This window comes from Amia ocellicauda, chromosome 13, assembly GCF_036373705.1.
Source record: "Amia ocellicauda isolate fAmiCal2 chromosome 13, fAmiCal2.hap1, whole genome shotgun sequence".
NCBI classification, from domain to species: Eukaryota; Metazoa; Chordata; class Actinopteri; order Amiiformes; family Amiidae; genus Amia; species Amia ocellicauda.
Window position 1 is genome coordinate 15,788,152 of NC_089862.1, and position 139,232 is coordinate 15,927,383.

Sequence of the window (139,232 nt, forward strand, 5' to 3'; positions counted from 1 at the left end):
ATGTTGGATCCCACAGCACATAGTATAATGGCTCTGGGCCACTAGCCCACCATAGAATAGTTCTTTATAATTTTTTATCTGTCAGACCTAACCAAGTTTAATTCTGTGTTACTACAGCAAACTTAACCACTATATGTTTGTCTAATATAAAATCCCCCTTATTTTGATGGGAATATTCTAAATAGCAACTACATTTTAAAATACCTGGCTTATACATTTGTTTTCAAGAGGCACATGTAAACATTGATATAATTATGGTTTGTTATTAGAGAACAGAGATTATTAATTTTCATGTTTCCAATCTATAGTTAAGATGGGCAGATGTTCAGTGTACGTTTCTCATTTAGAGCTGTGAATGAGCAATTACACGTCCTTTGCAGAGTATGGTGAGCAAACTGTTGCCATTTTCAGTAATAGAATTTGTGTTATGTGACACTTTTTCTAATTTGAGAAACGTACATCATGATTTTCAAAAGGGGCTAAATTAGAAATTGGTGTAATTTGTAGAATCAAATCACTTTGTTTACAATTATGAAGCTGCATGAAGTGGATACATTATATATTGCCTATAAACCCTTTGAGTTTATTGACCCGAATGAGGTTTCAAATATTATTTTGTAACCTGCTTCTTATTTTGCTCATTTTGAGACTTGATTTTTATTTCCTTATTCCCTTAGTTTAATGTTTGTCTGAATCAAAGTTAACATTTATTAACTGTACTTTCTGTGTGCACTAAAATTTCAAGGGCAGTGTTCTACAGTACAGAGATCATTAGGGGAAGGTTAATTTACCAGGAGAGGGATCCAATGCAGTCCGGGCAGCTGCCATGCCACAGTCCCTGCCGCCGTCACAGCAGCCAAGTTCTTCAGTACCATAGCTCCCTTCAGTAGCTGTGGCATCTCTCAGGGGGATTAGGCACCACCCTCACCACCTTTTCCCTGTCATGCACCTTGCCTCAAGTCCCAAGTGCCACAAAATGTTAGATTCTACTTACTCTGCAATTATTCAAGTAATGAAAATGAATAAATGAGAACTGGAGACTGAATTACAAAAAAAAATGCAAATGATATCCGTGCAATTTAGAACAAATGACAGTATACATATTGTTTTATTTATGTTAAATGCAAATTTCTGGACTGCCTCCTCCAATCAAAGACTTGGTCGAGGCACTTTTTACAGCCTTATAACTTCCAGCTGATATCCACTCAGCCACACTTCTGCAGTGCTGTAGCTGTGCTGACCTGTGTGAGGACCCTGGTGATTAGTTTAGGACCCACGCTTGGCTGCTCAGGACTTTTGTCTGACCTGGAATCAACAGGACTGGGCAATGTCAGCGTAAACTGAATCTAGCCTTCAATTCCAACCAAAGTTTTACTTTTTCTGTTTCAGTCTTTAAAATTGTAACTCTGGAGAGGTGGCAGTCTTGGCCTATGATTGAACCTTGATCACCAGCACTGCAGACAGGCTCATTGCCGTATTAAGTCTCAGATCGCCTGGGAAGGATGTAATCATCTCCTATCTGCTGCTATAGCAATGTCCCTCCAATATATGTATCGGCTCCCTGACTTCCTCTGACAGCAGTGTATTTCTGGGGGAGAAGGAAGAGAAGGCCAAGCCTCGAACCTCTCGTGACTATATAGAAAGTGACTATTGTTATTAATTCCTTTGGATTGTATAATATAAACTATTAAATGAAAGACCCTTCTAAATCAATTAACCAAATGGTACAATTAATACCTATTTTGTTAACATTTAAATAATATAGATGTATTATTTATGGCCAATTATACTTGTTAAATACATCAACACACACACTACCGGTCAAAAGTTTTAGAATGTTTCCCGTTTTTATTGAAATGTACGCAGTTTAATGTCTCACTGTACTCTGAAATTAAAGCATAGAACAAATAATTGGAGATAAAAAATAAATCATGGGTCTGAGTAGGAATACAAAATCTCAGAAAATATTGACAATTATGACATATTCTGGAACCAGACAGTCTACTGATCAAAACAAGTTTACAGTGTACTAATACACAACATAAGAAAGTTTACAAATTAGAGGAGGCCATTAATAACTAAGTGATCCAAGGATACTATCCAGTCTATTTTTGAATGTTTCCAAATTTTCAGCTTCAACCACATCGCTGGGGAGTTTGTTCCAGATTGTAATAACTCTCTGTGTGAAGAAGTGTCTCCTGTTTTCCATCTTGAATGCCTTGAAGCACAATTTCTATTTGTGTCCCCGGGTCTGTGTGTCCCTGCTGATCTGGAAAAGCTCCTCGGGTTTGATGTGGTCGATGCCCTTCATGATTTTGAAGACTTGGATCAAGTCCCCATGTAGTCTCCTCTGTTCCAGGGTGAAAAGGTTCAGTTCCCTCAGTCTCTCAGTGGGACATTCCCTTCAGACCTGGAATAAGTCTGGTTGCTCTCCTCTGAACTGCCTCTAGAGCAGCGATATCTTTCTTGAAGTGTGGAGCCCAGAACTGTACACAGTATCCAGATGAGCTCTAACTAGTGCATTGTACAGTCTGAACATCACTGCCCTTGTTCTCAATTCTACACTTTTGACAATATACCCTAACTTTCTGTTCGCCTTTTCTATTGCTTCCCCACATTGTCTGGATGGAGAAAGTGAGGAGTCCATGTAGACTCCTAGGTCTTTCTCATGCATCTAGTTCTATTCCTCCCATAGTGTAATTATAGTGGACATTTTTGTTACCTGCATGAAATAGCTTCCACTTGTCCACATTGAATTTCATCTGCCAGGTGTCGGCCCACAACTGAATATTATGTAAGTCCCTTTGAATAGCCTGTGCTACCAAGATTGTATCTGCTGAGCCACCTATTTTAGTATCATCTGCAAATTTGACAAGTTTGCTAACAATCCCAGAGTCCAGATCATTAATATAGATTATAAAAAGCAAAGGCCCTAGTACTGATCCCTGTGGAACTCCACTATCAACCTGACTCCAGTTAGAAGTGACTCCTCTAATCGACACCCTCTGTTTCCTATACATCAACCAGTTCATAATCCATCTACTTACATTACCCTGAATGCCTACAGCTTCCAATTTGAGGATCAGTCTTTGGTGTGGAACCTTATCAACAGCTTTCTGAAAATCTAAGTATATCATATCATATGCTTTCACATGATCCACAGCTGCAGTTGCATGTTCAAAAATTTCTAATAAGTTAGTAAGACATGATCTGCCTCGTCTACCCATGTTCACTATCTCCAAGAATATGGTTTTCATTAAGATGCTCCTCTATTTTCTATCTAATCATTTTCTGTCAACATTTTACAGGTGATGCAGGTGTGACTGATAGGTCTGTAATTTCCTGGCTCAGTTTGTCCCCTTTCTTGTGGATTGGTATGACATTTGCTGTCTTCCAGTCAGTTGGCACATCCCCTGTTCTAAGTGTCATTTGGAATATTTGAGTTAGCAGCCTATACATAATGTCCCTCATTTCTTTAAGTACTGTTGGAAATATACCATCTGGCCCAGGTGATTTGTTTGTTTCTAATTCTGCTAGTCCCTTTAGTACCTCCTCCTCATTTATCCTGATCTCTCTTAGGGTCTGACTGAACTGGTTGTTAACCTGTGGCATGTTTTCTGTTTTTTTCTTTTTTTAAAACCTCTGTGAAATACTCATTTAGAACATTTGCCACATCTTGTTCATTTTCCAAGATACTTAAATTTTTGCCCTTTATCTGTTTCACCTCCTCCTTTATTGACTGCTTGCTGTTGTAATATTGAAAAAAGCTCTTTGCATTGGTTTTAGCTCCAAGAGCTATGTTTCTTTCTATTTCTCTTTGCTTTCCTGATCCCTTTCTTAAGATCTCTTTGCAGTTCAACATATTCTTTGTATTTTGTTTCATCTACATTCCATTTGTATGCACTATACAACATTTTCTTTCCCTTGATATCTTTTTGCATATTTCTATTAAACCATTTTAGCCAATGTTTTTTGGTCCTCAGTTTGCTAAGGTTTGGTACAAATTTCTCCTGAGCTTGAAGTAGTATATTTTTAAAATATAACCATCCATTTTCAACTGAATCTGTATCCAGTGTGCTCCAGTTAAGTGCCGCCTCATACATTCAACGATTTTACATAATTGGATCTGAACTTCACTGTGTTTAATAGAACATCAAATAATATTTACTGGATTAATTGTTAGGTTCTAAACAAAACAAGCCTATTTGCAAAGAAATACGATTGAAACTGAGTGATCTGTGACCATCTGAATGAGACCCCCCCAAGAACAAACTGTGCGTTTACCTCCCGGGCACTGAATGATGGTGGGTGGCATGGAAACTGTAAGTCGGATGTGTTTGAGAATGAAACGCGCTGGTAGCAAGAGAATAAGCTTTCAAACGATGTGTGAATTGTAGGAATACAGTGTAACTTCTACGCACAGGAGCTGTGCATAACACTGCCAAATAATGCTTAAGAGGGCATAGTAACAGTATATAACTCTGAAATGTACATTATTTTTCAGTATTTGGTAACCTAAACTTTTTTTTTAACCTCTGGCAGTTTATCGCTTTGTACCATTTCAGGTTATTCACTGGACGTACTGGACTGCTTAAATTTCAATAAAAACTGAAAAAAGGGGGTATTCTAAAACTGTTTACCGGTAGTTTATATATTATATATGCATATAACATAATATTATTCTTTAAGGTTTCTTCATTTTTTTTCATATTTTTTGGGGGGTTAAAAGCATTTTTAAGATGTCCAGATTACTTTTTATAACAATCAAGGCTATCATTAATTTAAATCCCAGAATACTTTGTTACTAACATTATGTTGCGTTTTTTCATGTTTGTGAAAAACAGGTTGTTGCTCAGGACCAATTAACAATTTATGCTAATGCAGTAGTTGCTAACCTTTATCTCAATTTGCTAAAAACATTCCTTCATTAACACATTTTAGGGGGTAAAAGACAATTCCTTCATGAATAGCAATTGCTGTTAAATAAGCAGCTACGACCAAAATCTGATTGTGTATTCACCTATCAACAGCCGTTAACCTGTTAATAGAGCCCAGTGCTTTTATACTTTTTATCAGAAGCATTGTTTTGAATGATTTATAAATGTGCAAATGCATCTGTCTCAACAGCTACACTTCAAGGTAACAAAGGATAAAAGAGACAGAGTGGGCACTTAGCATCACTGCCTCTGTCATACCAACAAAAACATGCTCAAGAAACAACAGGATATTTAAATAATGTAATCTAATTGTTAAAGAATATGGTACTAATTCCAATATAATTACTTCATGTTAGACATAATTTGACTGCTCTACCAAAAACGATTGAAAAACAAATAAAGGAATCACAATCATGCTAAATATATGGTTATATAATGAATTAAAAATAAGTATTGTATTTATTTAAAATACACAATTTTTAGTTTACTTGTTTACTTAGTTTAATTGTGATTTAACCCCGTGTAGTAAACACTATTGTTTGTATATTTAAACTGAATATAGCCAGAATGTAGAATTGATAATGATAATTTAATTAGCTATATACCTATATGTTTTGTCTTTTCCTCATAATTCATTATACATCTTATTGTGAACTATTGCAACTATTTAGTGTCTTACACTGAATTGGATATCTTAAATGCCAACAATGGTGAAATATCATGCATCCCTCAATAGAATTATACTTTTGTGTATATCACTGTTGTCAGAAAGTATATTGCCTTTTATTATCATATGATCTATTCTGATATTCCTAAAGCCATAAAAGTCCATTGTAATAAGCACACTTTTTTTTCCTGTATTCATTATTTAAGGGAATACATACTAAACTGTTATGTGCAGTAAATCTTTCAGTTATTAAACATGATGAGTTTACATGTAATCACTCACAATACAAGGCACTACTGGTGTAGAATACGTTAAATTGCGAATGCAGCCCAGGTTATCCGAGACGGAGGATACTACCCAAAGGGGGAGGGTCTAATGCTATTACCATGGGATCTGTGTACAGAAGTTGTCCAACAAAGCTGCCTATAGGCCACCGTACTCCAAAGCAGCCCTCCACTGCTTGCTTTATACAGTGACTAATACAGATTTATTCATTTTTTTGCTGGAACCCAAAGGACTCACATGCTACCTCCCTGCCTTTTTGTATTATCCTCTTTCTCAGATAACCAGGGTTGCAATCAGAACGCATTATTATCTTTCAAGTCGAGGATATTACCCAAAGGTGGAGGGGTTACCCAAGCCTTTGTGAGCCGACTGATAAGAAAGCCTGCCCTGAGGACATAGCCTGCTAACAGTAAAAACTCAACCAATAATGATAAGATAATAATGAAGATGGGATGCAGGGAACCAACAGGGACCCACACACTAACCATAATAGACCAGGAGCAGGGATCAACAGACCAACCTCTGCTGGAAAAGAAAAACAGCCCCTGCACACCACCCATCAGACCCCCAGGACCCGGGAACAGCATCCGCTTACTGGCATCAACTCAAACCAGGAGCAGACTGGAGGCATGCTCTACTAGGAGATGCAGAGAAACACAGAGAACTGCCCCTTACCCCACAACAACACCAAAGCCAAGTTCTTCTGTAATGGATAGTATTCAAAATAAAATACAATTTAAATAATGAGAAAAAAGGGGGCAGGAACCAACAAGGACCAGCACACCACCCATAATAATGTTGGGGCAAGAGGCGCTTTACACTGCCATTTCTGATCTGGATCAAATGCATCAGTACATTTCATGAGGATCAGTGGTGTCACAGCAACACTGCCATTTGATCAGGATAAATATTCAGCCGCCACAGGGGTATTCGCATTCATTTGTCTGCCACCTGCCTTTAAAACAAACGCCGCCGCAGTGCATGCCGGAACTTGAGCCGGTCGAGTGTTTACACTGCCAGCATCAAATGCTACCCATGTATTTGATCCAGATCTGTTTGCAGAGCGTTTACACTGCCATTTCTGAGCAGGCCTACCAGGATGCGCAGACAGAGGCTGGCAGAGAGGTAGAAGAAAGGTGGGAGCTGAAGTGGGAGCTAAAGTGGGAACCCACAAGAAAAGGGGCCAGGAGAAAGTGCCAGCAGGCAACTGATGCTTGACTGAAGCTAAGACTGGATTCCCAATAAAGGAAGCTGGCCCCATCACATTCAGTTTTTAGGACCAAATAATAATATTACTGTAATAATATGCTTCAGGCTTAGTTTGTTACCAATCGACAAAGTTCACACTGAAATAATAATATTAAGACAGAATAAGACTCACAAGTCTGGAGAGGATGATCTGCAGTGGAACAGCAGAAAGAGACTGTCACTGTATATAGTAAGCAGGGGAGGGTTTCTTGATTGACAGGGTACAATGGCCTTTAGGCAACTGATAATGACATAGGCCCCTCCTCCTTTGGGTGGTATCCATGACTCGAAAGATAACTACTTGCACAATTGTATTCACTTAAATGAAAATATCAAAATAAAGACAATTTCATTTTGCCTCAATTACCGGGGATGATCAGCCAGCGATTTTCCTATTTCCTGTCCAACAGAAAGCCAGTAAACGGTGTCCATCCCGCTATATTATGATTATACATACTTAAACCACTGTTGTGATATTTTTGTAACCTTTAATGTGACATTTCTTGTCTGATTCCTGTCATTCTGCGACCTTATGCCAAGCTGCATAGCCATGCCTATGCCTTATTAAATTAAGATATCCTCTGACTGTGTTCATCCAGTCAAAGTTTTCGTGACTTTGAGAGATATCAACCCTGTTGCTTCTATGACTAAATTTACCAGAACTCTGCTCTTTTAATAATTCACAAGGCTCACTGTTTGTTGTATTTCCGTTTCAGTTGAAACCAACACAAAGGGTAATATTTTATGTAGGAAGGTGTAGTTCTCTAGTCTCACTCCAGACCCAATTTTCAGATCTAGTGCCTGACATTGTGAATCTGCATTCTTGGCTACTAGAGACATTCAATCAGAGATGTGACCAGTACTTGCAGATGAATGCTGAGCTTTTCCAAGAAGAGTTCCTCCATTGAATGTTCTGGTGAAACAGTGGTGCATCAAAGCATTTTATTTATAATGTGGATAAATTGAACTGGTATATAGTTCTCTCTGTTCTGGCAGTGTTTGAGTTGCTGAAATTATATTTAAAAGCAAAGGAATTGGAAGATAAATGTGTGAACTTTGGTGGTCCAAGCACTTTCTTGCAAGACACTGTTTTTTCTCTGATTTCATATTGAGATACCTTTGTCAATCTTGGTGTATTAGACAACCTTTGTGTATTAGAAAATATAATTTATTTTCATTGTGTGTATTGTGCATGGTGAATATACACAACAGTTATATATTTATTAGACATGGCCATCCAAGCTCATACCATTACAATTCTCTAATTATACAGTAATAGTTTCATTTACTAAATAGCAGTATGCATTTCACTCATACGTCATTATAATTATTTGTAAATGTGTTATGAATTGTAAAGAATTATGATTTGAATGTATATGAATGAATGTATAATATTGTAACTGAAACAAAATGTATTTAAAAAATAGTTAACAAGGTGTCTTGAACAATTTAGCGCTTGGGGAGACACACCTGTGTCTAATAACATCTGTTAATTAGTCAAGTTTAAAATGACAGGCTATGACATGATTGGGAGGATGCTTGCTGGAGGAGAGAGAGAGAAAGAGAGAAAATTATTTGCCATTTTGTCTATTGTTTGAATACTCACTTCAGTACTTTAACTTTCCATGACAATTCATACAGTGTACAACCAGGAGTATAATTTTCACAAAATAACATTTAGTGCAGGTTTAAATCAAAAATGGACCCACCTACTAATACCAAACTACAAATCTGTATATCATCTCGGTGGCATTTATGATTAGAAGAAAGTAGCATCTTATTCAAAATGAAGCAGCAACTAGGTACAGTTTTGTATTTTGTTATTAGTTGGTTAATGTTATTTAATCCCTGTCTTAATCTGCAAAATAAGCATACATTACATTTAATTATATGTCTTGAAAGTTTCAGCTAAAAGCTACAAATATACCTCTTCTTCTTTTGTGCAATTAAGTGCAGACATTCATTGTTAAAATCACTCACATTTTCTGTCATATATTTTAGCACATATGGTAGATGCTTTCATTTTCAGCCCGATATTTTGACCTTACAGAATACAATACAAAATATACATATTTAAAAAATTATTTATTGATATAAAAGTCTTTCTGTGTAATATCTATTTGCGTGATTACAGGCTACAGATTGCCTTTTACTGACAAGGTGGTATTTAATGACCTGTAAGAATATTCTGTTTCTTCAGTTTTACTGTGTGATTTTCTAAATGCATCAATAAAGGTTAGTTTCCCTGGAGATACATATTATAGTGATGTATTGTAGAGCTAAGAGTTGCATCACATGGGCCCATTATTAAGAGGGTCCCAACACTGTTGTCACAGCTCCATTGAGATCAATAAAATCTGTTTTGTCTTAATTTCGACTGACCTTACTGATTCTCTGAAAATGAATGTTAATTTGCAACATTAACATAGCATCGAGCATTTGTTACAATTTGATTAATAAAGACTAAATAGATAAAAACAAGAAGCAGATTTTATTCAGATATTACACTATTTTTCCCTTAGAGATTTAGAGAAAATACATTTCTTAAACACTCATTTTATAAAGTCCCAGAAGACCCATTATGGGACAAGTACCATCACATTTATTTGAGCAGTATACCTGTACTGTCACTTTAGGTAGTTTTAAAACTAGGTTTAAAAGCTAAATGTTTCAAATAAGATCTTAAAATAACTCCAACTTTATACTGCATGTGTTGTTTAGTGTTTCATCATCATGATGTGATATAAAACATATTCTATTTAAATGTTCTAAAGAAATGGACTACATGTTTGTCTGTGGTTTCTTACAAACCAGTATTAACATATATATCTCTCCCATGCATTGAGACTTACATTGCATTCATTACAAAAAAGTGTGTGGGGCAGAGGTGAAGCAAGCAGATAACTTATGACAAGCTGGACCTTTTCAAAATCCATTGAAAGCAATTCCACTGCTGAGGATGTTTAATGTTAAAGATGAACAAAAGATCATTCTTTGCAAATGGCATTGTTGCAAGGCATGTTAGAACATCCTTGTGGTTTTTCAGATTCATACGCTTTGTTATTTTATTTTATTTTTTTAAACTAGACAATAAATCCTGAATATTTAAAAGACATCTTCATTGTGACATCGAATTATTTGTCACACCTCATAAAACATGGATGATGTTTAAATTTATAGTTACAAAAAGATAAGAGTATGTGTGAAGGAAACACATGCTCAATGGAACATTACTGAGTTTATTGAGATGGAGAAAAAATACACAAAATCTCTTAGGATGAGTTTCCAAGCTTGGTATTATTAATTGATATGATGAGACTGAGGCCATCTGCTTGTTAAAACTTACAACATTGACAACAATATATATATGCATATACAGTGTCAAATATAATGTCAAATGTTGTGATCATTAAGTGATATTTCTGATTTTATAATCTGTATAGGTCTGTTAATTTGGCACTTTTTCTCCCAATAACACTGATTTCACCCACTGATAATAAGTGTAAGCCTGTTACCTGGAGGAATGTCAAAAAAATTAGTTTTTAAATTTGATAATTGGTAAAAAAAAAAAAAGAAAGCATGATGGATACGGTACATATAGGTTCTACAACAGCACAACATATGTAGCAGTTAAATAAATAGGAGAAGAGAGTTGGCAGGTGCCTACTTTACTGACCTGCCCTGTTTCCTGTGATGTTGTTGTTGTCCTGTTATTGGAAAAGTATTCATGTGCATCCTTGGAAGAGCCATCCTGCTTGACAAAGCTGTCATTTGTCTAGGCCACCAGCTGTGCCTTTATTAATTCAATATTTATTTCATGTAATAATCAGAGATCTTCCAGATAAAATGCTGCAAGATATGTGTGCATTACAGCCCTATTTGAGACTTGTTATGGAAAAGAACAAATGGTAAGGTTGAAAAAGTTGTCAAAGAAAGTGATGTATGTACTTCTATTACTCTCACATATTGTATTATATTGTAAATCTTTACATTTTCTACTGTTGCTGTATGCGAGTGTGTATTATTATTATATTTCTTAGCAGATGTCCTTATCCAGGGCGACTTACAAATGTTACAGTGGTACAATCCATTATTTGCAGAAGGTTTGTTTCCTTACCTTTTGTCTTTCTTTCTGTCTCCCTTTATATGTGTGTGTGTTTGTGTGTGTAAAATACCAGATCTAAATGCTAATTGCTTGTACTGTAGTTGTACTGGCAGGCATTTACTAAAAAGGTGAGTGAACATTCACTATATTGTTACTGACATTCACAGGTAATATCACTTGTGGAACAAAAGTAGTGTAACACTATTGGGAGTATGTAATAGCCACTGTAGCTCTGAAACTGGCATCTCTCTGCAGTAAATAAAATACTGTGGGTGAGCTGTAATACAAAGCTCATCTATATTGATGAATTATATATATTTTTTTCACTCACAGTTAAAATATGAAATATAAAGTAATACGATTATGGTAAATAGAACCCAATCCTGTATGACCTTTTCTGTTGATACTATTCTGTGAATAATCTGCAAAAATGCTAGCCTTGTCATATTTAGTGGTGCATAGCACAATCACTACTGTAGACCTTCGAGGTTTACATAATGATAAATGGTTTTATTGCAGCAGTAGTAGTTAGCATGCAGAGTGACAAAATCCCCTGGGTCATAATACTCCCCGAACCATATATCACTGATTACAATGTACTAAAGCAAACAGAGGCCCAGGAAATGGCACACGACGCGTCATTTTTTAAATGTATTTTGCGGTTGTGTTTTACTTTAAATTAGAGAGAGGTGAAAACTCAAATATCTGTCAATAAACAAAGTGATAACATAAGAGCAGTCTTTAGTTTTCTTAAATGTGTTGAAGAATGCATGTGTAAATAAGAGAGGTTGATGCAAATGAACGAGGGTTTGTTTTGTTTTCATCAAGTCAATTTATACAGCCCATTGAACTAAACTCATCTCTTGTGAAACCTAGTGTAATTTAGGATTACCATAAAGTTAATTAAAGCAGTTTTGGAGTGATTCCAAATAGCTTGAACTAAATCATTTTTTTCAGATCCAAGCAGAAAATGATCAAGCAGTATTTATAGCGAAAAGAAAATCAGGGCCTGAAATCCATGAATCTTGGGATATGTCAAGACTTTCCCAAAGCACAGGGGGATTAGAGAATATTAAGTCCATTTTGCACTTTGAGGAGGCTGTTATTTAAATATTTCTGTCTGTATTTATTTACAGATGTGTATAAATATGGATGTCATTTTATGAAACTATTCAAAGTTCAAAGATACCAATGTTTTATATTAGAGCACTCTTTACTGTTGCAATATTTCATTTAACACTCACAGTTTGGTTAGAGCCATGAATCCTTTATTATAAATACATGACTTTCATTTTATTATTTTTTTTGTTAATCCAGTAGCTCATAGCTATTTTCACAGATTGTCACAGTACGACCTTTTAACTTCAAACAGAGAAATAATTCTGCCAATTTTATTTTATGTTACAATGCAAAAATTCTCTCCATCATATCCCAACCGGCTTTATTGACAGTAAAATCACGTTTCTCATTTTCCATTCCACATAAATGTGTCTTTGAGCAATTATTGCATTCCACTATTTTTATTACCTTGTCTTGTTTACAAAATATGAACAGAAACAGTGAAATTTGACCAATTCTACTGTACGTATTTTGTTAAAGATAGGACACTTAAAATAAAGTTATTGCTAAGGATCAGATGTGATAACTTATTATCTGTATTAAATTCCAGAGGGTATCTTTTATTACAAGTCCAGATTGTTTGCAGGAAAACCTCGGCAGCACAGTCTTCTATAGTTAGGTTAACGGGTCAACATGTACCACTTAAATTATGTTCTTATCTAAATTACATGCTATTTTTTTAGTGCTTTTAAAGGTGCTTTATGGCTGTGCCTGAGAGCTAAGAATAAAATGCTTCCCAGGAAACATAAAATGTGTGTAGTAGCAAATAACAATCAACATCTCTCCAGTCCCCACTTGTTTGGCATAGTCACTTATTCAGCTTGACAGTGAAAGGGAATTAAAACGAGGTGACCACAAAAGAAGTGTAAATGCACAGTAGGTAGTGAGAATGCCGGGCCTGTCATTTTGATTCGCCTCGGCAGGCTCAATCATCTAATGACTGTACATGAAGAGCTAGGAATTGTTGGCTTGCAAGGGCATGCACTGTGCAGGTAGCCTAGAGAAGAGCTTTATCTAATGTCACTCTAATGTACCTAACTTCAAACTTAGCATGACAGTACTAGAAAAATGAGTGTTGTCACACAAGCAGATATAGCTTAGTGGGTGATAGACAACAGCTTTTGCTTTGTTGTCTCTGCAATGCTGTGTAAAAGCAGAAGTCTTCGAATGACAGTCCTGCATAACTTAATGTGGGAGCGTATCTGTGTCAGTGGTTTTCTATATTTTGGCTTCATTTGATTGTATTGATGTGATGGATGTTTTCCCCTTTGTTCTACCTTTTATGCCACCCTGTTATGTTGAAAACCACAAATCCAGCTTCTGTACCAATGCCTGAAATGACAGTGACGGTCTGATCACGTATAATCCGTTATTCTGCTCTATTTGTGGTTAATTCAGTTTTGATCATAGATAAATAATTGTAATTTGTCAAATTTCATCCTCCTATCATCTTAATTTTCAAACACAAGCATTAAATTGGCACTGTTTGAATGCCAATCTTTCATTCTTTCTGAGATATTAATTTTAATTCATTTTAGTTTTGTGTGAATCTTATTTTCTTCAATTTCTCCCTACTTCAGAAGTTTTTTTTTTTTTTTAAACATCTTTTGATTTTTATTATGAAACATGGGGACATGTTCAAACAATACCTAAAACAATGGCTTCTACTCTCTTGATAATTTGAGCTTATCATCTTTGCTGGAAGACAATGCTCCTTCCCACACAGCAAGCTGCAGTGATAAGTACTGCAGTAATTCAGTAATTCACAACTCAAAGATATGAATTGTACCTGATTTAAAATTTCACTGCCTACAAGGATGTTTTCTAAGCAAAAACGTTTTGCAATCACTTCTGGTTCTTCAGTTTAAGTTTAACTAAGATAACATGGGACAGAGTATTCATTTTTAATTATATGACAGTTACAGTGGCTAAATCATTTAAAAGCAAAATGGTCTTTCGCTGAACACCCAGGGATAACTTAGTAAACATCTGGACATCAGTTCATTTGTAGCCTTTTCTTTCCTTGCTTTTACGAATTGTTAGGCACATTTCTTTCTGGCTGCTATCAGTGTTTGTAATGACAAGTACAATTAAAGTATAATTTGTAAGCACTTTATTCTAAAATCTCCATTTATCAAATGATTTCTCTTATAGTGTGAATGAACATCGCTGTGTTTTTTGTATGTTTCTACTGCTTAAAAATTAAAGAGGCATTCAGTGATGTTTGCCACCAAATGTCTTCATAACCTTGAAATCAAAAGCAAAGGGAATGCAGGTGAACAATCAATTACATTTAAATTTGAAAATCTTTATGGTTATCAGTATTGTACACATCAGTAGCATTTTGATAAATAATATTAACATATATGTGTAAATATGTTATTCAGACTCCAGCAATCACTTTTTTATGTATAATCTTTTGGCTTTAAGAAAAATGGTTTTCCTGTAGCTTTTTAACAGCTTCAGGAACTTCCTCCCAGCCACCATGCACAATCTCTCCAGCTTCTTCGGGTTTGCAAAGCTTGCACTTCTTAACTGTTTTCTTCAAGTCATATTATTGGATTGAGGGCTGGAGGTTGGTTTGGCCAATCACGAACATTGATTTTATGCTGTGTTAACCATTTGGCCATAGTCTTGGATGTTTGCTTTGGATCGTTATCCTGCTGGAAAGTCCATTTCCAATTGAGATTGAGCTTCTTGACAGGGGCCATTAGTTTTTTGGTCTAAAATATTTTTGCATACTTTGCATCTATCCTGTAATACTAACAAGGACACTAAGACCAGAGGATGCAAACCAGACCCAAAACAATAAAGATCCGCCTCTGTGCTTCACAGCGGGGATGACATTCTTCTCAACATACGATTCATCTTTTCTGTGTCAAACAAATTGCATAATGCACCTCTGACAAGATAAAGCATAGCCCTCCTATTTAGCTGGGGTCAAGATAAGTAACTTACATGAAATTCATCCTGACCTAAAAATATATCATTATAATCCTCTATAATATAGGTTTAAGACATACATCCCTGTAACTAGATGCAGTCTACTTTGATGTAAAGGCAATATAGGAAACTTAATATGCAAATTGTGTCAGTGTATTTATTTGTTTAATTATTTATTTCACATAATACCACTTCTGATCTCATCCTATTCTTTAGCTGCCTACCTGCATTTCTGTATATTTACTTTGTTAGTTCTGTGAAAACAACACTCGTAGAAACCTTGATATGTCAGGAAGAGTCAAGCTTTTTGTGGCAAGAAACCTTGAGAGAATGGAAATTCCCAAGTAAGCCTCAACCAATGATATACAATTATTTTACAAACAGAAGTTTATGTTTTCTTTTCTTACACATTTTGCGACAGTATTTTCCCTGAAATTTGAGAATTATTCAGAGTAGTAGTAATAGTCCGGTCAGTGTTTTTCAACAATTGCCGTATTTTTTCCCCAAAATGACCTTTCATTGCTGAAATTGCTTTACACATCCAATTATTTCAGATTTCCACCTTGTGCTTTGTCTGTTTGAGCCTTTCACTTCCCATGAAGTCCCTTGGCAGGAAAAAAAATGGTGAAGTCTGAAGATCAAGGGAAATAATGCAGTAAAGATGTGCTCCAGGTTGAAGCTAAGTTATACTGTTGAGTATGAAGCAAGGTTTTGGTCTACAGCAGAAGCTCGTTACTTCGGACCACATTCACATAAACTGTTTAATTAACTGAACTGCAAAGCACATCCCCCAACAAACTGACTTTGAAAGAGGAAAACATTGACATGTTTGCAGTAGTTGGAAAAGGGTGAGCGTACTCAATTCTATTGTGTGGGAATGTTTTCCATTTTATACAAGAAATAGAGTCTTATGTTATTGCCCATGGAATATTTTTCTGAACCAATACAGACAAGCATTGAAGAAGGGTGTGATACTAAATAATCTGTGATTCCAGGATTTTGTCTATGGTGTCAATTCTGTAGCATCGAAAATCTGAATGATTATGGATGGATTTGATCGCTGGATAACACAGGCCCTAATTATTAAAATCAATATTCCTGTAATTTATATCTCATAGATATACTATATTTTCTAAATGCATAAGATGTTTTAGTATATAATGTTTTTGCAAATGCTGCTTTGTGAAGGATCAGTTTCCTTTATGTGAGTGATAAGATACAGGGATCAGAGAAGTAGTATATCCTGGTGGATTTCAGATTAAGAGGTTATCTAAAGGGTTAGACCACCAGGATCTTTGTTTCAATCTCAGGGGTAGACTACTATAGATTTGAAGCAGACAGTAATAGACATTGCAAGCTGAATGTGTTCTCAATGAGGACGTTAAAAGGTTCACTTTGCAGAAATGGTGGGTGGATTTTTTTATTTTTTATTTTTTTGTATCGTGCAACTTGGAAGAATCCATGTCTTGGATGTGAATGACTGAGAACCCTGTCTTATCTCTCACAAGAGAAGGCATTGAGGTTTGCCTTGCCTTCTGAAGTTCAGTAACACAACAGCATCCATGCTGGGAAGAGCACTGGAACAGAGGAGGTCTCACGGTCATGCAGGAACACATAGGTATTTGAAGGTGGGGATGAAAACTGGAAGATGAACAGAACACTCAATAGGGCTCTTGAAATGAAAAAACTTAAAAAAACAAATGTATTGCAATTCAAAGCCACAGAAAATTCAATTTGATGTTCTTTTTTTCAAGAGTAATACTGATTTCACATAGACTAATGGAATAATATTTTTGCCTACATCAGTTAGCTATAATTTTGCTCCTGTTCTAGGATAATTCCAGGTCAAGGTGTCACCTAACACCATTAAAGGCATTCTGTAAAGTACCAGATGCTTTAGTAGCAGCAGTATTAATTATAAATTCTGCAGCTAACCCAGTAATATCTCACACTGCAGCACCGGGCTTCCTGTTCAAGTCTGCAGCGCAAGCCTGCCATCTACTGAAGTGAGGGAAGAGCTGTATTGTGCAGAAATAAGAGTAGTTATGCAGGTGAGCTGTATGATATTGTATAGATGAATAACAAGGGATGATTTTGTTCAAGAATGCTGATTGCCTTCCGTTTTCATTAATTACTCTTTTAAACAGATGGATTAAAAGAGTTGCCTTTGAGATTCCTTGATCTTGTGTTTTCAAACGACAAAAAGAACACTCACGCCATTTGAATTCCATTTGGATCTTCATGTAGGAGTGTATTCTTCTTCTGATGCCTCGAAAGTCTGATAAAGGTGACCTCACAGTGTGTTAACATCCACGGTAGCAAGATCAACCTGCAGAGCTGTCATCTGCATTGGAAGCAGGCTTATTTATGTATTTACTCACATTACATTTTGAAACATTGTAACTCAGCATTATTCACAGTATAATTCCCAATAATGCTGAAAATAATGCTTTGCTTTATATCTGTGCCGTACAGAATATGCAGGCTGACACATAAATGAGCTGCATGGGTAGTGAGCCTGCAGAAGAATTACAGGTTATTTTCAATCCTATTATACTGCAATCACTCTAAGGTAATCTAAGCATGGCAGAAGTACGATTTCATGAGTCAAGTTACCCTTAAGGAAAACAAATGATTCATCCATAATCCCTATAAGCATTATAGGACACATGAACTTTCCAACTATATACATCATATGCAAATCATATGCATTAACATTGTTACATTTGTGTTCCACTTGAAAACATGTTTTCATACCATCCCGACACAAGTTGGCAATGAGCTGTACAGGATCCAGACGTTGCTGTTTCTGGCTCAGAAATGTAGCCTGCAAGTTCTGAATACACATCATCCATCAGAATCATACAAGAGTCATGCTTAGGGTAATATGTTACGTTCAGTACCGGAAACAATATGAATTACAGAATTTTTCTACATCAAAATGTTTGCTGTATTGATGATGGTCATTTAAAATGGGATAAGACAGGATGGATGGGTTGTAAGTGTGGTGTTTTATGTTGTTTTCAAAATCTCAAAATCTGATGGAACATTTTCATTGGTAGACAATTCTCATCTTTGTCCACCAGCTAATTTTTAGATTTTAATTTTAATTTTATTTTTTATTTCCTAAACCGAGTTATTCTGTACACAATAGGTTAGATTTTTAAAGGGAAAGGATTCAGAGACTGAAAATTACAAAAGGATCATTCTCACATCGGTTTCAACAGAGAATTTGACACAAAGCAGGTTGCAGAACATGCAATTATTTCTCTGGTCTGCAGTAGAACTCATTCTGACCATAATTTTAACCTATCATTTCCTGCCAGTCAGTTACAATTACATAAATGATATGGCCCATTTTCCTGTGTGGCCTCTTTCATGTCTATGCTTGTGTTGGGCCCAAACTAGTCCACACAATCATGAAATAAAGCAACATCTTTGTTCAGATAGGAACATCAGTTTTAAATATTTATGACCAGCTTACCATGTTAAAGACAAAAAGCAACACAAACACTCTACTCTGTCTATCAGAATGAGCAATATAGGTCTTGAACAGGCATGGTCTGCTAACCAAACAGGAAGAGGATATCCAGTGTCCATCAAGGGGGAAAAAAGGCTGTCTAGCATTTCCAAAAAATGCCTTTGAACTCACCTTCTCAGTCATACGATTCATCTTGCTTTTTGGATGTTTCTGACGGAAAAGTGGCAGCAATACGACCTCCCTGTCCATGGTTTTCCAGCCAGGCGGTCAATGCCAGAAACTGACAGGTTGATGGGCGAGCAAGCAGGCCTCAAAAATGCCGAACATGAAATATTAATGCAATGTACCTTTATTTTTCTTGGCTTTTAAATAAAAGACTGCATTAATGTTTATGTTCCTGCCCGACACTCAATCCAGAATGACTAAGACATGGCCAAGCCCAGACAAAATGCTGTGAGCAGTCAATACACTAAGGTAATGTTTTATTCTACACAGGACACAGGGTACCCCGGAAGCTGTGTACGGCAGAATAAACATGCCTTGGATGAATCCCTTCAAAAATGAAAAAGCTGACCTTCAGACTGTTTTCAATTGTGTTTGTAAAAATAATAAATTAGATGTCACTTCAAACATATTACACGGTGTAGAATGTCTTGTTTTGTGTTTTGAAGACAATGAAAATAATGGTTTAAACACGCTGTAAGTTCCCATTATATGGTCTAAAGTTTGTTTTTATGCTGTGATATATTAGCTCTAAATATGGCTAATCAGTCACACAGAAACTTAATTGTCTTCACCTAATTTAGATACAATTAGATACAAAGTCGGTGAAATTATTAATTCAGTAATTTCTTCATTCCACATCATTTGATAAACCTCATCTGTTGCTTATCTTTTGCTCTGCACACAATGTTGCACATTACTTTATATCTGTATAATACCTTAGGTCTTTAAGCTTTATCAATGGTTTTGCTGAAAACTGTTTTCAAACGAAGGGCATCAGCTGCATAATGTAAAACTGTTTTCTCTTCTGTACTTTGGGATAAATATTAACATAAGCACTGCTGTGGATTTATCCATGTTTTACAACATACAAATTAAGTAAATTAACTACTGGTATAGGTTCAATTACAACATAGTAATGACTACACATTTAATTCCAAGTTTAAGTCAGGAGCCAGTATAAATAGAACAATAAATGGAGAGAGACTCAAATTTAGTCCTTTTAAGTAGAAGTACTGGTATATGAAGTGAAGGGAATGGATTGAAGCAGAGATACAAGTAGGGAATTAAGCATAGGAATAAACAGTAATTTAGTCCTTAACCATATATACAGTACTGTGCAAAAGTTTTAGGCAGGTGTGAAAAAATGCTGTAAAGTAAGAATGCTTTCAAAAATAGACATGTTAATAGATTATATTTATCAATTAACTAAATGCAAAGTGAGTGAATGGAAGAAAAATCTACATCAAATCCATATTTGGTGTGACCACCCTTTGCCTTCAAAACAGCATCAATTCTTCTAGGTAAACTTGCACACAGTCAGGGATTTTGTAGGCATATAGTCAGGTGTATGATTAAACAATTATACCAAATAGGTACTAATGATCATCAATCCAATATGTAGGTTGAAACACAATCATTAACTGAAACAGAAACAGCTGTATAGGAGGAATAAAACTGGGTGAGGAACAGCCAAACCCAGCTAACAAGGTGAGGCTGCTGAAGACAGTTTACTGTCAAAAGTCAGACACCATGGCAAGACTGAGCACAGCAACAAGACACAAGGTAGTTATACTGCATCAGCAAGGTCTCTCTCAGGCAGACAGGGGTTTCCAGATGTGCTGTCCAAGCTCTTTTGAAGAAGCACAAAGAAACGGGCAACGTTGAGGACCGTAGACACCGTGGTTGGCCAAGGAAACTTAATGCAGCAGATGAAAGACACATCATGCTTACTTCCCTTCACAATCAGAAGATGTCCAGCAGTGCCATCAGCTCAGAATTGGCAGAAAACAGTGGGACCCTGTTACACACATCTACTGTCCGGAGAAGTCTGGTCAGAAGTGGCCTTCATGGAAGACTTGCGGCCAAAAAGCCATACCTCTGACGTGGCAACAAGGCCAAGTGACTCAACTATGCATGAAAACACAGGAACTGGGGTGCAGAAAAATGGCAGCAGGTGCTCTGGACTGATGAGTCAAAATTTGAAATATTTGGCTGTAGCAGAAGGCAGTTTGTTCACCGAAGGGCTGGAGAGCGGTACACGAATGAGTGTCTGCAGACAACAGTGAAGCATGGTGGAGGTTCCTTGCACGTTTGGGGCTGCATTTCTGCAAATGGAAAATTAATGGTCTCCTCAATACAGGCAGATACTTATCCATCATGCAATACCATCAGGGAGGCATCTGATTGGCCCTAAATTTATTCTGCAGCATGACTTTACGTCATTAAGTCAATATATTGGTTATCTTTAGTTAACTTGCTTTGTATAATTGTCTTTCAAAGCAGGATTTCTGTTGTAATCAAAGGAAGCATAAACATTTATGCTTAATGTGTGTTTTCTTGGATCATCAACTCATCCTTTCACCTTGGTGTCTTATACTGTCTACTTTTCAAACACTAACCCTCCTGTATAACAATGGCTCTTTCCACAGTAGTTGAGATGTCTGTATTTCTGCCTTAAGCCCAAAGAATGCAGTCAAATCTGTTGTACCCCCCCAAAATAAATCTAAAAAATAAAAGTGAAGAGTTTATATCTAGAAAAGTGATTACACAGCTTGGAAAAAAGCCAATCTGATAGAGAATAATGCAGGCTGCCCCTCCCTTGAGCAGGTAACATGTTTTTTGGGACCCCCTTGTTTAAAAAAATGAACACATTCCACACCAAATCTTATTTATATGGACAAACATGAATTTCTATTTTGTATTGCCCTGAATCAAGTAACGCTTCTGCTCCCCTATCTATGAATAATCCAAGCATAATATCTCAGACATCAGATTAAACCATAAGCATCCTCTCGGTGCCTTTGCCTCTTTGACCCCAGGCTACTTATTGTCCCTGGTTCCTAATGAGGTACCCATGGTGACAAAGCTTTCAGCCATTACACAATGTTCTTCCTGTGTCCATCAGGGGATTAGGCTCAGTGGTTCTAATGAAATCCAGACTGAAAACATGCTGCTATGAATTAAAAGGTGTGTTGTGCCTGGGGTCACGCTGCATTAGTCACACTAATAAACCTATTATATACAGATATTTAGCGTAGCAGCTTTTGGTCCTCATCTTCCACAGTCTGTATCACTGCAGCAGATCTAAAAAGTATGGGTGCCTTTTTCAGCGAATTGAATACACAAGCAGGCTTACATTGCTAAATTCTTGTAGTTATCTTGATCTGCCAACTTCCTTTTGATTATCCACCGGGTTCTTTGCCACCTAGTGAATCACCATTTTTCTCACGCAATGTCTTGATACAGATAAGTCTTCTCATTTGCATTTAGTTATTTGTCACAAATAGTGATTCTTTCCAGGTGCCTCTCCCCCAGTCCAATCCCTTCCCAGGTACACACTGGGTTAAGTGCATTTCATTTTCAGAAGCTGATTTCACAGGGCTTGTATTACTGGACTGCAAAGATTACAGGCAAAATGTTGTGCTTGTTACATGCTTTCTTTTCTTTGTTTCTTTGTGGTGCATCGAAGCACTACCTTAAAAAAAGCAGTGTCAGAGTGTTCTCTCTAAAAACCTCTCTGTGCTTTTGCAGAAACAGCATATCTGCATACATTTATATACTTTCTGTTGATTTATCCGTTACTGTCCTCTAGTGGCAAAACCAGGAAATCTAGTCCTCCTGCATATTGAAGCAACGACAAATGGTGTGGGAATTAGGCCTGGGACCTTTTTAATCATTCACAATTGTTGGAGGAGATTCATAACAGGATGATTGCCCTAAATGTTTGATGTTATTAACCATTACATGTACTTTAAACCTGTTTACTCATCCATATCCAAAATATTCATGCATTGTTGATTTTTAGATCAGTAAATTAAAACGTTCAATAGGTAAAAAAAAAACAAAAAAAACCTCAAACTACTAATCTTTTACTTACTATTATGTTATTATGTTACAAAAAACAAAACAGGCAATACTCTGTAAATGAGACATGGAAATAAATCTATATTAATCCGTTTTCACTTTTCCTCCTCAAGTAGGCAGAATATTTATAGTTTTTCTATATTTTTTGTTCTATCAAAATGTAGTTCATTTAGTTTATCTCCAGACACAATGCCATGATTTCAAAGAACATTTTCTATTTATTTTTTGAGTTCATTCAGTCAAAATGTAGGTATAAATACAGATACATAAATACCATTGCTCCATAGTGAAACGGGTAAAAGAAACAGGACACAAATCAGTCAAACAGGGCACCTTTATTGTACTGTAAGGACAGCGGTGCACCTTACTCTTTTACAGTCCGTAGAGTGATACAAGCTCTTGCTTCCTCTATAAATGTGAGCTTTAACAGTTCCTCTATCAACCTGCAAAGGCTTTAAACATTTAACCCCCCCAAAGAACAAACAAAAAAAAGATTCCGCTTGAAAAATACAATGATTTAACCAGTCCATTCCGGGGTATTTTATTATTAGTTCATTTAATCTGTGAAAGGGTCTGATGGCAAGACTGAGTGACTGACTTCACGAACCTGGCTTATCCTTGGATACATACTGCAGGATCTTTGCCCAGGGTATTGAACACCAGGTCATGTGACTGTCCCTGTTTATTTAGTGCTTCGATTGTTTGTCTTCTGTGCCCACTGATATCTTGGATTGTTTACTTTTCAGGCACTGCTTTGGCAGCGAGGCCAGCAGGCTTGGGGATTATATCCTGTTTTGGCAGAGATATGCTAACACCTCTGCATAGTTTCTGTGGGAGGCAATGCTTCTGCAGGTGCTTCTATTTAAACAGGATGTAAATGAGAGAATTGTGCTTCAGGGAACCGTTTTTTTTATTTGTACTTTTTTCCCCCTCTAACTTCAGATCACCCATAATTTAGAAAAAATAACGTTTTAATGCATGAAAGACTTTTGGCTCCTTGTGATAACTAGGATAAATAAAATACATGCCGTCATGGGCATAAAGATTTTTATGGATTTTATGAATAAATAGATCTCTTCCAAGCATGTCAAAATGTATAGCTTTTTCTCTGTTATTTCATTGATTAATGTTTCCAGAAGGAAGGTTATGTTCTTGTTTGCACATGCAAAATCTTGATGACATGATCATCCCAAATTTGAAAATAAAATCACTCAGCAGGGCATTAAAGACATCTAATAGACATACAGTGCCTCAAATATCACAATTTTAGGGAATTAAAAAGAAGAAATACCAATATAAAAATGTCAGTAATTCAAAAACAAAACAAAGGAACCTTATGCAATAGTTTTCTTTTAACTACAAGATTTAGTGTAGTTCTCTAGAATAGAGTTCCTAGATCAAATATCCAGCCCAGTATAAAGGGTTTCATTGACTTATACATATAGGTGATGCTCTTCAATTCACTTTAATTGAATGTGTAACTCTCAGAGTTCAGGAATTAAGTTAATATTTTTGTTCACACAAACTATTCATATGTAAATTCTCAAAATAGACTTGAATGTCAACAACAATCAGAAAAATGCAATGATTTGCTTTCACATTTCTGTAAATAATACAGAATGTGGTTTGGGACATTTACAGTGTGTATATACAGTGAGTGTGTGTATATACACCTCTACCCCCAAATTAACACAGTCCTTGGGAGCCATAACATGACCACTTTAAAGGTGAAATTCACATAAAACATCAGATAATGCTTTTAATTACACATTCTTGTATAAAAAAAAAAAAAAAAGGATTTTGAAAACATTTTGGAGTTGGGAGTATTTACTTATAGAGAAGGTTCAAATGAAACTGAAAAAGGTAATCAACAACTTGAAACTAAAAATTATAACTAAGACTTGCAGACAAGTATTTTTTTATGCAATGAAGATAGTAGGAGTGAAAGTTTTAAAATGCTGTTTTTCACTTTAAAAAACATTTTTGCTTTACTGCGTTATATCGGATCGTGTTATATCGGGGTAGAGGTGTTTATATATACTGTGTGTGTGCATACAGATGGAGTTCAAGACTATATTTTTCATATTAATAAATCATATTAGCCAAACCATTTAATTTAGTTTGATAACCATTTCTTATTAAATTATACTTATCAAATGTGTCTTTCTGAGGTTTACTGAACACTGATTAATCATAGGCAGAACTAGACAAGAATCCAGCTAACGTATTTGAAATAAGATAGGGAGCCAATATTAATACAGCAACCGCATAGATATTCAATATGAATGCATTCATCTAAATGAATTAGTGAATCACACTGTTTAAAATGAATGTGTACACACACGTCTACAGTTATAATAACAGCATTTGATAAAACTGAAAACCTCTCAGCATTTCTGTGAAAGTTTATTTTACAAATTGTATTGTCAAAGTATTCAACCACAACAGGTTACCAAAAGCATACAGATATATGCCAGAATAAAGTCATGAGAGTTTGGTAAAATCCTCCACATACAACAATCCTACTAGAAGAACACAGTATTTTACAAATCAATGACAGCGTAGCATAAAAATAAATAAAAATAACTTTTCTCCTTATTAGAAGTGTTGATTTTATTGTTCAATTATTGTCCTACCCTCATTAAGACATGTTTGATGAAATGGAAAATAAACACCACAGAAAGCATAATGCCTCCATTTTATTAATTTATTCTACAGTACAAAGATTCACACACCAAATATTTGAAAAACCTTAAACTTCGTAAACAGTTTTTCTTCTTATTTTGCTTAGCAAGTCAGTGATGAGTTAAAAAATAAAAAAAATAAAAATAAAAACAAAAATAAAATAAAAACTTGCCAGGCTGTATTTCACCACTTATAGAAGCAAAACAGGGAAACTGTAGCCTTTTGTCAGCTATTCACTTGGGATGGGACAATTGTAAAAGAAGTTAAATCACAGTGAGAGCCCAGCCCTGGAAAAAAAATAGGTTATTTCAATCCAGAGCTTTTATTGTCTAAAGCACATGAAAGGGAAAAACTGTATATTCTATTTTAATAAAAAAAACAGTCTCTCTTCATGAAACCCAACCAATAGAAATCCTATTTCTATTTAAAAACCTCTATTAGAACATTATATGTAAAAACATAGTATCATTTTCTCCATATTTCTAGAAATGTTATTGATAATCCCGCAAGCAGCGGCACCTCCCTCGACTGGAAAGTGGTAGTGCAACAAACTTTAGCAGGGTATTTCTTGCAGGTACATTAGTCCAGTACATAAGCTTTGTAGCTTCGGTAAACAAGAACTCTGTTAAAGCTTAAAGACCAGAATTCCAAAAAAGTGGCTTTTATTTCTAACTAAAAAATAAAAATAAAAAAAGACCAAAACAATAAATAAGCAAAAATGACAGTAAACAGTCCACACTCTTGATTGTTGTCTAGGTGATGGCTGGCATGGCCTTTGACCTTTGAGTTAACTACGAGGCTATGAGTGAATTTAGAGGCATTCCAAGAGGCTTCCATCCTGACGATTCCAGAAAGAGCAACATTCGCCTTAAAAAAGAAAAAAAGAAATGGGGAAAAAAAGGAAAATCGCATGTTTTGGCTTGGTTGACGGTCCTCTTTAAGGCTTCTTTACTTTTTCTTCTTAAATAAACTTTTTAACTTGGATGACTTCTTCACCTTGTCACCGTTCTCACAGGAGTCTTGGGCCATGCTGTGCATCTTCTGTTCCTTTGCCACTCTGCCCTCAATATCTAATGAAGTAAGAGAAGGATAACGGTTTTCTGAGACAGGCAGCTGGCTGGGCAGCTGGCCCATACTGTAAGACTTCTCTAAGATGCCATTGTAAACCATCTTGCTGACAGGGTTAAAGACCATGCTTTGGGATTCTGTAACACCCATCGAGTCAGGAGAACCTTTGTGCTGATCAAAGGAGGTTGGTGAATCTGCTGCACACAGTTCCTTATCGAATAACTCGTCCCTGGAGATTTTCCTAGAGGGAGTTTCCTGAACTTCCGTGCTGCCAAACTGCTTTCTTCCCATGGAGGAATTTAAAGAATCGCAGTCAGAGCATGTGTCCTGAGATTCCCTGGAAAGTAAACAAAAAACAAACAAAAAAATGGATTGACTGTTAAATACAAAATATAGTGAGAAATTTACTTTAGCAGAAGATGAAAACATACTAAGAAAATTAAAGCATTCAGAAAAACTTAACATAAGTGACATATAAATACTTCAACATTTCCAGCATGAGAATATTTTAATTCCATTTCGACACTGAGTTGTGATGTTTAACCCTCTAAATCCTAGAGGGCCCGTGTATGACTGTAGGCACAACCAATCAACATTGCATTGGTATAGTCCAATGACACTTCTCCATACAATGGAGAGATTCTTTTGACCTGGAAGTGAAAATGATGTAGGTTTATATTTGAACTTTTCAAGCTGTCGGTCAAAGGATCTACCAAACATGGTGGCATCCCAAATGGAAACTTTCCCTGGCAGAGGACGTAACCGAGATTAGTTCTGAAAGCGACCTAGAATCAATCTTGTTGGCCTTAGAGATTGATCTGGATGATGTGGAGGACTTTCAGATAGAACAAAATATACTGTTAACTGTAATCCATAAAGAAAATAGTGCTGCATTAAAAATACATACTACTGTTAGAACTACACTAAACTTTACCTTTTACATTTTAACGTAAGATTTTATTTGAAATGAACTGAGCCTCTCTCAATTTGACCAAATCCAATAAACAACTTACAGTTTTCTTTCTGTGCTGAAGTAGATGGGGTCCTCCTCCTCTTCAGCGTGATACGTGAGAGGACTGCTGGCCATCGACAGCAGGTCTGGGTCTGGGGAGAGCATTATGGGCTGGGGAGCTGAGCTCATCATGCTACGCCGAGAGCGACACAGGCTACTGCTTCTGGCTAAAGAACCAGCCTTCATTAGTGGCGCTGAAAACCCAACAAGAAAAACACATTAACTGTTGAGTACACACACACTCTTCTCACACAGGACTCACACAATGCTGCTCTCACAATGTGCTGTCTTCTAGCACTGACATTAACATTATTTAAGAACCGCTGCTGAGCTAATAATGTCACTCCTGACCGCTTTAACTGACAGTTCAAAACCACTAGAGCCATAATGGGGTGCTCAAAGTTTTTAATAACTCTTCAAACTCCTTTACTTTGAAATATACTGAATAAGCATGCCAAAGTTTGGCACAATGTAGGAAAAGCAGATGCAGGCGATATATTATCCAGCAGCAATTAAAACAAATAAAAATCAATGTTCAGAAAATCCTCTGACATTTTCTTATGGAATGTATAAAGCATGATCACAAACAACTGAATAAATAAATCAAACAATATTATGTGTCATGAAGGTATATCAGATAAACAGCAAGGAAAGATCAAATTGAAACTCAAAAAAATGAAGAACTTTTAATTAATGAAACCTGACAACTCTTGCGGCGGGGTAAGGACTCCATACTACCAGGACTCTGCAGGATGATTCTTGTGCCTGAACATGCCAATTAGTACTGAAGACTGTCAAGTAGCCTACTAAGAGGTGGCTCTGTGTATGGATTTCCAGAGTGGCGGTTCCAAGAAATGACACATGGGATACAGCGAAAGACCAAAGGACTCCAGTTCACTGATGGGGTTTTATTTAGAACTACAGTGGAAAGAGCTGAGCACCTTTATTTTAAATATGGATGGATTCTATCATATAATTGAGTACTATCTTCAAGGGGATTTTAAGTTTCCTGGGCCATCAGACTTCTTACACTACTTCATACACACAAAAAGTCTGATTAACATTGCTCAAAGCCTCGAAAGATCTTTTGGCCATTTAGGAACATAATAATCACAAATACATATACATCAGGTTCCATGTTAATTTGAATGTCCCTTTTCAATTAAACAAAATTACCTCTGGAACACAACACTATACTAAAATGATGCACTGTATTACTAATCTGCTGACAACAGAGATATGGGTCTCTAGTTCTGACTCACAAACTATATTTCTGTTAAAAAACCCTAACCTCTCCTATTGTCTTCATAATTTATTTCTAGGTGACCAAAAAACCTTTGGAAGTTGGCCGTTCGACAGATGAGAGAAGGTCTGAAAAGCAGAAAAACAAACATTGTGGGAGAAATGGCCCCTTTGAAGAAAACGTACTGGGAAACTGTGGAATGATTGGAGGGGTGTCTTCGTCTAGGTCATCCACTCCACCAGCAATGGGGTAGGGAGGCACCGAGACCCTGGGCATGACCACCCAGCTGTGATCGGAGTAGAGGGTAGCTGTCAGGTTGGGCAGCCCTGAATTGTGCACCACCGGAAAGCCGCAGAGCTTCTCAATCTGCTGCCATCGGTGGAGACGCTCCCGCAGACAGGCTGTTACCTCAGACAGAGCTTTTCTACAACCAAAACAAAGTAAGGAATCAGTGCATCAGCAGTAGTATTTAAACCCGCTTATCAACATGGTGCAAATTCACCTGAACTCAACAGAAATACCTATTCCTAAGAAGAACAGTGATAAATTCAATTTGAGCAATGTTAAATCTTCCTTAGTTTCCCTTGGAATATCAAACATCCCAAGCTGACAGCAAAATCCAAATCGTTAACAGGTCCTTGGGGAATCATATTAATAACGAATAAACGAAGGAAAAAATAAAGTCTTCTGCTAATGCTGGGATTATTTGATACTTTAATGGGTACAGCTGTTATTAGCCTCTGAAGCTCTGCCTGGAACTATGTTTAGAGCTGTATAAATTATGCAAATAGATTTTTTATTTAGGAATTAGGAAACAGCCGCTGGGTAGTCAATCTGGCTTTTACTCTGTTTACGGGGTGAAGTGCTTGTGCAAAATGAGTTGTGCTCCATGTGTGCTGGCACTTTGAGTCAAAATGTCATAATTTCATGTAAGATGTGATAGACAGGAGGCCTGCCACCAAAATGTACAGTCTGTAAACTAATCTTGGCTTTAGGTGATGTACGAATGACAGTCTGCCAGTCAGTTGTGCTGTCCTTTTTTCAGCGAGGCTCTCTGATGACTTACTGGTGTTTATGAACAAAACCCTGATATTTTCACATCTTGCAATTTACACATAAAATTTGCCTCCTTGGTAAATACTTACTGTATAAAAGCACTATTGTAGCACTGTATAGGACATTTACTCTCAAAAACTGGTACATTTAACGCTTGCAATTTTAAGATTATTATTTTTTATGTGGTAAGATTGATGGAGAGCCAGTTCCAGTTGGGTAGTACAAACTAGATTTTTTTTTTTTTTTTTTCAAACTATGATTTAATTAATCTTGATTGCATACTTCTGACTGTTTTCTCTTTCCATGCACATTATCAGATTTTATATTTGACCTTGTAGGTAGATTATTTGTTTATTTATTTTTGTAACATTTATTGCAGTCTTGCACAATGGGATTCGGATGGTTTACTCTGTAGAGCAATGACAAGCCAGTGTGTAATGGATATTGATATTGTTAAGGCAGGGAGAGTTGCAATGGATAACCTTGTATTCTATATCAGAAATCAATTCTCAGTACTGTTGAGTTATAAAATCCAAAACTGGGAGAGGCAAACGGCTGTCAATCATTTCATTATGTGCTACAGCATCACATCAAATCCCATGGCTGGACTGGGGATCTTAACATTTCGTGGCATGAGAAATAAAGCTTTTCAACAAAAAACAAACAAATACATTCAAAAATAAAGCTAGTGCTAGTGAACAAAATATCATGCACAGCATGCACCAAATGTATGTACATTTTTAATTAGTAACAATTATCACATTTCAGTCATGTTAAATAATCCTGCTGTTATTACAATCTTGGAAACATTATTCCTTATACTTCAAACGTTAGGTTTTTAATGACTACAGCTTTAATGTACAACGTTATTTAATTTGTGTGTGCAACGTACCTCTTACAGGTTTCTTCCTTTTGTCAGAAAAATATTTTAATTCATAGCTAAGTATATTAATAAGAACATTATTTATTGGTTGTGATTTTATTTTTTCTCTGCACAAAACACCATTTTTGAAAGAATTATGTTTTAAACAACAACAAAAAAATGCATCTTACTTTGCCTCTAGTATCTTGTGGTCCACCTCATCCAGGGAGGAACTGTGGGCTACATGCAGTGTCCCAAAGACTGAACTTCTCTTCTTTTTTATTTTTTCTGCCTGAAACGGTTATTAAGAGGAAATGTATGAGTAAGTAAGCACCCCCTGCCCTGCTTAATTACTTAATTGAATGGTATATTGCTTTGTTAGGTCAATTAAGGATTCAATTAAGCAATTAAGACCTCAGTTGGAACAAAAACCAGCAGGGCAGGGGGTAATCCAGGACCGGTTTGAAAACCACTGGTCTATTTAATAGGGTGACCTTAAATCACTCCACAGCAGAGGCTTAGAACAGAAACATACACTGGTCCTCATTCCCAAATGCTTTCAAAGCCATTCTCCTTGAACAAAATTAGTTTTACAAACCCAGCTTTTTTGATGTATGGGCCCCTCACCATAAAATGCAATTTATTCTGGCAGTAAACTGTGGTCTGTACCTACAGTTACAGAGCTCTTAAGTATGTATTTATTCCATTATTTATTTAAGTCTGTGATGTTAATGTTGTCAAACACACTCATTTATAAAACAATTACCCTTAACATTTACACATAATAAATAAATAAGGTCACTTTGTAGTTAATTGCATTCTAAATCCCCATCACCCACATGAATCCATTTGAGATATAGTTTATTTAAAAAAGAGTACACTTTAAAAGCAATTTCCTTCACTTCATGGACATTGTAAATAAAGACATTACTCCACATGTGTGGCACCACTGTGGTATTTAATAGTCTTTTTATATTTCATAAATACACATTTGCATTTCAGTGGAGCATGCTGTTTTGGTTTTTAAACAGAGATCTAAGTTTGTAATCTTTATTCTTGAGGTGAGCCTAAAAATTGTGTTTTGGTTCTTCTGAGAATTATAGAGCAGGATACTGAATAAAAGGTAAATTATATTTTTCATTTGACAAAACCAATATTTTTTTATGTTTCTGTAATTATATCCCTTTTAAGTATAATAGTACCAGAATCCTAATTAATTATATAAATCATAGCCTACCCATAGTTCTAGTGTAACCACACCACTTTAAACTGGAAGGACAGATACAGAAAGAACCATTAATTACAACCGAGAAATCTTACATGTTACAATCAGTCCAAAATAAAAAACAGAAATAATGCAAATACTGTCATTAGCATTGTGGAGAATTGTTTCTAATGTTCTGATGTCGTTTTATATTCCAGCTATTCAAGCTGAGGTTATCTTCTTATTTCATCATAAAGAATAGGCTGAAGAATGATCATTTTGGTGCATGCTATGTATTTTCTAACAAATTATAATTCGATTGATCAGTTTTTCTCAATGTTCATGCAGAGGAAGGTGTGGGATCGGGCGGCACTGCAACACAACAGCTCACTTACCTCCTCCTTGGCAACAGTTAACTGCATCTCGGCACTCTGTTTCTTGATGTTGTAATACTGCACTTCCACCTCGTGTGTTAACTGCAGCCACTTTTGCAGAGTCTCTGCGACTGTCCAGTCTCCTTGGATTTCAAATTCTCTCTCTGCTTTCCTTAGTGCCATGCGTACCTACCAATTGGAGAAAAAAAAAAAAAGTCAAGCCACATTCGCCACCCAAATAAACTAGTGAAGCCTTATTTCTCTTGACAGGTTTGCAAAATGGCAGATTCAATGTCAATTCGAAAGTCTTTATCTGCCTTTTTTTTTGCTGAATCTAAACGTACATGGAAACTGCATAATGTATTCTGAAGAGAAGCTTTTTTAAATGATTAATATGCACGCATTACTCAAAACTGGTCTGAGACGCTTTGTTGTGTGGGTCCCAAGTGTCAGTGTCCCATACCTGAACCAGTTCCTCTTCCGCGTATTTGAGTCGGCTCAGCTCACACTCCGCCCCCTCCCTCAGCTCTCGCAGGCGTTGGGCCTCCTTTTTGGCATCTATAATTTCATCCCTCATTTTCCGCTCTAAATTCTGTTTCTCCACAGCAACTGTTCGGTTTTCCTCCTGGGCTTTCTCAAGCCTAAGTGAGACAAATTGTACAAAATTGAAGAGAAATATTCCAAGTAATTAATTATAAGCTATGGCAAAAATCTATTTCTTCCCACTCCCTTTGGACCCCCATGATTGAAATATCCGAGCGAAGCAAAAGGGACTTGGCATGAAACTCTAGATCTACATCAGTATAAATGGTTTGTAGGTTTTAAAGATGCTTCAAGGACACAGCTTGATCAAATAAAATGGTACAATTAAAAAATAAGTTAGAAGTAAAGCAAACAGAAACAAAATTTTGATAACAATGCTTCTCGCAGGAAACCCAGGAAATCCCACACGATAGCATGAGATTTGTTTACATGTGTAACTCAGGACTTTAAGCAGTGCATTTAATTATTCAAAAAAGACCCGGAGCAAAGAGGTCCCAGAAGACTACAGTTGTATAAACCTTGTTCATTATATTGTTAGAAATAAATGCAATGCAGTTTTTAAATGATTATCAGTCAGATAAAAGGCAATCTGCATATTACAAAGGCATACACTGTAGAATTATCACACGAGGAAGGTTAAAACCCATCTCCACATACCGTTCTTGAAGTTCCTGAAGACTCTGCTCTGCACTTTGAAGGCTTTCTAAATCTTTCATCATCTTTGAAATGTGCTCCTTAGAGGTTTTATTCTGAACGTATGCAAACCAGCAACCACCAACGCCAATGATTATTGAAATCAGCAAAACAAAATCTTTCATCCAGTTGTGTGGCGGACCTTGAAAGGCAAAAATTTTAATTTTCAAATCCATCTTGAAGTTGCACAGAGAGTAGATAATCAATACCCGATTTAACGAAGTAAACATTTACAATGAGTGAAAGGTTAAGAAACATTGCAATTGTAGTAATATATATATAATATTAGACTGCTTATAGATTTGCTTAATGTTGTGCTTTAGGCTTTAGTTTAGTTTTAAAAAGTTATTATAAGTTTGGTTCAAACCAGCAAAGATGATTTCGTTTCATTCTGTTGTATTCAATATAAGTGCAAGGGTGTAGAAGAAAATTATTTCAGATTAAAGACTAGATCAAAACTTTGATTCACAAATTACAATTTTATACCCTATCACGCTTTGATTTATAAATGTTAGAAAGTGCAGTCTAACAATAAATCAAACCACGATAGGGTACAGATCTGTATTTTGTTATCTGCAAGTAGGTCAAAGTTATGTGTATTATGTAAAGTATGAAACCAGTTGGTTTTATATTAAAAGTACCTTTGTCCAACAGTTCCAGCAATGTTTTTTTCGAACTTTATGATGAACAACATTTGTAAATATTTATATTGAAAGAAGGAAATATGTATTTAAACATCAGAAACAAAAACATTAATAAAATTATGCATTTTCATTTTCAAAAACAGATGAAGTGATGGAGTTGATACTAACGTAATGGGGGTCCAAACAGAACCACATCTAGAGACTTTAGGTTAAGCTTCTGCTTGTGCCTCTGATCCAAGATTTTTAATTGCGATGTCATGAACGAAGGTTCATTAGCAGCTATTCTATAATGAGAAGGAAACAACAAATTACTGAGATGTGATCCACAAATGCCTTTAGCAGCCCAATATACAAGTTGTATATACACTTTTTTTTAAATAACAGTTTTGATAATAGGCCTGGGACAATCTAGATCAGTAAACCTGTATATGACACACAAGATGTTCATTCAAGTCTCATTTCAATATGGCAGGCCTCTGCATTGGAACAAGTATATTAATATACTATATATATATATATATATATATATATATATATATATATATATATATATATATATATATATATACACACACACACAGACACACAATATATATACATGTCAATTATTACATCATAATTTACACAGGTAAATTAACAGATATAGATTTTAAAATGACAATTTCAAAACACACTATTCCTATGAATGTCCTTAAAAAACACTAGTACATATGTGAACTTTTTTTTTCCACAATCATTACTCATCTTATTCTGTGGCAGCCTGTGCATTGCTTTTATTGCCAGAAGTCGGCAGTATTGAGTTAAGGGAATTTCTTTGCCTTCATCTACTTCATCTACTTTGTTATGACACTGTGCATTTGCAGTAATACTACAACTTACAAAGCAATGTGCTTACATTTGTGTATCTTTCATTTTCTTGTTGGTTGGTTGTTTGTTTGTTTTCAGTTTAAACCAATGTTGGAAATACAACATTGCATTCAGAGATTTTAAGATGTCTTACTGCAGATCAAACACTATATTCAAAACTTGATTTTTATCTATAAAAACATGCATAATTAGCTTGCTTCTTAGTTATTGTGTATTATGAGATGTTTTTAAGAATGCCATCATCATTTACAATCCACATTTAACAATTTACTGATTGGAGTTAAAATGATAATACACATTTTAAATAATATATATTTACCTGTAATTAATTCTTAAAACTGCAAATTACATATTTCACAAAAAATCGGTCCACATTGTTGTTTTAAAGTGACACTTACCGAGGTAGGGTGTTACCGTTTACGTTATAGTCCCTAAAATTATTCTCATACTGAGGCAGTTCAACAATTTCAATCAACCACTGCACAGTTTCATCCACTGTCCAGTTGTGCACTGAAAGATAAAATCATGAAACAATTAATTAAAGTCTGAGAACAATCTCAAAAGGGAAAAGTTAAGGAAAATTAGGCAAAGGAAGGCCATGAACTATCTTGCTACATGACCTTACACTATATCATTTTTTTTTTTTTTCAAAAGCTGAAACTTTTTCTGTTTAGAATATTGTGAACTTAAGATTTTTTTTTATGTTCTTCATGGGCAACCGACTGCCTGCAGGGCCACAAATATGCACCATGACATTGAGGTAAGCAAAGCTTTTCGGGAATAGAATAAAATATATTGTGATCCTCACTGAAATCCCGAACACCACTAGAAAGCCTCTGTGAATAATATAACCATTGCAGCCTTAAACTTAAATCATCTAATACATCCCTGAATGTGATTTGGCAGTCAACTGCTTAGAAACCACTTGGTATATAACACAGTCTATATTCCTGTTTGAAACTGAAAAACAAATAGTAGGAAATACTTTATCTACACAATATTAGATTTACAAATCTTTGGAAGTTATTTCTAGTACAGTGTCTTGTTTGACGTCTTAAATAATAACACTAATAATATCTTAATGACAATCTGAAAATGTTGGCTATGAAAAAAATGTCCCAAGGCAAAATATTTCAGAAGAGCAGGTCAATCATTACAGATACGAGGACGTCTCATTAAAGTGGTAGGGATGAAACTGTTCTGACAGTGCAGAAATGTGCATTGAATTCTGTTTGCACAATTAATCATACATAAAGCTCTGTTAACCTCCTGCCCGGAAAGGCCAACTCTGACAGAAAATAGACAGCCACTGCTCTCCCCTATTATTTATCAGTTGGATGGAAACACGAATTCTGAAAAATGGATTAAAATCACAGGTCAGTGAAGTATGAAAGTGTTCAGTCCAGACCGACGTCTACTTTGGAAAGAGACATTTTATTCTGACAAATTATAATTTAAGGTTGTTATCATATATTAACCAGTTTGTTTCCAGTTAGCACAGGACTATGACAAACAGGTGGATAAACCTATTGCTTTCTTAATTTTATCGCTGAATATTTTCATTTAAATGGAATAATGAAATGGCTCATATTCATTCATGCATTCTTCTGCAAGACAATAATCCAGATGGAAATGATTCTATATATGATATATATATACACTCACCTAAAGGATTATTAGGAACACCATACTAATACTGTGTTTGACCCCCTTTCACCTTCAGAACTGCCTTAATTCTACGTGGCATTGATTCAACAAGGTGCTGAAAGCATTCTTTAGAAATGTTGGCCCATATTGATAGGATAGCATCTTGCAGTTGATGGAGATTTGTGGGATGCACATCCAGGGCACGAAGCTCCCGTTCCACCACATCCCAAAGATGCTCTATTGGGTTGAGATCTGGTGACTGTGGGGGCCAGTTTAGTACAGTGAACTCATTGTCATGTTCAAGAAACCAATTTGAAATGATTCCACCTTTGTGACATGGTGCATTATCCTGCTGGAAGTAGCCATCAGAGGATGGGTACATGGTGGTCATAAAGGGATGGACATGGTCAGAAACAATGCTCAGATAGGCCGTGGCATTTAAACGATGCCCAATTGGCACTAAGGGGCCTAAAGTGTGCCAAGAAAACATCCCCCACACCATTACACCACCACCACCAGCCTGCACAGTGGTAACAAGGCATGATGGATCCATGTTCTCATTCTGTTTACGCCAAATTCTGACTCTACCATCTGAATGTCTCAACAGAAATCGAGACTCATCAGACCAGGCAACATTTTTCCAGTCTTCAACTGTCCAATTTTGGTGAGCTTGTGCAAATTGTAGCCTCTTTTTCCTATTTGTAGTGGAGATGAGTGGTACCCGGTGGGGTCTTCTGCTGTTGTAGCCCATCCGCCTCAAGGTTGTACGTGTTGTGGCTTCACAAATGCTTTGCTGCATACCTCGGTTGTAACGATTGGTTATTTCAGTCAAAGTTGCTCTTCTATCAGTCGGCCCATTCTCCTCTGACCTCTAGCATCAACAAGGCATTTTCGCCCACAGGACTGCCGCATACTGGATGTTTTTCCCTTTTCACACCATTCTTTGTAAACCCTAGACATAGTTGTGCGTGAAAATCCCAGTAACTGAGCAGATTGTGAAATACTCAGACCGGCCCGTCTGGCACCAACAACCATGCCACGCTCAAAATTGCTTAAATCACCTTTCTTTCCCATTCAGACATTCAGTTTGGAGTTCAGGAGATTGTCTTGACCAGGACCACACCCCTAAATGCATTGAAGCAACTGCCATGTGATTGGTTGGTTAGATAATTGCATTAATGAGAAATTGAACAGGTGTTCCTAATAATCCTTTAGGTGAGTGTATATATATATATATATATATATAGTATATTTGAATAATACAACACTGAAAGAAAAGATCAAAGCTGCATAATGTTTGTGAACAGAGTTGAATCAAAAAATTATAACCTTTAACACTGTCCAAATAAAACCTAATGATGCATCTGGCATCTGAAACACACTCCTTAGGATGTGTTCATAAGAGTGGCTTAGCAATATTGTCTGGCTGTTGTCTATTTAGATAAAGTTATGAATGTATCATGCTGACTCATGTGTCTACACCTGTATCTTAATCTGTATTGTGGCACTAGAGAGCCCGATGATAAATTTGTTACACGTGTCATATTGAAAATGTTGTATCGTAATGAGTGTGGAATCACAGCCAAGCAGGCAATGCACAGCCCGAAGAACAATGTGATCAATAGATGTAATCTATCATAGCCCACAATGCAATAAGGGGATGGTTTCAGGCTTCTGCCAGCATCTAGTAACTTCAAATACCAATACACAGACACAATATTAATGCCATTACATACGGCAAGTGCATACAAATCTATTAGCTTAGAAAATCATTTCCAAGTATACTATATTTGCAGAATCGGTCAACTTGGTACAGTTCCTTACACTGTTTGTATAAACATACAGACACTATATAGGCCACATTGTACAAATTAGCCGTTAACTATCAAAGTATTCTGGCAAGCGAGTCCATGGCATTCCTACAGGGAAGTTAAATGCAAAGTCATGGTAAAAAAATGCCTCAAACTCTTATCACCATATTGCCAATACAAGCTTTGAACAAACTAAACTGTGAGCTCCAAGTGAAGTTGGTGAAGGGAATAATTACTCTCCTTTCCAGCAAACTGCAAGACTGCCTGCTGATAATGAGCAGCCTTGTCAGGACTGAAATTAAATGAAACTCCTGATGCTTTCAAAGGAATGTAAGGGGTCCCATTAAACACAATTACTCCGTTATACAGAGCTGACTGAAAGATATTTGAAACCTCATTAAAAAAAAAAAAACAAAAAAAACACCAAGACTTTTGCATTGTGTTTTTGAACTCACTAGTAACTATAGAACTCAAAAAGAACATGGCCAAACAAAACACCTTTGTTTTTCTACTTTATCGGCAGTATTTTGGCAAAATATTTGGTGTATACTGTGTGTGAATAGTTACAAATGAATGCATAAACATCCATTTATTCTTAATTTCTTGGCATTTACATAATAAGATAATGACCTGGCTTGACACTATAAAATATTTAAAGCAAAGGATACAATATGCATTTCAGATAATTGTGGTTGATTAGAATAGGCTGTGGAAACTCATTAATTCTTAATCCAATTCAGAACATAGCCTATATCTGAAATGTCTGGCTAATATCTAACTCTGCCCTCCTAAAAAAAAAATCATTAACTTTTTCATACCAGTTTTTTTTAATGTGAAATTAATGCTGAATCTTTCATGTTGTTTATTCTCCATATTCACCAGCAAATTTAAATAACTAAATTCAGTATTTGGCATTTATTCTCAGCTGATAAACTCCCTTCCACCCCTCCACAGCAATGCATAAATACACGCTGAACAACCCCTTCAGTTAAACGGTTCTCATTTCATTACCGCTGTTTACCCTATTATATTAAATAGTAATTTTGGTCATTACAGTGCTTCTCAATTGAACTGTGTCCTAACTGAATGGTAATGATACTTGGGTTAGACTCACTGACTGATTCAAAGAGATTTTGTGAATGGTACAGTATGTGTATCTGTACTGCAGATGCACTGGGTAGTTCCCAAGTGATAGCAGTGTAAGCCTCATTTTTAAAATGAGAATTAAATTACACCAAGGGTAGCCAAAGGTCACTTTTACATATTGTAAGAGTGAATTAGGAAGGTAGAGCATTGTTGTAAACCTATCCAATATACTGTATTTGGTGTTTTTTTTACTGATGAAAATTCTTGTGGTTTATTGTAAAGAAAAAAATATTTGACAGTTTAAGCTACAAATGCAGGGGACAAACCATTACAATCTAGATTTAGATAGGTGTGTTTGTTTTGTGTATGTGTTTGCTCACTCCTGTTCATAAAGTAATGAAGTAGTTCATAAAATAATTATTTTGAGGTTGTTGTTTTTCACAATTGCACACGCAAAACCAGTACAGCATGTACTTCCTGTGGTGTACGATGTGTCACAGATATTAAGGCTATAGTAATTTTCATGGAAAAGTGTTACATAGTTTCTTATTTTGCAGTTCAAAATCTAATTTATATCTCAGATAAATGTATCATATTTTTCCTACAACTGGAAAAAGTCTGTGGTTTCCATTTCAGTTAGGTGCCCATTTGAATCAACCTATATACTTTAGTTTAAATATAGAAAACATGCATAGCTCATCTCCTATCAATCTGTCACTTGTTTAATTCTACTATGTTTCAGTCTATAATTTCCAGAACCAATGTATCACTACAATACCATACCTTTGAAAGAGACATCAAACCAGCCTGAAACAGAAACTGAAAAGCTAAAAGTTGATTTTAAAATATATTATCAGGCACCTTGCAGCACTGTAACAGAAATTCCCAGACAGATATAATGAGAAGTTATGGTCTTTTCCAAGAAATATTACATTCCAAGAGGTACTTATTTCTTATTTAACTTTACCAGTTGAACTTGTGGACGACTTAAGTAAAGGGCAATCTGTACCTTCTGAAGTTTTCCAACATTTCCACAATTCCTCAATCGTGATGTGCTGGTCTTCTCTGTGCAGATTACTGTGTTTGTTAGTTTGTTGCTGCTTCATGTCTTCAATTATGAACTGAAAAAGAAACAAACAGTTCAAATTACACTTTGTTCCTGTAAACAGATCAATCAATCCACTTTACCATGAAGAGCACAGAATAAAGTTAAATTATCTACAGTTATAGTCATGTATAAGCTGGTATAATGATAATGTGATGTTGTTCTGGGTTGCCTATGAATGGCTGATTTACTGTTGGGGAAGGTTAATCTGCATAGTTTATCTTTCTCCTATGTATCTCTTAGAATCATTTAAACAGGTTTGTGATATAACTTCTAAGTCTGTGTTTTTATTAAAGATATAGGCATTTGTAAATATGAGTTCCTTTTAAATGTGCATCTTGTGAGACTGATCTAAAAAGGAGATTGTGATCCCTGCTTCTTTCAAGTTCTATATAATATGCACAAAATGTACTTGGTATGAGACCACTGTAATTCAGTATTCTGGGGGAGGAAAAAGACATTAACCAAATCTGACTTAATAGTGCATCAGAAAGCTTTAAGGAATTAACTGTGAGAGAGCCCGTCCTTTGGTGGTTTGTGTGAAGCAATTAATCAATGGCAGTACTGCGGCTAAGTCTGACAGAAGTCCTTAATCACACTTTAAGGTAATTATGAGCGTGGTTCCAGGCAGACATCTGGAAATACATCCCCCTCATACAGATAGTAAGACTACACTAATAACGGCTCTCATTACCCATTACCCATCCCACTTATTTGACTCCTTGGCTGTAAACACTGCACCCTGTAAACGTGCTTAATAGTTTAGCAGACAAGTGGACGGCTAGACTCGTTACCAATTTCGGATTTCTGTGAAATTTATAAGACGAGAATACCATTAGTGGACCAGTGGGTTTGCTTTCAATTATATATATTTTCTTGAGATAATTAATCTAATGTATCTTTACTTCCCACTTTACTTTTGCAACTTGTTTCCTGTCAGACAAATTAATGTGACTTTAATTGGATCAGATCTATTTATTGATGAATGCAAATTATTAGCTAGTCTAAATTGATTGAAGAAAACTTAATTTAGATTTTTGTCTGAGCAACTTGAATGTAGTGGTCCTTTTGGGGAAAACCCACGAATTAAGTGGATCCACTTATTTTCTCTGTAATGACTAGGTCTGGCACAATCACCTTGAATACCTTAACATGCAATATCCTCCAAAAGGTGATATGTGGTATTAAAACTGATGCACAGGTCTGCTCAGTTCACTGATAGTAAAAATCAATGAAATGTTATGGGATGATCTTGACCAAAGAGTGAAAAAGAGTCGTCTAAGCAGCATCATTTTTACTGAGGGTCAGGAATGAACTGACAAAAAGTGAAAGTAATGACACTGAGTCAGAACACCCATAGCGTGTGCTGTTATAAAGTGGTGGGAGATCACAAAATACTACAGTAAAATTAAAGAAAAACAATGCTGTTGCTTTTTTGAGAAAGTTAATTATCAAAATATTCACTGTTATTTGCATTATGATTACTCTTTTTCTTCTTAATCACAGTGAGTCAATTAAAAACAGATTTACAAGAAATGTACAACAAGACTTGCATTTGTCTTTCTGTGTGTGGATCTCTACCTAAAAAGATGTCGTTTCCTAATTTGTCTCAATCATACTTCTGTTTTTACATAAATACAAATACATTTAAGTACAGATATCATACATGTTAGTTATAATAACTCTAAGGAAGTTGCATCTTTAGTATTAGTATTTAGTATTTTTTAAACCAACCACATTTCCGCCCATTTTCTCTTCCTACTGAAAGTGTTGCTTGAAGTAATAAATACAGGGTTTCTGCTTCATGCTGCATAAAGGTTCAGGAGGTTACTTGTTTATTCTGTGCATTTTTGATCTGCACAGAGAAGGTAATCTATTCATAACCTCCTTCAAAAATAGCTTTCAAATAATGATTTTCCTAGGGCACATGAGCACACTGGCACCATATGAAAACACAGCTATAATAAAGCAAATACAAAATATTTTTAAATGTGTGCGTTTATAAATGTACTGAGTCAATTGCAGGGGATGCAATAATGTGAGATAATCACACTTCTATGCTATTAGGCACTTTTTTGCATTGAGATTATTAGGTCTACATGTTAATACATTCTCAGACTTGCATAACAATTTAAATCAGGAAGTTAGCTGTCAAATGATAATTTAGAACACCACGTTTCCCCTCACTGCATGTTAAAGTACCGTATATACATCTAAAACTTTGTTTAAGAAAACTAAGCATACAAATTAAAGTCACAATAATTTAACTCCATTAAAGATTGATTGTAATTGATAGCATCATATCAAGCTAACAAGTCTATGACTTAGTATTGCTGTAGAAAGGAAAAGAAGAGATGGCTGATAAGAGAAAACAGGCTGATCCAGATCGCACAATATTAGATGTGCAAAACATACTATAATAACTATCAATATGCTAATCGAGGAAGGTGTAAAATGTGTATAATGGACATTTTTTCAATGGGGGAGGAGTGTTATTTTGCATTGACTACATTTAAAGATATGGATAAATTGAATTTTTATTTGATTAAAAAATTCTCCAGACCCTTCAAAATGTAACCAGAAATCTTGAGATTTTATGACAAAGGTTTAAACAGGCAGGTTAATTATATTGAAAAGTTTTGTAGCTAAGAAACATAACTATATTAAACTTGTAAGTGGTTTTTGGTGTGATATTAGGGTGAACTACACTGTACATATGCTGGATTGTATAACTTAGGAGACAAAAGTAAATAAGGGAAAAGGTATATTAAAAACTATGGCTTAGGGGTTTGCAATCAGAGCTCTTATTATAATGGTTTATTTTAAAGTATGAAAAAAGCAAATATAGTTAAATGTATTCAGTGTTTCAGTGAAATGCCAAAGAGCTGGTCCTCCCAAAACCTTCTTGATAATGATCACTCGATAAAATCTTTATGTATATCGTTCACTACTCTCAGCGGTCTTGTACATTCCTATAGAATATTATGCCCTGCAAAATAGCTTGAGTTTTCATTTGTAATATACATATATTTTAATAACAGAATATGATGACATTTAAAATTGCATGTACATGTTAACTCTTCCCAAAAAACAGAAAAAGAAGTAAAAAAAAAAATATCAATGAGTCCTAAGAGAAAATGTAACTGCAAAAATTTTTAAATGGTTTATCCACTTGACTATCTTGTTGTTAGAATAATGTTAAAAAACGTGTTTTATAACTTTAGAACTCGATTCCAAACGATTCCATTAGCTACTGATTCATGTTTATTTAAACGTCTTTGATGAATGAAAGATAATGTAATGCTATCCATCCAAAACCCCTTTGGTTACCTTTTCTTTCAAACAAACTTTTTTTTTCTTTTTTCCATCAGACCTCTTAGCCAAAGTTCTGATTGAAAAGAACAGTTGACCACATCCTTTAGGGAGATTTACTGTACTGTTGGTAATGTAAATAACAAGGCTCACTAGTCCAGTCACAGCAATTTCCTTCAGCTGTCTTTGTTGACTTTGCAGGTTTGGAAGAAATGTAACCAGAGCTGGCTGCAGAGACCCAAAATCCATCACTTTGTAGAAAACTATTATTATATAATATTATTTGTCTGCTGCATCCTTTTAACAGAAGATAAAAAAAAGAACTGTGAAAATGTGTTATATCTTAGTATCTCAACTATCTATTTCTGGTAAGGATAACTTACACTTATATTAGTATGTTCCTAAACACGCACCTATTCACACATTTTCATAACATGGATCTTCCTTCTAAACACACACACATTTAACATATGGTTTCTGTTAGGACATTTTATCACCCAACCAAACCTGTTTTATGATGATATGAAACAACAAAATACATTTTTATTATTTGACTTGCGTTGTTTTTAACAAATATTTGGATGTAAAATGATAAAAAGGGGAGGGAAAATGTATCCACTAAAAAAAACTTACAGCCGAAGTCCATTTTGTGGACAGTAGGTTCAAGTAATTTGTAATGTAATTGTTGACTGGCAAACATTTAAATAAATTGTCCTGGGAATTAACTAGGAAGTAACTGAAAATATTATTTAGATAATCAATAAGCAACACATAAACAGTTACAATTTCTCAAGGATTTTTCTGAAGACCACAATGTGAGGCAATTACATAATTATCTATATCTTATGTATACACACAAAACATTATGTAAATGTGTATTTATGTTCAGGATTCCAAATAACGTGTTTTTCTATCTTAACCGGTATAATAAACTGTATTCAGAAGAACTAGTTATTCATTCTGTTCAGAAACAGAATTATGGGATCTTGTACTGTGTACTGCGGAAAAGTACCTTACTAATATCTATAATAATAATCTATTTTTGTTCTGCTAATTGTATTTCTTAATCTTGTCTTATAATTTCCAGTAGATAATTCTTGTCAATTTTGATCATATACTTATTCCACTTTTGGAAACGGCAACGAGATGATTGTATTAAGAAATAATCCAGTTTATAAACGCAGTGGATGTTTTGTTTTTTGTTTGGGTCAACCTGCAAATCACAGAATTATCCTGGGTATGCTTAACCATTTTTTTTTTTTTTTCCACCACTTTGCCTGGTACCTTGCTATTTTTGGGAAGGCCCAATTCAACCTGTTGCTATACAGACACAAACTAAACACACACAATAATTCCAGAACTATATACAAGTTTGTAGTTTGGTGATAGCAGGTGCGTGATTTTTCTTGGTTTACTATGTCCCTAGATCTGATACTCGGTCACTGTCAGCTCTCATTCTAGGAATGGAGCAAAACTGAATTTAATTTGACTATAATTATCTTTCGTAAATGTGACAAAATATAATTCACAAATCATGCGTCTAACAAAGCAACAGTCATCTGAAAATGATTTTAAAGGCAGGTGACTGCAGAAAACTGCAAGCTCTCATACAATCTAATATACAAATAAATCAAATAATTTTTACTACCTCTGAATTACTTCATGCATAAACTGAGGCTTTTTCATTATTATTACACCTATACTGCACTATTAGAATATTCTGCAGTCAGAAATGTCCAGAGAAGCTTAAGTGAGCTTTAAAAGGACAGAAAATTATCTTAGTATCCTTCAATGCTGAGCAGATTTGACGCAAATATACTACATATGGGTGCTTTGGGTTTACTTAGCAACAGGTCTGCTGTGAAAGTATCTCCTGGGTGTTTTACTTCTTGATACTTCATACTAAAATGCTGCTGCAGTTTGAAACAAGACACCAAGCATTTTTTGTCTCCATGTGATGACAACAAAATGCTCACACTGTACTTGGCCTAATACCTTCTCCTTCTGACAGCTCCTTTCAAAGACTCTATCCAAATGAAATAACAAGAACCAAAAAAATTGGGAGGTCCTAATTTCTGAATGCATATAGGTAAAGAATTAAAAAGAAAACTAAAATCCACTGGCTGAGGGGGAAGTACAACCTTCACAGAGAGCTTCTAGCCCTGACGTGCATTTTGTGCTTGGTATTTGAAAGTGATGCAATCTGATCCCTTTAAATGACTTCTTGGCAGCTCACGATCAGAGGGGCAGAGCACTGGAACACACCTGCCATCCCCTGTGACTTTCCTCTAATGTGCTTCAGGACATTCCTTCCAGGAGAAATACAAAGTATTAGCATGCCCTTCCTTCTTCCTGTCCAGACTATCAATCAAAACCATTGCCTTATATATACTGTTTACCTTGCAGCATCTCTGTATAAACCCTGTCCCTAGTTCCCTCCAATGGTTTCTTGTCCTTCTGTATCAAATTTCATGTGAGCATTTCCCTTGTTTACTGACACAGAATGTTTTTTTTTTCCTGCACAGCAATCATATACAAAGTCTGATTATTTATTGATTTATTTACTTCACAATGGAGATTTATCTACTGAGACCGAAACCTAATTTCCAGCAAGTCCCTGCAACTTCATACAAACATCAACAAAAAAAAAAAAAAATATATATATATATATATATATATATATATATATATATATATATATATATATATATATATATATATATATATATATATGTATATTAATAAAAAGTAAGAGGATTAAGAAGGGTACAAATAGATAAAGAACATTTGCGGATCAAAGAGTAGGTTACTTTCATAAGGGCTGGATTTAGAAAAAATAACCAAGGTCTTTTACAATCTGTAAATAAACCTGGATAATTAAAGAATGAAATCAATAATTATGCAAAAATGTAATGGAGTGTGTGAGTTTCCATAATCTAACCATAGGGTTAAATAGGGGAAAAAACATAATTCAAAATGTATATTTTAACAGGTTGTATTAGTATTATGTATTCATGTTATACGTGTTTGCTTTATTGTAAGTTGTGCCAAACTAAAATAATGTTTAATGTAAATGAAGGTTTAATGATCATAAAATAAAATGAAACCTATTCATTTTTTTCTTTTTCTTAAGTCATCTAAAGAAAGAGGAGCATTAGCCAGGTTGCTTCTCACAGGTTTAATAGAGAGATAATATGGTAGGGCATTGTTGTGCGAAACTGAAATAATGAATAACACAAAATGATCATCTATATTATGGTATTTCTTTTTGTGGCTTATTCTCATAGCATCTTAATAGTTTTTACCATCAGCATTTTAATATTTCAAATACTGCATTTCCTATTTACAGTATGTTGTTTGACCTTGAGATCTTTATAGAGGCACAAGGTCAGTAAACACGCCTCATTTTCAAATCACCAAACTTCATGCAGTCAAGAATTTACATTAATGATACTGTATCATGTAGTAAGTAGCAACATCAGAAAAGCACAGAAAACATATACAAGGTTATGAAACAAGCATTGCACCTCTTTTAAAGATGTTTAGAGCTAGCGACTGATTAAATGGATGTTCTGTGATATATAAAACTGATCTGGTGAATTCATTTATTTTGATACGCTTTTTGAATGTCAATACATCTTACCTGACAAACCTCACAATGTGCAAGTTCAGTTCAATTCAGTGCTACTAGAGGGCACTGCTGCTTCTTGTCATAAAAGTGATTTACTTTTTCAAGCATTATTACATTAAATCTATCCTCTCCAGCTGGTTTCCCTGACTGCCTCAGACTTAGAAGAAGAAAAAAATGTCAGAAAAGTGCAAAATCTTGATGGCTTTCAATTTACATTTTGAATATTGGTACTTTAGTAATTCAGATGTTAGCTACTGCTTTGGCAAATCAATGTGCAGCTGATTTTATAGCCATAGGAAGTTATCACCTGCCTGAAGGCAACATTTTCCTGGCGTGATACAAAAGTTAAACCTACTCCAATATCTTTATTAGGAAAGATACATATTGAAAAACATACAACATTTACTTTTTTCGTTATATATGTGATTACTGAAAACACTGATGCTAGGGTAGTGTTTTCTTTTTTAAGCAAGTAACTAATTACTGTTTAAGTCTTAGTTGATTTTTCAGTCAGCTCATTTCCTTATTGTGCTTTGCTTATGCTGATGAGGGTTTGCAGCAAAAACATATGAAGCAGAACATCATCAACTGCTCTTTTTTTTCCTCTTTTCTTCATGAGAACATTTATACAACTCATAAATGCACAAACTCACCACAGCATTTTGTAAATAGGATGCTTAATTTTGGCAAGAGAAATTAAGAGCCAGACCTTCAAAACAGTGTTACTACAATGTTATTTGTCATTTTGCTGCGGATGTGTATTTTATAACTCATCGTTTATCATTAAAGAGAAGCACTGAAGGCATTTCCCACAGTGGGTTACGCTTGTCTCGCCTGTAAAAGAGAAAATCAGCAACAGACAGAGAGCTCCAAAAGACCATCAATATTCTACACGAATGGCAGTACATCCATGAATACAATGTTATAATTTACTTATAGTCTATAATTTGATGTTTTTATCTTAAGCATTATATGTTTTATATATACATAAATCTGTGGATTACATTTGAAATTCTTATTTAATAAAGGTTTAAAATGTCATTAAGCATTACCTCGACACTTTCATTTACTTCAATTCCCCCGTCATTGTCATCATCAAGCTCTTTATGAATTTGGCGCAGGGCATCCAGACTGAATCGGTCCGCTTCATTGAGACATGGTGGCGTCACAGTAAAGCAGGGATCTGGAAATAAAAGGTCAAAAGGTCACAAAATCAGCTTGTCAATCAGTACATAAGATGCTTTAAAATATTTTAGCATTTTATTAACGTAAATATGCTTGTGTGTAAATTAACTTGTCGTTTTAAAAAAGTGGTGTTTTAACTGTCCTTTAAGAGGAATTTAAATAAGAAAATAAAGTTCTCCATCTACATTTTTAAACTTGGTACACCACACCAACTGACTGACTGAGGGAAGAGAATGAAATAACAATTTTGTTATATAAGGTACATCTCATCAAACCATTACTTTTTTGAACGATAGACAATGAATAGCAGTAATGTATATAATAATGTATTTAGTTTCCTAGAAGGGCTTTAATAAAGATTCATTCTGAAACTGAAAGCAACAGAAATACAGTGACGCTTTTACCAAAGGATTGAGAACTGCTTAAGGCGTTGAAAAAGTAGTAACAAGGTCTGAAACCACAAGCTGTGGTGATCTTATCAGTGTAGTGGCACAGGTATCTGTTTTTTAAGCCCTCTGTTTTTTCTAAATTAAATCTATATTTATCTTGATTTATATTCCAGTATGATCAGTACATTTGTTAAATCTGCAGATGCCACAAAATTAGGGGATGGGCTGACACTACAGAAACTGCAAGGGGTTTTAAAACGTAGCCAGTATTGAGGACTGGGCAGACACATGGCACATTAAATTTAAATTAAATTAAAGCAGAGCAAGCAAGCATTATATATTTTACAGATCAATGTAAATATGAAAAAAAAAAAACATACAAATAGTAATCTGACTTCACTTCCATATAAATAAGCAGCATGGTACTTTAGAATGCAATAGCTGATTTGTAAAGACAAATTACCATGTAGAACTATGTTTTATACAAAATAAAATAGAACGTCTGTGTGTGTGTGTGTGTGTATATATATATATATTAGGGCTGGGCGATATGACTTAAAAATAATATCTCGATATTTTTAGAAGTTTGGGCGATACGCGATATACACCTCGGTATTTCTTGTTTTTATCCAATCAAGCCACAAAATAAGACCAAAGACATTCAAACTACAAGTATTTCGTTAATCCTTCAATAAGCAAAACTAACAAATACTACATGCAGGCTGTCATGGTAAATATATGCGGAATGCAACACATTACAGGGCAAGTGTTGTGTGATTACTATTACGTGTGTTATGTTGTTATAGGATATATATATACTTATACACACACACATACATTATATATATATATATATATATATATATATATATACATATGTTTAAAAATAGCTGGCGTTACAATAGTTTTAATAAATCTTAAATGCGGGTGCATTATCCCAGGGATTTTATATAGAACAATTATCCGGTCAAGGAAGGAAGGACAGCAGCTCCCGTCTAAAAACAGTCCACATTCACCGATGTCTCAAAAATTATTTATTAGAGAAAAAGTGAACATCATAATGCTTACGCGTTTCGACTTCTCTTCCTCAGAGCACATCTATACACACACACAGCATGATTTACTGTCACACAACACAATAACACCAGTAATAGTGATCACGCAGCACATGCGCAGTAAAGGTCCAGATTCAGGCAGATTGAGCACAGCCGGGTCTATAGCGGCGCATTAACATCTGCTGGACAGACGTTTCTCCTGTGACTGTCGCGTCTCGATTCTACTTACAAATACAGCACGCTTTTAATACAAATTTGTTATAATAGTAATAATAATAATAATAATAATAATAATACAACTGTTGAAGCACTTCACCATCTTAATAAAAAGAAAATGATACTTTCTGCATGTGTTTGCATTGCTTTCCAATTTATTCAAATGATCAGTCTATATTAGCGGGGGTGGGGGTGCCTGCAGATCGAGTTCAGCCCGGCGACGACAGCGGGGCGCAGCGTGTGCGCTTGCGCATTAAAGCATCTCTTGGTTATGTTGGTTATTGTGCGTCACTTCTCTCTCCTCCATGTCTGTCTGTGTTTCTGATGCTCATTTCTACCTGCATCCAGCACGTGTGGAAGAACCGGGAAGAACGCAAAGCGTCCTAATGACGAAAAATACTGCCGTAAAGATTGCAATTTGCGACACCACGATATAAACGATATAGCATAATATGAAACGATAGACGTTTTTCTATCGTCATACGATATATATCGTCATATCGCACAGCCCTTTATATATATATATATATATATATATATATATACACACACACACATACACACACGAAAATATCATCCTCTATATAATTGCCACATGTGCTTGTATACCAAGAGGCACTTACAAGAAAAGTAAATACAATGAATAATTGATAGAGATCTATAATGATAAAGGGTGGTTTTCTACAGGTGAATGTAATATTTTACATGCCATTTTCCTGCCTCTAGCTGTCATAAATTTGATCTGGAGTTTGTTTGCTATGGAGAAATGATTTCCATGTCCCACCCCAGAGATGGCTGCAATTGGCAAATTGTTGGCTTGGCAAAGTTGCTACTATAGTTGCTTTTTCGTTCTATGAAGCCCTCCCACTGCCCCACAATTTTCATTGGTGCTCATCCATGTTAACCAATGTTACCTTCACTTATTTTTCCTGCCGCAGTTTCACTTTTCATAAATTGTGCCATCGACATTTGCATTTTATTCATGTAAAAATAAGTATATTTGTTTTTTAGAATATTCTCTTCTGCTGTTCTCTCAGACACCGTTGTGATTGATAGAACAGGTTTTAATGCATATTGTTGTGTGGAGAAATAAGGTCTCATTACACAACATGTTTTATAAGTCAATCTTTAAATTTACATCCTGTGTTTACATCCCTGGCCTTTATATGCATAACATTTAAAACTGTTGTATAAGAAGACAAAGGAAATTAATTTTAAATACATGGTTAAGGCAGATACATGCATACACCAGTTAACCTTTGACTACCACAAAACTCAAATTATAAACACCCACATGCTTTCCATGACAGACTCATCTGCAGCAGAAGTGTTGACAACAAAGTGTGAGTGCATCACCAAGACAAGTTATGAGAGAAAAATCTTAGTTTGTGTTCTGTTTTGGTTTTAAACTACAAGCAAAGGCTTGTTGTATGGTATCAAATCTAAACCCTAGACTGCTAAGCAACAACTGCTAAAATTAAATCACTTCAGTTTATTACATCTTTAGACATATGATACTTCATGTGTCACACTTGGTGCTGTAAAGTAATGTTTAACCATTCACTGTAGAATTCTGCAGGTTCACTCTGGTTTTCTTTCATCTTATGTTTTTAGTTTCAAAACATTTATTTAGAATTAGTTATGTATGTTGTAAGTCGCCCTGGATAAGGGCGTCTGCCAAGAAATAAAAATAATAATAATAAAAAAAAGAAAACAAACTCTTCTATACTTACATTATCTAACAATATCTTGAGACAAAGTAAGATTTAGCGAATGCATTGAAATCATAGTAAACAGAGACGTGTGGAAATACAAATACTGGTACACTGTGGGAAAGAGTACTAAAGGCATAGTATGGATTTAAACTGCAATTTTACTGTGTACATTTAATATGGGAAACCTCCATTAAGGTGTGCATGGCATGAATATGTTTAAGGAATTTCCCTTTATGATGTGCATGCACCATTAACTGCAAGACAAATGTTATCATACATCAGTTTTGAGATGCATTACTTTCAAACTGAAAAGCATTACTTTTGATTTATGTTGCCTACAAGATACAAATACCAATAAAAACTCATAATTTAGTATCAATTAATAATAAGGATATAACATTCTACTTCTATTTAACTATTCCTTAAAAAACTAAAAACATACATAGACTGTTCTAGCACAATTTCATGCCTGTGTATGAAATGCTTGTTTCAAATTTTAGTAAAGGTTATTCTTAAGGAAACACTTCCATTTTTAAATACAGATGGTTTAGCCAACAGCTGGCATGTCATTGAAATGTAAGGGCTGCTGAACAAAGATTCATGTTTAAACCATTGTTGTGTCTGCTCTAGAGGTCACAATGTCACATCCATTACCTATTGTTAATTTAATTTCTAGAAGAGCAAGAGCAGCCTCAGATGCGAAAGGTGCATGTTCATATTTATAAATCATTTAAATTGTCCTACAATTTATGGAAAATTGTCAAATCACATTTCATCATTCAGGAATCTTGAAAAGTATGCTATATAACCTTACAGAAGTACTGCACTGTAATAATCTAGCTGTTAGCCAAACAGTCAATGACCCAGAAACTCTACAAAGGATTAAAAGAGTAAGCTATTCCTATAGTAACATTAAACTGTTTAAAATCCAATCCACCTCTCTTGCAAAGAAAGACCCTGTATGTCAGAAGTTCTATCCATGGATATTGCACTGTGTGACAAAATTAATTAAGTTTTAAATTCATTAATAACTTGTGGCGGTTGTAAGGACAAAGATTTCACGGTCCCTCTTATTTAGTAAACTGAATGTGTATCTTACTGTACTAGTTTATTTATTGAAAGGGAACTAGAAAATAAGATCCTGGGCAACACCAACATCATGTTAAAATGGAGGAAATCGGGATTATCCAATTTTTAAAAGACAATCTGGTACCATAGCTCCCTAATCCATCCCTACAGCTGTGAGATCCACTCTGGGGTTTTGGATCATTTCTGTTACCAGGTGGAGAATGGGAAAGCTTGCCATTTGAGTAACAGTCCTTTAGTAAACACATCTAAAACATAAGTGGACAGATGGTTGTTGTTTAGTGTTTTTGTTACCATTTAGCAATTGAGCTCAGAAGTATCATACAACTAAATTATTAGTTAATGGACTGTTTCAGATTGTCAAAGCTTTCAAGTAACCATTGAAGAACGAATACTTTTTAAACCACTTACCACATTTCTTGTTACATGTATTTTTGTTACAATATTCACCACTTGACAATTAATGTATGCAACAGATTGTGTTAAGCTTTCAATGTGCACAAGTGGGCCAATGTTATAAAAAGACTGATTGGTAATATTTGTATTTAATGTTACACATGTTTAGTCAGATGCTATTTTATCTAGGTAGGTGAATGTATCATATGTTTAATATACTTTATTGCTGATTGAAGGAGAAGTCTTTAACTGAATTGAAACCTGGCTCGTACAGCGATGTTTGTCTAACAGAGCAAAATATCATATCTGTACACTCTCAAATTTTAACACAGATGGATGCGTATGATTTGATTTGAATCTCCATATTTTGAAAATAACAGATATAATAACAGCTATAGAGTGGCAAACAAAAATGTACAACACGCTCTATATTAGTCAACTGAAACTTTTCAATTTGTTTAGGCCACATCGGTGTTAAACAAACTCCAAAAATACATAATTGATAAATAAGTATAGTTTAATGATCAGAATTGATTTTAAATCACCTAATAACTCTTTCAAATGAAGGATGTACTAAACACAAACTGTCGGCTTTTAGTTAAATGCGTCAGTTTTCCTTTAAAACTTCAGTTGTAAGAAATTTCTTTTAGAGAGAAAAAACACAAATATAAATGTTATAGACATTAATATTTTACCAACACAACAAATAAATGTATTCAATACCCAAAACATCAGATGAAAAATGTAATGTTAACGAATAATACCCATGCTTTAACAAAGATGTAATCTGCGAATTACCCTGGGAAACCTTGAGGTTCACGGTACCATAATTACAGTTTTTTTTTTTTGCCTTAAGAGTATGTTATTAATGCTTTCTTTTCAGGTCTCTGAAAATGATTTATTTATTTTATTTTATTTATTTATTGAGCACATCACCACAGTAGCCACAGAGCCAGTAAGATGTACCTGAACTGACACATAGCTCTATATTATACATAGCATTGCCATGGCAAAACACCAGCTAAGAACTTACTGGTGACTTTTGACTGGTAAATGCACAAGACAAATAAAGACCACCATCAAGCCCTGCGTTTACAATTTCTGGTGGCAGTGGTGCTGAAATGTTTATGTAATCTGTGCCCTAGTGTCTGAGAACAGTATGGGGGTGGGGGGGGACTTTTATATTTTTTTTAAAAGCTGTAGGTAAAATTAAAACACCTCATTTGAATATAGGGAAAATAGTGATTAACCAAAATAACCCAACAATAGCACAGGCCTCAAACTCGACTATAAAAAAACTAAATAAGAGTATTCAAAATACAAAACATGAGCATACAATCTTGCAATGTTTACACTGTTTTGTAAGGATGTCACTTCCCCTTTAGATGCTTTAAAAAACTGAGCCAGGTGGTATTGGTTTTGCTTTCACTTCAGTACAGAAATTGTTTTAAGTCAAAAACTCAGATTACAGACTTCACAGGTAGACTGATTCATCTCTAATTTTAATAACCTATAAACCTATTCACTACCATGACCCTACTTCACCCCGCTGCATACAAATATTATATCATAAGCCCCCTGGTTTAATTCTTACTTATTAGATAGCTATACTTCTAATATGTCTGAATTGTTTCTTCTTCAAAGAAGGTTACAATTAAATTAAGAAATGTTTACTGTTGCCAATAACAATTTGAATAACCATTTTTTAATATTATATAATGTATAATAAAGTTACACAAAAAATACAATATTATCACTAAAAGAATGGCTGGTCACACCCCAACTTAAGGAAAAAAGGGATTTCTATGTATAGGTCTCATTGACGTAGTTAATTGTTTTCCTCTTCTTCTACTGAAGGTCATGAGGAAACGTCTGGTGATTTATATTGAAGATACCATTATATGGATTAATACGATAAACCTCCATGAGCAAAGATGACTTGTGAGTAAAGGAATTGCCATGGACTAAGCTCTCTTATACTTAAAAAACAAAAAAAAAACAAAAAAAAAAACACTTTGCATTATGTTAAACAGAAGAAAAGTGGCCATGTTGTTAAATATTTTACACGCCAAGGGCAAGATGTTACAAAAAGCCTTAAGTGAAATATAACACAATTACAATCAGAGATGGGCAGTTCCTATCACATATATCAGTTAACCATGTCAGTAAGGTCACAGGAGGTCAGGGTCTGAGTCAGTAATCTGGCTCACACTCCAAGCAAGGTGGACGCTCCAAGAAGAGACTCTGAAAGTAATCTGGCTGCATACGTGCAGTACAACACTTGCTTTTAAAGCACATGCTTGCAGAGCACAGACACATTTACTTAAATACATAGGCCTACATACATACATATGATACATAAAGAGTAAAGAATAAATAATTAATTCTATAATGGTGTGTGTGTGCAAGACAAAGGTAATGACTTTTGCACAAAATAAAGATGATAGATCACAATAAAGAACAAAAAAGTAAAACCTAAGTATTGAAAAAAAAATCTGAGCACATGACTCCAGTCTTCAGGCTGTAATTGGTATTTTTGGAGTTCTGAAAGGGAAATGAACCCTCCCTAAAACCTTTGAGTCGCCCTGTGATTGAATCTTTGGAAATGGTTATGTTTTATGTATATAATTGTAAAGTGTAAATGCACTGTGGCTGAAAATTATTTCAATTTCAATGGGATAACTCCAGGTGTATTTTATGCATCTATAATATTGTTCTTCCTCCTGCTTTCAGGTTTGAAATCAGTAATTATGCGTTTTGTTGAAGACATGCTGCACCTCTCAACCAAAGTGCGATTGCGCTGTTTGGCAGCATACCAATTTCACACAGAGAATCAATGTGCATTACAAACTGCAGTTTGACATTAGCAACAAGTAGCATAATCCTTTCACCACCACTACAATAGCACAAAACATTTTCACAATATGTTATTATGCTGTTTTTATGATGGCATAGAAGAGGAAAGACAAATTTACAACCCCTAAACCAACCATAGTGGAAGAGGTTACGTGATTCATCAAACACGGGGTGAAAGGAAACGCCACTTCAGAAGTGTCTGGGCAAAAAGACAGCTACTGTAAAATGGAATTAGGATAGTTATCCCTAATAGCTAACAAATGAGAATGAAAATAAATAAGCTGTTACTACATCAAAACTAAGGGGCGAGCCAAATCACTAACACAAACTGAGTGTGAACAGTCTCCAAAGTCATGTCCTACCAGTAAATGTCACAAGAGCAATGTCAGCAGACAAAGATTATCATCTTTCTTTCTAAAACTATAAAGATTTGGGACAGGAAGGGATCAGGGAGGATCTGGGTAGCGTCATATGTTTAAATGGTGGTGAATTCAAATGAGAATGGATTAGCATCCAAGGACAAGATGAGGATGAACCAATTTATTTTTATTTGTTATGGTTTACTTTAGCTTCTACAAAACACATTTGTTGCTATTGTGTAGTAAAGATCTACACAATGAATGTACATTTGTTTTTTGTGAATTACCGAATACACCAGATAGGGGAGTACGACATTATTAATGGTTGGGAATGTCCTCTTAAGGATCTTGAGATTGTCTCTAAAATATCTAATACCTGCCAAAAACAGTAATGTAATACATTGTCACAAGCTTGCGTTTATTGGGATAACAAAGGGTGTATTGAACTTAAAATACAATGCACAAATATGTTATTATTAACTATCAAAATGTGTATATTGTTAATGAACGATATAAAATACAAATAACTGGCTTATTTTCGCTTAATATACACTTCCTGTACAGAGTGGATAATTCCTTTGTGTGACTGATACTGTACCCTGTCGTCATAAAGTAGCCTACTGTAAAAGTAGATCCGGTATCTGTAGCAAATATGGGAGAGAATATAGTCCTATACCCTTGCAAGAAGCTGACACTGTCACATGCACTTCTACTAATTCTGGATCTGTTATCACTTTAATAGCACAGACTTATTTACTTATGTTTTTTACCACGTGATGGTACAAGGAGTGCTGGGGAGAAGTGTGCACCCAATGGTATCAAGCGTCGCAAGTGTCTAACATTGTTGAAGGCATGTATTGCAGTTTTATTGAGGTATAGGGTTCTCTTCAAATCATTTCTCAAAATATTTCGATGTCAAAACCCCAAACAAAACAAAACCAGGACACTTAACCTTTGTGAGTTATCTGGTTGAGCTGAAGTATTCTGCAACTGTTGTGCCTATGTAGGTGTATTTCCCCTTTAACTGAAACCCTCTGGGAGGCCATAATTCATTTAGACACCCACCTAATAAAAGAGCGTAAATAAAGATTCTCAAGGGTCTAGTATTTCAGATCATCAGCAGCTATTAAGATGCATATATCACTCCTATTCCAACAGCCTGAGGAGGAAAGAGGCTGCTGAACTCACACTGTTTTCAGTAACAGGCTTATACTACGACTGCTAAATTCTTATGACATTTAAAAACATGTTTTTTTTTTTTTTTTTTTTATTTATTCTCTGTATTGCTCCTCGATTGTTTTAACTCTGCTCTGCTACCGAGGAAGAAGAAAGCTCCTGAAAACCGAGACAGCCGAGCAAGACTGTTTAAGTACTTAAATATGCAGGAATGTGGAAGAGTCGAACTCTGTGTTAAAGCAGAGCATGCCATTCCTGTCTGTCCACTGTGCTGCTTTGCCAAATTTTTTACATGATACAGTTTCTAAGACTACATGGTCAATGCTATATTTTACTTCTTTCCCTCTTATTAACTTTACTGGAGAATCTGACTTTTTAAGTCACCTTTAAGGTCCCCTCGTTATTACATAACATTCCCCTTGTTAACCTTAGCCAAACATTGAACTAACACCCGTGAGCTCCAGCGCTGCCTACAGTAAACATGACACTGTCAGGTTCATGTGACGCCAACCCAATCAGAACATCCAAAACACCGGTTTAAAGGGAGAAAGACAGCTTAAACAAGTCAGGTTTTACTAAACTTGCTTTGCCTCCAATAAACTTTGGTCCAGTTGTCAAAAGCACCATTCAGTTTGATACAGTAATTATAACTTGTCATAAAATGGAAAAGAGGTATTGAGGTTTGTATGTAGACCTGTGGATCTCTTCCTCAAGGCTGTTGGCACTGCGCCTGGCTGTGCCTGTGTCTTTCTTCTTTACGATTACATAAGTCTAGACAGACCACAAAATACAATTATGTTAATTGTCAAATATTAATTCAATCAGGTGAACATGTGCAATAGATCTGTAGGACATTGAAACAGACATATGGCTGTATTCATAATGCATTTATACTGGGGCTGTTTGCCCATATGTCTCTAATATAATAAATACACAATGAGAACCTAGAAGCCTATGCAAAAGTTGCAAAATATCCTTTATATTGACTACCAATACATTTTGGTCTGTTTGTTTACTACCATGGAGGACAACCAAAAATCTCATACGCCCTATATCCATAAGTTAAACTTAACTTTTCTCTGTAAATTCTGTAAATATGCCAAATAAATATTGGCAGTAAGTATTAGTGAAGCTAACATCACATTTAAAACAAATAAGTTACTGAAAGATAATAACTCCACATATACTAGACTAAAATATCTCTAAATATACATAAACCAAGCCCAAAGTTGGAGCTAAATACTCATGAACATTACAAAATTATATAAACAAGTAGAATGAATAACATGATTCCTGCAGATTAAGATTTATAAGTTCTCAAAACCTTAAAACAATGACAAACATTTCCACTATAAACCCAAATACTGCAGCCTTTTCTGACCCTCAATACGTCTGCCGCAGAGATGCAAACAAGGACAAGCAAACATTAAAACTGAGCTTAATATAGTACACTATATAGTATAGTATACTACAAGAAAATAGTATAATTCACAAGCAGGCATTATTAAGTTTTTATACGATTCCAATCTCGTAACTATACAAAACACATACACCAGCACATAGCTTGTACATAAAGCTATATAGGCTGTGTAGAACAAAAACATTCAACTCTGAATACTGAAAAATATCTTAACTGTGTCCTACATAATCACTGAACCAAAATACTCTCATGATCAAAAGAGCATCAAAGAAAACTGCCAAGAGTTTGAGGAAGGAGTGACAAGTTGGTTCCTGACCAAAACATACACATTTAGGATCATATATTAATACAGTCCCCTTGGTTAACAAAGAGCAACCTAATGCCTTTTTTGTTTGTTTTTGGTCATGAGTAATAGAAGGGATTTCTGCATTTAGTATTTTGCTAAACCACACTGGTCAAATAAAAATGGAAATGCATACAAATTAAGAAAAAATAAAGCAAAACTTGCAGGGAATATCACTAATTTGGTTTATTTTCACTAACAGATAGTCTTCGGAGTTATGAAAGACTTCTTGTTAATGAGTTTTACAAGTCCTCCAGTGACCTTGGTAAATTTAAAACCTCACAGAGGTTTGCTGTCAAGTTAGCTGCCTTGTTTCCCTATGCAACTTGCTTCGGACCTCACTGGCAAAAGCTGCTGTTGCTGTGTAGCAAGTACAAAGATGACCAAAATGACGCTGTCCCATCAAATCCCAGGCACATTTGTCCAGTTATGGGTGCAGTTATTAAGTGGCAAAGGCTGGACCTGATCCTTGTAGGACTCATCCTGAATCTAGCTTTCTTAAACATCAAATTAATTTATTGGTGTTACGACCCCACGCATGTGCAGTCTGTGTGGTGTCGTTGTTTTCTCGTTTGCGCTCCGTTTCTCTCTCACGTCCGGGTTCCTCCCTCGTCACTCATCATTGGTCCGGTTGTTTCTCGAGCTGTCCTTTGTCATCCAATCAGAGGAGGCTCCGTAGCTAATCCCGTTTTCTCCCGCAGGAGGCTCGTCATTCTGAATGTGTTGTCTGTGCTGTTCAGAGCTTTGTGCATTTGCTGTTGCTATACCTGCAGGTTTCGTTTGTATTGACTTGTACGTGTTATCTGTTTGAATCCCACTGTCACCCATCCCAGTAATAAGCCTGGGGAGGGCAAGGTAGGTAGGTAAGACGCCCCAGGGCTTACATTTACATCACGTAGGGTTTGGTTTCTGTTTCAACACACTAGGCTAGTCCTTCACAGGGTGCCACAATATGTATTTTCGGGCTAGGCTAGGAGGGTGTTGCCTTAGTGGCTTAAATAGGTGAGGATTTTCTTTATTACTTTGATTTGGCACCCATGCATGTGTTCGTCCTCCCTTTAGTTCTATGTATCTGTTATTTATCGTGTTTTTCTGGTGTATTTGTTATGCCCCAGTCTTGAGTTATTGTTGTCCCAACAATAAATATTTATTATTTTACCACATTGTCCATGGCCCCATTCCGTCTCCCCACCGTTCGCTCATCTTACCACACTTTCCCCAGTCATGTGTGCAGGCACGTTATGTTGCGCGGTCCCCCCCACACTTTCTACCCCTATATCCTAGAGCAAGGTGGGGAGTTCATAACAATTGTTTTTTCTACCGCATTGACAGTTTAGCAAATGGCTCCTTCGGTACAACTGTAAAACTTCATGGTTTAGAGATTTTAATCTAAAGACGTTCCTCCACATTTGAGGTGTAACAGCCACAAACCAGAACTTCCAGAAAAGGAGACATTACTTGCCTTGTTTGTACTAGGAATGTGCCTATCAAAGAAAGTATATAATCTGCTCATGGCTGAAGGCCAACAGAACTGGAAAAAGACTTAATTGGCTTTTACAAATTTAACTTTACTCAACAAAATAGGGGCTAAAAAGAAGAGATTTAACATGACCTGCAGGTCAAGGATAATGTTCTCAGTCACAGATTACTAGACTGAGCATGGTCTTTACACAGGGAAAATCTTAATGTATAGGCTTGCAGAAATGCACTGCATTCTTTAAGGCTGTGCATAAACAATTGCACATCTACACTGACTATACTAAACAGTAGCCAACATGGCTTCTTCAATGTGATAAAATATTCAGACTAATATCAAAATTATTATTTTCTGTCAGATGTACTGCATCTAAATCACCTAGTTATTCATGTCGTTCTAGTCATTTCCTCATCTGCCACTGTATTTTTAGTCACACGAACAGGAAACCAGGAAGAAGCAAACTTTGCTAAATCGGAAATACGTTAAACACACAAACCTGAATTAGATTCATACATACATTCAATCATACATCTGTGTCCTCTTTATGGGCTAGTCTAGTTTCATATCTCCAGCAACACACTATTTCCAATGTTTGTCCACGTCTTTGATAGGTAGAGTATCATTTGTTTATTTTTTGCATACATTTGCCTTTCCATTACCTAAAAACACAGACTGGAAAGGACTATTCTGTGCATGTAATTATACAACTATGAGTGTGTCTAAGTCCTGTTGTTAGTTAAAATCAATGTCATCCATTGGACTTGCACCGTGTGTGTATGTTTTATGTTACCAGTTTTTAATAGAAAGCCAGGGAAGTAGGAGGACATCCATCCCAAATCTTAAGGGGGAACATGTGATAAAGAAAGTGCTCGTCTAAGCCAGGCACCAAAATAAGAACACTGATAGGACCCTGACTGCCCTTGGCTTTGAAGTGAAAAATCATTTTGATTTTATTTTACTAACTGCATTGAAGTAAGGCTGTCCTCCATATTTCAGTTGTTTAGAAAAACTAACAAAACCAATGATCACACCTCATTAATAAATATATTCAAAGGCCGTGTACAATTTTTGTATCTGTACTGGTTAATTTACTATTTAAGGGCTTGTAAACAAATGATAGAGTGGAGTTGTAGGACATGCATAAAATTTGCTTTACAAAAAGGGTAGGCCTATTTGTTTCATTTATGTCTGTTTTAATTTATACTCTTTAGATACTTTAGCACACTGGTTATTTAATATTGTATGTCATAATATAAACTTGTTCCCTTTTAAACATACTTCTTAAGCTAGACCATTATGGTTTATTGAACTTTTAATATCCTCTGTATTCAAAAATGATAGGATTACCCAAGATTTCAATGTGCTTTCAAGGTTATTTTAGGTCAGCTTGTACAGATACTTCTTTTAGAGTGCGACTCGAAAGTTTGTCTATTTAAAACTGATTTACATATAACCTAGATCTGGAGAGTTGGAAAATAGACAGCTTTATGACAACTTGATCAAGAATCTTGCAGATTAAGAATGCAAATGGCTGTGTCTGTTGACTACTTCTAAAACGGACATGACCGCTCATGAGGTAAATGTAGCACAAACTTGGAGAACTAAAATGATTCCCTACAGTAACATAACTTGATACAGTACAAATACTGACTGAGTAATCAAATAACAATAATAATAAACTAGAAAGGTGCCTTTAGCAAGCCAATTTGCAATGAGGTTAACCTGCATTCTGTTTATTTAAAAAGCAATGTCACACAATTGTCTAATCTCTGTAACCTTTACTGCTGACTAAAGATTTTAATTTTAAAGGAAATCATGTCAACATTGTGAAACAAAATTGCACGATTGCCAAAATTTCAGGAGATAGAGCTTATTCAATGTTCTGCCCAGTGTATTTGTTTTTATTTAACCTTCTTTCTCCCAGTTTATGTATATTTATTTAGGACAGTTAAACCCCAAGTAAATAAGGATGTGAAATATGAGGATTATGTTAGTATCACATTAAAAACATTAATAAAATGTCAAACTTGGATCTTTTAATAAAAACTGCACTTTAATACTTGCAGCACATTTATCTCCCATGCATCTTCAAGACCCTTGGGAACTATTGGGGAGTGTTTATTAGGGAAGGAAATTGTAGCATAAAAAGGGAATGAAGTGAAAAAACAACCATTTTGATTAGAAGTCAAAACAAGTCATAGGGAATGGTGGATTTAGTGAAGTCCACAACCTCCACTGATTTAATCTAAGCTATTTACATGTCAGGTTTCTTAGTGAAACTAGGCAGCAAGCAAAATGGCACAGCTACCTGCTGTTACGAGAATTAAGGGCTTATCAACTCCCCATCACATGCTACCTAATTCTTGATTCTTTATGCTTTAGAGTGATTAAGACTAAGTTGGTATGAGGACGAGGGGGAAAAAAACAACCAAATACATACATTAAATAACCATGTTAGTTCATCAATCTTAGTTATTCAAAATAATTTACTTGAAATTTCTAAGGAGTGAGAAAGAATATTGTTGATCTTGGCACAACATTTTAATGTCTTTAAAAATAAAAGAGCAGTTTTTACACGCTTAGCCTGCAAACTTTTAAGAATGGTAATTTGTGTGAACCAACACATGACAATGACATTAAGCCAATCGTTTTCTTTCCTCTTCAACAACATCCTATTGGTGTGTTAAGAGTTACGTTTTTGTCCTGTTCATAATAATCTCTTTTATAATGCAAACAGGCAAGAGACAATGTGCAGGGTTTCATGAAATAATTTCACAACAAAAAGCTGAATATTCTACTAAAATAGACAAAATTAGTCATTCTATCATTTGAATTGGAGTCTTTTGAAAGCCAAACAAATTAATATAAATACCTAAGTAGGCTAATTAAAAAGTAACTTATCTGAATTAAACCAAAGCAATTTTTTTTAGAAAGGGACAAAATAGGTAGGCCTATCAAAAGTTAAAGGAAATGCATCTAATTGGCTGAAATAAATAAACAGATACAATTTTAATGATCCAAATATGACTGGTAAATAAGGTGTGGAACAAACTAAACGCATATCAGAATGTCTATTGAAGAGAAAATTAATAAAGGTCATTTTTGTCCAGCAGCATGGCAAACGTGTAATATGAGTAAGGCATTTTTTGGATAAAGATCAAGGGAGTTACAGTCAGCAGAGCCAACACCTGTTTCATTAAGTGTTCACTGCTGTTAGCAGCTTATACTGAAGACAGCAGGAACCATTAATTTCATACGTGGCACCGCTGCGCTGCCCTGTAGACTCATTGAAAGGATCAATCCGTTGGTGTCTACATACTATTTAGTCTTCTCTAACCTATGAGAAACTTCATATCCTTCCTAAGAAAGCCAAGATTCTAAAGCTATTCAGTGTAGTATATAATTCCACTACTGGCCAAGGAAATTCGATGGAGAAAAAAAACTATAAAATAAATATAGAAGGCAGGCAGTCACTTTCATAAAGGGAAGCAGAGGAGGCACACAACTGAAAAAAATAATAGTTAGGTATAGAACCAATTGTTCTGTACAGAGGATAAAAACAGGTTTGATATGGTTTCAGTCAACTTTCAGAAAAACAACACTTCCCAAGAATTTCCACAAAATAACCCTTGGCCAGTTTACAAGGTTGCTTGGAAACTCATCTCAAACCATACAATTACCATAAAGAAAGGAAAGCTCAAGCCAAAAAACTGCAAAGTAGTGCAAAGGTAGAAAGATTAGCTTTGCACAGTTACTGGTGGAGCCCCCCTTGGCCTCAATAATCCACACATCTTAAAAACGTGAAATGTAGTAAACCAATCACTCGAAAGTGGCTACAATGGTTAGTCTGTGCACAGAATGGAGATTAAGCCCTATTGTTAAGACATCTATGTTATACATTAGAATACAGCTTACTAAGATGCCATAGTGCAGAGAGCATCTTTGCCAAGCCCTGCCAGGTGTGGGTGGGCATGAGTTAGCCAGAGTTGCCCATGCACTTCCTATGGCGTACTAGATATTTGTGGGCCTTCATGGTTAGTGCACCCTAAGGCTACAGCTCTACTGCTTATGCTGTGGATCTGTGGTGTGATAAAAAATAGGTGACTTGTCAGCACACTGGTGGACACATGCTGGATGCCTACATACCATATTTAGCTGCCTACATCTTATTTTTTTAATTTAATATAGCATATAAAATAAAAACATAAGATTTCATACCATGCTGAATGCATATTTTCTGTAAATCATATTTGACAGGTGAGCACTGCCTAAGAACACTCCTCCGTTTTATTTTTTTATAAATAGATAAATAAACAAATCTGTTGCAGTCATGAAGCATGCAAAATATAACTAAAACATTGATAAATTGTGTCATGTCTCTCGCATTGTTAAATAAAATAAACTACTGTTGTGTTCAGTATTAATATGTTTTTCGACACATCCAATACAAATCTCACTGGAAACAGTGTGAAAGAAAGGGTGCAATGACAACAAATAGATAATGATGTCCAAACACTTTTACACTTACACTTTTACACATTTTAAGCAAAAACACCTGTAATATTACTTAAAACTAAATATTAAGAGACATGGAGAACATGATCAGGTTATGTGAAGTACATTATTTCTTTAAACCTCCTTTCTTTATCCTATTGATGTGCACTTCCCTGCAGGCATATTTCAACCTTTTGGTTGTGTTACAACCTGATATTTTGATGTGTAAATAAAATGCAAATCAAATTTAAACGCAACCTACTCAACACTTTTAAGTGGCCAGATTATTTTTATTATGAAACATTGAATGGGGAGAAAAGAAAATGAAAAAGATATGTAGGTGTATTTGAGTATTTACCCCAGAGTCAATACTTGGTAAAACCACCTTTGGCTGCAATTACAGCTGTGAGTCATTTGGGGTAAGTCTCTACTAGGTTTGCACATCTGCATTGTGCAATATTCACCCATTCTTCTTGTTCAAACTCTGTCAAGTTTACTGCAATCTTCCAAGTCTTGCCACAGATTCAAGTCCGGGGTTTGACTTGGACATTCACTTTCTGTATTTTAAGCCACTCCAGTGTCATTTTTGGCTGTGCGTTTGGGGTCATTGTCCTGCTGAAAGGTGAATCTGTCCCAGTCTTAGGTCTTTTGCAGACTGAAGCAGGTTTTCTTCAAGAATTTGCCTGTATGTAGCTCCATCCATTTTGCCCTCTACCCTGACAAGCTTCCCAGTCCTTGTCACTACAAAGAATTCCCATGTCATGATGCTGCCACCACTTTGCTTCACTGCAGGGATGGTGTTACCAGGGTGCTGTGCTGAAGTAGGTTTGCACCAGACCTAACACTTTGCATTTAGGCCAAATACTTCAAATTTCTGTTTCATCAGACCACAGAATCTTTTGCCACATCCCTTTTTGCAAATTCCAAGTAGGATTTTAGATTTTTAATTTTTTTTCTCCCCGAAATGGATTCCCTCTAGCCACTCTTCCATACAGGCCAGATTTGTGGAGTACCTGAGCTATTGGTGACACCTTAACAGTTTCTCCCAGCTCAGCACATGGAGCGCTGTAGATCTTTCAGCGTAGTCACTGGCTTCTTGGTGGCTTTTCTGATCTATACGCTTATCATCCATCTGTTCAATTTGAAAGGGCAGCTTGAGCTTACTGAGTGTCATAGAAAAGTGAGTGAATACTTCCTTCAGCCAACTTCCATCTTCTATTTTATGAGGACCAAAGTGTTTTTTGTTTTTTTAAATCTTTTCTGCACTTTCCATAAAGTCTTAACTGATTTCAGAAGGTATGTCAATATACGCTTTGTTTTTATGCAGAAAGGGGTACCAGGAAAGTAAAATATGCAGATTGAGGTGCAGTCATTTATCTTTTCAACAAATAAGAAGGATTTTCATTATGTACAATTATAACAGTTTTTTTATATATATAATATATTATATAAATGCATAATTATTCAGATAAAATATACTGGTATATGCATTGTATCCATTCGATAAAATCTGGTGAATAATTCCTTATAACATTTAAATGAATGCAATCAATATGGTATGTTTTACAGTAAAACTTGTTCATCTGCATGTTACTGCCTCATAAATGTACCATTAAGGTCTAGACCAAATCAAAACTGCACTGAACAGAAGACAGAATCCTCTGTTAAGTAAAAGACACATTGTATCTGCTAAAGGTGGGTAGGCGTTAAAAAGCTTTGAACTAGGCCTTCATTATATTAACCATTTCGAGGTGTCAATAGGATTGACATGTTTTTGTGATATCCTTCACATAAGGTATGCATGAGAATTTGTATAATAACAGCACTTACCAATTTTCACATCCAGGAAAATAAAACTTGTAATTAGATAAACAAATCTAGGCTAGACATGTACATCAATGGAAGAAAAAGTCCTGGTTTCTCATTGACAACATTATCTTCCACTTCATATGAAGTATCACCCTACCTTGCTTTGCTAATTATTCATATACTGAATTTGGAAGCTGAAGTCGAAGGTGCTGATCTTTTAAACCGTCAAGTCTCTTAGTAGCATGACAGAGAAATGATTACCTTGTTCTGCCCTACAAGACTGGTCTGTGAACCATCTCTTTGGAGTGTGATTGTCAAGAGACACAAAGTGATGGCACATCAGTTCTGAAAAATACATAACTACATGTTGTCTTACAGTAAAGTAAATGTAGATGCAGATGCAAGAGGACAGTATGGTATACTTCTACATTAATAGGTATGCTAAAGAAGATTTATATTTGCTATGCCAGTGTGCACTGTAAAAGCCCACAAGTGAAAAGGCTAGGCTTTTAACAATTGTTGCCAGTCAATTAATTTATATAGAAGAATGCTTATAACTGGTTATTTAAAAATTAATATTTTAGACTTAAGTTGTATTTTGGAGGTCATAAGTGTCATGACTTTGGACTCTCCTTTACATGCAGCATGGGGACAGGATCCCTCCTCTCAGTCAAAGTTTAATACCTCCACACACCTGCAGTCCAATATCAGGTTTTTGCTTCCAATTTTGTATGAGACAGAAAATAATTGCAGCACTCAAGATGGCCCAAATAACGGAGCTTATATTATTTGGTTTTGTTAACATTCCATCCATGGCTAGAAAATACGTGAAGAAAATCTGAGATTATCAGGTGTGGATTTCTGGGCCAGTTGACATGATTTGACCCTATAGTTTTAGAACTGCGAAACAAACAAAAAAAAAAAAAACTTTTGGGAAGAGGAGAAGGTGGGTGCAGAGTAGGAACGCCAAGAGATATAGTATACATTACTCTGCCTCAGTTGCTGCAATAGAGAAGCACATACAGACATGCCTAAGAAATCCACACCACTAACCCTGCAACCAGTGCAACAAGTGAAGAACAGGGAAAGTCCCTGAAATAACTGAGCGCAGTAAAACGGTCAATGTAGACTGAAGGTCCATCTGTTTCTTTAAAGTGGAATCTTTTTAATGGACATTTTTCAAGTTATTTCTACTGTTTGGAGGGCCATCACATGAATAATTAATGTGGCGTTAAGCATGAAAAATGTTACATCAGGGCAATATAAATCAATGAGCCATTGCTTTAGTATTTATTACTTGTATGCAGTTAATTTATTTTGTTTGTTATGTTTTGTGATAAGAACGTTTAATGCATTTCCTGGTATGTGAAACATTTCAAAACACAGTCCAAGACCAAAGAAAACGTGGTTATCAGGTGTAAGCTTAAGTGTAGACTTCAGAGAAGACTGAAAATGTATAAACTATTAATGCAACATGTTAAGGCACCAAATTACAGAATTTCCTAGCAGCCCACAAAACATTTACATTGATTTAAGTTAAAGAGATATATTCTTCAATTCTTTGGCTTGCTTCATGTGAATTGTAACCCCTTTTTTGTCAACATCAATAATTAAGTAGAAGAAAAAATAATAAATTTAATAAACACTGCCACAAAAACAGCACTTAAATGTGGGCTCTTCTCCCTCTTGTCTACAAGGAAGGCACTGAAGGGCACGCATTCCTGGACTGAAGCCCCCGGACTCATTCCATGTGTCGTTTCACCTGTGATGTACAATAATACATTTGATCTTCCGTCTTTATGAAATTGCACTAGGTACAAGAACACGTTGACCGGTGTCAAAAGTAAATCCATGCCACCTGTAATGACAACTAGGATTAGCTATTCACATGGCTTCAGAGGGATTTCAGCCACAAGGGCATTCAAAAACGATTCTACAAATGCAAATCTGGGATCAACACATGATGAGCTAACCAAGTAAAAACAAAAAAGTTAACCATTTCCAACATTTGGTTATCATACAGGCCTACCATTTAGGAAGTATACCAATTCAACTTAGAAACGTAGGCTACTCTTAAAAATAAAGAAAAACAAACGAAAAAGGAAAACAAAAACGTTTTCCCTTAAAACCTTGTTAAGAGTTTCCCCAAACATACTTAAAAAAACTCAAAACCATTTTAATTTGGCTTGAATAATCAAAAACCAAACCACACTAGAGAAAGCGTGTGCATAATATAGGCTACATCACACTAAATAATGATTTAATCTTTAACTTTTGTGCATTACAGCACCTTTTCATCTTTGGTTCCTTCTGTGTGTACTCTATTTATCACTTGCTCATTTTCACCGTAGGATGTGGATTTTCCAGGGCTGTAACAAAATCATGTGGTCTCCAACGGAGCAGACTAAGTAAGCCACCATGCTATACCAGCTCTTCTCATTTTTTTAAATAAGTGTAGTCATCACTTTTTAGAGCTGCAAACCTGTACTTCAGAAGCTAGGGTACAGAGCAGTGGAGATAGCTCTGCAAAGACAAGTTAGTACCATGCTGCGGATAGCTAAATCAAGAGTCAGAAAGCGGAGAGCCTTATGAGCCGAGACACACTGTGCAATATTAACAGTAAAGTGACAGCAGTATGCAACTATGAAGAACAGTCACGGCCTGTGGTTGTGTCACTTTAGGATCCAGGGTTTGTGAAATGGACGGATTATCCCATGGACCTAAATACATATAAAAACATCTGAATCACAGCAGTTGTTACTGTAACAGATGATCAGCACTTTCTTTTTTTAAATGATGAAATCAGGAGGCTCAAGATACTACTTTGGAACTATTTCTACATCCACTTTCACATAATATTCCAGTACCTGTTAATGCTGAATGTATTCACTCTTTTTTACAAACAGTGTTATTGGGGTATTTGCATAGTATGAACATATTTTTAATTGAACTATACTGGTCAATTATACATTTTCAAAATTTGATGAACACAGAGAAAACAATTAGATTTTAGATACAAATGCCAGTTCAACTGATTTAGAAGATGGGTTGTGTAAACATTTGATTGACAACTACAAAAACAACTTGGTAACTCTTAACTTCCTCTCAGGTGTCATTCCCGCCAAGCATTTCTAATGCCTGACAAATAGCTTATATACGTCTTATTGACACATCCTTTTGATTCCAGACAACAGGTGCCAAAGAAGGAAAGGCACCTGCTTCCACACTTATGCATGTTATATAGATATTTGTAGATGGATGGTACCAACTATTTTAAATACTAATCAACTTATAATTCATGCTAAAATATTTTGAAAATAAGCATTTGTTCAATGCAGTCTATGTTTTATAATTCACTAACTCTTCAATTTTGGTGATAGCTTTGTAGCCCACTTTAAAGCCTTGAGCCTCATGACCTTTCAGAATAATGTGAAGTCAAGGTTCATGGGATTCCACGTTTAATGCAGTAGCTAATGTTTTCTACATCAAATAACTCACTAGGTTTCCATTACAGTAGATACAAACCTTGCATTACAAAAGTAGTTGTGAACAGTCAACCCAAGAATCCTTAGCTAGTTAAAGATCATCTAGAAGTATTGTGTGACTTACAAAAATCACAGGTGCCACTGCTGGTCTCTTCTGAATTATCAAATAATTGCCTTTGAAGTTTTAACAGCTCAAAATTGACTAAAGACTAAGAATGGACAGATGTCAGTAGATCTCAAGATGGCATATCGCTCGGCTTTGGCATTATAGTTCCACATTACCCCTTTCCAGCTATTTTTGAAACAAAAAACTTGTTATCCTGACATTAAGAGAGCTCCAGATATTCCTGTTCCTAAATAGCCAGCTTTCACTGATCTTTTGGAAAATAGCTATGAGCTTTTAATCTTTCCAGTTACCATATAAGGTAGTTTGTCTATCCATGTCTGCACAATGCGAAGCTTTTTTTCCCACCATGTCATCTGTCAATAAAGCACTGGTAGACTAACGCAGTTTAATCTGCATTACAAACATATTACAAAACAGGAACTCAGTCAGAAAGCTGGGTATGGTGTTCACCTTCCATTCAACAACCTGCATCATCGATTCATCTTTTACATCGACTGAGCCATCTGTCCAAAACACTGAACCCCTTCCCCACAATCAACCTATCTGTTTTAGCACCAGACCAATTCTGGACTAAACCAAAAGGCACAAGCATCACCAGTCCTGCCATTAAATTAGTACTCAGTTTTGTGCCGAGGCCTTCAAAATGCGTTTCTTATTCCATCCAATTCAGGATACAGACTCCAAACCTGACTTTTGCTGTAGAGTCATGCTAATAATGTTTCTAGAACCCAAGCATGTTCTTTTTTCATATGCTTCCTGCCTGGCTTTTAAAGACGTCACAAATTCAGTTTTTGTGGAATTTCACCTTTTATTATGTTCTAAAGTTATCATCTAAGTGAATGACTCATAAAATACTGTAAAACTATTCGCAATTCTGCCCATGCACATGGGAGGAAATGCAGCGCGTGCAAAATATCAAAATAGCTGCCATTTACTTCTTTACAGGTTAAATTGGCTCAAAATCTCTGCACAGAATGCAAAATTGCAACCCTGTAGCTATGGCAACAATAACCATAGAAATTGAGCCAAACCTATGCCAACAGATTTAGACCAAAAAGTGCAGGCCCAAAATATGCCTTCCAGAAACAATGTTAAACCAGTTATTAGGCCATGCAAAAACATTTGACCAAATATGTACAATCTTGCAACAAATACAATAAAAAGTTGTAGTTTATGAGACATTATCAACAAACAGATGACACAGTGGACACAGTCTGTTAATCTATATCCCTTAAATCAAAAGTGCGATGGCATGGTATTATAAATCTGGTTCCCAGTGTCTTTGTGAGATGTTCAAAACATGTTGCTTTACCACTGGGAGAATCTTTTAGTGGGCTGCCAAATCTTTCAATAAAAATGCTTACAACAAATTTGACTTTTAATATCAAAGTAACATTCAGTTTGTGTAACCAAACATATGATCAGATATACCAAAACATCTCACCTCAACATCAACTAGCTAGTTCTCTCAGTTATAGGAATGCAAAATCTGCAGTTAGAAAATTAGAAAAGGAAGTGGGCTAAACCTATTTGCCTCATACTTTGAACTATATTAAACGTGTTTTCTACATGTTTGTGTCACAGCTTCTAGAAGCGTCAACACATACACAGTCAAGACAAGTCTTTACTGAGGCTATAACAGTATCCGGCTACAGTATTTATAAGCTGTCACTAATCTGCATTATTAATCTGTGTTCTACAAATTATAAGCATGCATTTCCCTTTCAGTTTAATAACCTTTTAATATCCAAAGTGCATTCGCCACATTCATTTGCAAACAAAAAAGATGAATATATTCAATTCAATTTAAAAATGGGACTTATGTAATTACATTATTACTTCAGAAGTCTAGTACAGTGTCAGCCATGGAAATCAGGGGGATGACCAACATTTCTCTATTGCCATTACAACTTATTCAGTTAAGTGAATAATTGGTCCAGTTAATGTATAAAAAGCCCCAGTGGAACGAAAATCAGAGACACTCTTCCTTGAGGAGACCTTTTGGCGGCGACTGCTCTTAAAAGCTTTAGAATGAGCTGATCTGAGGGTTTCTGGTCATGAGTTGTAGCCAACTAACCAGCACATGATCTAAACACAATGAGGTGCTCAGGGCACACATATGTGGCTGTGTTTGGTGTTAAAAGGCTGCAGCGGCCTTACAGTGGCTGGGAGAGCACAGTTTATACATTCACCATCAATCTTCACCTAGGGACCAATTTCTGCTCTTTTCTACCAAATGCCAGAGGTCAACTCCAGCAACGGGTATACCTTGTCTGCCAAGTGCTGACTACTGACTGAGATTAAGAACCTTTTTTAGCAGCTTGAAAGGGGTTTCTTTCTTGCATAACATAGACTAGTACTGCAAGGTAAAAAGATTTGAAATTATAGGCTATGTTCTGTCCCTAGTCACAGTATTATAATTCACCACAATTATTGCATCAGAACTCCGCAGGCTTGTTTTCTTTTATAAAAACGGAGAAAATAAGTTAATTAACATAGTGAAAGAAGCAACAATAAGGTACTTCTATTTGTATCATTTCTTCACTAAATTAACAAGGAAACCACATCAACGGTTTATAAAAAAATTCCAAGCATATCAAGTTATCACCGATTCTCCATGCATCACTATTTATTTCTGAATAAAAGACTGTAAAAGGCAAGAGAGTGACTTAATGACTGTGTTAACAGAAGAACACAGACTTGCTCAAATAAGTACAGATATTGGAGGTTTTCTTTAGGTTTAGTTTTGCCATTAAAAACAATTTCACAGAAATACAAGAATGTGAACAGCAACTGTCACAGTACGGATGTAATTGGGATTTACACAACAAATTGCTCTTTGCCTTGCTAGCAATCCTGCCAATCATTCCACCAGCATAGTTGACATTGGCATGTTTGCAGCTGTTTTAGATTTTACCACCAAAGGTAAATAAAAAAACTGGAAGTAATAAAAACTCAAAAATCAGTCTACACCATTGAATATGATTACATTAAGCTTAGGGTTGATAACTGACCACCTCTCTGACAGTAGGCTACTTCAGATAGTTCCGCCATTTATTACTACACTATTTGAAGGTATTTGGTTAGTCACACCTTGTTTAGTGACCAGCATTACAGCTGATAACCTGTTTTCTTAATTAATTTGTTTGAATATGGGAAGTATGTTCATTATCTTTTCTTGATCTGTAGAGGTCTCCACCCCCCCAAGTCATGTAATCGTGAAATTGGGTTTCTCTCACTGAACGACTGTCTCACAACTTTATTAAATGTTGTTAGATGTACGAGCCCTACGAATATAACAATACTGCTGGTAGTAGTCCAGAAGATTTAAATATGTACTTGTGTTCATGTATTCTGTCACAAAAGTCAAACTATACATATTCAGTGATCCCTGGTACAAAACAGTATTCTCATAGGGAGGGATTTCCCATTAAAGTTGGTAACAGAGGTTATTTTAGCACTGGTGATTTGTTCCTGCACTCCTGTTGGGAGCAGTTATGATATTCAACAGTTGTGACACTCACCAATATCACTTAACTTTAGATAAGGCCAAACTGGCTAATGATTAGGAGTGACTTTAGCTTTCTTTTTCAATATATATGCGTGTGTCTGTATATCTGATCTAAATATATGATAGGTTATTGTGGTGTGGTCTTCTAACTTCACTACTAATATATACGACAAAACCCAGATTAATTGCCAAAGTGGTAAACACACATATTGGAGTTGTGTGACTAAACTGATTAACTAAAATGTCTGGGAGCATGCAAACTCCAGAAATAACCCTACATATATTAATATAATGTGTTTTAAAAGTATCTTTAAATATCAACAATGCCAATACATACCAAACCTGTGTGTGTGTGTGTGTGTCCCTTCCTATATATTTGAAGTCATGTAGCATATGTTACCCCACTGAAAAAGCAGCTGGGATATCTCAAAACAATCAATTCAACTTAAGGGACTGCAGATATTGGTTCTGTATGATCAGAACATCTGGCCACAGCCCAAATTCAAGGCATTTCCCCAAAGCTATCCAGAAGGACAATCCATTAAGGGCAGAACCCTCTCTGTCTAAGACCAGGTCAATAATAATCATCAGCATCCTAATAATACAATTCAAATAATTTTCACAGACTTTTTAAACTGTGTTAAAGAATTCAGTGTGGGGAAAAAAGATACACACTATACTGTGGTAAAAGCGTCTCCATAGAATAAATGTTGACGTTATCTATATATTAACACACACACAGCTTTTCTATTCACGTTGACAAGGATCATGTACATCTTAGATGCAAGTGGATGAGTGGAGGTAGCTATGTATGCATTTATTTGAAAGCCTCTGATCATGTATTTGATCAAGACTTGTTGCGGTAACAAGACAAGATCAGCTGGCATGTTCATCAAACCCTGCACAGTAGCTACTTCCCCAGCTACAAAAATCACAAATGCCTGCATCCCCAGCCCTCACTGCGGCGCTTCTGCCGATATTGCCCAGCAGTGCACGACAATGACACCCGACCACAAACCCCCGATCTGTCCCTTGAGCTGGGAGAGAAAAGACCCACCATGCATCGGTTAAGCAGAAAAGCCCACGTTAATGGGGATCACAGCGCCTTACCTGAAACAGAGGCACTATCAGCAGGGACTGGTCTCGCCTGATCATTAGAGTACACCTCTAATCCAAACACTGCAGAAATGAGGAGTCCACGTAGCAGCCAGGCTATAGTATGAGGGAAGTAAAGCATCGTGAAGAAAATCGCTTTCAAATCCTTCCCCACGGATGGTACACAAAAACAAAGAGCACAAGTACGCAGTGTGTCCGGTGGGAGAGGGTGCTCGTCTGCTGCAGATTGAAAAGAAACAATTCGCATCAATCAACTCCGCGCAGCAGATGTGTTACATAAACCCCCACTGGGCTTCAACTGTCGCAAGGTAGCCGTAGAGGTTTGTAAATGGACCGATTATGGGTAAGACAATGCAAGTCGGTTTCTAAACAGATGCCACGATGGAAACATCCAATGCAATATCTAGGAGGAAAGACAGCAACAGGGCTTCCCTTCAGTACGGATCGTCAGAGCCAATTAAGACTTAAAAAAAAAAAAAGCAGGGGCACAACTTGTTACTCCAGACGTGGGTTTCCTTCCAGCACTTCACACCAGAGACAAAAACCACCGAAGGACCAAACACAAGGGAAGTCGTGCTACTTCGGTGATCTCCACACACTCGTGCAAATGTGCAATCCCAGCCTAGTCAAAAGAAAAACCAATTGCTGTGTGTCAAAATGCTGATTGATCCAGCCTGTTGACAGTGAAATATCCCGATCCTTAGGACTTTATGAAGACCAAACACTGTTGGTATTTCCAGGACAGTGTGCCAGGCGCGGCGGTGGTGTTAGCATATTGAACACGCAGGAGGACACAGATCCGCCTCCTCACTCCGATGCTCAGTACAGGATCCCTCTGCAAACAAGAGCAGGGAAACACTTCTCCCGCCAAAGCCCCTGGGATTCAGGAGATCAGATGTCCACGCAAGTCCTCCAACCCACGGCTTAAGACACACAGTTTCCCGTCTCCGGGTGTCCCATCTGTCCCCCGTCTCGTCCGTCTGATGCGCCGCTGAAGCCGTGGGGCGGAAGTCAAAATGCAAATCATCTGACATCAGCAGCTCTGATGTATCCTGGCCGCGCTGCTGGTGTCAAAATACTTTTTATATATACGTATATATATCTATATAGATATTTTGCACATTTGTTGGCTACTGAAGCCGGTATTGTTTGTGATGCAATGCGGCGTATTTTGCAACCACATTGTGTCCGCCTGCAATGAATCATGGGGAAATCATAGAGTTCGGGGGGGAAAAAAGTGCCTTACGCGAATACATATTTTCAGCCATACGCATCCATGTGATACTCAGTCTTTCGTCTATATGTAGCTTTTTATTGTTATGTTTTTTTTGGTAACACGCATTGTATTTCGAGGCAGCACGAAACAGGGAAGCACGCAGGTTTGTCCGTGTTTCAGGCCGCCATTGGCTGCAGCGCCTCAACATGTCAGGACGTGATTGGTCGCCACAGAGACGTTGTTCTGCTCTTTCGAAAAACGAGAGGCGGGAGAAATCCGTCTGGGGAAGATGCTGTGATTGTACATGTCATCAGGGAAAACATGCATGCCATACCTGTGTGTAAGATAAGCATGCATCCGATTCGTATGCGCCCTATTGCTTGGTTTTATCAGCTGGCACTCATATTGTTTTACACTATTCAGTAATGAAGCGAAGACATTTTTGGTTTAATGCTTGACAACCAAAATTCAAATGAAATCCAAAATTTAGCTGCTCATTACATGATTCAATGAAATGAGCCACTCTGCACTGAATTATTTTCTTTTACTATATCTGCTGTATAATGATAACCAAAAGTTGAATTTGGGCTGTGTCAATATGAAAAGGGGAATATGCCATGTAGATGAATAAATAATAGCATGTTTAAATATATATATTGATGGATCAGCCCGCAAAACAAAGTTGGAAATAGAAAATACACACTAAGCATTAGTATCTTAGTTTTGAAGTCTCCGGTCATCAAAAGGTTTGAAATAAGGGTCAGCACATTCATGAATTGCAGGTTAAAGAGGTGATTACAAACTCATATTAGGAAACTAATTACAAGGAGTGATTTACCCTGTCATACATTTTTTATTTTTGTAAAGACTTATAAACTTGTCCAACAATTACATTTTCTGGAATAAGTGTTTTGGGATGGAATATTCTTACAAATAATACAAATAATATGTTGGACTGTGCTAATCTGGACAATGATGCATTCTATTTTAGATGCAACTGAATACTAGTTTCCCATCGTACGGCTATGATGGATCATGGACAATAACTTTGAAACTGAATTTACAAATTATCTTTAATCTTAAAACAGTTTTAGAGACATTAGAGCTATTAAATCCAGGACAAGGCTAGTCAGTGTTTGCTGTTCAGTGTTCATTGATGTGGACTCAAGCTTTACTAATGCCCTGGATACTGTGACTGCAGAGTTTCTTTTCCAACTAATATTTGCTGGTCTGTCTTTATATATAAATATTAAGGAACTGCATTTTAAATGGTTCCAGTTTGCAACTACATTTATAGATGAAGAATTGATTAGGGTGTTGAAACAGGATTTTCAGAGTTATGTACACATATTCAAATACAGACATATGTAGCAGGTTCCTTAAAATGTAGTTGAATCTGCAAAGTTGCAAAAGGTAATTTATTGTCTACAGATCAGGGATGAGAGAATCCAGACCATGGGGGTGAAATTCCGGCAGGTTTTATAGGTACTTTTCAATTCGCAACTGATTAAGACACAATGGGCCTGATTTTCTCTGTGGTTAAACTGTGGGCAAGATGCCAATATAATGAATTTATTACTGAATGGGCAGATTGCCCATAGTTTTCTCAAGGGAAAAGAACAACTTACTTTTTTTTTTTATGGATGAATTTACACAGATTTCATTAATTGTAATGTTATACGATAATGATACTCTCATTGTAGATGTAATGTGCATACAGACGTAGCCAAAAGTATTGGTACCCTTGCATTTTATTCAAATAATGCACCATTCACCCTGAAAAGTGTTGAAATTAAAAGATCTACATACATGCATGTCTTTGGTTTGCTGTGGAACAAAACAAACTGTGAAAAGAACTGAATTGTTGCTTATTCTATAAAGACATTCTAAAATGGCCTGGACAATATTATTGATACCCTTTACAAGTTATATGAAATCATTGTATTGTAGTGATACTTCAAGCAGACCATTCTTTTTTCATTAGTATCACAGGTGTCTTCAATCGCTTTATCACTCATTCAGCCAGTTTAAATGGAGAAAAGTACTCACTCTGCTGTTTTGTGTCACTGTGTGTATCACACTGAACATGGAAAAGAGAAGGAAAACCAGAGCGTTGTCTGAGGAGGTTAGAAAGAAGGTAATAGCCAAGCATGGTCCTACAAGACCATCTCTAAAGAGCTTGATGTTCCTGTGAGCACTGTTGCCAAGATTATTAAGAAATTTAAGGCCCATGGGACTGTAGCCAACATCCCTGGACGTGGCCGCAAGAGGAAAATTGAGACAAGAATGAAGAGACGGATTGTTCGAATGTTGGAAAAAGAACCAAGGAAAACCTAGAAACAGAAAACAGATCCAAGCCAACGTTCAAGCTCAAGGTGCAACAACTTGCAGCATCTGTTGCTGTCTGAAAAAAAATGGGCTCCATGGTAGAAGACCTTTCTCTAATAGAGAAACACAAAAAAGGCAGACTGGAGTTTGCCAAAATGAATGTGGACAAGCCACATTCCTTCTTGGAGAATGTCCTTTGGACAGACGAAACAAAAGTTGAGCTTTTTGTTAGATCATAACAACTCCATGTTTACAGGAAAAAAATGAAGCTTTCAGAGAAAAGAACACCATCCCTACCATGAAACATGGAGGATGCTCAGTGATGTTTTGGGGCTGCTTTGCTGACTCTGGCACTGGGTGCCTTGAATCTGTGCAGGGCACGATGAAATCAAAAGACTAATCAAGGCATTTTGGTGCGAAATGTACAGCCCAATATTTTTGCAATATGTTACGTCATAAATCAAAACAAAGTTCCTGTTCTATTGAATGTGAAATAAAGAATGGTGCATACCAAATACCTTTGTCAATTTCTACTCAGTTCAGAGAATGTTTTTTTTTTTAAGTGGAAGGGTACCAATACTTTTGTCTGTATATACATTTAAAAACATTTTCTATATTTTTAATTCAACAATTAACAGGATATTGGTTGACCATTTTCTGAAGCAGACATCAAATTCCTATCATAGCAGGAGATCCCATACCTTTTGTTTCAGGGTTTAAAACAGGAGCTACACCCAGTTATTGTGTCTCTGCAGGCCTGACTGGCAAACCTGTCTGGAAACAAGAACTGCACCCAGCTATTGTCTTTACGCAAACCTGGTACCCAACCGGCCCGGACTGCAAGTTAGGGCTACTCCAGAGTCCAGTCTGTCTTTAGGCAAGTTTCTTTTTACCTCTTCAATTGGACAGAATATAATTTAACTATATATTTTAGAGTTCCTATAAGCTATAACTTTCATCAATAAAATAATGCACATTTTAATTACCTTTTTTTAAGAATTGTATAAGATGTATTTTTTCTGGATTGGGAGCGTGTTCACATTTATATGACTCAGAATAGTTTTCAAGGTGAGAAATTACTGTGTCTGATTTAGGGTGTTCAATATATTTTCAAAACATGAGAATTAAGTGAATTTCACTCACTTTAAGGAAATAACTAAAGTAGTACAATTATATTTCCATTATTTAAAAGGGTGTACAAACAATTTTAAACATTAAATAACTTTAAGTAAGAGTGGTCATCAATAACTGCAATTATGGGAGCAATACAGATTTGAAAATACAGAAATGTGTGATATTACAATATAAATTATGCAAAATAATTAATATTCAGTGTAATAAAAGTTCAAATATTGTAATATCATACATAAGGTGCATTGTAAAAAAAGCCTATGAATGCACTAGGTTCAAATGCAATGTTTCAACAATAATGCATTGTATAAAATGCTGATGTGCTTAAACATATTGACACATTACAATGTTTATCTCTGCATTAAATGGTTATATAATGGACAGGTATCCAAACTGCTAATTATCACAACCATTGTCATGTAAATAAGGAATTATCATAGATTTGTTCTTCAGACATACACAGACAATAGTTACACACAGGATCCTACCCAATGCTGGATGATTAAAATAAGTAAAATAGTAAAGTACCTTTAAGATTATATATACAGTGAGGGAAAAAAGTATTTGATCCCCTGCTGATTTTGTATGTTTGCCCACTGATAAAGAAATGACCAGTCTATAAATGTAATGGTAGGTGTATTTTAACAGTGAGAGACAGAATAACGGCAAAAAAATCCAGAAAAACGCATTTCAAAAAAGTTATACATTGATTTGCATGTTAATGAGGGAAATAAGTATTTGATCCCCTATCAATCAGCAAGATTTCTGGCTCCCAGGTGTCTTTTATACAGGTAACGAGCTGAGATTAGGAGCACTCTCTTAAAGGGAGTGCTCCTAATCTCAGCTCGTTACCTGTATAAAAGACACCTGTCTACAGAAGCAATCAATCAATCAGATTCCAAGCTGTCCACCATGGCCAAGACCAAAGAGCTGTCCAAGGATGTCAGGGACAAGATTGTAGACCTACACAAGGTTGGAATGGGCTACAAGAGCATCGCCAAGCAGCTTGGTGAGAAGGTGACAACAGCTGGTGCGATTATTCGCAAATGGAAGAAACTCAAAATAACTGTCAGTCTCCCTCGGTCTGGGGCTCCATGCAAGATCTCACCTCGTGGAGTTTCAATGATCATGAGAACGGTGAGGAATCAGCCCAGAACTACACGGGAGGATCTTGTTAATGATCTCAAGGCAGCTGGGACCATAGTCACCAAGAAAACAATTGGTAACACACTACACCGTGAAGGACTGAAATCCTGCAGTGCCCGCAAGGTCCCCCTGCTCAAGAAAGCACATGTACAGGCCCGTCTAAAGTTTGCCAACATCTGAATGATTCAGAGGAGAACTAGGTGAAAGTGTTGTGGTCAGATGAGACCAAAATCGAGCTCTTTGGCATCAACTCAACTCGCCGTGTTTGGAGGAGGAGGAATGACCCCAAGAACACCATCCCCACCGTCAAACATGGAGGTGGAAACATTATGCTTTGGGGGTGTTTTTCTGCTAAGGGGACAGGACAACTGCACCGCATCAAAGGGACGATGGACGGGGCCATGTACCGTCAAATCTTGGGTGAGAACCTCCTTCCCTCAGCCAGGGCATTGAAAATGGGTCGTGGATGGGTATTCCAGCATGACAATGACCCAAAACACACAGCCAAGGCAACAAAGGAGTGGCTCAAGAAGAAGCACATTAAGGTCCTGGAGTGGCCTAGCCAGTCTCCAGACCTTAATCCCATAGAAAATCTGTGGAGGGAGCTGAAGGTTCGAGTTGCCAAACATCAGCCTCGAAATCTTAATGACTTGGAGAGGATCTGCAAAGAGGAGTGGGACAAAATCCCTCCTGAGATGTGTGCAAACCTGGTGGCCAACTACAAGAAACGTCTGACCTCTGTGATTGCCAACAAGGGTTTTGCCACCAAGTACTAAGTCGAAGGGGTCAAATACTTATTTCCCTCATTAACATGCAAATCAATTTATGACTTTTTTGAAATGCGTTTTTCTGGATTTTTTTGTTGTTATTCTGTCTCTCACTGTTAAAATGCACCTACCATTAAAATTATAGACTGATCATTTCTTTGTCAGTGGGCAAACGTACAAAATCAGCAGGGGATCAAATACTTTTTTCCCTCACTGTATATATATATAAAGGTCTGTAGACCCTACAAATGCTTGCCACATATTTTTGAAATATTTACCAATTCAATAACAGGACACTACTTGTCATTTTCTTTCAGTCTCTATGTTGAAATAATCATCCTCACATAAAATATTGAAATTTAGGTGCAATAATGTCCAAGCTGGTGTTTAAAAATACTTCACGACCACCTGCTTAGTGTCATGACTAAATACAAAACAGATGAAAAAGACACTGAACTGCATACATTGACCATACCTTGATCCCTTCCACTTTTAAGCTATCCCCATAAACGCCTATAATATTTACCTGAAATGGTTATTGTTTCATACCATGGACCCCTTTACCTAATTGTAATGAAACAAACTATAACATCTAGTTTGGCTTTTCTTTTTTCACAGCTATGTCGCTGATTATCTTAACAAACTAACAAACTGCAATGGAACACATGGGCGAGGGTTTGAAGAATGTAGTCCCGTGAACAGGGTAACAGAACTAAAGGGTGTGGTACACAGTCATTATATAGAAAGGGTGCAGCGCAGTTCGAATCCAAGCCAGGGCTCCAATCTGCACACACTACATTGGTGCCATGACTCGGATTTAATCAGACTGATGCCATTCAGTCACTGAGGTGGCTGCGCTGGAGGAGTTTAGTGGGGGAGAGTGTAACGGAGCTCATAGCGTAATGAGTTCTTGAAATTATGTAATCCCTCAGAATTCAGTACAGTGGATAAATCTCAAACATTGGGAGACCGGCCTTTTGGCGTAGCGGGTTGGTCAAAGAGTGAGCAAAAGGCTCTGGTGTCATACAGATAGTTCAAAAGATAAGATTCATGGCTCAAAGCAAAGGGTCTATCTATACTCTACACTTGAAGCCTGCTGATATATTTAACTTGCATTGCTTTACATCTGAGTAACATTTATTATAGTCCTTATATTAGATTGATCAACCCAAAGATAAGACATCAAGCAACAACCAAATGTATTATATTGATTTATTTTACAGTCCTTCAATAAAATACTTTTCTTCAGATACCATTGAACTGTTATTGGGAACTATAATATATTATCACATTTTGTTTCATTGCATGTAGAAAAAATGTAATGTAAAATGTAAAACTAAATCATGATACAAATTATACAAAAATAATAAATACATATAAAATAAAGAGTACTGTTTATGTTACTATCTAAAAAACTGTCAAAAGCTATACAAAATATGAAGATAAAGTAAATGTAAATAATAATGTATATATATTAACATCTATAACACCATTATTTTAACATCTGCTAATGGTAGAAGCAGGATTGTGCTAGTTCATATGTAAAAGTTAAAGTATATATATATATATATATATATATATATATATATATATATATATATATATATACACACACAGTACTGTGCAAAAGGTTTAGGCAGGTGTGAAAAAATGCTATAAAAAATGCTTTCAAAAATAGACATGTTAATAGATTATATTGATCAATTAACTAAATGCAAAGTGAGTGAACAGAAGAAAAATCTAAATCAAATCCATATTTGGTGTGACCACCCTTTGCCTTCAAAACAGCATCAAGTCTCCTAGGTACACTTGCAAAGTCAGGGATTTTGTAGGCATATAGTCAGGTGTAAGATTAACAATTATACAAGGTCTCTCCCAGGCTGAAATTTCAAGGCAGACAGGGGTTTCCAGATGTGCTGTCCGAGCTCTTTTGAAGAAGCACAAAGAAACGGGCAACGTTGAGGACCGTAGACGCAGTGGTCGGCCAAGGAAACTTACTGCAGCAGATGAAAGACACATCATGCTTACTTCCCTTCGCTATCGGAAGATATCCAGCAGTGCCATCAGCTCAGAATTGGCAGAAAACAGTGGGACCCTGTTACACACATCTACTGTCCGGAGAAGTCTGGTCAGAAGTGGCCTTCATGGAAGACTGGTGGCCAAAAAGCCATACCTCCGATGTGGAAACAAGGCCAAGCGACTCAACTATGCATGTAAACACATGAACTGGGGTGCAGAAAAATGGCAGCAGGTGCTCTGGACTGATGAGTCAAAATTTGAAAGTTTGCAAGTTTGGGGCTGCATTTCTGCAAATGGAGTTGGGGATTTGGTCAGAATGAATGGTTTCTTCAATGCTGAGAAGTACAGGCAGATACTTATCCATCATGCAATACCAATTGGCCCTACATTTATTCTGCAGCATGACAACGACCCCAAACATACACAGAAAGTCGTTAAGAACTATCTTCACCATAAAGAAGAACAAGGAGTCCTGGAAGTGATGGTATGGCCCCCACAGAGCCCTGATCTCAACATCATCTAGTCTGTCTGGGATTACATGAAGAGAGAGAAGCAACTGAGGCTGCCTAAATCCACAGAAGAACTGTGGTTAGTTCTCCGAGATGTCTGGGCCAAACTACCTGCCGAGTTCCTTCAAAAACTGTGTGCAAGTGAACCTAGAAGAATTGATGCTGTTTTGAAGGCAAAGGGTGGTCACACCAAATACAGATTTGATTTAGATTTTTCTTCTGTTCACTCACTTTGCATTTAGTTAATTGATAAATATAATCTATTCACATGTCTATTTTTGAAAGCATTCTTACTTTACAGCATTTTTTCACACCTGCCTAAAACATTTGCATAGTACTGTATATAAATAGGGCTCTGTGTTTTCTACAACTTTTTTCCCCCCAATTGTAATTTAACTGCTATGCCCTAGATGTCCCTGCAGCCTCCTATGTGATAGTAATTAAATTCACAGTTAATTAAAAAAATGAACTGGAAGTAATATTACCTGTTACCTTTAATTTGCACATTGTTTATTACTCACTGCTGTCACAGCGTTGTGCAATCTTTAAAAACTATTTAAATTAATTTGAATCATGTGACTGGATTTGTATCTGATAATGCCAGTTACATGATCAAAGCATACGGTAACACTGTTTAAGGTTTACTGACAAATTTAATATATTTGACTTGTGATGAGCACATAATAGCCTTTGCCAGCAATATCTGGGTATATAATTTTCCAAAAGCAGGCAAGCTGGTTGCAACCATTAAAAATATGTATACATTGCCCAAGCAGAAGACTACATATTATAGAGCACCTGACAGACATAATCAAACAACAAGTCTGTACTTTACCCATAAAGTTGCCATCTGAGCCATGCATAACACGATGGAACACTCAGTATTTTTCTGTTAAATATAATTCCAAATACATCCCTTTTCACGCAGGCTTCACGGAAAATGAAATGCACATTACTGTTAAAGAACCTCTTGAAATTGGTTACAGATGTGCAAAGTTTAAAATTAGTTTGCATTAAAGCTGAAGAATTGTTTCACAATTTAACACAAAATACTTTGTCTTGGTAACAAGTCTGTAGATGTTGAAAGAAATGATTCTTCTTATGGCCACATTTATACAGAACAACATCAATCTCTGACAGAATGCAGGGTTAACCTACTGACAATGCTTGAATTTGATAGGAAAATATAATGCATGGGACAACTTTCATAAAACCGTAAGCAATAATAAAAATGTATTACTCTTTTGTTGACAAATGTGCTCCTAGTAGTAAATTAAAACATTTAAATTATTTATATACACAGTCAAACAAATAATATTGAATTAGACATATTAGTTATAAAGGGATGCATGTCCCTTTAATTAAATGTCCGTAGCTGCTCCCTCTTAATCAACTGGTCAATGCACCTTAATAAAAAGACTTGTGAGATTTCTAATCAATAAGTGGCTTAAGCAGACTACATGGCCACCTTGCATGGGGAGGAATGAAGTTAAGCCTTAGAAAGCAGGTCGCATAAAATGCAGCGCCCTATATATATATAAAGTAAGAGTAAACACAAGACATTTTGAGCATTAAATAACATAATGAACACAACATAGTCATTTCTGCTTGTTCTTAATGAAAAAAGTAGTGTAGCTTCAATTATGTAAATCTGCATTAAATTCAGTATTTAATTAATTCAAAAAACTTCACTGATTGTCTGTAGGACATTAATTCCCAATGTATCAGTCTAAAATCTGGCACAGAAGATATCTCACCTGAACTGCTTCCAATGTCCTAGTTCGACTTTTGAGAGTGTTGCAAAGTAATTAAGTGCACACGTCACCCATAACTGTTTAAGTAGTGAGTATATCATATTCACTTTCTGCATTTCAAGATTAATTCTGTTTCAATACAAAATGGTTGGTAAAAAAAAAAGGTATGGCAGTGCATAATTATAATGTCTGCATTGTTAGTTAAACTTACTAATACTGCACGCATTAGCATTAATTGGTTTATTCTTCCAAATGAATCTAATCAAGCAACATCCTCATTAATAATATAAATATCATGATTAAGGTTAAATCAGTTAAATATGCCACATTTAATATAGCACCATGCTTTTTTGTGCAGATTTAGATAAAGTGAATATATTTTACAGCATTACGTATGAAATGCATATATTCATATTTCATGCAGGAATGTAACAGTTCATAATGATATGCACTGGCAAAGAAATGGCTATATGGCATCAGGTTCTTGCCAACTCCTCAGATGGCAGTAGCAAACAGGAAGATCTGAAGTAGAGGCATAACCTTCAGAGTTGAAAGGTCGGCAAGCACTGCCTGTGTTAAAATAATGACATACATTACATTTATTATCTTCATATCTATTAAAACAATACATTCATTCTATTATGTTAAAGATGCAAATTAAAGTTAATAGTTTGTAATTATTATATCTTTTTTGAAATATAGGACATCTGTTGTCTCCAAATTAAACACTATACCTATGTGCAAAGTTTGGATGTATACATTTTCTAAGACAAAATCGAGCTGTGCTTTATACATTCATGCTGCACATATACTGTACCCCTTCTTGGCCTTTTGGTTTAGATTAAATTTAGTGACCTATCATGTTTACAGAAAGAGTCTAATATTTCACTCTGCCCATGCTAAAAATAAAGGCATGTTATGATACCTTTTCCAGTGAACTTGGTGGTACATGAGCAAGCAAATAATGTCCGACTGAAGCTTAAAACCTATTAAATCTGACGCCAGTGTTACTGTGGATTAGCCACTATCTACAGTTAATGTGTCTACTGCTCTCCATCTAAAAGAAAAGGGAAAGTGTGAATATCTTCAACATTTTAATCAAGAGAAGCATTGTTTTGAGATCTTAATCACTATTTTTTGTATTCTGTAAATATATACACATCTATACATATCTATCTGTCTATCTATATATATATATATGTGTGTATATATATATATATATATATATATATATATATATATATAATAGAATAGAATAGAAATAATAAAATCTACATAATATGTATATAATAATAGATAGTAATAATAACATCTACTAATTATAAAATTATATATCATCATATAAATCACATTTGATTTAAGGTAATTTGTTTCTTTCAATTATTTGTACAGGAAGAAGTTATTGTTTTTCAGACTTTTTTAACGATCTAACAACACAATGAAAATGTTGAAAAATCATTTCATCCTCAACAACTAAATAAAGTAGAATTATAGACACACAAATTGAACTTTTGTATAAATAATACTTAATGATTATCTCCCTAAAGAATTAGTTTAAAGACTACATAAAATACATTTGAAATTAAATCTGTACTTCTATCAAATTAAATTAGATTATGTTCCTTCCACACAATGTCCTCCACTCAGTTGAAAGCATGATCATTTAGCTGTTTTAATCTTAAAGTTTAAGGATTTAAAATGGAAACCTTGAATTTTAAGACATCTGCATATGAAGATTGAATTACTTGGGCTGGCAAGAAGTCAGGTACTATTTCAATCTGTACTTCAGTGTAACAAATACTTACTTCAGCTGCAGCCAGTGATGTCACCTCCATCAGATTCTCTGCGCGGAAAGCAAACACAGCAGCTGCCAGTACTGAAAAATACCATACACAGCATTAAACTGCTGACCTACTAACCACTGGTAAGAACCAACTAAAGACTATTTACTTTTTGACAAACCCAAACCATATTATTAAAGCTTCTTGTCAAATAAGACCTTCTGATGGATTTTTTTTTTTAATAATATCAAGTATCCAAAGTAATAAATTATATAGTTTCTGGACACATTCTCTGCACACAAAAAATATAAAATACAAAGATTAAGTATAATTGAATTGTATTTCTTAACCTATCTTTCTGCCATCGTAAAATAGTAAACATGTTTATTTTAAATGTGTGGAAAATATATAAAGACATACATTTAACCCTTAAAAAGAATTTTGCACTCCAAAGTATCTTATTCAGTACAGAATCTTTGTCCAGAGTTCAGTTTCTGGTTCACATCCAATTTGTTCAACTCACAACCTGAGGCCATGAGTCTGTAGTAGCCGTGCTAAACGTTCAGAGTAACACTGGGATTAGCTGAGGGAGCACATACATGTTCCCTGGCTAACCAAGCAATAGCGACTCCTGTGGCCGAGCAGCTGCCAGATTATTTTTGTCTTGTGGATTTCAGCTGCCTGTCCTCCCTCTGGCTCTGTAACCCTGCTGTTTCTGACATGGTGTCTCACTTCATCAATTACTCCAAAGAAAGCTTATCACAGAATACTGTGGGTGGCTGAAAGGTCTTCTTAATGACCGAATCAAGTGGTTTCAGTTAATACACTTAATACAGAATATGACACAGAAAATATCACAAATATCAAAATCCCCTTTGGCATGTTTTGTTTTGAACATATGATGTGGGAATCTCCGACATGTTGTTTCTCTAATGTATACAGATGTAGTATTTATTGAGAACAATGTTATTATGTGATTTGTTTCATTAGTATTGTTCATTAAACTATACTTATATATCAATTATACATGTTCAGAGTTTGCTGAACACTGATTCAGTTTAGAGAAAAAAATAAGATTGGGACTGCCACAACGTTGATTTCTATTCTCATTCCTTGAATTACTCTAAACCTGATTAACCCTGTTTGGAACCTGCGTCACTTCTACTGCCAATGTCACTGTCGATTTTACCTCAAAATATTCTCAAAACATTGAACATTATTTCATATGTATTGCATATAATTATTATCCTACCTGCAAGAATTTCAAGTGAGTTATATCCAAGGACTCTGTCCCATAGGAGCAAAAGTTGATCAGTGGCTAAGTATCCTGAAAAGGCTCGTACCATCCACTTAAAAGCAATACGCAACCTGCAAAAAATGATTACATGAAAAGGGGCAATGCATTTTAACATGATAGCTTTCACCAAAATTTGATTAATATATATCTGGCATTATATTTATATATACCTGAAAATATTTCATTTTTGTTTGTTTGAATATTATATTTAAAACACAAATTATAAAGCACTGTTATATATACCAACTAGGAAAGGAGCCTGCTTTGCAGACTTTAGCATTTATATTAAAATGTATTGCCTTCCATACGCACCATCAAATCAGTGTACACAAATATGCAGTTGCAAACTGAGACCACTAGATGGTGATAGATTACTTAAAATCTACTAATGTGTAAACTAATGTGTACTAATGTGCCTAAGAAAACAGCAAATAAGGCATTTGCAGATATAAACTTCATACCTCATAAAGTCATTTAAGAATGTGTGATATATGGATAATATGTATTTATACTGTACATATATAAAGCACCCTTCTTATAACTTTAAGCAGAAAGTGTAGATATCTGAAATAAAGCTAAAGGTGAGCAGCTTACTCAGCTTAAATTGTGCACTACCATATGATGGGAAATACTGACTGGTATTACTGGATCTGCTACATTGGGGGATACTGATGTTTTTTGAGTAAGTGATTAAAAAAAACAGGTTTCATATTTCTTCTCTTAAATTTACACAAAAATACAGTTCATATGTTCAGAGCCCTGGGACACAGTCAGTTACAACAGGCAGACCATCTAATCGCTTATTGTATTTCAACTGAATCTCCTCTTTTCCTCCCCATAATGCATTCAGAGGGTGGGATCCCTTGCAGAAGTATAATTTGAAATTCAATCAAATCCGCCAATAATGCCCAAATAAATTCCCCTCCAAAATGTCCTGTTTCACGGTATGTCTATTAAAAAACAAAATCTGAACTGAAACCGATTCCCTGTGTCTCACTGATTGACCAGGATACTCAAGCCTGTAGACCACAGTAGCACTTTCTCATAAGAACTCGAATCATTTATTTATTTATTTTTACAAACATGTTATTTAATAAAATCAAAGGATAGCTGTTAAGACTTACGGTTGTGCTCCAATTTCACGCAGGTGGTAGAAAAGTTGTGGGAGGTGAGTTTGAAGAAGAGTTTCAAAATGTAGACACAATGACACAATACCCTGCACAAAGCAAAGTCTCAGTTATGTGCAGCTTTGATTCATTTAAAATACTTAAACTATTTCCTTATATGTTCTACAAATTCGGCACTTTTTATATATGAAGTACATTTAACAACTAGAGTAGATTATAATTTAATCAGTGAATTCATCTTCTTAAACACAGGATCTCAATGCTGGCAGTATTGTCTGGTGTCTAAAAACAAAAATATGCTAATCCTGAATAACAGTTTGTATCCCAGTGTGTATTTCCGAATAAAAACTTACCGAAGAAGATGAAGAAATGGAATGAAGTCTAAAGAAATAGCGCACATACATCTCCCGGAAAACACTGTATAGCTTGGAAGGCTCATTATAAAGGAAACACAGAGGGGCAACTGAAAGAGGAATCACATAAAATGCAGTGCATTACACTACAAATACATTTTCAAACCTAACAAGTGTCTGAGCAATCTCTCATGAAAAAAAACTAAAATCAAATTTACCCACTGCTTTACGTCAGATCTTCAAAGTTCAGTCAACCATATCATAGTTTAAAAAATGCATCACTTGTCTAAAAGTCACAGACAATTTCTGCATCTTCAAGGTTCTAACATAGACTACAATTGAAGGCCTTATGCTTAGCACCATTGAGTGTATATATCTATATTACACTTTGTGACATAACAGGTGCTATCCTTCCATTTTGCATATTCAGCTGATACTCACCCATTGTCTCACTTTTAATGTGTGTTGTAATGCACTACATGCTTTAAGATGCTTATTTTAATGGTTTGGTCCTACAAAGCACGCACCTTATCATAAAAGTTGTCTTATCCCATAAGAATCCTTGAATGAGGCCCTAGAGCTAACAACCTTTTGTTTGTCTTGTTCTTCTGAGAATAGAATTTTCAGATTCTGTATCTTTGTTTCTGGGAACCTTACAATTAATTAGAGAGATGTCTGATAACTGGATACATATTGTCGTGTAAACACAGAAATCCTTCATATTAATTTGCTATATTTTGTTTGATTTTGAAGGCCAGTGAAAAATGTATTTTATATACATCTTTACAATGATATACAAATACAACAAACAGTACTTACCATACATGGAAAACCCATGAAACGGAATTACACCTGGGTTAAAAATAAATACACAGATTTCAGTATTTTTAAGTATACAAGTTCATTATCTATGAATGGTCATTATAGCATAGCTTTATGCAAGGATTTTAAAGCAAATGATTACAAAAAGGTTTAATTGCTTTGTATTAATACCGCTGTACCTCTGTTGCAGTACCAAAATATACCACAAGAGGAGGCCTGAACATCATTCTTACCATTTGGGGGATAAATTACAGCATATTCTTCTACTCCCAGCTTCCCTATAAATACAAAGTTATATATGGATATTATTTGTTTTCAATAAAGTCATAGGCTTATTTTCCTGAAAACATAATTTTTACAATTTTTTGTTGATTCCTACAATTACCTCGAATATAGGATTTTGGTGGCGTAGCACTGTTGTAATTGAAGTGTTCCAAAACCACAGTGTCTCGTGAAAAGCAAAGTAATACCTGTAAAAAAATAATTGTGACACAATTAAACAAAGTAAATAAAGAGATCACAATGTCCAGTTCACAATTTCACAATGTATTTTACAGCTGATAATTGCATAGTACTGTCCACTGCAGCAAAGTTCACACTTTCACAATCAAATACTCTTCTTACCAGCTATGCACTTTATATTAATTGACCATAGAGTAATTTTAACTGTTTTCATTATAACCCATTATTAACATCTGTTTATTTTCTATGAAGATGTGAGCTAATGAAATTCAAAAACTGAAATTGTTTTGTGAGTAGTCATCTAAGGTATTTTAGGTACCCTGTGTTTTCTTTTGCATTGCTGATGCGTGTACTTTGAAACAGTACATTATTCTGTACTATAGCTCATGTTGATGTATTGAATTGTTGCTTGCTTTACATGCTATAAAACATTTTCCTTCTGATTTCTGATTTTTGTGCTTCTGGTACCGTAACCAAAAGGGCCTACAGTTACTGATTTATAATTGTAAGCTTTTGTTACAAGTAATAGCTGAAGCCCACTGTGCACTGTACTGGTTATGAATTTGATTTAGACAAGTCATATGCACATGTACATGTGCGCACACACTATATTGTCTATGTAATGTATTTGATTATCTTGTTCCAGATAAATGCATACTCCAATTATGTGCACAATGTCATGACAAACCCAAGCCTATGCAATTATCCATAGTCAACTGTATATAGTTAACAGACTATATAATCAATATACTAAGATATAATTTATATATATATATATAGAGTTTCAAAACCTGTGATTTCTGAACTTCATTGCATTAAACATACAGCATGACAAACATGTCAAAAGCACAGGAACACAAATGGAAGAAATGTGTTAAACTAAAATATGCTGGTCTTCATGTTAACAGTCTTCATGTTTACTGTAGATGACATAAGACTCACATGAATGTTACCCAGGATTTATGTTTGAGTTTAGTCTGCCTTAGTCAGATTACAGCCACAAATCTTGTTTACTAAACTCTAAAACTATTAGCACACCTTTAAAAAAAGTTAATCATTTCACACCTGGAGTCTGAGATAAAAGCTAAATTACACACATTAGCTAATGCCTTAACTGTTAACAGTTCTGTTCAATGTAGACAAAACCTCCCTAAATATAAGACTAGAGAGACATACTTTGGTAGCAAAGAGATCCACAAAATAAACAATTAACTAGATTTATCTTTAAATTAATTATTTAACGATAAATTCACTACTTAATTTACATTTAATTATTTACATTTTTAAAATAAATGTTTTAAATTTCCTCTGAATCCTATATGAGTAATCCTGTATGTTTCAATATGGAGACAGCATTTAGAAAGCTTTTAACTTGGGAGTCTTTAATTATATATTTAATAACAATTGTACTTGTTAATTTTAGCATAAATACAATAGTGAATTAACTTGAAAATGTTTAGGACATTTAAAAGGGAATGGAAACCGTCTAAAAACACTAGTGAAAAATAGAAATGCAGAAAGATACTTGCAAATACTTACAGATTTGCATCTTTCTCTTTATTGTTTACAGTTACTTAATTCCCCAGATCTCCCAGTTTAGATAGTAATATGAATGAATAGTGTTGTAGAAATAAGCAATATGTACAAAAACAATATGGAAACTTGCTTTCAAGTAAAATAATGCAGAGCTAGTCCTTTATGTTTGTTTATATTTAATTTGGATGTGTTTTCTTATGCTTGGGTTTAAGCAAATACCATATTTCTATTATAATTTTTAAATTTTGTCACCACAGCAATATTTAGTGTATACAAGAAGTATACTATTTGATGGATTTATTTTATACCCTGGATTTACCCTGAAAAAAACATACAATTAGTAATTATTTCCACAGTACGAACTGTATGTTGCCAAAGGTAACCCTTAAGTTAAGTCTAAGTTGCTTCTTCAGTGCTATAGTATCCATATTCTCAAAGCAAATGAGAATATGTGCAAATATATAACGTGTTTATTATTAATATCAATGTAAAAGGTATGCTGCATGAAACACTTATTTAACCAAAAATATACATTTAAAATAATTGTATAAATATATTTGTTTCATAAATGGTTTTCGGGGAAATAATTGACTATAGATGCAAGACACTGTGCAGGCTGACAACTATAAATATATATATATATATATATATATATATATATATATATATATATAATCTCCCCTATAATTTGCTGTCTGCTGTATTGTTATATACTTTATTATAACTACAAGTTTTTCCCAATGTCTTAATATTAATTTTTAATCAAAAGCATTTATCTTGTTTTGGAGTTAATATTTACAGTTGATGCAAATAAAACTACAAAGGAATTTCCAATATCTGGTCAATGTTTAGTCTGGTTCTATGTATTATTCTTGTAGTTTTGATTAATTGATTTATTGTGCAAGAGTGCAAGTTTATAAAAATTCTGAGATACCCCCTTATGGTGGTATTATAATTCTAAAATAAAAACTATTCCCTGTGTATGTGTGGAAGAGATTTTGCCAAAACTAGCAACTGCAGGACATAGCTATAATAAACAAAGCAAAGTTAGGATCATAAATATTTAGAATGCTTCTCTTATATTTCTTTCTTCTTAAAGAATGAACTGGCCTGTGCAGTTTCAATCCTTTCTCCTGCCAGCCATGCAGCACATTGTCTGCTCCTCCTTGCAATCATAACCGAATGTCTTTTTCGTGTGAATGTACAGCCCCTTTGTGAAAAGATGGCACACATCTGATGAATAACATACAACTGCAGATGAATATCAAAGAAATGTACATGATCTATGTAACTAAAGGGATAGATTAATTTCCTAATTTGGGAGAAAAAAACATGAATATGATGGCACTTGATCATTCGATTCAAGTGCATTAAATACATTCGATTGAATAACTCCTTATTTTTAATGTGGTAAATGACTACACATGCAAATTCTACAAAATAATTATATATTATGGAAGTGATCTCTAAAAAATAGGACAAACTTTTTCAATATAATAGAACTAGAGTAAGTTAGTTTACACTTGCATTTATCTGTATACATTTTTATAATCATATGAACACTTCTGTCATTGTCTGTTTGATTAGAACAAAATACATAAAAATACATGTCTGAACACAATAATAAACATAATATAAAAAGGAGATATGGGTTGTAATTCAAAATATTTCTTCTTAGTCATATCATGAATTGGAATTATTTTACAAATGGCTGCCAACAAAGTGAGGTCAAGTACAATGAGAGGATCATTGATTTTCAAAGTAACAAAATGATAAAGTACCTTTTCGAAAGTAGGCCTATCCATGTTAGAGAAAAACATGTAGGCCTATGTACATGTACATTAAAGACAACCACAAAAAGACGGGAAGATGAAATTAGAGGCTTTGCTGGAGTGACCTGGGAAACAGACGCTGTACATCGAGTAAGAAGCATTTTAGGAAGGCCTTCATCCAGCAGTGGATCGATAAAGGCTGCTGCTGCTAATGATGATGTATATACAGTGTGGTCACAAGTGATCAAACTAAAGGGCATTCGGACCATTCGTAACTCATGAAAATTTCAAAATTCATGACTTTCATATCCAGTCACACCTGGTCATATGTAGGGACAGTCATAAAACACCCTTAGAAAAACTAAAATAACCCCTAAATAACTAATTCAGCATAAAACACAGTTACTATAAGTATAATTAATGAATTGCTAATCATCATTTGACATAAACAACCTTTGCAAATTGTAGAAACATAATATGTACTGTGTACTGAACTCTACTGAACTTTCCTTTTATAGATCCGAAGTGGGATCTTGGTGCTTCTCCTTTGCCATAGTTAATTATTATAGAAGGGATAAGCACTGCGAGGAGAATCAAAGTCAGCAAAATTATTAAAGATTTCATAGCAATCGACAGCAACACACTGTGAAGGTCTGTACAGAACTGAAACAGCTGGTTGCACTGAAGTAACGCCACATCAGATTGCGTTTCAAGTGATCCTACAGCTGGCTCAGAATATGGCAGGGGCTATTTGCAAATTGGGGAATGCATTGTTCTTTGTTAATTCTAAATCTAATATCAGGTACTTGATCATATTGTGATTGGTCTTAAATTGGTATTACCCATGTCTTATTTGTAATGTATTTTAATTAAGTTCTCTGTCTCTTTACATCCCCATCACCTCCTTTGCTGACAAATTACCCTCAAATGACTCCAGCTGGCCTCTGATGTTTTAAGCCAAACTTTAATAGAGAGCAGCTCCCTCAGGACCATAAAATGCTGGACTTATTAATTTGGAGAATACTATGCAACAAAGATCTTATCCCTTAATTGAATTCCATTATTTCCTGCATGGGTATTGATTCAGTCTTTCCAATTCATTATAAGAATTTGCGAGAAATAGATTTCCTTGCGTTATTCTATTCAGATATGTTATCCTAGAAAGGGCAAGTTCAATGCTGTATTGCAGAATACCAAGGAACTACAGGCAGTAGAAGACAATTTTAAAATGTCACTGGGCATTGTAGTCCGTTTCTGTAATTGAATGTATTTGTAAATTGAAAAGCTTGCAATCTGGGTACTTCTAGCATTGCATTGCACAATTCAGCTAACCTGTTTCAGTTGAAGTCATTTAAAACATTGCAGCTAATGTTATGGGACATTTTTTTTATTTGACTTACGTCTTGCATCTTACAGAGGGCCACGATTGTCTTTATAAAATGTTACTTACTGGGACAGCGGTGAAAAGGCAGTTATTGGATTATATCATCATAAACTTATGACATGACACTTTCATAGTTTACAGTTTATACCATAATCATCCATGTCTAAACAACATCAGGGTACAGTTTTATGATTTTGGATGTTATCAAATGATAACTGATAAGTATTTATTTGTAGAACCATTACTTTAGGACATGGGGTACACTTGAAGAGTTCTCATGACTATAAATCTCCTCAGAAGTGTTAAAGTATTTTGCTCTTTGAAAGTTCAATGGAAGCTTCTGGGACTAGGCTTTGTAGAGGTCTCTGAAGGTTTCCCTGGGATATAAAAGGAGGTAACACACAGACATTCAGCAGTAGGATGCATTATCATGGTTAAGATCAGAGTGCTCTCCAAAGACTGCAGGCAAATGGTCACTGACTTCCACAATTTGACCATAAAATAATCCGCAAAAAGCTGAATCTACCAATTTCCATTGTAGTGTTATTAAAAATGTAAGCCTACTGGTACAGTGGCAACTCAGCCAGGAAGAGGACAATGGTATATCTTGCAACCACAGGCTGAGAGAAAAGTAGTTCATGAGGCAAATGTAATAGATAGAGGGAAGCATGAACACCAACACATACCAGGACATTCTGGCCAAAAACCTGATTCCCTCTGCCAAGAAGCTCAAGCTTGGCAAATTGACATTCTAGCATGACAATGATCCAAAGCTTACATTTAAATCTACAAAGAAATGCTCAACTGCACACAAAATAAATATTCTCAACTGGCCCCCTCAATCTCCAGCCTGCAATCCAATAGAACATTTGTGGTTCAAATTCAAGAAGGCAGTCCACAAACAGAAACCAAAGGGTCTGAAAGGTCTAGAGCAATTTTGCCTGGAGGAACGGTCAAAAATCCCCTCTCAGAAGTGCCAGAACCTCATAGAACACTACAGGAAGCATCTTGTCAGTGTACTCCATGCCAGAGGAGGATTTAAAGAGTACTAACTATGACGGTTTTAATAAATGTTACCCTTGTGTTTTCTGGAATTAAGTAAAAAATTATGACAAATATGACTCAGGACACATGATCCAATCCATAAATCTTTCTGTTATATAATGTTTTTTGTTCCTATTCCAAGGTATGAATAACGCTTGAGGGCACTGCATATCTTGGGAAAGCTTAAAGAAAGTCACAATGCATGTGAGTGAGGCATTCCCATTGGCCGGAAATGTAATTAGAGATAGTATTATCCATATCTTTCATACCAAGGTAAAATTGTAGTCAGATAAAACACAATTCACAGCTGAGGTTGTGATTTAACAAACTAAAACCCATACTTGGCTGATTTATAAAGAGCATTACATAGAGAACAACATTTTCCAATACTGACATTTAAGTGCAGAGATGGAAGTCAATCATTTTTCAATGTTAAAATAATTCTCGTGATTAATACAAAATCTCTGCATCAGTATCAACCTAAGCAAGTTGGAGTTGTTGTTTTTCCTGTCCCTGCATCCTTTTAAACAGCCATATAATGGAATAACATTTACACAGTGAAATCATACAGAGTTATGAAGTGAAAAACTAAAATAACCTGTCAACAATTACTTGTTTTTGTGAGTTAAATACATGTATGATATAAGCCACTTACCTGATATAAGTAATCTTCAAACACAAAGTAGTAATCATCATTACTGGCAGTCAGCTTCACATCCTTTAAATAACAGTGATTTGGACAAAAAACACATCAGTACTTGAAATAGGCTACATCCAAAGATACATTTTACAAACTCTACAAACTTTACAACCTCTGAAATAATAAATCCATTGCAATGGAAAATATTCATTTATCTAATACTTTCACCTTCCTTAGATCCACTGACATGCATACTAAAAATGAATAATATCATATTTATCATAAGCATCATAAATCTCTGCTATATAAAAAGGCTTTTACAACATTGTTATTGCATTGATTATTGCAGCCAAACTGTCATTTGTATGCTTGTACTTTTTTTATTTAATTTAGTTTTTTAACACATTTTTGGCCAAGCACAATGTCTAGTGTTGTCTAATACTGTTACACAGTTTGTAAACCTTACATGGAAGCAATTAAATAAAAAAAGTAAACCTATATTTTGAAGTAAATCAGATATTCTTTACCATGTTTTATTAGCAATGATAATAGACTTAGCGTTATACCTATTGCTAGACAGTTTCTAATAAACAATTAACTCTCAGCACAAGAATAACTCCATGCCTTTCTTTACTTGATTGTATGGATAATTTAATTTCTCACAAAATCTCAGAAATGTACAGCATGTATTAATTGAATCATACCTTATAGATTAAGTTGTCAACTAACAGGTCATGATGAACGACTCCAGATTTTAGCTGTTCATAGTACATCATATCCTGTTAAAGAAACATACCAAAAATACACTCATAAAGATCCCCTTCATAAAATGTAATGGGTATAAATATACAGACGGGTGACAAATTAAAGGAAAAAACAACAAAGTGTCTCAGTAAGGTGTTGGGCACCATGAGCTGCCAGAACAGCTTCAATGCTCTTGGCACAGATTCTACGAGTGTCTGGACTCTACTGGAGGGATGAACACCATTCTTCCAAAAGATATTCCCTCATTTGGTGTTTTGATGATGGTGGTGGAGAGCGCTGTCTAACACGTCAGTCCAGAATCTCTCATAGGTGTTCAATTGGATTGAGATCTGGTGACTGTGAAGGCCATAGCATATGATTCACATCATTTTCATACTCATCAAACCATTCATTGACCCTCGTGCCCTGTGGATGGGGCATTGTCATCCTGGAAGAGACCACTCCCATCAGGATAGAAATGTTTCTCCATAGGATTAAGGTGATCACTCAGAATAACTTTGTAATGATTTCCAGTGACCCTTCCCTCTAAGGGGACAAGTGGACCCAAACCATGCCAGGAAAATGCCCCCCACAACATAACAGAGACTCAGACCCCCTCACTGTAGGGGTCAAGCAGTCAGGCCTGTACCGTTCTCTTGGTGTCGCCACACATGCACTCACCCACTTGTCGAGAACACTAGCCAGTTGAGCATCTTTGTGACTGAAGCTCCTTTCATTCGTGCCCCAATAATGACCCCTCTTTCAAAGTCACTTAGATCCTTTCCTCTTGCCATCTTGATTCAAAATCAAGGTTAACTGGGCCTGCTCAGCATTTTTATACATGCCACAGAGCATGATAGTATGTTAATTGCTTAATTGTATCTGTTTGGGGGCATCTGCATTCGTTATGTTCCTCCACTCATTTATTCAGGTTTTTCCTTTAATTTGTCACCCGTCTGTATATATAAGTGCCAAAATAACAATTGGTTCACACAAAATAGAAAATAGAAAGCTGGTGAAGGGGACAAAAACTGATGAAAACGAACATAAGAATGGGAGAAAAAGAAATCAAGAGATCAAGAGAGTGGGTACTGATCAAGGTAACAAAATTTGGTTTATGGACTGTGACTAAGAATTCTTTAATTGTGATTTCACGGTTTGTTTGGTTTGTCAGTTGTATATTGGGAGCATTATGCAGCATAGCAGTGACTACAACACCATGTAGTAAGAGCTCAAATGAAGAGCATGGTTTTTGTTTAGTATTCTTTTGTATCCATCCAACAGTCTTCCACTGTATATAATAAATCATATATAATAATAAATATTTCACTTTATATTTGAGTGTTTACCAAGACCCCGCCTCTTAAAAGAAGCCAAGACAGCTTCTTATATATATATATATATATATATATATATATTTTTTTTTTTTAATAAAATGTATTATTTTCTATGTTATCATGGAAGATTACGTATCTGCATCCTTTAACAGTACATTTTATTTTGACATTTATATAGTGATTTTTCCCAGTCATGTTTATAGTCACACAGTGTTTGGAATGAACTTGTCTCTGCAGCAGTTCCCAGCAAGACAGCCCACTCAGAAACTGTGTTCTGAAAATCTAACTCTAAATGGAATCTAACTCTAGTATCCCATACTGAGGATTTCCTTATGGAGGCCAATTATAATTACAGGCACACAGAGGAGTAAAAGTACAACAGATTATTTCAAATAAGATGGAAAGTCTAAACAGGAATAATTAGTAGGTGTCCAGTATGTGAAAGTTCTAATGTTCTATTTTATTGTTGGAATTACTGTGTAGTGCTATTACAGGGGGTCAGGACATTTTCTATAGACTTGTTAGATTGGAAAGACAATTAACCCTTTATTGTACAGAAAACAAATGTACATAGCCCTTTAAGATAGAAAACAATTCCATTATACAGAAAAAAACAATGGCTTTTCACTAACAAAAATGCCAGAGCTAACAAAACAGATGGACTGGGAAGGCCAAATTACTTAATGGCCTCACTGAGTGCCTAAGCTTAAGTGAAATTAATCAAAAACTGCACTGAAAAATGAAATGAAAAAAGAAAGCCATCCTGTGCCATTAATGTGGTTGGAGACAGTCAGGTCTCTGATTGGCTGTCTTCTGTGTATGATTGAGTTTTCTTTTAGAATGCTCTCCTATTTTTCAACTAATTAAGGGCAGGGTATCCGCCACAGGGTCACAAAGCTTACTGTGCACATTATGAAAGTTAAAAAGTGAAGTTATAAAGTTACTGTTCCACCTGTAACTTATTGGAAAACACTGCCCATTGCCCCAAAACCTCCCAACAGACTCAGTATGAACTGAAGGCACATTTTGATGGCTTGGGCATATTTTTTAAGGCACTGCCATTTACCACACATAAAGCAGACCGATGTTGAGATAATATTGCTGAATGGCCTTGGTTTGATTACACTGACATTTCAATGCTAAGACAAGTTAAACTGGCTGTATAAACAACATAGTGAATTTATAGTCAAAATGTAACCAAGACTCCCTGAAGAGGTTATGATTTATAGTATATAATGATCAAATTAGAGGCAGGTTTATTAATCTTCATCTCAACAGCAGTTTGCTATTCATGTTCCACATTAATTTAAATGTCGTTACCATTTACAGCCAGCTAAAGCACACTCAGGCACACCCCAGTAGTCCTGAATTCTTCTAAAACTCCAAAAGATTTTACAAGATTTTCAGATTTACTAGTTTTCATGAGAATACAATTTAAAGTTTTGGTTGAACACAAATATTAATAAAAGAGCTGCAGACAAATATATATAAAATTTAGCCTATACCAACCTATAGGTTAGACATACTACTCTTTACCTATTTGCAATAACACAAATTATGTTTGTTAGGAGAATATATCTGACAAAAACATATTTTTTATGTTGGTCAGTTCTGAATTTAAAGTATTTTAAATTAAAATGTGACAAATAATTGCAAAGTGACAAAATTAATCATGTTTTTAAATAACATGCATACAGTACACTCAAATCAATATTTACTTAACAAATGAAAATACTTTCAGCTGAACTTGGTGTTTGATTTTCAAAATCTTTATTGGACAGTAGGACATGAAGTCTGTTTTATGTATGTATTTATTTATTAGGTCTTTATATTTTGGATTCTATTTTTCTCCACATAGTGTCCATATTTTCTTAATTAAACTAAAAACAAACAAAACAAATTATAAAGACCAAACACACTTTCTTCTTTATACAGTCATGTCTTGACTGAGCCGCTGATTGTTTGTAATTTGATTGTAACTAATGACATTAATCTATCACCACCAACCCCCATTCCCCAATTAACTGACATTTTGTTTTCATACTTTGCATGATTCAGCTTCCAATGTGACAGATTTCTTGTTATGCATTGTGATTTGTCAACCACAAATTAACCAGGATGTTCTCGTAATTAGGATGCAGATCAATCTTAATGACAACTGCTTAAAATTTAAAGGCAAGTGAGAAAAAAATTAAATCAGAACAGTCCTATTTATTAATGGACAAAATGTGTATTTTGATGCAATGAACTCTCCATAATACTAGTAAACCACAAAAATAAAAATGTAAAATACACTGTAATCACCAGCAAATATTTAATTTATAACAGAGTAATTAATTAACTAAAAATAGGAAAACAGAAAAGTTGTCTGAAAGGGACCTTTTGCTCCTGTTCTTAACATATAGGTCTACATTATGTCATCATTTTTCAAAACCCCTCTTATGTTATACAATGCCAATGACGAAAAAAGCCTTGCAGATCATTAACTTTATTTTAGTTTGTGTGTCAGAACCAACAGTTTTTCCAAGTTGTGAGAACCTGAACACCTGTCTACGGAGAGAAACTCAAACATACAACATTCATCACTATAATAGTTGTGTCCATTATCCCTCTACGTGTTGCCCTCTGAAGCCATCAGTACCATTATTACCAGTACTATGACCATAATCAGTACCACAAGGACACGCATAGCCTTTGACTTTGCTGCTGTTTAATTTCTTCATAAGCTTTAATAATTTCTAACTGATAACCATTTAACCATTTAAGAATTCACACCACTACTACATTCATTAAACTACATATACCCAGCACAATGCAAGGAGTCTATGTGACATTTTTTTAAAGACTTGTTAATTAACTGCCTTTATAATCAGAGAAGACACTTCTCAATTTGTTTTCCAATGCAGTTGGATCGAGAGGGACAGTACTCCCATCTGCCAAGTCAAAGAGGACCTGCATTCCCTATGTATACACTAATGGTTAGGGGGTTTTCAGGGTATTTGCACAGTTTAAATCATGCAGAAGCATAATTCAGATTTAAAAAAGGTAATTTCAAAGCTTTAATAGATATTAGAGTAATAAGTCACCAAACTGACACAAATATCCTCCTTATAACCTTTTTCTGAAGGGTATTTTTATTTTTAGTGTCCAATTGCAGTTATTTTGAGAACATTACATTAAATTACATTTCATTTGTATTGTTAAAAATAAAATGAACTGGGGAATGCAGCTTTAAAAACAATACTATTTTAAAGTCAAAAGTTATTGTATGTAGTGACGTTTAAAACCACAAATCTAAATAACAGCAAAGGCAACTTTCAGGAAATTTCACTTTCAGTTCATTCACTTTCAGTTTTTATTTTATATATAAGTTTTTCCTACCTCTGGTTCATTGGTGACGTTGAGGATCAGACCCCAGAGATCTGCTCGCAGTCCTGTAGGGCAGCCCTGTCGACTGTACTGCTCAGCTGCAGCACTGTCTTGTTCTGTAAGAACTGAAAGGAAACAGACAGATTCAACATATATATATATATATATATATATATATATATATATATATATATTTATAAAAGTTTGGGGTTCAGTAAAGTTCATTAAGAGTTCCTATTCAATTAACACATCCATATACAGTTTTAATTGCAGTTTTGGCCAGCGTAGGCTGGAGTTTGCGTAATCATACGGTTTTAATGATTTGTTAAGGTTAGAATACATAAAGGATTAGGTTTAGGCTGTGAGTTAGCATTTGGAAATTTCACATTCAACATAAAGCAGTAAATTAAGTTGTTTCCAGACAGTCTTTGGTGTTAGGGTTGAGTTTGAATAAAAGTTAAGATACATACCACAATATTAGGCCTAAAATAAGTCTGAAACTACAATCATAGCAAGAAAAACAAGTAGTTGTGCTAAGGCCCACTCTGCAACTCAAAGAGCAGCAACACAACCCTAACATATATACATGAAATTACAGAGAAGCTAACAAGATCAATCTACACCATTACTCTACAGATATTTAGGTTACACTAAATCTAAATCAGTGCATCTGCTGGGTTGTTCCCAGCGGTGTCATAGAGATTAATCGCTATTTCCTAGTGACTCCAGGACATTTCTGGTCTGGGTGGCTATATGCATATATTGAAACAAGAGAACTTGATCTGAAAGTTTAAATAGAAACCTGTGGCAGGTTCAAAATAGTGTCATAAATACATAACACTCAATTTTGTGTTAGATTAATATTTTTTAAACAGTGGGCAAAAAGCAACTAAATTATACAAATACACAATACAGTCAGTATTGATATTGTTCATTACTATTTCTCTTACCTTTTTTCCCAATGCGAACATGTTCATTTTCAAACATATCTGCTGATATGAAAAGAAATGTATAAACATATACTGGAGCTGTTGTGGAAATTAATTATCAGCCGGTGCTGTAAACAACTGAATACCTCATCTCCTACTTACACTAAAGTATAGAGTGAGCAGGTTAGCTGTTCAATTAGGCTGAGTCAAACCAGCCTAATAATAAATAACTATCACATTATTATTATAATAAATAATTTTAGAATTTAATATATTTAAATCTACTTAAATCTACAATCTACTTTATAACAGTCACAATTACCTTTAATAAAAAACAGTACGATCATAATACATCATCATGTAGAATTTAAAGATATATTGAGAGGATTGCTAACATTATTCTTAGTTAATAGAACTGCTAACAATATAGTACAAGTACAGTACAAACTGAAGTTCAGAGAGCTACGAACTGACAATTTCTTTATTCAGTCTGGAGATGAAAAACATCTAATTTGTATCCAAGAATCAACAAATAAATTATAAAAACTAAGTTTTGTTTACTTGATTTGTTTCCATAATTGAATAAGTTTGTCTTAGTCTTCAAATATTACATTAAGCCACAGCATAGTTTAGCTAACCTGGAGGCACACTGGTGTGATCATCAATCCCAAGCTGTCCACTCGTCAGATCCAATTCTGAAAAGGCTTCCCTCTAACAATGAACAGACAATAAAAGCATTTGTTATGGAAATCAAGGGAGAAAATGATGATATTCTTGGTATCCATTCCCAATTCATTCAATTACCCCAAAAAAGCATAAAACTGAATTTGGGCTAAAAATATATAATGAAGTTATGAAGGCCCAATGTTCCAGACATCAAGGGGGCTGTGGATCAAATGCAGTGTTGGATAAAGTGCAATACTAAGGTGCACCACATGCTCAAGCAGCTGATTACAATACTATGTATCAAGAACTGGTTGAATGAGCTGAATAGTAAACAAACAAATGTATTAAAACTTTCCTCAATGTTTCTGAAATATTGACAGGTTACTACCATCATGATCAATGCATTGAAACACCACTATTTTAAACCAATTCACAGTTTCTGAAGGTAATGAGGATTTCTGACCCATACAAATTAAATGATAAAAACCTTCCAGAGGATTCAATTCCAATCATAATAATAATGATATCTAAATGTGCTACATAAAGATGTAGGAGGATAGTAAGATGTAATAACAATAGTCATCTAAATGTTTCCATTGTATTATTATTCTCAAATGTATGTAGTGATCACAGTATCAGTTCTCTAAATAAAATTGGATGATAATGTAATGATTGCCAATTGCTTGGATGGCATATTTTGGTTTAATATAAATACACTGCCAGTAAACAAGCAAATGGCTCTATACTTTCCAAGAATGTTAATTTCCTTTTTAAAGGTTTTTCTTTATGTGTAGCAAATAATATGCAGCGAGCCCAGCCCAGACAGAGGGGGTTGCACCAAGAACAATAACAGAAAGTCATATAACAACAATGTGAAAATGAGTGTTATTTGTGTTGTAATATCAAATAAATAAGTTTGAAATTGCTCCTCAAGAGAAAGACCTGAAAGCAGACAGAAGAGAAGATTTCAGAAAAGTAGACAATTCAGTAAACAACATGCTACTTCTAGTTGTAAACTTACCAGCTCTGGGATGTCTTTCACATTTAGTGGAACTTGGATCAGTCCCCAGTGAGCTTTGGAGCTGGCTTGATCACTGATATCATAGTTTGGATTGCGGAGGCTGATCAGTACCTGTGAAGACAATATATGGTGAATGTTTCAACAGCATTTAATCTGATGTATTCAAATGCAGTGTTAAAATGTATTTCATTTATGAACTAATCACTGAATACCAGTAATAACACATGGATGATATTAATGAAGAATTAACAGGTCTTTGCCAAAAGGCATAACCTACATAACATGTAGGATCTTATGACTAGATAGCTTAAAAATCTTACTTTACTAGACTATAGTCAAATACAAAAGGGTTCGCCCCTTGCATATATGCAAAATAATAAATGTAATAGATATTCACTGGTTATTAAACTACAAAGTAAATGCACCACTGCTTGTTTTGTATGATAGTGACATGATTAATTTATCAAAAATTAAGTTACACAAAGAAGGACACATTTTTACTGATCTTCATTCTGAACACCAAAGAAGTATGGTGGAACGCAAATGAGAAAAGTTCAACTTACAGTGCGTCCAGAAAGTATTCACAGCGCTTCACTTTTTCCACATTTTGCCTTATTCCAAAATGGATTAAATTCATTATTTTCCTAAAAATTCTACAAACCATACCCCATAATGACAACGGAAAAGAAGTTTGTTTGAAATCTTTGCAAATTTATTAAAAATAAAAAACCAATAAGTATTCACAGCCTTTGCCATGACATTCAAAATTGAGCTCAGGTGCATCCTGTTTCCACTGATCATCCCTGAGATGTTTCTACAACTTGATTGGACTCCACCTGTGGTAAATTCAGTTGATTGGACATGATTTGGAAAGGCACACATATGTATATATAAGGTCCCAGAGTTAACAGTGCATGTCAGAGAACAAACCAAGCCACGAAGTCCAAGGAATTGTCTGTAGACCTCCGAGACAGGATTGTATCGAGGCACAGATCTGGGGAAGGGTACAGAAAAATGTCTGCAGCATTGAAGGTCCCAATGAGCACAGTGGCCTCCATCATCCATAAATGGAAGAAGTTTGGAACCACCAGGACTCTTCCTAGAGCTGGCCACTCGGCCAAACTGAGCGATCGGGGGAGAGGTGACCAAGAACCCGATGGTCACTCTGACACTTCAGCTCCAGCGTGTCTCTGCGGAGAGAGGAGAACCTTCCAGAAGAACAACCATCTCTGCAGCACTCCACCAATCAGGCCTGTATGGTAGAGTGGCCAGACGGAAGCCACTCCTCAGTAAAAGGCACATGACAGCCCGCCTGGAGTTTGTCAAAAGGCACCTGAAGGACTCTCAGACCATGAGAAACAAAATTCTCTGGAAAGATGAATGCAGCAATGTACAGAGACATCCTTGATGAAAACCTGCTCCAGAGCGCTCTGGACCTCAGACTGGGGCGACGGTTCATCTTCCAACAGGACAACGACCCTAAGCACACAGCCAAGATAACAAAGGAGTGGCTACAGGACAACTCTGTGAATGTCCTTGAGTGGCCCAGCCAGAGCCCAGACTTGAACCCGATTTGAACATCTCTGGAGAGATCTGAAAATGGCTGTGCACCGATGCTCCCCATCCAACCTGATGGAGCTTGAGAGGTCCTGCAAAGAAGAATGGGAGAAACTTCCCAAAAATAGGTGTGCCTAGCTTGTAGCATCAAACTCAAAAAGACTTGAGGCTGTAATTGGTGCCAAAGGTGCTTCAACAAAGTATTGAGCAAAGGCTGTGAATACTTATGTACATGTGCTTTTTTTGTTTTTTATTTTTAATACATCTGCAAAGATTTCAAACAAACTTCTTTCACGTTGTCATTATGGGGTATGGTTTGTAGAATTTTGAGGAAAATAATTAATTTAATCCATTTTGGAATAAGGCTGTAACATAACAAAATGTGGAAAAAGTGAAGCGCTGTGAATACTTTCCGGATGCACTGTAAACTGTAGAGAGCTACGTTCTGAAGCAGGGAATAAAAAGTGTCCTAAGTGATGTATTGATCATGTGTTTTTTATACCCTGCAGGTTATTCTAAGCAAACCCAGTCCAGTCTCCTACAGTTTGAATATTAATTTGTCAGCAACACTTTTTCATCAGATTATTTCCGTATTTTTTTTTAACGTTTATTCATTTGTCTTAATCGGCTTGATCAATTTACAAAATTAAATTAATCAGGAGTCATTACTATGCATTCTTTGCATAGTTAGTATAATTGCATTTCTGTATATCAAAAATGTGAAGGATGGATATGTTTCTCTCAGGTTTACCAATGTGGCTCTGTACATTTTTACAAAAACATACCTCTAGAAAATCTTTAGGAGCATACACAGGTCTGAAATGGCTTAAATCTGTTGATTGCAGAGACAAAACAACAAAACTCTTACAGAAAAGGCTAGGATTAACATAAGCAATGCCATTTAGCAATTACCGTACAACAATACTATCTAAAAAGTGCTCTGACTGATATTGAAATATGAATTAACAGTACACTGTGGATAACCAATGTTCTCCTAAGTTCTAATAAATCTCTTTCAGGTTAGTAGGCCTACATTACATCACATAAACAAATACACATCTCTACATATCTGTACTTAGTTTGCTCTCTGTACTTAGCTGGCTATGAGAACTTGATTTACCTTTTAGGCAGCTAGCCAATGGCAACTATAACCACACCACACCGTCACAGTATTCTGACACATATGAAAAATGGCAACAGAATATCATGCTGATTAACAACGGCATAGTTTGAATGTGAGTTTTGACCTTATTTGAGATAATGTGCTCGAGACAGATTAAATGACCCCCTCCCTCTCGGGGGTTTACATGGTTATTGGTTAATTGCACTAGGCAAACTGCTGTTTACTCAACATTATGCAGATTAAGGGCAAAGCAGTGAATTAATATGTAAATTTGCTCTAAGTACAGTTATCATGCAGGTTTTGAAGGGAAAATCACAGAAAGGGTGGTTTACATGCAGGAGAACACTACCCAAGATGCTTCCATCACCTAATCCATGGCTATCATGTAAAAACTTGTTCAAATTAAACTTCAAATTAAGTGTGCAACTGTGGCTTGTGCCTTGCATCTACTTGTTTAACACTTTCTTTTACTGATCAGAAAAAAATGCTTTCAGCATTGCCATTAACCTGAAATAATGTGGTCATAAGGATACATACGATTACCTCATTAGCATTTACACGTGAAATGTGGGTTTCCATGTGGAAATGTGTGTTTTTCCTGTGTTTTCGTTATTTTTACTTCATTTACTCGAGTATTTGCGATTGGCCCTGTCCTTCTCTGTGTCCGTTTTTTTGGCCACCTGATTTCCCCAAGTTTTCGGGCCAGACATGCTTGTGCATCATCACTTCACAAGTTGCGTGTAAAATCCCCAAATGACCATCACCAAATATTAAACACAAGAGCTGGATAATGTTTTTGTAAAACTTGCTTGTAAATGTGCTAAACATTATCATAAATAATTATTTAAAACAGATGAACACACTAATCATGCATTGTCTTGTTTTTTGCAGTCTGGTGGAATAACCATGATTGAACAGCACCTGTCTTAACTGAAAACACTTGCATTTTCTTGCTACATCATCTTTTAGTTATACTTCATTATAGGTCTCAAATACAATTTGGGACCAATGAAAATGCAAGGTTAAACAGATAGCCACTAACCTTCCTTGAAATTTCTTTGAAATATTCCTTCACTGATGAATGCCATTATTTAAGTGCCTCAATAAATTAAATAACACAGATCTGTTCATGAACTCCTTTTCACCTGTTGACAGATGTCCTTATATTTTTATACATATATTGTTTGTGTATGTTTTACATAAATTAATCTATGTTAAAAAAATTAAATGTATATATAAAACATTACCTGGCTCATCAGTTCCCATTTCATTCCACTTGCTTAATAGCTCCTTTTGTTCATTTACAGGTCTCTGAGGGCATAAGCAGTAAGAGCAAGGTAATTAATTCTGAAACCTTTGAAGTGTAACTCTCAGACACAATTTAACTTTATTTTATGAAAATGCTACTACAATTCCTGCACACACGGACCTTATATATTAATTAAATGGAATGGCGATATTTAAATTGATGGTTTATGAAGCAGTCAAGACATTGCAAATTCTATCAGACATGTAATGGAGAAATGGTAAATCACATTATTCTACTTGGTGAATAATTGACAGAAATGAACGAGATGGATAAAAATGTGCATAATTTGCAAGACCACTGACTAAAGACAAAAGATTAATCAAAACGATAATGTGAAAAGTACGCTTTTGAGAATAAAGCAGTTTATTCAAATAGTGATAAACATGAATAAATGTGTATATTAAACATACCTTTCGAGCCAAAGGAACACCCAATTCTGTGCACATGCTGTTCAAGCTTTTGAGTATACGCTTTTCCCAGCTCGCCTGCAGACATTTGTTATTAGGATGAGATTTTACAGTGTAGTTAAATGAGCCTTAAATTATGATTATTATGAGTACAATAATAAAAAAAAAACGATATCATGGTTGAATGATAAATCACTTTTTTCCCTTTCTTTTTAGTGACTTAGAGGACATAAAAACTTCTGCGCAAATTCAATAATAAATGGACCACAGGTGGGTGTGAAGAACATCAGTTATGGTCCCCTACACAGTTTGTACTTTGCCATTTTCACAATAATGTTGTTACTGACTAATTCAGCGGCAAACAAAACATAGCAAATTATTATATATATTAGTCAATAACACACAACATTACATATACAGTTAGGTCCATAAATATTTGGACAGTGACACAATTGTCATCATTTTGGCTCCATATGCCACCAAAATGGATTTGAAAGGAAACAAGATGTGCTCTAAGTGTAGACTTTCATCTTTCATTTTAGCGTAGTTACGTCCAAATTGGGTGAACAGTGTAAAAATTACACCCATTTTTATAGGTGGTCCCCTGAATTTTAGGGGTTCAAAAGTATTTGGACAAACTAGCATAATCATTAATTAATTTGTGAGTTTCAATACTTGGTTGAAAATCCTTTGCTGTCAATGAAGTATGGAACCCATAGACATCACCAGATGCTGGGTTTCTTCCCTGGTGATGCTCTTCCAGGCCTGCACTGCAGCTGTCTTTAGTTCCTGCTTGTTCTTTGGGCGTTTTGAATTCAGTTTTGCCTTAGAAATCAAAACAAACCAATCAGAGAGATAGCAAATACATTAGGTGTGGCCAAATCAACTATTTGGTACATTTTTAAAAAGAAAGAACGCACTGGTGAGCTCAGGAACACCAAAAGGCCCAGAAGACCACGGAAAACAACTGTGGTGGATGACAGAAGAATTCTTTCCCTGGTGAAGAAAAACTCCTTCAGAACAGTTGGCCAGATCAAGAACAACCTCCAGGAGGCAGGCATATCTGTGTCAAAGACTTCACCAGAGTAAATACAGAGGGTTTACCACAAGATGTGAACAGGAAACAGGAAGACCAGATTAGAGTTTCCAAAAAAAACATCTAAAGAACCTGTACAGTTCTGGAACAACATCCTATGGACAGATGAGACAAAGATCAACTTGTACCAGAATGATGGGAAGAGAAGAGTATGGAGAAGGAAAGGAACTGCTCATGATCCGAAGTATATCACCTCATCTGTGAAGCATGTTATGGCATGGGCATGTATGGCTGCCAAGGGAACTGGTTCCTTTGTATTTATTGATGATGTGACTGCTGACAAAAGCAGCAGGATTAATTCTGAAGTGTTTAGGGCTATATTATCTGCTCAGATTCAGCCAAATGCTTCAAAACTCATTGGACGGCGCTTCACAGTGCAGATGGACAATGACCCGAAGCATGCTGAGAGAGCAACCCAATACTTTTTTAAGGCGAATAAGTGTAATGTTCTGCAGTGGCCAAGTCAATCACCTGTCCTGAATCCAACTGAGCATGCATTTCACTTGCTGAAGGCAAAACTGAAGGCAAAACACCCCAAGAACAAGCAGGAACTAAAGACAGCTGCAGTGCAGGCCTGGCAGAGCATCACCAGGAAAGAAACCCAGCATCTGGTGATGTCTATGGGTTCCAGACTTCATTTACTGCAAAGGATTTGCAACCAAGTATTGAAATTCACAATTTAATTCATGATTATTTTAGTTTGTCCACATACTTTTGAGCCCGTAAAATTGGGGCGACCACATATAAAAATAGGTGTAATTCCAACACTGTTCACCCAATTTGCATGTAACTACCATCAAATTAAACATGAAAGTTGTTTCCTTTCAAATCCATTTTCGTGGCATACAGAGCCAAAATGATGACCACTGTGTCTCTGTCCAAATATTTATGTACCTAACTGTATATATGTATACTGTATATACGTGTGTGTGTGTGTGTGTGTGTGTGTGTGTGTGTGTGTGTGTGTATAGGCTTTAATTAGCAGAGATCATGGTAAAACATCTGCATTTGTTTTAAAAGCAGTCATCTGTGTTTCTGAAATGTTCAATGTACTTTAGGGTGTATGAATCATTTAGTACCTAGAAAAACATAAAACACATGAGTAATGAATAACAACAGATCTATTCTCCATGGATTGCCTAGCAGCATTATTTCAAAAACAGCTAGAACAACAAACAATAAGAAGAAATTGACACTTTTCCTCTGTATAAATGAAGAACCAACCTGTGCCTTTCTCATGTATGCCAGTGGTTCCTTAATATGCTCTGGGGGTGCAGCTGGGTGACTGGGAGGAGGAAGCCTTATAAAAGCAAAATAATATCATATAATATCAAAATTATATAATAAGTATAGCACCACATGTGTTAATTAGTGTGACTGACTGGTGGCAAACAGGAAATGAAGACAAACAGGAAAAAAAGGTAAACAACAAATACAGTGAGGGAAAAAAGCATTTGATCCCCTGCTGATTTTGTATGTTTGCCCACTGACAAAGAAATTATCAGTCTATAATTTTAATGGTAGGTGTATTTTAACAGTGAGAGACAGAATAACAACAAACAAATCCAGAAAAACGCATTTCAAAAAAGTTATAAATTGATTTGCATGTTAATGAGGGAAATAAGTATTTGATCCCCTATCAATCAGCAAGATTTCTGGCTCCCATGTGTCTTTTATACAGGTAACGAGCTGAGATTAGGAGCACTCTCTTAAAGGGAGTGCTCCTAATCTCAGCTCGTTACCTGTATAAAAGACACCTGTCCACAGAAGCAATCAATCAATCAGATTCCAAACTCTCCACCATGGCCAAGACCAAAGAGCTGTCCAAGGATGTCAGGGACAAGATTGTAGACCTACACAAGGCTGGAATGGGCTACAAGACCATCGCCAAGCAGCTTGGTGAGAAGGTGACAACAGTTGGTGCGATTATTCGCAAATGGAAGAAACACAAAATAACTGTCAGATAAGGTGTACATCAGCTATGCCTTCAAATAACAAATAGTAGCTGATAGGTGCTACTGGCTGCAGGCATATTTCCAAAGAGATTAGGACAGTATCATTCTTTAGTTGCTAAACTGAATGTTTGTACTGCACTGGCTTTGACTTCTGTCTCCCTTCGAAGGACAACAGTTTCTAATATAGGTACTAGCCAGGAAGCTGTAAGCCAGGGGTCTCAAACTCAGTCCATGGAGGGCCGTGTGTATGCTGGTTTTCGTTCCAACTGTGTCCTCAATTACTTAATTGGTCTAATTGTTTAATTAGCTACATACATTTAAACCCCTATCCAGGCCCAGGATATTTTATAAGATACTGTACCTTGAATCAAATGAACGTTTAGACCATCAACTGTAAAATACCTTGCAATATATTGTTCAAATATATCAAATTGAATAATTAATTAGACAAATTAAGTAATTGAGGACTCGGTTGGAACGAAAACCAGCATACACTCAGCCCTCCAGGAATTGAGTTTGAGACCCCTGCTGTAAGCAATGCTGTACAATACAAATATGTTCACAGTCTGCAATATTAGCAAAGTACGCAGGAATATGTTGTGAAATGTAGGCTTCTGACAAAAGCAAAGCAACTTTCTGCTACTAACATCAGTCGGAGAAGAGTTTTGCACACCGCACACATCCTTGACTTCCTTTGTTGGTCTTTACAATGAACAACAACAATTAAATATGACACTTTATAATTATGCTTGTGTTGCTGCAACCATAAGCTGCTTCAGTCACATTCAAAGCCCCCACGGTGATGTAAACTAAAAGCACAGTTATCAGATCTGATTTTAAATACTGCTGTAGATTTATAACTACAATTACACAAGTAAGAAGAAAGAAAGGCTAATTCATTTTTAAGTGTCACTGAAATGCCTCAAAACCTCTCTCAGTAATTTGAGTCTAGACTGTAACTGGGTCGTCCTGCTCTTTGTCCAATGTTTTTACATTCCCTCTCAAACACACATCTGCTGAAAAATATTAGGAAGCCAGACAATTACTAATGATTGGACATAACTTTGTCATGTACTCACTGCTAACTTTGCTGCACCAGCATCAGTTGGAAAGAGTATTCATAATAACATGTAATACAGCTCTGTGTTTTCTTTTTAGCAGTCTCAAAACAGTGCCCTTGAACATGATGTGTAGCCTTGCTTTAAAAGAACATTATATTACATTATCAGAATGACTGTAATGTATATAGTGGAGCAGATCTGTGAAAAACAGCCTTGTCAATATTTCTCTTCAAATTATTTCTGAAAAATACCTCTTAGACAACCTGAACATAATAAAAGCAGAAAATATAACATGATGTATCTTCCAATTTAACACAAAATAAAAAATAATGGATCTTACTGGAGTTTCATGAAATGAAGGACATTTATGTTAATTATTATTACTGACTGCAATGAGGTAAACCTGATTGGGCTGGACTTTAAACTACTTCTACTTCAACCCCCAGGGTTTGATTCATCACACTGCTTCAGACATGACAGTTACCATTAGAGAATTAAAAGATCTACACAAAAATGTAGGTCTGCGGTTTTGTTTAATGTCTGAGCAGAAGCATCTTCTCTTATAAAAAATTAGTTCTGGGTTGTGAATAAAAAATAAACAGATTTATACACAGCCTAAAGTCAAGGCACTCTGCAGTTTAGAGTCTAATTAAAGCAAGCCAATGTTGTTACGCATCGAGTGGTTATAATAGTTGGGTGTGACAATGAAAAAATAGCAATCATAGTACATTAAGCACAGGAGGAATGATACTTACACATGCAACTCACGATATACAGCATTCTGCAGCTTTTTTTCCCAACCTTAAAAAGATATAAATGGTGACTGAAACTGCTTCAAGTAAGTATCTAAATTAAAAATAGCACCTGTAATTTCGTGAAACAATAATTCTTACTGCAAGCCAAAGACCATACATATTCATTGGGTCCCAATTGAGTATTTTGGTTCTCATTTCAATCTTACCTCCCATTAATTTACATAAATACAAACAGTTTAGTACAGGTTCAATACAGGTTCAGTTAAGAAAGTGAGAACAAAGTTGGACTGAAAAGCAGACGGACCCAGTATTGGGAAAGCATGTACTTAACTCTATAACTTTTGAAGGTGATGTAAAAGACCATAAAATCTGGTATTTCTCTTCTCTTTTGTTTGTCAGATGTTAACATGAATTGAGGAGTTACCCATCAAAATTCCTCCAGTCATAGTAAATATTTTGAATGGAATAATATCATTTATAAAGAGCGTATACCGATCTTTAAGCTCTTTAGGAATAAAACAAGGTTAAACTGAGGAAGAAGGATATTAACAAATAACCATCTTGTCAAACAATGTGTCACTATAACAAATGCAGGAGGTCTGTGTCAGTCTACACTTAAACACTTACCTGAGTTCCTAAGAAAATTGCGTACATCATCTTTAAGACATTCAAGCTGAATGTCTGGCCTGTGTAAGCACTCCTGGTAAACAGAAATATAAAAAAATATCCCATCCAGCATCACATATCTGAATGATACTTTAAATAAGCATGTTATTTACTATTACACATATAATAATCTTGATAAGCACATGCATCATCATCATCATCATCATCATAAAACGTTTTTATTTTTTACACAAACTTTAGAAAATTGTTACTTTAAACATATTCAAAGGAAAAAGATTAATAAAACAAAATCAATGGAAAAGTCTTTTGTACTTAAAATGTGTACAGATATAGCCTACAACAAAAAGTGAGAGCAATTCAAAGCTAACAGAATAGGGATGTCCAAGGCTGATTGTTCAGATAGGCATGTCCTTGGCTAACAAAAGGCACATGCAACTACAGTTGTATTTTTCAGCCCATCCAATCCACATTATCAATATCCATGAACAGTCCTGGCATTGACAGATGTCCTACCCTGCGAGGAATGAATACAGCCTCATAATATCATTTTAGACTTCAGACTGCAGATGCACCACAAACCCATGTTGATTTGCATTACTCATACGTAAAATACATTACATTTCTTATACAATTTGGTTATCTGTATGGGGCAGTGGGGCAGTCGTATTGTTTTATTTATTTGCATTCGCTTAATACAATAACCTTACACAGGAATACGTCTTCACTGAATTCTGCGACACCACAGAAACGAGCATCATATATATATATTAATAGTTTACTGCTATAATCACGTATAATGAAAGCTGTATAAATCTAAATATAATATATAAATATACAGTGAACCCTGACAGTGCAATATTGGGCAAATCCCAGCACCGCACTTGTTTTCTGGAGTCGGCTTTGGTAGCAAGAGTACTTACTTTGGCCTGTTTTTCTAGCTGGGAATGTAAATGTGACCCCTTCAGTTTCTGGACAACCTGAGCAATTGTCATGGACAACTCTGTTCCTTCATCCATGATTTACAAATGCTATTGTATCTCCCTATGGCAGAAATGCGTTACCGTCCCAAACCATCCCTATATGTGCAACCCGCTGCGGTAGCTAAGCAACTGTGTCCGACTGTTTTTGAAGCATGAGAGGAAACAAGGACACGGAAACACAGTTCCTACCGCATGTGCATAATCATTCATGACATTTGAAGTGTTTAAAGCATGTATCAAGAACAGATCCGAATATAAACCTGAACCCTAAAATGTCTTTGGTTCGTGCACAGCACACAGAGAGCCACAGTGGACACATGGCAACCTCCACAGTCCTACATTCTGCTGGGTACACACTGTTATTCTTGTTTAATGGCTTGCTTATTTCATTTTGATAGATTTCACAGTGTACCAGAATATTTATGTAAGAACAAAACACAAAAACACTGTCAGCTGTCACAAATTTCAGCTGAGAACCATTAAAAGGCTGCAGAATGTGCTCTCTGAAGAGTGGACCTATAATAGCCAAAGTAGGATACACAAAACACTCATGGTTGTAGTGTAAAAAAAAAAAAAAAAAAATCATTTATTCAGCAATGTGTGAAATTAGTTTCAACAGACATGTATATTGAGATCGAAAAATGAATGGATGGCTCTAAGAACAAACTAAAATATGTGACATACCTGAAAGAGTGTAGATGTTAAAATGGCAATGGGCCCGGCGCACTGCAAGAAGAACAGATCAAAGATGGACAAAGGAATCTATCAAATGATTATGAGATAACGGGAGATTTAAAAAAAGGTGATAGATGGTCCAGTGAAACAGCCTGGTCAAACTCTTGCTCTTCCACATCATTGCTGTGAATCTATCTATCTATCCTCCTGTGAGAACAGTTTGTACAGAAGTTAGTTAATCTTAGCCATTTCGAGGGGTTGTATTAAAAATAATATCTAATCTTATATACAATCTCTCTCCAAGAATATACCTAATATTTATTTAATGCAAACATGAATATGGATGTTTGCGCACGTGTATGCTCGAATGAAATGTATTCTATATTATATCGCCTCAGAGTTAATTACATTTCTGTTTACCTGGTGACACATTTCAATCCTAGATTAAAGTCTCCACAGATAGATCAAACATTTTGGAATATAAATTAGCTTTTACGGTCTTTGCACTGGATCTTAAAACTCTACAATTAGGTTATTTTCACTACATTACAGATTTACTGGTTGCAAATGTTCCACCACTAATCTTGAAACACACAAGTGTACTAACTAACTATGAAATACTGATAGTTAATTGGAAATACAGCCCAGTGAATTATAATTACTAAGTTACAATTCTTGCATGTAGTGGTTTCCTTTTAATATTTTTAATATTGACTATGTAGCTGTAAAAGTGCAAACTGATAGCTTATTCATGTGCTTGTTGTGTGCCTCAAGTAAATAAATAATTTTAAAGAAGACAACTTCCATTTATGTATACGACAACATAGTTAAATCTAAATGTTATATAGTATTTGGGTTTCCTTGAATAATTCAGTAAATTGTCAGAATATTGGAGCCTACCTATAATGCAAAATTAAATTCAAAATCTGATTTGAAAGAGAAACATCCTGAACTTCTCATTGTAATAAATTGAACACAGAAAAAGTTAAATAAGGTTGATGATGGAAAACTTAATAATCATATACTCTACACAATTATAAAAATATATAGCTTTGGAAGCATATGACATTGGCCTTAAAATGATGAATACATTGAAATTGAATTTCAACAGTATATTTTTTTGGTAATACATGATTTAGACTTTTGCATTTTGTAAAGTTTTCGCTCAATGTGTATTGTATATTACTCTATATAAAACCTTAATACAATCACAGTTTCTTACATTAAAACCAACATCTTAAACTAAAATGAAAAACTACTAACCTACAGCTAGACAGTAAGACAAATATTGTTATCAGTCTCAAACATGCGTGTAACTGCAAAACATGACATACAATGTTTGAAATCATGACAGGAATATACCTGTTTATTTTCCCCTAGATTGGGGTTAGAAAGCAAGTGTTTCTAAAATGTTAAAATCAGGTACATAAAAATACATCAATCAACCTAGAGTGTAATATTCAGAGTCTTCTGTTGCCCTTCACAACTTGCCATCTTTCTCCCTAAAAGTTTTCTATAATTTTGTTGTTTTCAAGACAAGCCTACACAAAAACCCTTCTGTCCTATTCAGTACTGCAGGGTATACATTATATAGGCGACTCAAGCTATGTTTATTATAATGTTTCAGCTTTTTATTTTGAATACATACATACATACATACATACATAAACGCATAGGCTAGATTATTTTGTCTTTATAATAATGGCAATGATAAACTTCCAAAGTGAATCTAACAATGGCATGTAGACACACCATCTCTGACTCCTGTAAGTCTTGGAAAGGCGGGGTTTGATGCCTAGCATTCTTATAACTGGTGTCGCAAAACCAGCCACCAGAACCTGTGCAACCTTGCTCCTGCAAACAGCAAGTCAGTGGTGCCTCCTAGTCTGGGGAAAAGGATGTCATTTTTCTTGCATAAATATCAAGTCAGTGTAGTTTGCATTTGAACTACAAAATATATATGAATACAAAGTTTTCAATTGCAGCAGAAATGTTTAGCCCACGCAGATAGCTCTTACTTGCAAGTGACTGAAATGGGTGGCATTGGAGAGTTTGGTTTTTAAAGCATTTTTTTTTTTATTATTATTTAGTTTTTTTTTTTTTTATATATATATATATATATATATATATATAGTCACCATCCAAACATGGAGACATTTACTTTGCATGACATGCTTTTAAACTCCACTGATATGAACAAGATTTTATGTCGGCTGGGAATGAAGAATGACTCGGAGTGCGAGGGACCTGAGGAGCAGCCGCAGCCTAAAGGTAACCAACATTATACCCGACCCCTGTGTCCTGCACTTATTGCGGGATGTTTCGTTATTAATTTCGTATTTATTTCATTATTTCATGCAATTACATTCCACTGTAATTACAATCATTTTATGGTTACGGTATTCTAGATTTCTAGTGGGTAATGAAGCATTGCTTGACACTTGGCAGCCCGGTTTAGTTTATGTATTTATTTTATTTAAGATGCTTATAAAGCGTTGTCCATGTTAAACAGACACTGAAAAGAGAAAAAAAAGTATAAAGCAAGAATAGAGAGGGAGAGAGAGATGGGAAACCAGAGCAGGCGCTGTCGATGCCCATGCTGCCCAAGGGGCGCTTGGCTGGCACATGGACCCACGCTGGCAGGTATGGGTCAACCTGATGGAGAGCCTGCGGAGCTACACAGTCCAGATGATTTAGTTTTAACAAGAGGGAGACGCTCCCTAAACCCACGTTCATCTAGAAAAGCCAATGGCAAGGTTTTTGAAAACGTTTTTCCAGTTTATTTACATTTTTACTTTATTATATAGGGGTTTCTATAACACTCTATACATCCTCAAGATTACACAACCACAGAGAATCACAACTATAAACTTCACACCGGTAAACATTAACAGCATAGTCTTACACATATAGAAAGAAAAGGAAAGAGAGATATAGAAGACTAAGAGAGTGGGAATGGAATACATTCCCCTGCCTCAAAACAAGGCACAGTTGTACATATTAAATATATAAAAGCTAAAAGGGGTCAGTTATACAGAAGTAGTAAAAAAAGTGTAGTTAATTTTATAATAAGTTGTTTTATCCATGATTTATACAGTTCGTATTATATTTTACAAATCTATTTGTGTGTAATATTTCTATATAAGCACACAACATCAATATCTGCAGTAGACATGGATATTAATACATGTTTTAATACTACTAGACAAGAATGTGGTAAGTGTTTTGTATCAAATCAAATGGTGATTAGTGCCTTTCTTTTATGAAGATTGTCAAAGTTTGCTTCTTATAATTATAACATGATGTGTTTGTGTTCACAGATATGAATCAGAATGTACGGATACTTCTGTACAGCTTAATATTCTTGCTCAGTGTGCTTGGAAATTCCCTGATCATTGCTGTCCTGGTGAGAAACAAGCGGATGAGGACAGTGACGAATATCTTCCTGCTGTCCTTGGCTGTCAGTGACTTGATGCTCTGTCTCTTCTGTATGCCTTTCACCCTAATCCCAAATCTGATGAAAGACTTTATATTTGGCAGTGGGGTCTGCAAAGTGGCCGCATACTTCATGGGTAAGTGATTTAAGAGTTGGCCAGTTAGTCATGGTTGTTTGGCCCATGGAGGAGTGGCATTCCAATTGATTATAAAAACTGTATATTCATAAATATATTTTATTTGTTTTCCTTATACTAAACAAAATGTTAGCTTTTCATATATTTATCTATTTTGTATTACTATGATTTGCAATTATTTTAGCCCATTAGTTCTACAGTAAATAGAAACATCCGTGAAGTGGTCCTGTAATTCACAAATGTTGCCCTGATAGAGGAAAATGCTATGAAAATGTGTTGCTAGACAAAGTGTGGAAAAATTTGAATAAATGTGTCTTAAAAGACAGGATTAGTTCAGAAAATATACTTTTAAACTGCAAAGGTGACTGGTTATAATTACATGACATATAGTAAAAGTGTTTGTCTGTCTATGAAACAAGTTGAATCTAAGCATGTATCTTAGTTGACAATCCTATAGTACGAAACCACATAAAACGATGTGTCAACATTTATAGTGGTTTGATTATAAACACAATTATGGGAAGAGTCTTGTCAGACATTGTTACATTGTTACAAAGTCTAGAGCAGGTCTTAAAAAAGTGTATTAATCCTTTGCAGAACCTGGACAAAAATAGTAGTTTTGACATTTTATTTCTGGATATAATAGTTTAAGCAATGAAATAAAAGTGTTTTGACAAACATCATAAAATTGGAAAATGATCAGGTATTTCTTCACTACGTAAACATTATTTGTCACTAAAAACCATTTTTTCACACAAAGAAACATTAGAAAATATTAAAAAACTATGAAACTATGACTCTCAATAGCAGCAGCTGTAATAGGTAATGTATTAAAATCTGACCAGAACAAGGGGTTCACCCTCTTTGAATTCAGTATAAAGATTAGGTTTAATTACTGTTTGCTAGAGTGACAGAACTGAAAATAGAAATTATAGTTACATAATATTTCAGCTGTTTTTGACCCAGGTCTGCTGCTGTGCTGATGTGATTACAAGGGTTGTTTAACAAAATTGGATAATTCATTAGGTTTAAGCTCTGAACAGAATATAGTCCATCAGTTCTAATGTGCCTGCTTTTTCCAAGAATTCAAGAGTTAGAAGACTGAAGCTTCCTTACCTTACCTTACCTACTTACTAGCATAAATGTGCTTGTCATGTGAGTGGAATGGCCTTTTGCATTTACGACTGTTTACTAAAGTCAGTTCTCATTATGTTCTAAAATGCATGTTGGATTTGAAAGCAAAGCACTGAGTAAGTTCAGTTACATTACGTCCACATCTGTAAGAATATGAACTTTTTCATAAGAAGAGAAGAATTTACACAGGCAGACTTTCTTGTTAATAGGTATTTTTAGACTACAATACGTGATGTGTTTATGATAACGTGGAAGATGCTTGTGTAGAATTATCCACCCGCAACATGACCTTTTCCCGAATGAATGTATGCCTCACTTGAATGTCACAACAGGAACATCACATAAATGCCAAGGAAGGCACAACTGTTTAATTTCAGCTAAATCAAGTGCAATTGACAAAATAGTTAAATATGTATGGCGGAAATGCTGCAGATACTCGCTTAGTTGCTACTTGGTTACAATATGTTTCTGTAAATCATTTTCACACTAATTTTATAGCTGAAAACAACCCATTGTATAGAAGCATTTCAGTTTATAACAAATATTTTAAAGCATTTAAATGAATAAAACATGACAATGTGTCCCAGGGCAGTGCCTCTTTAAGTGAAATAATAAACAACTGGCAGTGGGTTTTGATGTTTAAGTGGGGCATCTGATACCCAACACGAATACAAATACAGAACTATCAGGACAACCTTCCTTGCAGTGCTAATAGATTAAATCATTGGTCCTCTACTATTCAGAGGTCATATGTATTTGCCCAAAAGCATATAAAGGCAATCTGCAACATTTTGGAGACAGTTCCTGCCAGTATGGTCCATAGATCTCATAGTTTTGTCAGTGTGGAATATACTTCTCCCATTCACTGTAGAAGTAATACAGGGATATTGAAACCAAGCTGAAGACCAGGACCAGAACAGCATTGTTCTCAGGGATCCTGCCTGCACCCAGGACAGGACCACATTTACAGATGCTGATATGACACCACAACACAAGGCTCAGAAGTCGTTGTGCCCAATATAATTTCAGTTTCTTGTTTATATGGAATCATTTCTTAAGCAAGAACTGTCTTTTCAGATGAGATGGACTGTATTTGTATGAGAAGGGAGCAATTTTTGCAAGGATTACAGAGGAAGTAGAGGAACATTTTATCTCAAAAGGACAGAGGGAGAATATGTTGAAGATCTGGAAGGAGGTAACAGGGTAAACAGAAACAGACCAACCATGAAAATGGAAAACACCATTTCAAGTGTAGCAGTCCCTAAATTCTTGTATCTGTGGTTTGGCTTAAGTTATGGCTTATAATTTTTAGAAAAGCAGATGATAAGGGCCTGTGATTAAGGTTAAATCTGGGATCAAACAGATATGAAATTGGTGTAAAACAATACAAAACTAAATAAGAATAACTGTCATTCTCCTTCACGTGAAAGCAGACAAAGAATATCTCTATGACATTAGTCTACTTCCATTCCATCTTATACAAAGCATTTACTAAGATATTAACACATTACCTTGAAGACACACTGAACTTCGCCCCAACCAATAAACAAGCAGGATTCAGAACTGGATATAACACAATGGATCATATATAAGTTGTATGAGAAGTATTGGAAAGAGAATATGAGCTTCCTCTGTGCCTGGGCTTTGCTGACTACAAGAAGCATTTGATTCAATATATACAAACTGAGTCATCAGAGCTCTGAGAAATCAAAACATTGAAGAAACCTATAGAACTCTTATTAAATACAATCAGGGAAAAAAGTATTTGATCCCCTGCTGATTTTGTACGTTTGCCCACTGACAAAGAAATGATCAGTCTATAATTTTAATGGTAGGTGTATTTTAACAGTGAGAGAAAAAAATCCAGAAAAACGCATTTCAAAAAAGTTATAAATTGATTTGCATGTTAATGAGGGAAATAAGTATTTGATCCCCTATCAATCAGCAAGATTTCTGGCTCCCAGGTGTCTTTTATACAGGTAACGAGCTGAGATTAGGAGCTCTCTCTTCAAGGGACTGCTCCTAATCTCAGCTCGTTACCTGTATAAAAGTCACCTGTCCACAGAAGAAATCAATCAATCAGATTCCAAGCTGTCCACCATGGCCAAGACCAAAGAGCTGTCCAAGGATGTCAGGGACAAGATTGTAGACCTACACAAGGCTGGAATGGGCTACAAGACCATCGACAAGCAGCTTGGTGAGAAGGTGACAACAGTTGGTGCGATTATTCGCAAATGGAAGAAACACAAAATAACTGTCAGTCTCCCTCGGTCTGGGGCTCCATGCAAGATCTCACCTCGTGGAGTTTCAATGATCATGAGAACGGTGAGGAATCAGCCCAGAACTACACGGGAGGATCTTGTTAATGATCTCAAGGCAGCTGGGACCATAGTCACCAAGAAAACAATTGGTAACACACTACGCCATGAAGGACTGAAATCCTGCAGTGCCCGCAAGGTTCCTCTGCTCAAGAAAGCACATGTACAGGCCCGTCTGAAGTTTGCCAATGAACATCTGAATGATTCAGAGGAGAACTGGGTGAAAGTGTTGTGGTCAGATGAGACCAAAATCGAGCTCTTTGGCATCAACTCAACTCGCCGTGTTTGGAGGAGGAGGAATGACCCCAAGAACACCATCCCCACCGTCAAACATGGAGGTGGAAACATTATGCTTTGGGGGTGTTTTTCTGCTAAGGGGACAGGACAACTGCATCGCATCAAAGGGACGATGGACGGGGCCATGTACCGTCAAATCTTGGGTGAGAACCTCCTTCCCTCAGCTAGGGCATTGAAAATGGGTCGTGGGTGGGTATTCCAGCATGACAATGACCCAAAACACACAGCCAAGGCAACAAAGGAGTGGCTCAAGAAGAAGCACATTAAGGTCCTGGAGTGGCCTATCCAGTCTCCAGACCTTAATCCCATAGAAAATCTGTGGAGGAGCTGAAGGTTCGAGTTGCCAAACGTCAGCCTCGAAACCTTAATGACTTGGAGAGGATCTGCAAAGAGGAGTGGGACAAAATCCCTCCTGAGATGTGTGCAAACCTGGTGGCCAACTACAAGAAACGTCTGACCTCTGTGATTGCCAACAAGGGTTTTGCCACCAAGTACTAAGTCGAAGGGGTCAAATACTTATTTCCCTCATTAACATGCAAATCAATTTATGACTTTTTTGAAATGCGTTTTTCTGGATTTTTTTGTTGTTATTCTGTCTCTCACTGTTAAAATACACCTACCATTAAAATTATAGACTGATCATTTCTTTGTCAGTGGGCAAACGTACAAAATCAGCAGGGGATCAAATACTTTTTTCCCTCACTGTACATAACAGTGTTGCACCAGCAAACCGACTCCACCAAGATACTGACCAGATCAAGATTTGTTAAGGAGAACTTCAAGGAGACACAATCTCTCCAAAACACATCAAAGCACCTCTTGTAGAAGTGTTCAAGACTTTGGACTGGGAATATAAAGTTAAACAGAGCTTATTTGAACAACTTATGATTTTCTGATGACATCGTCATATTTGCAAAAACACTTGCTGGCAGTGAAGCATCAATTTCAGGAACTCTCAGATGCAAACAAGAAAACTGGACTGAAAATGAACCTGAGTAAAATTACAGCTTTGTTGAATCTAAGAAAATGTAGATCAACAGATAGAAGTCAAAAGTTATGTCTACCTTGGACGACAAATCAGTGCAGATGGAGATATTATGGAAGACAGAAGATATTAATGGGATGGAAGAAACAGGACACTGTTGAAAGGAAATCCACTAATTTGCCTGAAGAAAAAAACTATTTGATCAATGCGTAATACCAGTGCTCATTGTGAAATTTAGCCACAAAACACTAAAATGCTACAGAAACTGCAGGTGACACAAAGAAGCATGGCAAGATTTTCGCATGGAATAACAAGAAGAGATGTTAACATTGCAATGGGCTGGACACACTGTGAGAAGAACAGATCATAATGGACAACAGAACTTACTGTATGGATACCAAGAGATTAAAAGAGACCTAGAAGATGAGCACATAAAAGATGGGAAGATGAAATAATAAACTTTGCAGACGAATACAGGCTGATGATGATATACATATACACACAGGGAGAGAGAGTGGAATAGAGAGAGAGCAAAGTAGTAAGGAAATCAAGTCGAAACTTGCAATTGATCAATAAAGATAAAAGCCTTAGTGCTTTTCTTTCCCTTGGCTTGGAGGAAGTGATAATCACTGAATAACTGCAGAAATTACAAAGGTACTATACAAATATTTTGCATACACTTCTTCCAAGGGAGAAACTAATAACATGCCTCAGTATGGCACGGGTTTTCCAGGGTGGTGTAAACACACAGTAGCTCATATTACCATTAACAATTCACATTTTTTCCTAAGACTATTTATATAACCTGTCATAGGCACTTTATCCTTACCCAGCAATATTGCACATATTGTCCTTTTAATATCAATACAGTGTGCACACATTTGGCAGTAATTTTGTAGACAACTGTAGATAAAATGATTTACACATTTATCATGGAAATTGTTAACTATGTACAAGGAAAACAATTTGCCTTTTTCTTAATAGTTACTATTGTATACAATGCTTCAATTAACCCCAAATAATATACATGTACATGGGTCTGATCTCTTAAATTGCATGCATATCAGATTTCTCTGGTGGATTAAATATAAACTTAAGCTAAGACTAAGTATAACTGAGAATTAAATAAGTGTAAAAATAAATGTGTTTATAATAGATTGCTGACTGTGAGTAATGTGTTGGTCTTTATGAATTGGCGCTTCTTTCGACACATTAGAAGTGAGTATTTAAATCATTAATTTGAATTCTGCTTGTGTCTTTGCTGTGGCTATTTCTGCTATTGTTTTCTTTGAGGAACATAAAACAGTGTCATTCACCCGACAACAGATTGAAGCTGTTTAATCATCTTTTGGCATGTTTTATAATTAGTTTCTGTTTTTACTCCAGGAAATGTTTACATGTTTTATGCTCGGTGGCTACTGTTCATAATTTAGAGTTGCTGGAATTGATCTGTGTTTTTAAACAGTTGCAAATTATAGACGTGCTTTAATATGCTGCTAGCCACATGTTTTTATAATAGTCTTTGTAAACCTAAGGCATTATGCGTTGTTCTTTTTTTAGTGATTATGTGCATTGATTTTTGTTTTGATCTGCAGGTATATCTGTGAGTGTATCTACCTTCAGCCTGGTTGCAATCTCCCTGGAGCGCTACAGTGCGATCTGTAATCCTCTACAGTCCAGAGTCTGGCAGACCAAGTCCCATGCCTTTAAAGTCATCACAGTGACATGGGTTGTGTCCTTTATCCTAATGCTGCCATACCCAATCTCCAGCACCCTGGTGCCCTTCACAAGAGACAATAACAGCACTGGTAATATGTGCCGTCTATCCTGGCCCAGTGATGTTATTCAGCAATCCTGGTAAGTGTGTTTTCCATACAGGTTTTGTTATCCAAACATTCTCTGTGGTAATGTCTCCCAAGAATAAATAAGAGCGTGAATTGTGTAACAGGTCATGTAATTTATAGCAATAACATAGTTGTGCAGTGTTTGAGCTCACCTTGCAGCAGATACCATGACATATCATTATTTGCTTTTGGAGTGAGAGTGAGGCTTTTCCACTCCTTAAAGAGTGTACAGTGTAGTTCCCGAGAGGCTGTATTTAATGGCACTGATCACAGAGGAATGGTCTGTGCAGCGTGTAGAAGATACAGTCAGAAAGGCTCAACAGAATGCTGCTGTGAGACATTGCATACAAGCAGGATTTATATTTGGGTATAAGAATAGAAAAAGGAAAATGACATTCACTTTTAGTACTATCACTAGGCTTAATACAATACTAGAATGTACTGCATACTATATAATTGTACTGAAGCAAAAGCTGGAAAAAAAAGAAATTGAAATTTGTGGGATTTGACTGAATCGGGTTTTCCTCAAGGATTTGCCTCTATTTGGCTCCATCAATTTTGGCCTCCACCCTGACAAACGTCCCAGTCCGTGTGCATGATGCATGATCCATGCTGCTTCACCATGCTTCACTATAGGGGTGGTGTTATCTGGGAGATGTAGCTGTGTCGGGTTTGTGCCAGACATAATGCTTTGTATTCAAGCCAATTTGTGTTTCATCAGACCACAGAATCTGTTGCCACAGAGTTATATGAGCTTTCTTATGAAATGGCCACTCTTCCATACAGGCCAGATTCGTGGAGTACCTGAGCTATTGTTGACTCATGGACAGTTTCTCTCGTCTCGACACATGGAGCGCTGTAGGTCTTTCAGAGTCTGTCATTGGCTTCTCTGTCCAGTGCTCTTCTTACCCAGCTGCTCAGTTTTGGTGGACTGTCAGCTCTGAGCAGGTGGTGCTGTATACCTTCCACTTCTTAATTATCGACTTGATTGTGCTCCAAGGGATAGTCAATGCCTTGAAAGACTTGTTGAGAGCAAATCCATCTGGTTTAAAATGCATTTATTCATTTAAAAAAAAAAGATGCAAAGTTAATTATTAGAAAAGGTGTATTGCTCTGTATATGTTGGAGCTTGAAGAGGGTCCTTTTGATTCATAATCAGATCTCACCAATTTAATTGAGAAATGGACATGGATTAACAGCACTAATTAGGATTAAGGCAAAGATATAGAGGCTAATGAAGGTAGGTCTAGTAACACTGCTTGAAAATCCCACCTGGTTTCGATTTTTCTCTTTATTCTAAAATCTCATCACTGTAATTCAGTCAGAATCAAAGGGCATGCCTCTCTACAATGAATAAAGACATTAATATATGTAAAATTATGCAGACTTATATCCTGTATTTGGTAGTTTTATCACCTTTTTAATGTGCTTTTAAAAATCTTATTCAGGATCCATTACTTTCCCTAAATATTTAAAATCTTGAGACAATATTAAGTTTCTCTCTTTTAATGAAAAAAATCAGATTGATTTTGAACTGAGCTAGTTAATTAATAGTGAATCAATTTGAGTTCCCCTTCATATAATGGTTAGACCAAATCAAAACTTTGCCCCCCCCTTGTGTGAAGCACAAATGATGAGTTCACGTCAATCACGTTTTGATGTATAAATAGTAGAAAATTGGTTAAATTAAATCAATTCAACAGCAGTAGGGTACAGATTTGTACTTTTTGATTTGCAGGTACATCAAAGTTTTGATTTGGTCTAGCACTTAGTTTCCTACAGTTACATGTGATTCTTCACAGCAGTGAAATAGTCTGGATTTTTTTTTTTTTTTTTAATGTTTATTTAACCTGTGGTACGTGAGTCTGATGACAACAGATCCATTAAAGGTGGACAGAACAATGATAACTTTAACCTCTAGTGTATTAATCCTGTTGTTGCCCTTTAAACAGTATTCTTTTGGGAGACTGTGTTTTGAATGTTTGGGACTACACCTATGTATCAAACTTAACTTCAAACTTTAATTTTATTAAACATGCTTTCAAACCTTGTTTGATTAAACCAAGTCTTATCTGTTGAACAAGCATTGTTTAAATCAAGACTGTGTATTAAAGTAGTCCAGCAGATGTTATTAAAATTGCCCAAGGGTAGTCAAACAAATTGTTCAGGTCAATATTAAACAAACTTAAGACAAGACAACCTATGCTATAATATAACTATTTCAGCAGCCAGAGTTAGCTTTTCTACTTTGTTAGAAAGTACCCAATTGTATACATTTTATTTGCTAGTATTACATTGAGGTTAAATCTTTATTTGTAAGGAGGTGAGCATTACCTGCCAGCTGAAGGTATACACTGATGGTTAAAACAAAATAATCTGGTAATACATTCCTATATCTATATTTGGTTCCTTCTGGTCTATATGGGTTGTGTTTTACTGAGAATAATTGAATAACCATTGTCTATTGAGGCCTAAATTGAAAAATAATTGGTGATGCATACATTTTTGTTTATTGATTTTGTATTTATTTTTGTGAAATTAAAATGTTATGTAATAGATTCTACCCCCTCACTTTGAGCTGAAATATAAAATGTTCTAGTCATTTAATTTCATTTCCATTAGTAAGTGAATAACTCTGGATTCATTGTTTTTAAGCACTAGTGCCGATTTAGACCCAGTTGAATATGACCAGGGTATAATAAACAAAATAAAAGCACGTTTTTAAATCATGGATCACATGTAAAATGAAAATTGAAGCTGAAAATTTGGGAACATTTAAAAATAGACTGGATAGGATCCTTGGATCACTTAGTTATTAATGGACACCAAACGAGCACGATGGGTCAAATGGCCTCGTCTCATTTGTAAACTTTCTAATGTTAATATATAAAGGTAACTATTATTTTTATGAATCTTTCAACAAAATTAATGAGATACGAAGATTCATTCAATTTCCATGTAGTTTAAAGTTACATTTTGATGTCTTATTTCCTTGCACAGAGCATATGCCAGTGGAAAAGTACAGCAACTTTGTCTTGGTTATTTGTAATGCAAAATTTTCACATTTGTCACTGCTTTTCTTGAATATGTTTTTTGTGAAAAGCTTCGGTTTTTTTTTAAATCATGTTCTGTGTTTTACCTTTTTGTGAATTACATTTACAGGCTTTCCCTTTCAAATTCAATCATGTGAACAAATAATGAGATTCACCTACCTAGTTTTAAAATGCTGCAGTAATAACGCCTGAAATATTGCTTCTGTCTGAGTCACCAACCAGCCACATCTGGCTACAGACCAACTCTCCATCTCTTTGATGTTGATTCAGAACAATCAGTTACAGATGACATACAATGGACTCAACATCAGAAGGCACACTACTGCTCAACATTTATAAATATAGTTTTAGTTTCAAAAATATTAATAACGGATGCAAAAGCTTAGTATACCACACATTTCTGGGTTTTGCAGTTGATCATAACTTGTGCAATGCTTGTTTTTGGGAAAGCTATTCCCTTCAATTTTGTCCAAGGATTAATCCTTTCCTCCCAGTCATGTTTCAGTGATTGTTTTGGTGACAGTTTTGACAGATGTTTACATTTTCATAATTATCTATTTTAGGTACGTTTTCCTGTTACTGATTCTCTTCCTCATCCCTGGAGTTGTAATGATGACGGCATATGGATTAATCTCACTTGAACTCTACAGGGGAATCAGATTTGAAATAAACCACAGAAAGTCTAACCGAGGTAAATGAGCTCTCTTCTCTATAGGTAAAGGAGACATCATCTAATGTCCTTGTAGTACAACATTTTGACTGATGCACTTTAAAACAATGTGAAAAAGGAAATGAAAATAAGCTGAACGGAATGTAGTTATCTAGCACTTTCCTTCACATTTTTTTATAATATACATTTTTCATGTGTTTTTAAACTTGGAATATAACAAACCAAGCCAACCCAAATGTTTTTGCAGTTTTTTTAAGACCTGGTTTTGTAAATAAACAACAACAACAACAACAACAACATTATAAGCAATGGCAAAGGAATATAAATCTCTTGCATTGCAGTACAACACCAGTATTTGTATACCACCTGGTTTATGAATCAGCAAGAATCAAAATATCCTATTAATTGCATGAAAAATATTCACAATTTCAAAAGAAACTATCATGTTTTTTCTAGAACTTGAATACTGAATATATCCACCTTATCTCAGTTCGCAATCTGAGCAGGATTTTAGTAAGATGAACCATGTGGTCATAAGATTTTAACAGGTAAAGGATATAAATTCTGCAAGATAACCTTTGGCTTTATCACTAATGAGTTAAAAGTTAAATAGACAAGTAGACCAACACAAACACACGTACACAATGTAAACCACACAATCCTAAATTATGCACTTTCTAGAAGTTCATATGTGCCCGTATTTATTCCAGAAAGGAAGGTCAGCAGCAGCAGCAGCAGCATCAAACACATGGATAGCGATGGCTGCTACATCCAGAAATCCAAGAAGAAAAGAGTGGAAATGCAGCCGCTGCCCTGCGCCAACAGCAAGACCAAGGTCAGCAGGGTGAGGAGCAACAGCTCGACTGCCAACCTGATGGCGAAGAAGAGGGTGATCCGCATGCTGATCGTCATCGTGGTGCTGTTCTTCATGTGCTGGATGCCCATATTCACCGTCAACGCCTGGCGGGCCTTCGACAGGCTCTCCGCGGACAGACTGCTCTCCGGGGCACCCATCTCCTTCATCCACCTGCTGTCCTACACGTCGGCCTGCGTCAACCCCATCATCTACTGCTTCATGAATAAGCGTTTCCGGCGCGGCTTCTTGGCCACCTTCGCCTGCTGTAATAAAAAAAACATCTTTGCGCACGATGTGGAAGAGGACGGACCCATCACGGGCGGGAGTCTTTCCAGGATTACTTACAGCAACATCAGCATATCAGCCCAGGCATAGACTTGAAGACAGGGCCCTTTGAACACTAAAGTCTCACTAAAGAATGTGAAACAAATAGATTCACTGTGGACTCATTTTATTTCCCTGTGCTGTTTGTACATATGTGCCGTCAGGTGTGAGGACTGTCGCAAGAAGCACCGTTGATCAGAATACGTTTCCAGGACTGGAAATAAGGAAACCGTTGGACATTCAATTTAGTAGAAAATGTAACCAATACTGCATAAGCAAGATGTTTTATGGCTGTTTGAGGGTCTAACATTGTAATACTGGTACAGCATGAACTATTGAAAAGTGCAGCAACCTGTGAGCTTTACCTTGAAAACTGACAAATAGTTACATTTGAAACAGTTTTTCCCACTTTTTCAGGGGAAACAGAAAGACAGTTTTCCGTTTTCCTGCACCAAAACATATTTTCTGTGTGTCCTCACACGTTCTGAAATCTTTAGCAGGTAAGCTGTACATCCACAGTAAACACTTGTAAGTGAATTTATCGAATTGTAGCACAGATAATCTCTGGTTAAAAAGGCTTTATTTGTACTATTATATATTATAATATTGTTGTAGGTATTCACACCTTTCATTTCAAATAATGTTGTTTAGTGATTAAGCTAACTGCATATTTTTCATAAAACGTCACCTATTTATCAATTATGTATTTTCAAAGTGTGTTGAACACCATTTCACCCTGGAGAAAATGGTAGATTACAGTTGATTGAGGTGACTTTTGACAGTCATCCCACTGGTTTCTATGGAGTGGCAATCAACATTTTAAAATGCAATTCAGTTCAGTCCACTGGAATATGTACATGACACAACAACTAAATTTGCAGATATTCATTACAGACTAACAACAAGCTAAACCTGTGTTATAATGCACGATATGTAGATCGCCGATTGCTTTATTAGCAGGTGCATTTTTATGAAAAAAGATTTGCAGTAAAATTACAGCAAAATAGGTTCTCTTGCCTTACATGTTCCTACAGTTCTTTTTTTTTTTTTTTTTTTTTTTAGATATAATTGTGTCTGCCAGTGTATATGTATTGCAATCAGACCGTAACCTTTTTTCTGTTATGTTTTGGTGTTTTAGTTACCTGAAACCACAAAATGAATCAATTAGAAAGGCCAAACACGCAGATTGTCTGTTACTTAAAACCCATGATTCCTATACTTTTATATTATTTATACTGTTTTTCAGTTGAATGACTAATCTGTGGTTATATCTGCCCCTAAAGGCATAGCTGTTGTAAGATAAACATATTTATGTCTTTGAGTTAAAGAACTTGGCAGTGCCTGTTAGTTTACATTAAGCAAGATGTGGTTTACATTTGACATCCTTATTGAGTTCATCTTAGTGCTGTTACCTGGCTCTCTTAACAGTCTGCTGCTACTAGGCAGATTTTAATATCTCTGCCACTTAAGACAACTCAGTTTAAAACCCTTTACATTTCATTTATCTCTGTAATAAACAGCCTTTGGCAGGTACAGGAGATGTGTGGCAGTTTCTCTGTCCTTCTACAAGAACCCATGATTGCTGTCAAGTTTGATTGTGCCCAGATGACACAGACATAAAAACGCTTTTAGTAGATTCGAACTCCATCTTTCAATCGGGGAACACTCAGACCTTTCCTCTAATCAATCTAAAACCAGAATCCACTGGAAATAAAATTGGAGACTGCTTTATCCTTTAATGAAAACACTTACTATTAGATTTCCTTGTTGTCTGCCAAGTTTTATATTGTATCTATGCACCAATTCTTAAAACGTCTCCCAAAGTGGAAGAGTATGTATGTAAGGTTCCAGATGGAGCGGTGTCTGTTGTGTGTTAAGACGAGTCCATTTATCAGTCAGGAATGCTATTATCTGCATTTGCAATGTCTATGTCTGTGGTTTTCTTTAAATGTGTAATAGTTTTTGTCCTTGACCTGTGTGTGTATTCTTGAATGTATGTTTGTGCTTTTATGAACAAAGTGTTCTTATCTTGGTGAGACTTTGTGCACCTGTGTTAGCTTTAAAGCACTCTTTCAATGTAACATGTCAGTCAGAGCTGTTGTTTATTGATACTGTTTCCAGAATTTCATTTGACTTGTGTATTGCATTTTGCAGCTTTTTAAAACAGTTTGAAGTCTGGCATTTGTTTATTTGCAGTCTTTTTCAAGAGAGAAGGAAAAAGGTTAAAGGTTGTGTTAAAATGTATTTTTTTTCAGAAGGAGCTGGATACAAATATGTCTGTTAAGTTGCTTGTAAGGATGTAAATGTATTTGCTTTTTTAAACATGCTGTGTAATGAAATTATATACAATTCCAAAAAGGACACATCAGCTTATAACCCTGTGTGTCTACATGAACCATTAAACAAATGGTACTGTGAGAATTTATGTTTACTGTAGTAAGTCAAATGTTGCTATAAAGTTCAAATTTCAAGAGATGTGCATGTACTTTGAAACTTATACTTTGGTATAGGGTTAGATTTCAAACCTCACAGGAACACACTGTTCCCACATCTTAACAATCATACTTAATAGCATATTAAAATATTTAGGATTCAGTTCCTGAGAAGATTAATATCCTCATGAAACATATAAGCCACAATTAACTTGTTCAGTTTGATTATTGCCTTTATTGCCGCAATTGCAGTGTTTCAGAAATATTTGTTTTCATGGATGTACTTTAGACAAAGCTCTTGGATCAAAAAGATACCCAAAAAATACTAAAAAACTATGATTTTATGGAAACAGACTAAGGACTAGACCAAATCAAAACTTAGACGTACCCACAAATCTGTACGCTATTGCGGTTTAACGTATGGGTAAAAGTGAAGGGGTACAATATTTAGGGAAATCACGGATGGATCACAGTTTTGATTCAGTTTAGCCTTAAACTTTACGAAAACTGGAAGCTGTTAAGTATAAAAGGCACTTCAGAAATCATTATTTTATATTCAAATACTTCACTTTTGTGGTTTTGCAACTCAATTATTAATGCTGCCATTACCAAAACGGATAACGTATAGGATCACGATACTGATAATTACATTTATAACAAAGTAGGATCAAAACATTAAAAAATACATACAGCCTCCCAAGTCAGACCCCACACAGATTGAGGCCGCTGTCTCAAGCATTCCTCCAAGCTGCAGAGCCACACAGTGCCGAACAATCAAGTGATTGATAATGGAATGATATTAAAAGTCATGTTATATCATGAAATTAAATCACTGTAAAAGGCTCATTAAACACACTTTGGTGTCATTGCAAAAGATGTAGTTGTCTACTATACATTTTTGCTTTCTATTTGAACATTTCTATAAGTTATGTTTTTTTCTAATCAGCATTCGAAATCGGGAGTCCATTATATCATCCCGATCTTGGATTTGCTAATCGTTAATCAACTCGGCTTACCCCTAATAACCTCATTATAACTAGCATTTCATTCTCACTCTTTGCTGACAATGATTTTACAGGCTTCCCACAATTAGTATGCAGGCAGGCCATAAAAATTGGTTAACATTTAAAGACATAACGATAAACTTAATGCTGAAAACCAAAAGCCCTGGTCATGGCAGACTTTCACCTTATTTGAACCATTTCGCTCAGCCTGCACTGTTGAGTGTCAGCTTTCAGCAGCTGAATCACTTGACAGACCCATCAGCACATTTTAATTATAATATAAATTTTAATATAAATAGCTGATCCCTTCACACACTTTTATGAAGTAGAATACATTAACTGAATAAATCAATGAAAAATATTAAAAGAAGCATTCTTTGGGGAGTTTCTGGTTTAGGACTGTGGTCAAAATGGGCAGTGTCATCTGGCTTGTATTCCATTCGGGGTACCAGTAACTTAATTGGTCTGATTAGTTGATTAACTGGATTAAACAAATACTCCATGAACTGTAAAAGACTCTTAAATGATGCCATTTACATCTAATTGAAATAAATTATTAGGCTAATTAAGGAACTGAGAGCTCCAGTTGGGAATGAAAAAAAACAAAACAAAACATAAAACAGATGACACCGCATCCCCCCAGGAACTGGGATTCAGAAAAAAATACAATAAAACTTTCCATTTTCCACCCCCAGCTCATGGAACGATATAGATTTTTTAATCAGCCGAGACACTTTAAAGCTCTTAATTGCATAACTGCACTGCAATAATGTTTAAAGAATATGGTGTGATCTCACCATAGTGTGTTTGACAAGATGATGGTGAAACATCCCAGAAACAGGCAGTTAATAAGTATCTGGCTCATGATCAGATTTTAAAATCAGGCTGTGGAATCTTTCCAGTGAGTGGTCTACATTATTAGAGCACTGCAACCTCCTTGGAAACTTGTCATGGGCTCGGTTTAATTTATCCTGGTCATTAATGGTCAGGTAGTGCCATCAGAAATAAAAGGGTTGTGCGAGGAGACTGAATGACATAAGCCAGCATATTAACTCGAAATGTCAATGGAGAAACGGGCTGAACAACAGTGTGCGTCTTTTAGGGAAATTATAAACCCTGCATGGTACTGAGCACAGAGGAATGCTACTTTCTGGACCATGAGGCGTGTGGGAACACAATTCCTTAAACAGTCACCCTGATCCCAAGCTTGACCAAGATGAGGGCTGTTCCCAACTTCACTAGGTCCTGAAGATGTCTCCTCTACTTTCCTCTTAGGGCTAGATATTGAACAGCCCGGTTCATCCCTTTCCATTAAAACATCATTTAGAGCAGGGGTTCCCCCAAAGTCTGGTCCAGGGACCAAATGCAGCCCTCGAGGATGTTTGGTGTGTCCCCCTGAAGCCAACCTTCAACCACCCCTTTTCTGAAGCTTTTCTATATTTGTACACTTTATGTCAATTTTCTGTTACAAACTGCACATGTAATTTCTGGGAAAATAATAAAAGAATTAAAGTGTTGCCTGACAGAAATGTATAAGAAATTAAATCTACTGCAGCCCCCCATCCCATGCAACCTCGGGAAATTGGCCCTCCATCACCAGACTTTGGGAACCCCGATGATGAATATTATTACATATTTTGTGAAACATGTCTTTGAAGACGTAAATTACTCCTTCACTTTTAATTGTTGTAACTGCTATTACTAGCAAAGGGAGCTGATTTTGGTACATAGGGGAAATCAGCAGATCCCAAAATTTTGCGTCTGGTGGCCACCTTCTGAAACCACTGGTTCAGTATCCGTCTAGCGATAGTATCGATTAAACTGTACTACACACTAGCACATGCAAAAGACATGTCATGAAAACATTTCCAGAAGGCAATATAATAAAAATAAAGTGAGTTTTCTTTAAAAAAATAAGTCAATAATTAAGTCAGTCACCTGGCAAATGTCCACCATTAGATGTAGGTTTCTGCAAAAAGATACCACGAGTCCCATGGCTGCTGAAAGCAAAATTCAGTGCAACACCAGGTCAATATTTGACAAAGCTAGAGGGGAAAACACATGTCATTTACAAGGCAGTGCCATTCCCATTAAGTTCACACTAGAATCATG

General features: G+C 35.7%; 3 protein-coding genes across 4 annotated transcripts; 1 reads left to right on the top strand and 2 right to left on the bottom strand.

Annotated features, from left to right (window-relative positions):
- Positions 1-25,553: 25,553 nt before the first annotated feature.
- stim2b (stromal interaction molecule 2b) lies at positions 25,554-77,316 on the bottom strand. Its single transcript, XM_066719985.1, has 12 exons — positions 75,927-77,316; positions 48,770-48,900; positions 40,679-40,790; positions 35,524-35,635; positions 34,427-34,542; positions 33,579-33,756; positions 32,842-33,019; positions 32,400-32,567; positions 30,992-31,092; positions 29,068-29,306; positions 27,641-27,833; positions 25,554-26,964 (listed from the first exon to the last, which is right to left on the bottom strand). The coding sequence occupies exons 1-12, from the start codon at positions 76,177-76,179 to the stop codon at positions 26,508-26,510; spliced, it is 2,238 nt and encodes a 745-aa protein (XP_066576082.1). The 5' UTR covers positions 76,180-77,316; the 3' UTR covers positions 25,554-26,507.
- Positions 77,317-85,313: 7,997 nt separating this feature from the next.
- On the bottom strand, positions 85,314-118,076 carry tbc1d19 (TBC1 domain family, member 19). Of its 2 annotated transcripts, none has more exons than XM_066719987.1 (21): positions 117,897-118,076; positions 116,977-117,049; positions 116,350-116,395; positions 113,803-113,878; positions 111,486-111,560; positions 111,014-111,077; positions 109,429-109,475; positions 107,087-107,197; positions 106,038-106,110; positions 105,421-105,459; positions 104,483-104,595; positions 99,725-99,799; positions 99,036-99,098; positions 92,568-92,652; positions 92,416-92,460; positions 92,180-92,212; positions 91,361-91,470; positions 91,005-91,096; positions 89,836-89,951; positions 88,608-88,678; positions 85,314-87,372 (listed from the first exon to the last, which is right to left on the bottom strand). In XM_066719987.1, exons 1-21 carry the CDS (start codon positions 117,990-117,992, stop codon positions 87,298-87,300), a joined length of 1,578 nt encoding a protein of 525 aa, XP_066576084.1. In that variant the 5' UTR covers positions 117,993-118,076; the 3' UTR covers positions 85,314-87,297. The 2 variants fall into 2 exon arrangements, with proteins under 2 accessions (XP_066576084.1, XP_066576083.1); XM_066719986.1 differs by having other exon boundaries at positions 105,421-105,462.
- A 2,688-nt stretch (positions 118,077-120,764) lies between these two features.
- On the top strand, positions 120,765-136,105 carry cckar (cholecystokinin A receptor). Its single transcript, XM_066719988.1, has 5 exons — positions 120,765-120,902; positions 121,952-122,203; positions 128,533-128,794; positions 132,398-132,525; positions 133,215-136,105. The coding sequence occupies exons 1-5, from the start codon at positions 120,779-120,781 to the stop codon at positions 133,733-133,735; spliced, it is 1,287 nt and encodes a 428-aa protein (XP_066576085.1). The 5' UTR covers positions 120,765-120,778; the 3' UTR covers positions 133,736-136,105.
- Positions 136,106-139,232: the final 3,127 nt, after the last annotated feature.

Bases quoted from the DNA above. Each gene is read 5' to 3' on its own strand.
- stim2b (XM_066719985.1), bottom strand. From the start codon at position 76,179: ATGCGAATTGTTTCTTTTCAATCTGCAGCAGACGAGCACCCTCTCCCA. The intron at 27,834-29,067 runs GTACGTTTTCTT...TTGGGTTTTCAG, and splicing joins AATCATTCCACAGTTTCCCA to CGCCACTAATGAAGGCTGGT. The intron at 26,965-27,640 runs GTAAGTTGTTTA...TTTACTTTCCAG, and splicing joins TTCAGCACAGAAAGAAAACT to GGAATCTCAGGACACATGCT.
- tbc1d19 (XM_066719986.1), bottom strand. From the start codon at position 117,992: ATGGATGAAGGAACAGAGTTGTCCATGACAATTGCTCAGGTTGTCCAG. The intron at 107,198-109,428 runs GTATGTTTTTGT...TTGTCTTCACAG, and splicing joins CTCCTAAAGATTTTCTAGAG to GTACTGATCAGCCTCCGCAA. The intron at 91,097-91,360 runs GTAAGTTTTTAT...TGCTTTGTGCAG, and splicing joins CCATTTCTTCATCTTCTTCG to GGTATTGTGTCATTGTGTCT.
- cckar (XM_066719988.1), top strand. From the start codon at position 120,779: ATGGAGACATTTACTTTGCATGACATGCTTTTAAACTCCACTGATATG. The intron at 122,204-128,532 runs GTAAGTGATTTA...TTTGATCTGCAG, and splicing joins AGTGGCCGCATACTTCATGG to GTATATCTGTGAGTGTATCT. The intron at 128,795-132,397 runs GTAAGTGTGTTT...TATCTATTTTAG, and splicing joins GATGTTATTCAGCAATCCTG to GTACGTTTTCCTGTTACTGA.